General features: G+C 41.4%; 1 protein-coding gene across 1 annotated transcript; it reads left to right on the top strand.

Annotated features, from left to right (window-relative positions):
• Positions 1-77,580: 77,580 nt before the first annotated feature.
• Positions 77,581-134,055, top strand: KIT (KIT proto-oncogene, receptor tyrosine kinase). The gene is made up of 21 exons (XM_036382771.2): positions 77,581-77,677; positions 95,691-95,930; positions 99,429-99,707; positions 102,264-102,400; positions 105,078-105,237; positions 108,066-108,255; positions 108,935-109,050; positions 114,258-114,372; positions 115,541-115,734; positions 118,122-118,228; positions 118,321-118,447; positions 118,706-118,810; positions 118,898-119,008; positions 120,665-120,815; positions 122,614-122,702; positions 123,056-123,183; positions 125,907-126,029; positions 129,638-129,749; positions 129,843-129,942; positions 130,579-130,684; positions 131,799-134,055. The coding sequence occupies exons 1-21, from the start codon at positions 77,605-77,607 to the stop codon at positions 131,922-131,924; spliced, it is 2,889 nt and encodes a 962-aa protein (XP_036238664.1). The 5' UTR covers positions 77,581-77,604; the 3' UTR covers positions 131,925-134,055.
• The last annotated feature ends 391 nt before the right edge of the window (positions 134,056-134,446 follow it).

Here is a 134,446-nt window from a genome sequence, read left to right as displayed (position 1 = left end):
TTCCTGCCACTAGAGAGGCACAGGAAAGAGCCCTGGAAGTGCTTGTGCCCTTACATCCTGCTGGGCTGTGCACCTGCTCTTCTGGCAGCTCAGCAGCTGTGTGAGACACAAGGACCAATGGACTCGTCATTTCTGCTGTGTGGGGTACCAAAATCTCTCTCTATGCAAGAGCCTGGCTACAGAGCATCCTCCCAAGCACAGGGCATGGCTGTGTGTGCCTGTGAGCATATCTGTCCGTGCTGGGGAGCATGGATAGAGAGTTTCTCACCTTCTTGCTAAAGCAGACCCATTTTGGGCAAAATTCTAGCTCCTTGCTCCACCACGCTGGTGGTCCAACATGAGTTCCACACATCAGCTTGCTCCATGTCTCAAGGCCTCAGCAAGTATTTGGCTGGAAATGTGCTGAGGACATGCAATGGCACCAGGCAGAGGCAGTCTGCCCAGGAAACAGGAGCTGTGAGAGAGCAGCACTGTGCCAGGAGCTGAGAAGGGCAGGCTTCTGGCCAGAAGGATAGGAAGAGAATTACTTTAGGTTATGCAGGTAAAAAGATTTTTGGCTAAGCTCTGTTGCTATGAGTGGAAAAAGCATCAGGTTCACAAGCCAGGAAGAAATTATCCAGCCCTCTTGAGATGCCCCCCATAGCTCTGGAAACCTGGGGCATGGTGCCTCTGCAACTGTCTCAGCAAGATCGCTGTGTCCCATCAAGTTATCCCCACTGTTAGAGGCTGTGTGGTATGGGAGCTGTGTGCTGGCATAATCCCCAGGAAAAATGAACGGAAACAAAGAAAAGACTTTGTAGGCTCAAAAACAAAGAATAGAGAATCCACCTCATAGATCTGGGCTAGCTCTTGAAGCCAGCAGGTGAAGCAGAGTCCATACCCTGCTAGAGTCCCATCACTGCTGCCTTCAGCATGGTGAGGGTAGAGCTCAGCACTCATGGACTTGTCCTCCTGACCCCATCTCTGTCCTGCACCCTTGGCACAGCAGCTGGTATGAGACCAAACAGAGTGTGTGGCAGAGGAGGCACCAACCCCTTCCTCTGCTGGCATTAGTGTTCAATGCTTTACAAAGGGAAAACCTAGCTTCCAACCCCAATTCATTCCCATCCAAACAGCTGGAGGTAAGGATTAGAACCACCTCTAAAAATTCCAGTGTTTCCTTTCATTTGTTAATAATAACTTTACTGAAATAAAACCCCATTTTTTCTTTTCCAAGTTGGCCACAAGATGGAAGCAACAGACAAAAATATGGGAAATTGTTCTTTTCCTCATCCTTTCTCTGTTTTTGCTTGCACAGCAACACTGATGTATTGCCACTGCAGAGGCAGAGCAGCTGGAGCTCTTAAAGCAATAGGAGGAACACACAGGGTCCATCAGCTCCAGCTGTTTTGTTTGGAAGACCTTTGAACCTATTGTGATAATGGTAGTTTTTTACAGGATGAGACTGGCAAATGTCTTGCTATCCCTGATAGTGCTGAAGGGCACTCTGCCTTTTGCCTCAAAAAACTTACCTCCTGTGGAGAGAGAGGGAGGGATTTAAAATAAAATATGATTTAAAATGAGGCAAGAAGTGATACCTTAGATATCCTAATATCACCTGAGATGATGTCTTCTTCTCTGCATTCATTCTTTTGTTGCTTTAGTGTTGTGCTGGTGCTAGATGGGGAGCTAAAAGCAGTGCTGAGCTGAGGGCCAGGTTCATGTGCCTTTGTGAGACTCAAAGAAATAGTTGGGACCAGCCTAATGTATGTACCAAGACCCCCAAAATGTAACCCCTAGAGAGCATGGGGGGGTGGAGGTTAGGCTGAGTTTGCAAGCTATTCCCTGCAGCAATCTGATGTATCCACTGTGCTGTATTCACCCTGCCATTAGCTCTGCTGGCTTCTGCCAGCAGGAGCATGGTCTGCTTCAGCATCTCTCCATAAAAGTGATCCAAGCTTTGTAAGAAGGGGAATGTAATTTATTAGACAACCTGATAAATCTGAAAAAAATGAGAAGAAACTCACATCAGGTACTCGAGCCCTTGAGGTGGGGCGTGGGTTGGGTTTTCCAGCTCTACTAATTGGCCTCATAAAAGCCTTCTTTTGCATATTACTGCTGGGTGGCTGAGACAACAGCCCTTGTGTTGCCAGCAGAAGCATGTGCCAGCTGATACCCAAGTCTAAGAAAGCCATTTAAAGGCAGCTCTAAGCTTTGAAATTGCAGCCACCTTGTCTAAGGTAAGCAAAGCATGTGTGGGTTCCCAGAGACAGCTCTGCAAAAAAGCATATAGAAGTGTAATTGTATTTATACCAAGTGCATTTGTGATCTCGTTTATTGAGTGCTTTTAAAGGTAGAGTTCTGCTTTTTTCACAATCTATTTGACATGCAAATGATGGGTGCTTTGGTAGGCAAAAATATGCTACTATATTGATGTGGGAACAATGTCAATGCTCTAAAGCTAATCTTCAATTATACAAAAAATAGAGTCTACTCTAGTCATTTAACCTGGCATGCTGTATGATACAAACCAAAGGGTTTTCCCAAATTAATTCCCATTTGAATCAGAGCCTGCAATCTAGAAAAAAAATACGCAGGCTTTTCTCATCTCTGTGAATCCTTGTGTAAATATCAGGTTTTGCAGCTGCTTACATATGAGACAAGTGTTCTTAGTTCAACACTCTGGGCATGCACCAAACCAAGACTTATATTTTCACACTGTTTGCTCAGAGGAGCTCAGAAACCATATCATTTCTAGTCTGATGGGCTGGATGAGCAGGGAAGTGGGATTTCATCAGCATATTTTAGTTGTTTTTAGTGTAGTTCCTGGTGTCTGCCTGCAGCAGTCCTGGTTACATGTGTGCAACACTGATGCTCTGTGTATGAAGTAGGAACTCCTTTGGCTAGAAGTTAGTGGAGGTGGACTGGCCTGAAGGAGAAAAGATGCTGTAGGAAAAAAAAAATAGCGTAATAGTTCTATTCAGTAAAAACATGCAGGTGAATTTAGTTAAATGTGTTTTCCCACTACATCACAAGACCTTTCCATGTTTCTTTGAGCTTTGTCTCCCTGTTGTTGGCTCAGAGAGATTGCTCAGTGAAGAGCAGGAGGGGTGCCACTGCCAACCCCTCCTGGGCTGGGTCAGAGCTGCTTGCACTTGGTTTTTATGGATGCAAAAGCAGGAATGTATAGAAGACCCTCCATAGCATTTCCAGCTACAGTGTAATGCAGCAACAGGGAGGCTTTCACACTTCCTTTGGTTGCAAGTACAGGGGACAGCTGTGGGCTGGTCAGGAGATGCTCCATCTTGACTGCAAGGCTTGGCACAAGTAGTGAGACAATGCTGGGGCATGACACAGTCTGCTTTTTCTGCTGTCTTGCTAAGACTGCACCATTTGATCAAGGGTGCATTTGACTGGGCCCTTTTCTCCTGCGCCTACACTTTTCAGCTTCCCACTGGATGAGGGCTGGGAGCTCTGCTGCATCTCTGCTCCACTTCCAACATGGACAACACCAGCTGCTGCCAAAGGCCAGAATTGAAGGGGTCCAGTGCCACTTTGAGCTGCTCTTGAGAGCTGGCATTGCTAATGCATTTCCACGGCTCCTCCCTGGATCCTCTGCTGTTCCCCTGGCAGTGAGAAACCCTGAGAATTAAATACCGTGAAAAAGCGTTGTTGAGAATGTTCAAGAGAAACTGCATTTCAAGGGAAAATGCATTTGAAAATGTCAGCATACTGTAAAAGAAGACGAAAAAAATGGTGCGAATATATGTTGCTTTACTGTCAAAAACTGAGCAGCCCAAACCTGTCCTGAGCTGCCAAAAATTAAAAACTTTAGTTTTTGGCTTGAATGTTTTGATATTCAAATTTTTTTTCCCTGAAAATTCCATTTTTGCTATGGACTAAAAAGTAAGCTATTGGGGTTTTTTGACCTGTTGAAATCCACTTTTACCTCCTTATACTTGAGGTTCCAAATAAATGCTGGGGGAGGATAGAGGATAGAAGATAGAGAACTGTGTCTGCTGGGTTGCTGCTTAAACTGTGGATAAGGGATACCCAGGCATGAAAGATGCATTTTGCTCCCCTGCTCCGCCCTATGGCAGTCGGCTCTGGGAGCCAGTGGGAGCCTCCTTTTCCAAGGGGGTCCCCAACACAAGGGCTCAAACATGTGAGCAGAACACAGTGGCATGTGTATTTGGGCACATATCTGCCTGCTGGCTGCTCCCTGCCCACAGGAACCTCACCTTTATGGCTCAGGAGTAATGGGAAAGAGGGCTCTGAGCCCCACCACAGCCTTACAACTTCACACTGGTCAGAGACGCCGCCAGTGCTGCCTGGGTTTTGCCAGCTTTGTGAATGGGGCTCATAAAAGACGTTGCCAACCTGCCAGCATATTAATCCTGAGACCATCTCAGCCAGGGAGCTCTGCTGTGCCAGCACTGAATTTTGTCACAATACTGCTCAGGTTATCTTCTTCTCCCTCACCAGGGAGAGAGCAGGAGGCTTGTGAGAGTACTGAGTCAGTAGAAAAGAAGAATTTTCTTACACATCTGCTGAGCAGTGGTGATGGAGCTCATGGCAAACCTGCCTCCCTGTCTTCTCCTCTCTCCAATACTATACATCTGATTCCAGCAGCCTTCTATCATGCTGTCCCCAGGCTCCTGATGAGGTCCCTCAGCCACACACATACTGCTGGCCCTACTGCTGAGACCTGTCTGACTCATGGTGTGGGAGGAACAGCAGCTCTGTTCCAGGAGACCTCTCCAATAACAGGATCTGCTGCTGGTGAGGGAGGTAGAAGGACCCCTGTACAGTTGTAGATGGTAGGAGGAGGAGCCATACCATGTAATCACTAGGCAGGATAAACACCATATTATGGCACATCCTACAGTGCTAGCAGGGATTAAACCCTGTCACCTTGCCCAGGACAAAGCACCTCTGTTCTCACTCCCACAGGAGCATTGGGCAAGACTCTGGTCAAGACCAGTAAGTCAAACTGTGACACTCCTGGATCACCAAGAGGGACTATTCAGGATTTAGCCTTGAGGTTATCACCAGGACACCTTCCAAAACTTTAAAAGAAACTACTGCATTGAAGGAGGCTCCTTTAGGGCTCAGAGAATGTTGTGATTCTGGCATGAAGCTCCTAACTTCTAGATGTGCTTCCCATCACTCGAGACATCCTTGCTGAGTTTTGTGCATTGACACGTCTCTTCTTGGGAGTAGTCTGAGAGCTTTTTTGGCACTGTCAGGAGAACAGAGGCATGGGTAACCTAAAACAAAGGGAGCAGGCCACTGTCTCATTTTACTGCAGCCAAACAGCTGCCTGAAGGTAAGGGCAGTGATAGCTCCATTACTGCCCTACTGCTGAGGGCAGCCTGGGCTGGATTTGAACAGCTGACAACTGACCCTCCTGTCAACTCCCCAAATCACCCATTCTTCGTTTTACCTTGAGTTTTATATCCAGTAGCCATGCAGCAGCTAAAATACTGTCAGATTATTATTTCTATGTCATTATATTGTTGAACTGGTCTGATGTAATGATATTGGATTGTTTATATTTATATATACTTAACTGTACCTTCTCTCTCTGAATAGACAAGCACTCCAAATAGTGGGAATGTTTGCAAATTCCTAATTTTTTAATGAGTCTGGAAAAAAGAAGATATTAAAAAATAGTTTAAAAATTTAAACAATTTTTAAAATAGCAATAAATAAAGTAAATAAAAAAATCAATTATTTATCTATCTCACATGACCCACAGGCCGAGGCTGAGATCAAATCTTTTTAGTGCAGCAGGCACATCTTGAAGACATACCATTTTTGCTAACCATCTGAATTTTTCTGGCTTTAGTAGCTCTGTGATTGGAAGCACTCAAAGTCTAGACACAAGTACTAATACTTCAGAACAAAAGTGAATATTCATTTATTACAGAAACTGTACACCTTTCAAACTTTTCATTACATTGTCATGACTACATCAAAAACAGCTTGTTGAAATGCAGTTTTAGCTTATCAACCTTTGCATGTGATCTTACTTGTCAGGAATTCTGTATAATAAATTCTGCTAATTATGTGAATGTACAGCTATATATCTGCACAAAAGGGCCACCGTTTCTCAGCAGAGAACATTTTTCATGAAAATGCAGTTATTGTTTTGGACAGAGCAATGAAAGTAAAGGATGTTAGGTACTGAGAAGGCTCTGGGAGAGCTGGAGGAGCAGGGGCTACCTGGGCAGTGGCTGTGCTTGCTTATGTCCCATCCCAATATTATCCCCCCACTTCAGGTTTCAGCAAGCTCAGCTCTTTTAGCAAACAAATTATCAGAAATATTCCTTTGCATGCACCAAGCAGAAAGTGGCAACTGATTAATACTTGTCTTTCCTGCTTCCCTCCCTCCTTTCTAATTCTGCAAACATACAATTATGGAAGTCACAAACTAACAGCACTGTTGTCCTTTCCTGTCCTTCCTCTCCCTTAAGGCCACATCACCCCCATGATATGTCTGTGGTCAGTACTTTGGAAAATCAGTTTGACTCCTTCTTCCCTCCCTGCAGGTGCTGTGAGTCATTTGCCTGAGCCTTGCTCTGGAGGACACAAATGCTTTGCTCAGTGCTCACTGAGGTACTTTGCTCCACGCTCACTTTGAGCAATACTTTGAATCACATATTGGCCTTGGGTTTAAAACCTACAGGTTTTGAAGGGTCATACATGTGAGTAACTGTGCAGGAACTCACTGGGATTGCATCTTTAAAAATATGTATTTTGATGCAAAATGTGCCAAGTGGAGAAGCAGAGAAAAGGAGAGAAACCAAATTATCAAAATGATAAATGGACAATATGCACCAATGTCCCAATATCCTCTCCAGTTCCTCAATTCATGACTCTTCAATCCTTTGTAAATTAAGGCATATTTTCACCTCTGCTTCCAAAATACTATCAAAGGGTTATTAAAAAAGTCCTCATATGCTGTTTTATCCCTATTCATCTTCTAGTACAAGTCTGGAAATATTCCTACTGGCATAGAAAGATTTTGACTCAAAGTCTGTCTTGATTGCATAGTGGGCAATCTGCTCCTTTCTGGCTGACCTTATTAACCCTGATTGGTGCCTAGGAGGCAAAATGATTATGGTGCTCAAGAAAAAACCTGAAGCACTGCTGTACCAAATAACAAGAGCCATAAGCTGATCCTCCAAGGCAGGATTTAAAATCAAGACAAAACATGCTGGGTTCTTTCAGTTCTACTTGATAGACTTAGAGGTTTGTGCTTGTTTCATATGATGTTGTTTTATCTTTAACGATGAGAGTTAGCAATGCACAAATGAAAGTGAAAAATCTGTGATTCCAGCAGGTGGGACTTCACCATCCATCACAAAGACATGGCAAAGGAATCTGGTACAACCCATCACCAGTCCCACTCTCCTCCCAGAAGTCCACAGGAGCTCACAGATTACAGGGCTTCTCCAGAAATTCTCTCTGTGGGAAAACCACCAGCATTCAGCTGATTAAGCAGAGTTGTGTACTTGGTTACATGGTTTGTCAGGGAAAAAATTCTTTCTCTTGTCTTTTTCAATGTGCAAGAAACTTTTAAAAAATGAGAATCCCTAATCTGCTCAATAGTTCTAGAATTTGTCTGTTGAGCTTTAATAACTAGCAGCAATCTGAGTAAAACTGAAAGAAAGTTCAGGAGCTATACTGAATAGGATATTCAGGCACTGCCTTCAGTCTCAGATATTCACACCCATAAAGCAGAACTGTAAGAAAGCCATGATTAATTTCTATTTATCTCTCCCATTTCCAAAAAGTCAGGTTTATACTCTGTCCTGTGCAGTCATTAGCATGTAATAACATAGATAGCTATATTCCCTTATCAAAGGGAGTTGTTTGTCTGCTTTTCATCTTCTGCAGGTTGAGATGGCTGTGTGTGCACAGTCACAGGTGTACATGCACGCTCTGGTTTGGATCTGACACTTCCTCTTTCATCCCATCCATTCCAAACCAGGCAGTGATGAGTGTTTTGTATCTCTGAAGTCCATTTCCCTTAACTGCTCCTTGTCATTTCCTAGCAGGATTTGTCTGTGTATGTGAAGGCACAGCTGGAGAGGGATGATGTTTGTCCTTTTTTTTCCTACAGCTGCTCTGTGTGTGTTGAAGCTGTCAAGGAGGCTTCTTGGTCACAATGAAGAACAGTAGAGGACTGTGACCTTGGAGTCTTCTCAGGACACAAATCAGCTCCCTGGTTTTAATTTGGTACTTCCTGGGGTTTTCGATGTATAATTATTTTCCCGTTTTGGTTCTTGGAAAATAAATTAATGAGAAATGGAGAACTGAGAAAAAAGCTGAGTGTCTTGGGTTAATGAAAAGAGGCAGGAAAAGAGCGGAGACAAGTCCACAGCTAGGGAAGGTGTTAGAGATTAAATGAACCAAAGCTAAACCTGGCTCAAAGTTTGCAGCAAAGGAGCAGCTGTAGATGAGGAAAGGCCAGTACCAGAGGCAAAGGTGGTGTTTATACAGAGGCTGTGAAACCAAGGGCAGGTACTAATAGACTTCCTTCAATCTGTATTACACCAAAGCTCTCATTCAACAACAGCATTAAAAGGCACTGAAAGCTGAATTTAAAATATCCTTTTCTAGACTGATTTCACAAAAACTCACATTCCAGCTATGACTGGCAGTCAATTTACCAACAGAATGAGGGTTAGGTCCTCTAAGAAAAAACACATCTTACCTTGTAAATCTCTATCTTTTTTTGTTAAAGTGTGCTGTCAAAATGATACCTGTGTATTTCCTAAAATGAGCTAAATGTAGCTTGAGGATTACACCTGTCTTTGCCAATTTCTATCATTAAACAATTTCCTGTCTCCAGTTTTGTGCTTTATTTCCTGCTGATGTCTAAAGGATGCTCACTGACAGCTGAAGAAAGCGACTGTTGTGAAACACTGGCACTGCCTGTGGGGCCGTGATCAGCAGCAAGGCTGACTGGTGAGCCTGGGTGAGATGTTTGCTTTTGTTTTGATCAATCGTTTAGTGTGAGAAAAACGTGGCTTTGGCAGATCTGGCACTATTCACTAATTGGGCTGAATGTACAGATTGACTAAAGCACATGCTTATGGTTTGGGTGATCCAAGTTCAACTCCACCATCTGCTTCAAGCCTCGTCTTCCTGCAGCCCTTGCTGAGCGGGCTCTGGGCTGAGCAGAGCTGGCAGGTGCAGAGTCTCTCTCAATGAAGCTGTTACACTTTGCATACAAAGATTAAATATTTATTAGTGCTGATGGTCCCAGCTCCCACCTGGGTGCCCCAATCCCTGCACTGCAAAGCTCCCTCTGGAGCAATTCGTGTTCAATGTAATGTGCAAAACCAGACCACACCAAGGGGAGAGGTGGCTAAAGCCTTCCAGTGCTGTGTAACAGTTTGCAAGGATAAGAGCGTCTCCTGGGGAAGGGATGCAGTTGTGAGTCTCCTTGTACAGAGGAAAGCAGGGCAGAATTGGGTTTTCCTTCACTCTGAATGTGTGCCAAGCTTGAGGCTCTGTGGAGCTCCCCTTTGGGTGTGGAAACTTCTCCAGTCTCTGAGCTGTGCAAAGGACCATGAAAAGTGCTCAAGAAGCCTGAGCCTGCAGGCAACATTTTAAATCCTTTGTACTAGCATCCTCACCTGGCAACTTTGGGGAAATTCAGCTAATCAGAAGAGCTGGAAACAAGTGGAGAGATGCTGAAGTAAAGGGCTGCCACACTCTGCAGAAGAATTAAACCAAGACTAGCTGCATTCTCTTTTGGCTTTTATCAGTTCAGATGAGATGCATTCAAGTATTGCTGAGGTCTAAAAATTGCCCCAATCAACAACACAACTGCAGAACTGATTCTTTCCTTCAAAATTTCACAGGCCATAGTAGGTAAATATAGTTCAGACACAAATACATTTTTAGATGAAGAGTGTTTCAAATCTTTTTTTCTCTCTTCTGAGAGTGCCAAGTAGCACCAGTTTTGAAGTAATTTCTGAAATGTGGACATCTGTCTTCTAGGATTTGTACTGAAAACATCATCCTTTTTCATATGGCTTACCAAACAAGTAATTCATTAATAACTAGTTTCAATTTTAATGACTTTGGGTCTGAGTATTGGTTGTAACTCCTGAACTTTGTGCCACTGTCAGTGGGGTCTGCATGAACATACATCTGGGTGTAGAATTGAATCTGTCCCTCTTTCTGGTCAGACTAATTATTTTCATGTGATGTTTCACAGGTCTTCATTGATATCCAGAGCACTTCTAATGTCTGAGAAAGAAAAAAGTTGCAGAAGAACAAATACGCCATTAAATTACTCTAAAAGTAACAGTTGGTCTCCTGTTTGAGATGTTAATTTATAGAAGGAAATATTTTAGAATATACCCTGAATCTTGTAATTAAGTGACTTGCTGTTTTCTTGAGGTGCTTAAGCAATCTTCTTAGCTGAGAAAATATGTGTTCTACACGCAGGTCTTTTAGCAGTGGTTGAAAGGTATTTCACATCAGTCCACATGTAAGACAAAGTATTTCATCAGTCTGAAGTAAGGTATAAACAACCTCAGGAAGTTTGGAATATGTTATTAAAACTGTTCTCTAGTATCCTTCTTACAGTGTGTTTTGGCATCTCATCCTTTAATGTAAACTTATTATGTAAGTCACTTGTTGGCTTGCCTCTGGTTCGTCCCATGATCTCTCATTAGAAAATCACATTGTTTTGTAAGTGGGGTATGGAAAGAGAGACTGCTGCGTGCTGCTATTCATTTAATGATTCATCTGACTTGCTTTCCCCCTCTTCTAGACCCTCTCTGTATCTGAATTTCAATCTATCTGTGTCCCAGGCGTTTCTTCTGACTTTCTCTTTCCCACGTTTTGGGCACATCTGTACTCGAAGATGTCCAACTTGCCTTTGGTCACTGCCCTGAGCAGGGTGCCAGGGATGTGCTGGCCCTCAGGCCCTGCTGCAGCCTGGGGAGAGACCGTGGCACCCAGTGCACACGAAAGCCAGCTTTAGAATGTAAAGGACACTGAAGAGGAGCCCCTTTGCTCCCCTGTTGTAGGGCTGGAGCTGAGCCTTCCCAGGAGATGGCTCTCTCTAAGGCCCATACACCATCCCATAGCAGGCATCCTGCCACATTCAGGCTTTGCAAAGAGACCTCCCTCTTTTTCTCAAAGGGACCTGATGGGATCCCTAAACCTCTGCAGAAACCAAGAGCTCTTTAAACCTCTTTAAAAAGGGAAATGGGGCACCCAGATATTTGTTTCCCGCTTCCAGTCAGTGCCTTTGCCTCTTACCTCATATTTGATGTATTAAACTAAAGGATGCCACAGACAGATCATGTACCTAGAGGATTTTGAAGATCAACCAAAATATCACTCTTTGAAAAAACTTTGAGGCCCTGTAGCTGTGGATGCAACAAGAGCTGTTCCTTAATGTTAAGGAGTTATAACTATATGTGGTCACAGGAAAATATGAAACATGAATATGAAATATTTACAGCACTGAACAAGGAAAAGCATCAGGTAGTTAATTTTCTTTGACAGCATCTCTTGAAATGAATAGGTCAATGTGTTCCTAGGATGACATCTGATACCTCAGAGTCTTCAGAAGTCTTCAGGGCTGTAATCATCTGTCTCTTTAAAAGACCCTTGACCCCATCCTTTTATTGGTCAAGCTCCTCATGCTGAATAAAGTTCATAAATCACCCTGCAAATCAAGTAACAGACCTGAAAACAGCTGAGCAATGGGGGCTGCTGAGCACCACCAAAGAAAAGTCACCTCGAGCTTGTGGTGAGGTTATCTGAGCTGCCCAGAAGCCCCAGAATGAGTATGAGCCCCCTCAGGGCTCCCTGCACTGCCTATCAGACCATCAGGAACCGCTGGCACCAGGGCCACAGGTGTCGCAGCTCACAGGGCACCGGGCGTGGAAGGAGGAGGAGGATGAAGGCGGGGGTAAAGCAAACCTTCAGAAATATTTCTGCACTTTCTAAGGCATTACCAAAATTTGACTCTATGCAGGAATATCTGGAAGAAATACTTTGGTGGCAATGAGTCCAAAAAAAATCCCATTAAGTGAGCATTTCCAGGGTTTGCAGATACTTCTCAAAATTCCTTTGGAGGTGGAACCAACCCTGAATATTTCTTTGCTTTTCTTTATACAAAGGTATCTTTAAGATACCATCTTGAAAAGGTTATCAAGTGGCTGCAAGTGATATATTCAGGATTTTTTTAACAGAGTTGTGAGGTGATGGATGAACAGCAGAATCAGAGAAACCCAAACCTTGTGGTGGCAGGGTGGTGTGGCTGGGGAGCAGAGTGGGTGGCTGCAGTGGCCAGGAGGGAGGGCAGCAGCCTTCCTGTGGGAAGTGGGAAAAGCCTAGGAGAATGTGCTTGCAGAGGGAGAAAATACACAGCAGCTGGTTACCTAGTCTGTCCTTGCAGCAAGTTGAAGCCCATCAGTAGAAGCTACTATGGTTGTCATACACTATAGTTATGATATAGAACAATAGTTACATCTATTGTCCCTCAGGAATTAATAGTGTGTTAATAATACCTTATCTATTAATAAGTACTATAATGTAGGTAACACAGAATTCTGTTCATTCTCTGTCTCTACATTTTACTCCCTCTAAAAAAGGCAGGTCTGTATCTACTTATTTGCTTATCTGAATTGCTTTTGCTGCTTTTGCTACCACTGCTATAAATTTCCTAGGAAACCAGCCTGCAAAGCCATGGTAGGAATTCAAAATTTCTTCAAGGTCACTCACATCAGAGGTTTTTGTTCAAAGCTTTTAAAATAGCTAGCCTGGTGCTGAGTCAAACATATTTTTCTTGACTTGGTTTGTATTGAAGTCCTGAGCTACAAACCTTACTCAGGCAAAACTTTATTTTCACCAGGTCTTTGGCTCCTGTTGTGTCCTGGCTTTGCTTGCTTTAGTAGAAATCAACTTGCATGACACCCTGACCCACACATATAGTTGGACACTAACCTTCTTTCAGCAAGGCATCCTTGGTCATCCTGTGCAGGCAGATATGTTATCACAACAGATATGGACATAACTGTGAGGGAGGGTTTGGACAAACCACTGGGACACAGCCATTTCCTGAACCTCAGGCACAGCTGGGTAAGGCCATCGTGGAGACCTGTCCATTCTTCTGGGACAGCAGTCAGATCTTTGCAAAATATTTCCCCTCAACTTGAAATGTTCTTTCAGGGGCCAGGAGAGTGAGGTGAGGCAGTAGTAACTGAGTAGGAAATGAAGGTGGCCTGTTCATGCAGCACAGATGTTCCCAGGAGTTCCACTGGCTCCTGGAACTGCTCTGGGTGTGGGGCTGGCCTCTGCGACTGCATGGAAAGAGCAGAGTATAGAGTATCTGGCTTGACTCTCAGATTGGTGTTTACAAGGAAGGCAGAGGAAAAATGGATGTTTTACTTGAAATGTTATGGAAATCGTTCAGAAATAATGCCTGCAGAAGGCAGTTCTCAGAGTCTATTTCTGTTCGCGAAAGGCGTGCACCAGAATCAGAAATTCTGCAAATCCATTTCCTTTTGTTTTATCACTGCTAAGTTCATGAACTAAAAGAGGAGTCTGAGCAATTTGACTCAGTTTCCAAGGGGAATTATCAGGTTTAACTTTTTAAAAAATATATATATGCTCAGAACTATTGTTTTTTAAGATAAGCTGGGATTTTTGCCTCCATACAACAATAGTTAAATGTGATACTCAGTTGCTTGACTAAGAGACTGATAGGATTAAAACCTAAAAATACAAAAGATAGAAACCAGATTGTGTTATCTAAAATATACATCCTCTCCTGTCGTGCTGGTAACTTAAGTTCACACAGTGTAAACAGAGAACTAACAAGCTCTGGTATTGTCATTTGGGCTAGGGATTTTTTTCTTTTTTTAACATAAACTAGCTCCAAGCAGCTTACAGAGCTCTCTCAGAGAGCAGGTACATAGGTTTCAATGTGTCTTCAGTCCACAAATGTTTGATTGATATAGTACAGTACTCCTGTTCGCATAAATATTTGAAGTTTGAAAAACCTTCTGGTTTTAATTCTGTTAGAAAAACCCAAGAGTTTAAGCTAATTTCCCATGGCAGAACAGTACTTTCACATGTGCAGCTCTGTTTCTTGTGTGTAGATCCCCACCAAGAACAATGGGCTTCATGTAACCGCTTGGCTCTCGTTGTTTCTTACAAACCAGCAGGAAGGTACCAGGGGCCTGATCCAAAGCCAGCTGATTTTTCATATTCCTCATTGACTTTGGAGGACACTGGATTAAACAGAGTTGTAGGGCTACTTGCTTTCTGGGTTTCATGTGTTTCTAGGAATTCCAGTTGTTCTGCTCACCTCTCATGCAAGCTGCAGTCCCAGTACAGCAGTTACAGAGGTAACTGTCCTCACAATAAAAGGCTTGGACACCTCACACACAGATCTACTGGTCTGGATGTTCAATTCATATGGAACCCTTTTTGTTCACAGCTTTCTGAAAACATAATGCTACATTTTTATTATGCTGTTATGAGAAAAAAAAATGTTACCAACTAGATAGATCCCTCATAAATGAGTATCTGAGAGAAGGGAAATGAGAACACTGCAGATTCTTGTCATCCTGGGACATGGGCAAAAGCTGTGAGTAAGGAAACCTGGAAGAGATGGTCAACAAAAAAGAAATTGCAACTGACATTAAAAAAGGTTTCTGAGATGCTTTGCTTGACAAGTTCAGAGCTGGAAACCATGTGTAAGAATCCTCAAACAAGGAAAATAACAACTAAATGTCAGAAAAACCCAGAGGCTGATTCCATAATCAATGAAGGCAAAAGACACAGCAAAGTCAAAGGCACGAGACAAAACTAGACTCCTGTGCTCTGGGTTTGCCTGTTCTCAAGTTGTTTTTTTTCCTTCTAGCTTCTCAGTTTCTCTACTAGGACTTCTCCTTCCTTACAATCTAACACTGAAAATACCCTTCTCTGGGTTGCCAGTGTGGATCACGGCATTGACGAGCCCAGTTATCCCAGATGGGGAGGAGATGTCTGACATACTCCAGTTCCAGCCTTGGAAGGACTTTCAATCAACACTAATAAGCCCAAGCACCAGCAGAAGTCAGAAGCAATCTTTCAGATGCTGCTCATGTGTGCAGGGATGTCTGCGGCAGCTGGTGACGAGAGTGACTCACCGAGCACAACGCTGCTCCCAGCACAGCCGGGGAAGGCTCCGAGGGGCCTCCATCACGAGATGCACATCCTCCAGATCATGCCAAGTGTGTTGGGAGCCACAGTCTGGCTCCCAGTGAGGAGGGAGCTTCAAGGCTTTGCCACTTAACTAGCCTAGTTCCTCCATGAGTTGGTGTGGCTTTGCCCATAGTTCTTTCAGGGAATTAGAGATGCAGTGACAGTATTTTTAATTTTAGGCAGGATTGTTAACATTTTTGCACTGAGTATCTACCCAGCTGGGAAGTAGGAGCCTACAAGCACAGTCAAAATATTGAGAGCCATCTGCACTGGTTTCATTGTCAAGGTGGCCTTTGTCCTTCATCCTACATAGAATCATGGAATAGTTTGGTTTGGAAGGGACCTTAAATCTTCTAATCCAACTTCCTGCTGTGGACAGGAACACTTTCACAAGACCAGGTTGCTCAAAGCCCCATTCAGCCTGGCCTTGAACACTTACAGGAATAAGGCATCCACAATTTCTCTGAGCAATTTACTCCAGTGTCTCACCACCCTCATTGTCAAATTTTCTTCCTTATATCCAATCAAAACTTATCCTCTTTTAGTTTAAAACTGTTGTCCCTTGTCCTGTGACTGCAGACTCTGGCAAAAAGTTTTTCTCTGTCTTCTTATCTGCTTGTGCCCACACAAAGTCTGTGATGCATGGAGGAGCTAACAAATGTGTGTCAGCAGGGGAAGAGGCAAAACCTTGTTGTGAAAACTGGGGTGAAGCAAGGTCACTTATAGTGTTTATTCAAAGCTGTCCAGACCAGGTCAGCTCTATATCCCTGCAGGTTGCTTTCCTAGAGGAGCTGCCTGGAAACCTGCAATTAGCAGCTTCCCTGAGTCTTGAACCATTGTAAGAGACACCACTTTTCTGGGAGAAGTTATTTCAGAGTCAGGAAGCCTGTGGAAGGAATAAGAGGCTGCCTCTAATATGGTGTGAGCTCAAAAGCCTATACAGTGCATTGTCCTGTGCTTCTTGATACTTGGAATTGAATACAATTGCAATGTTTAAGAAGGTAGGCTGCCTGATTTAGTTTCACCTTTGTAACTTTCAATTTGTTTGCTGTGCTGGTGGTACTTTTTTCTTTTTCTTTTTTTCTTAATTCTGGCTTATACAGGTGGAGCCAATCTATGCATTAGCTTGTTCCTGTCTTCCTGTGGCTTAGCCATGTATTTTAAGACTGTTTTCCTTTACAGGAAATGGGAAGCTGTGGAATGCAAAGTATCATTTTAGTGAAAATAATACTGCCTAACAAACCCCAAATGATTTAGTGTATGCAAAAAAGCCAGATATACCAGAGAGACTCACTTGGAAAGTGTATTTTGTGTTTAACTTTTTTTTTCCACACTGCACTTTTTAAAGTTAGTTGGATACATCTAGAGAGGCTGACTTGAGTAGGTGGTTTGTTATTCATCACTTATTTTTCAGCTAATTCTGCAAGCATACACAAAATACAAACATATTCATTCTGCACCTGTGTCCCCAGCAACATTTCTGCCTCTAACACAGTCAATCTGAAGCCATTATCATATAGAATACAGAATTATCACTGACAACAGGAAGTCCAAGGAAAGTGGGCAGCTAGTTAACCTTTGGGATGAGTTACTGGTTAAGAAGCAAATATGAATGTATCAGAGATTCCTTATTCATTGATGAAAAATCTTCTAAAAATAATAGAATGCTGCTACTTTTAGTGTTATACTTAGGACTGAGAACTTAATCAAAAAGGTGATAGTGAGTGTTTCTAATTACCTAAAAGACAGATGAGTGTTGGGATGACCAGTGGCCTGCAGGACATGGCTAAGTGCAGAGCCTTGCAGGGAAAAATCTGCTTTAAATAATTTCACCTCCTCAGTGACCTGGCTGCTATTCCTTTCCTCCCTGTTTCCTCACACATGCACATGTGAAGCAGATCAGCCAATCAAGTAGAAGATGAGCCAATTTGTGAATATTTTCCATGGGCAGAGGGGAAAATTAGGACAGCCCCTTCAGTTTGACCTCGGGTGTGGGGCATGGGTAGAGCCCCCGAGTCCTTTGCACTTGCAGGTGCTGAAGGCTCATGGCTCTCATTGCACTTTGCCATTTGCAGCTTTCACACTCCAGGCACCAGGAGTTGAGGTGTTGGTAGCTTGGCAGAGTTGGTGGGTGTTGGAAGGGGTCTGTGGCTTAGCTGCCCACCAGCCAAGACGCTGTGCCCAGCAAATCCTTATGTGCCAGAATGTCTCCAAGAATAGCAGGGAATCAGTTTGCAAGCTATTAATTTATTTAAGCTGGAATTTGTTGTACACACTAAATTTGTTTGCACTAAATAATTCCATCCTCAGCAGTGAATGGTTAGTTTTGTTTGTGGATGGACTGCAGGAATGAACACAGACTTTCCAGCATCTGTAACTCAGTTTTGACCATGAAGAGTAATTACAGAAAATATATTAAATGAAGTATCCTTTAGCTTGCATGTTGCAGAGGCTTCCCTTGGCAGCTCCAATTACTTTCAAATGCAGTGACAGGGTGCCATTGTTCTGGCAGAAACTCTCCACAGCAGTGTTATCAGAACAACTTTCAGCAGGCACACATGGACAGGAAAGTCAGCCCAGGTTCCATGGAACTGGGACCATCCCTGAGAGCCCTAAGAGCTCTGTTTTGCTTGCCAGGGAAATGAGGGAGGATGTGCATGGTGCCACAGCCGAAAACAAATTAAAAAGAAGCTGTGAATCCACTGACAAGCAAGGTAACCATACCAAGCATATCTCTGCCATGCAGCTGTGTCAATTTGGTTAAAATATTTACATTTTATACATGTCAAAAATACAAAGCATGCTACTGTGTCTTTCTTAGAAAAAGATGGTATGCTTAATAGTGTAAGTAAGAGAGAGAAGCCCTTATTTTATAAAAAAAAATTCTACAGGTATTTTTCTTCTTTTATATGACTGCTTATAAAAAAAACATAAGTGGGAAAACATAGGCCATTGCTTTAGCAGGTCATCCTTCACGCTGACCACAGCATCAGGCAAGTACAGCTTCCTGAGACACCATTTGGCATCATGATTTTGTTTCTCCTGGACATCATCCTTTTGTTTTGAAAGAGGGGAGAAGAAAACAACATTCACCTGCTGTTGTCTCATGGATGCCTCATGCCTATTCATTTCATTTAGTTGTTTTTCATATTCCAAAGTAAACACATTCTTCCTCACAATGTTTGGTGTTTGCCATGTGCTGGAAAACAGATTACTGCTGTCTGGTACCTTCTCTTCTGTTGAAAGGAGTCCAAACCAGCAAGGTCTCCAACCTGTGAGTAATACTTACTCAAATAATGGGACACTGCATAGAAATGACTAACTTGAGCAAAGATTGGAAAGTCAGTTTTGCTCTTAAGAAAACACTACTGAACATGAACAGGAAAAGGCAGACTTAAAAGCTGAGAGAAGGAAAAGAAACAACAACAACAAGAAGAAAAAGACAAAAACCTGAAGGCAGACCTTCAAGTCCTAGACTATACCTCCTGCACAGTATTTGCAGGTAAGCAAGTTGCAGGCAAAAAAGTTCTGTCCACAATTAAATGTTAGGGAGTTAATTCCATTTAGGTTCTCCAGTGTTTGATATGTGGGTACCATCAGATGATTGATGGTTACTTATATCAATCACACCAGGTCATAAATACTGGCTGTGAAAATTGTATCTCAGTGCTTAAACGCCCAAAAGCAAATCAGATGCTAACATCAGGGCAGCCCAAATAGCATGCCTCATTTCTATCAAAGAATTACAAGTGAGAAAAACCCCATCAGTGCCAATGTTTCTGGCTTGCAGTGGACTTGGGTCAAATCATCACCAAGAGGATTAAACACTGTAAATGGAAGCATCCAAATGCAAGCTGGAGTTTTAAAGTGATATTTACTGCAAAAAACATCACATAAAGCCTGAAACTTCTCCTGTGATGTGGTTAGAACTCACACTAAGGTCACTGAGGGAAGGAACAGCTCAAAAAAATGCGTCCACAGGTAGCGATGGCAATTTGAATGTTGTAAAGAGGGAGCTCTTAGATCTAGGGATGCTCTCCCAATCCTCCAAGTGCCCCCCACTCCCAGCTGGGAGCAGTGGCCCTTGTTCAGGAGGGCTGGCTCTGATTATCAGGGAAGCCTTTGCTCATTTGCTGGGCTAGCCCTATTTTGAAGAGACTGCCTGTGCCATGCTAGTTTGAATAACTGGCTTTCTATATAACTCACAAACAAAATGAGGCTTTTTAAAAACCAGAACCACAGGGGTAGATACAGGCTATCCAGTAGAACGTATTTGCACTACCAAACTATTCAGAGTTGATTCCCATCTCTCTGCAATGCCTTTCCAGTTATTAAATGCAAAATTTTTGTTTAAGGCAAAGTGAGAAAAACAAAAATTTGCTTCTGCCCTTTTGTTCCTCAGCTATTAGGCCATGGTGCCATATCAGTAGTCCAGTGTGTTGGAAATAGGTGAAGATAAGGCCATTTCCAGAGTAACTCTGGGTTCCTCTCACCCTGTTACCTCATTGTGAGATTGATGAAGGTTTTTTTACTAAGTTGTAGCTCCAGCAGTTGAAATGCTGCTTTAAGATATATTTCTGAGTTGTACTGCTGGGCCCAGCTGTAGAACAGAGAACTGGGAATACTTTTTTGTTAGCTAGAAAAGGCCTTTAACAGATATTTTATTCAGTGCAGATCAGTCTAGCTTTGATATCCTAACTTTCAGTGTACTTTTTCATGAAAAATATATTTCTTTTGTAATAATGTCACACTTGCAATTGGTGATATTTATTCTTACTCTTGAAGGGACAAGTTTGCTGCCTTATTTGAGCAGTTCAGTTGTAACAATGTAATTCTAAGATCATAGTGCAAAGGAGCTTTCCTTCTCTGTGTTCAATTTCACTTCTTGAAGTCTCTATACCTAATATATGTATGTATGAAAAGGGCTGCTATGGAAGATTCAATTTCTTGAGAAGCATAGCCATTGATTTGTCACTCTTTTCCTCTGCTGTAGTCTCATCTATTGAATTAATGCTAATCAAATAATTTTCTTTGTGAAACAATAGCTTTTATACATGTGTGCAGCATTTTTATTACAGCTCCAGTTCATAAAAGGTATAGATTTACCTTAAAAATTCAACTTCTAGCCTTCTTCGATTTGTTTTTGTTTTTAATTTTATTTTTTTTTTTTTAGTAATGAAGAGTTTAGCCCCAAACTAATATTTTTTTCCAGACTATTCTTATTAGGCCTGGATACTTTTTAATGTTAGGTATTAGAAAAATTCAGTTAATGAGAACCCTTTTACCAGTGCTGGTAGCTTTGGTCCAGGTCTCCATTATTGCAATACTCCAAAAAAGATGTCAGTATATGAACTTGTGCATGTGCTGGGTGTTGCTCAAAAGAGACTCGTTTCTCTGTCTTCATGGAAGTCCAGAATTTTGAAGCCTTTGTTTTCAGCAAATATCCTGTGCACTATTTAATGATTGCCAGCCTCTGAATTGCTCTCCTTTTGGCTGACTCCAAAGTTTCCATGACACTGGATTAGGGAACCATAAGAAGCATGCCTTACAGATTCAATTACAGCCTGAGAGAAGAAAGGTGAATAAGATGGAAACTTGCAGCCAGAGCAAAAAGCTTCTCTCTCTAAAGGGATCCAGAATAATATGCTTAGGAAAGGAGGGGGTTTACCTTAAATACTGTGAAAAAATGGAACAGCAGTTTCCTGAAAATAAAATGAGGCTGATGTGTATTCTCTTGTGTGTGTCACTCTTGTAAAGTGTATCTTTTTCACAAGCTGGTTGGAGTTGAGATGATAATTTGCATGTCAAGCAAACTGTCTTAATTTCCTTGTTCTTGCTTCCCTCCTAGGATGACACTGCCTGATATGTGCTCTAACAAACATGTTTGTCAATGAAGAAATCACAGCAAATGCACAAGTTAATGACAGTGTTAGCTGCTCTCTGACTTCATTGTCAAATCTTCTCGTAAAGATAGCCAGCAACACACTCAGGTACACACAAACCAGCTCAGGAAATCTGTAAAATACATTATAGTCCAATATTTCTCCTCACAGTCAAATTAACTTAGAATTTAAAGTGTTTTAGCAGTTCTGATGGGACTCTGTACCTGCATACACTCCTGGTCTGAAATGCATAAAAAGCCCAGTCATACAGCTCTAATTTAAATTAGCTTTATCCTTTGTAGCATTAGCATTAATTTTGTGAAACTAAATGCACTGTAATTACAATAAATCCATTGGGTTTTCTAGTCCATTAAAAACACAAATGAGGAAAAAAAGTTCTTTTTCCCCTCCCCAGAAAGCAATGGTTTTGAACTGGGAGACAAACAGACATTCCAGGAAGTCTAGGTGTTAATGTGAATGACTTTATTGTTTCTGCTTCAAAGCATCCTATTGTGACAAGTACAAAAATAGGAATGCAGACATTTAAAATCAATGATTCCACATTGATAAGGAAATACCTTTTTCAAGTACAGTGTTAATTACTGGCACAATGATATTACTAAAATGAGAAAAACCTTAGGGGGCAAAAAGGAAAAAGAAAAAGAAATTCAAAAGGAAAGGGAAAGTGTTATAAGGGAAAGCCATGCTACCATCTCAGAAAGAGATTGTAAACTAGGTAATATCTTCTCATTTCAGGGTTCACTGGAGTTAATAATCTTGCATGTTCTGCCCATTCCTGAATCTTCATGGTCAAGTAGCAAATATCTAGCCAAGGCCCTTTGATGTGGAGCAATATTAAAATGCATTCTATGCACCAATAATAATAATACCAGCTCTCACTTATGGCCAGGAAGCCTCGGTCACGTTTTCACACTGGACACTGCAATAAGAGCACACTGGCTGAACTGCTGCACTCTTTCAGCACAAAGCTTCTGGCTTGTCAGAAGATTATCTTTAGAGATCAGCTTTTGTGTTAATTAAAACAAATTCAACATTTGTGAATTTTGGTTGCTTGTCTTGACAATGACAGTCTTCTGATAATAATATCTCACATGAAGCACTTTGTGTTCACTTCCACTCAGCCTAGAGTGTATTGCAGCAGGCGTATTTCAGACAAAAAGATTTCTTTTTTTTTTTTTTTTTTTTTTTTTTTTTAGTTCCAGAAAGTAGGAACTAGCCCTGGGATCCTGGGATTTATGGCAAATGCTCTCCTGCTTTTGGGTTGCTGGGCTGCTTCTTCGCCTTTTGTCCAACTGTGTGTACTCTTGCCACAGCAGCTTCCTCTTAACCTGGTGTAGTCAGCAGTGTGATCCCAGAAGAGCTGGTGGTGCCCCCACCTCTGCAGTGGGGTGTCCCTTTGCTCAATCCAAAACCTCCCTCCTGTGCCCCCTCCTAGGCAGGAAATGCAGCAGGTCCCTGCAGAGCCTGGGGGCCAGACCCTTCAAAGGGTGGGAGGCCAGGGCCTTGCAGGGCTCAGCAGGGCTGGGGAGGCTGGTTAATGGAGGCTCTGTATCTTCTCCTTTCTGAGCTACACCTCTTTGCAGGGTCACACCATAGGGCATGATCTACCACGAAATTGTGCATGGTAACAGCTCTGGTGCTTCATGCAGCATTCACCTCCTGGCAAAGCTTTCCCTTTGCGAGCAGAAGCCAAAGGATTTCGGATGCTGTATCGTGTTGCACATGGCAAAAACACTCAATGTAAGCACTGAGGCTCCTGCACAGGATCTTAGCCTCAATAGGCATCCACTAGAATACACAACATACTGCATGAATAGTCAGTGCCACTGAAAAGAGAGGCGCACCTTGAGTGGCTTTTGAGGAGAGCTTGAAAGGGCCAGACTTACATAGAAAAAAAGCAAAGGCTGGCCTTCATGTATAGATGGCCTACACAGTAGTTTCAAAACATTCCTGTACTGGTAAATCTAACTCGTGCTTCCATGAGACTCACCCAGCTTAACTCAGCATCCAGGTCTACAGGTGACACTCCTCAAAAATGGAAGGCATTAAAGGAATTAATTAGAGATGAAAAGGATATATATAGTATTGCATGCTAAGCAAACCAGCTGTATTTTTTATTTACTTAAAATAGGAAGATCCTATATTCCTGAGAGTGATAATATTTTACCATACACACTTCAGGTAAAATTGAAATACTCTACTTGAAAGTCTCTGAGGACATTTTTATTGAAAATTCACCTTCCAAGAGAGTATCAGTGGCTTTTCATGGTGTCAGAAAGCAATTTTGTAATTTTATAATCCCACTGGTTACTTATTAACAAAAACCTGTCCTGCAGACAGTCAGCACCAAAATATTAATATTCTATACATCTGTCTTGGGGAGGAGGTACCTTAGCAATTACAGTCACTTGCAGATGTGTGTTCTATAGTGTGTTGTAAAGATTTTTTTTCCTGAACATCCTTTTGCTCTGCAGCATGTGTCAACTGAACTGAATGAATTTCTCAGTGTTTTCCTGGGCTCAGCCATTGAGAGCAAAGGCTCTTCCTCTGTCTTCACTGATGCTTGTGCATTGAGCATTGTTGCTGCATTTCTATCGTTCACAGATGGATTGCTAGGAAATGTGTGAAACTGCCTTGGGCACCAAGAAAGCAGGGGCATCAAGCCAGGACGTTAAAAGACTATTTCCAACAACTGCAGCTGCAGTGTGCCTTACTCCACACTGAGCTCCACTCTCCTCCCCTGGCTGGTTGGCTTCCTCTTTATGAAAGAAAGAGGGCATGTTTCAAGTGCAAGCATGTTGGGGAATTACAGTAAAAATGAACAGATAATCTCCTTTAAAGCATGTGTAAATTCTTTCTTTGGCACTCTAAATCTGCACATTCCCACATATGAGATGAGCTATGGAAGTGCTTTGACCTGAGCATCTTCCATCTGATCCCTCCCTGTTTGTGCAAAAGTGCAGAGAATGCAAAGAGCAGTACATAAGCACTGTGATATGATTTAAAATTTCTATTTTAAGCCCTATTTTGTCCCTTTTTTTTCCTCATCATTTGATGAGAGTGATGATCCCCAGAACAATTTGAGAGGAGAAACTGGGAGCAGGAGGGAAGGTGAGCAAGCTCAGCATCAAGCTGTAAGGAAAAGATAGGAATTACCCTCCCATCTCAGTGCCCAGCAGACCTGAGGCACATCACAAGCAGAAGAGAGCAGTTCAAATTTGGCTGTAAATTAGAAGTGTGGGAGGCTGCAAAATCAGCAAATAACAGGCTCTAAGAGGGGAACCTGTCCCTGGAGAACAACAGAACTCAGGGACAAAAGAAATCTTGCAAAATTTTGGCTAAGTGACAAAATTACAGATACTACTTGAGCTTTTAAGGAGTGTCTAAGAGAAAAAAAAATCAAAAAGCATATATTTGATACCAATAAAAAGGACATAAATGTAACCTACATCAGTATAGATTATACTGTGGCAAGTGCAGGGCATCATTTTTCTGTGTTACAATATCATCATAACTGTATTCTCTGCATATTGCAGTTCATTCTGCATCTGGAATGCAAAAAACCCAAGGATACCAAACTGGAAACAGATGGCATTCCCTCCACCTAGATTAATATTTACATTTCTAGACACCTAATCTCAAAGAAAAACCAGAAATGGAAGGGACATAGGGAAGTGAAAAAAATGAGAAGAATACAGGGAAAGCTGCCCTGGTGAGAGAGCTGGATTGTAGAGGAAGGAAAAAAAAAAGGAAAATAAACTGATAAATCCTGTTTCATATTACAAGGACAAGAGAGGGAGCCAATGGAACTGGAAATCAGTAATCAGAAAACTAATTAAATCACCCTGCTTTGTCTTTACACAATGCATAATTAATCTATGTCACAGATGTTCTAGAGTCAAGAGAGATTAGATGATTGTATATATAATATGAACATCTGCAGCCATGTGATATAGGATGGAAGCCCTCATGTTGTACATATGACCCAGGTACTCACTGATGGAGTTTTGGATCAAACTTCTCTTACTAACAGGCCATGTCCTATGGGCTGGCATTATATTTAAAGCAACTGGCAAGAGAGCTGTAACTCTGAGTTCCTGACATGTTAAACTATTTGGCCTTTTTTGACGTGTGTCATTTATTCCACACTGAATTAAAGACAAATATGTGCCCATATATCAACCTCACATAATAAAAATCCCTCCTGAAAGAAAAATTCACGTGGCTTAAAGCAAAGATTGTGTCTTAAACACTTTGATTAAAAAATATATATGAATCCTGCATATATTATACAGAATTAATCATATGGATGCAGATCTCTTCCATCAGAAGGCTGGCTGCCTTTAAGCAGCTTTTCCCTTTGAAAACCCTGAACTCTGGATGTGACAAAATCATTAGTATTTTAAAAGAATTACAATGAGTGCTAAAGAGAGACCCCCACTTCCCACATACAAACTTTCTGGCAATAAAGAGCCTTTTCAGACTGTATAATCCTATTTACTGTTCTTAATTGGAGAACTGTGTTTGTCAAAAAGTACAGAAGTCTTCAGTTATTTGGAAGTGAGTCTGGCTCATCAGCTCCTAGGGGAAGAAAAGAACTATTTATTTTAACTGTTAAGCCTAAATGCAAACCACACAATAAATTTGTCTATCCAAATACTGACCTATTTCATGTAATGTCAGGATGACGCTGGCCTTGCTCTATAAGGCTATTGTGGCAGGTAAAAAAAAGGAAAACCAAACCCTGTTACTGAGCCCTGGAAGCAGCTTCTAGGAGGTGGCAGAGTGAATGACTGCCAACCCCACCGCCTCCCTCAGCCCCCCCAGACCCCTCTGCCTGCCGGGAGGCTGGCAATGAACCTCAATGACCCAGCTCCATCTAGTGTTTGGGAAATGTTTGGGAAACAGATCACTCCCTGCCATCCCTCCCTGCCCGGCAAATGCCGCCGCGTTTCTGCTCCCTCGAGAAGGAAGCGCGCTGCAGATCCTGGGATTTATGGCAAACACTCCTGCTCTCCTGCTTTTGGGTTGCTGGGCTGCTTCTTCGCCTTTTGTCCAACTGTGTGTACTCTTGCCACAGCAGGTTCTTCTTAACCTGGTGTAGTCAGCAGTGTGATCCCAGAAGAGCTGGTGGTGCCCCCACCTCTGCAGTGGGGTGTCCCTTTGCTCAATCCAAAACCTCCCTCCTGAATGGCAGTGCTGCGATGGATGTGGGTGCTCACACACCCATGAGCATGGCCACAACACCGAGTTTCTGTGCTGAGGAGCTTCTTCTATAGCCGTGGGTCTTGCTTGGATCTGTGCACTGCAGGATATTGGTAAGCACTTCCAAGATGAGCAGGTAAAGGAGCAAACTGTACTTGGTATGCTTAGCTTGTTAAGGGATCTGAATTTCCCCTTGAAGATTTACCAGGATCAACCACAGAAACCCACTGTTCCTCATCCAAAAGTGGTGGCCAGGAGGAGATGGTTTTGAAGCTCTTCAGGAATGCACCAAGGTGTGGCATTCAAAATGAAAATGCCTCTGGATTTCTAGACAGAAGCGAAAGCATCTAAGCCACTCTTATCTCCCTTTAAATGCCCTAAAATAGACAAGCCTGTAGAAAGCAGAACCCAAAGAAATTGCAAGAGAAAAGGTTGTCTTTGTGGCCTTCCAAAGATCCCCTTTCTGGAACTGCTGACAGTTGCCCTCTGCTCACTTTCTCTGGCTCACAGGTGACTTCTCTTTGGCAGCCAGTAACTGAGCTCCTAGGAAAACGTGCGACAGCTCAGCTGCCAGTCACATTTCTCAAGTCTGACATGTTTCAACTATATTTCCTTAAGAAGGAAATAAATTTACAGCTCTGGAAATAGGAAACCATGGCACTTTACTTCCAGTACTTCAGTTTGAGCATTTTGAATAGTGCTGAGATAGAGCAGTTTATTTAAACAACATGACGGTGTTTTCAAGAATGAACCCACCATAAGGACTTTCCAGGAAATACTTGTAAAATTTCATTAAAGATCTCCATTTAAAGCCAGCTGGTTTTCTTTCTGGTCAGCTCAGAATCAAAGTTTCTTGCTTTTCTCTCTCCTTAATAATTTTAAGTGATTTGATTGGCAATGCACTCCAGCCAAATTTTCTGGGTGATTCACAGTTTGGTCCAAGAGAATGGGGATTATTCCTGCTCAGGCTCTGCAGATCAAAAAGCTATCAAGCTGCTTCTTCTGAACAGGCTGAATTATAAACTTCAATCAAACCTTGCCCTCATACTGCAATGGGTTGCTTCACTGAATGTGCAGAAGGCTCTTTTCCTGAGCTGTAACAATAGTTGTAACTCTACAACAGCACTGTACTCTTTGCTTCGGGCTATCTGATTTGCATCATAACTAGAGAGATGGTTATTGTGGAAAAACATGGCTATATGCAAATTCTTACCCTGTGGGAGGATGGCAGCCTTGGGAACCAGTTAGAGAGGAGACATCTGAGTAACTCCTTCAGATTTGTTTTTGTAGGGGTATGTTGCCCGTGAGTTATTTTAAGGTGGTGCAGCTACAGGCCACCAATTCTCCAGCCCTCTGCTGCCTTCACAGCCTGCCTTGCTGGCCCTACTCTCACACTGTTTAGGGAATACCAAGGAATCTCAGATTGCTTGCCAGGGCACAGTTGGCTCCAGCACTAGGTGAGCCTGGGTGTCTCCTTGCCCCATGGAAGAGCATCTCAGCTGCAATTCCCAAACCCAAGCAGTGCCAAGTGCCTCAGCCCCACCTCCAGGTTTCCCCACAATATTGCAGGACTATCAATGCACAAGCCTTTTGCCACAGCAACATGTTGCTCAGCTCTCCTGCAGCATGACTGGATCAGCAGCACCTCCTCCTCTACCTCATCCTAACTCCTGTTGCCTCCTTCTCTATAGTTTCCTTTAATCAGCCTGAAGCTAATCCCATCCATGCCTAAATAAATGAAAGGTAGTATAAGCTTCTTAGATTTACTTAATGGCCCATACCTCCTCCTCCCAGCTTCCTTCAAACTCTCTGAGCTAAAATATAATTCTCTTCAAGGTAATCCATAAAACAAAACACATTTGTAGTTCTTTAGCAGTCCATTTTGCAGATTTCCAGAGTGAACACTTTGCCTCTGAAGAGTGACAATCAAAAGGGAACATGCTTTAAAATCATAATTTTGCACTCCTTTTCTGCTTCTCTCTAGGACTAAAGTAGCAGACAATATTTGGTCTGATTAGAAAGTAGAATGGGACATTTTAGAAAGGAATTCTTTGGGGCAGAGAATGCAGAACAAATTGCAGATATTGGTAACTGGACTTGGATTTAGCTTTATAATGACCTGCAATGAGCTTAAACAATGCAGAACTGAAGGAAAGTCAGCATTGCTAAGCCTTCCTACTATGCTATCTTTCTGCAGACATTAGCATCTGTATATTGCTTTATCTAGGGAGCTGCTGTAGGTATCATGAGACCTATTGACTCATGATTATTAGTAAAGTCATAAACCCACAGTTACATTTATCTACAGTAAAACATTTTGCCATCTATGCTATCAAAATAGAGCAGAAGTCAAAAGAAAACACATAAGTCTTTATCAGAATCTAAAATGTTTTGGAGTAATTACAGCTCAGTGAAATCCACACTGGAAAACAGCTCACACATCCTTAGGTTATTGGGATTTTACTTGCTTACACAGAAGATGTTGGTGCACCATTTTAACGTGGCATCTGATAATTTTTGAGGACAAGTTTTCTTGAGGACAACTTTCTGCAAATTTGTAAAACATAGCAAAAAACTAAATGCAGGAATAAATCTGAACCTCTGATGAGAATGTATCCAGAAGTTTACCTTTCACTGTCCCCACACTGCAATTTTCTCATTTCTACACTTCTTGGGAAGAGAAGTGTTTTTTTGGTATTTTGCTCAGAACAGACCAGGAAGTATCAGAATTCTAGATTTAAAAAAAAAGTCTGAATATAAGAGATTTTCAGACAGATTTGTCAAGCTCAAAATTTTAGATCAGTGTGGCTAAACTTGGGATAAGTTATTTCAGCTTGTCTTAAAAGTTCCATACCTGTATCCTTTAAAATTTAATGAAGTGTTTTGGATTGGACTCTAGACTGGAGAATAACGAGTGGAAAAATCTCTTTGTTGTATAAATAATTATGATGGGGACATTTGTTGCTATTGTACAAATATTTCCTACGATCTCTGCTTTTGTATAGAAGAATGTTGAAATAATTCAATTAGTGTCAAATGAAATATTTAAGCAGAACATGTTATTGTCCTGTTAATGAGAAAAGTAAGATCATATTGTGGCTGCTCAGGTGCCAGCTGATCTCCTGGGGGGCTGCTGGCCCTCCCACCTGTCCCAGTAAGCCCCCAAGGCAGAGGCACAGCATCACTGTCGAGGCAGGGGCAACCTCCCAACCCCAGACTACCCAACACCCCAAGCACAGATCTCAAAGTAAAGCAGCTTTTGCAGCATTCAAAAGAAAACTGAGGTGTTTCTAGACACCCTGAGGGGCTTAGTCACACTCCCAGAATCCTCCAGAGAAATCCTTCCAATTCCGGCATATGGCACCATTTCCCAGGATATTTCTTTAAGCAGAGAGGAGGGGAGGGTTCTGTTCTTCTTTTCTCCTTGGCAGGATTGGTCATAGCTAGAGATGAGGAAAAGCATCACCAAACCATAGGAAACAGCATTGCAGTAACATCTGGAGAGTATGCCTATAAAGGAAAGAGCAATTGAAATCATGCAAGTAGGGGCAGCAACTGAATGACATTTCCCTTCTGACACCTAAAAGCTCTGGGTGCAGGTCTGATTATTACTATCCCCTGGGTGGGCACTAGAAGCACCTGATGGGGTGAAGTTTTCTGCCATGTCAGTGAAAAGGATCAGCAGCTGATGCCAAAAGGCAGGAAGAGAGGTTACCACATTCCCTGATGGCTTAGCCCAGACCTTGTTTTACCCTCCTTCTCCCAGCATGCTGCTCTCCTGGCTACTCCAGGAAATTACTGAAGCAGTATGTGATGTGGAAGTCACCAATGAATGCTCTGCTGGCATCATGCATTAGCAAAAACACTGCAGTTTTAGCTACTACCACTCCTAAGCTCTGTCAGAACAAAAAACTTCGATGGAAATTGTGGGTGGTCTCTGAGTTTTCCCATTGCCATCAGGTCTGGGAGATACTTGGCAGACTTTCCAATGCAAGACTGATTTCCATTGGACTGGCTGAATTGCACTGGCCATGAGAGGATGTTTTTCTGTAAAAAATAATTTCAACCTTTTCAGGGCTCCTGTAATTCCTCCTCTTATACAGATGGCAGAGGGTCAAAATAACCCCCTGTGCACTTGAGGATCAACAGAAGTTATCCATTGTGTTGCATCATGTTCATTTTGTCTCATTCCCCATACCCTCATAGCCCATGTGAGATGCCAAATGAAATACTTGAGAACATTCAGAGCAGCAGCAGAATATGACTTTGAGAAGCTACAAGGAAACTGGAGGTGTCTGCTCCATGACTAATGTGCTGATTATAATATCTGCTGAATTTTGCATAGTACATGGGAGAGAACGACAGAAAAGGAAGTCAATAGCCTTGGATCACTTTGCATGCAAACATCTCTGCTGTGATCTGCTGCTGCTGCTGAACTCACACAGGATTGGTCAAGATGAGGGAGCTGTAGTGCTAAGCTGGGCTGGTTCTCTGCATGTGTTTTCAGATCAGTGCTGGAGAACTGGAAATAGATGAGTGAAATTAAGGTTATATTTGGTTTAAATGTAATTATATGTTGCTGGCTTGATCTGTGCTTTACAAATGTGCGTTTATGAATTTTTTCTCATGATTTGCAATTTCTATTTGAAAGGGTGAGGAAGTGCTTGGAAGAGTGAATTACTGCTCACCGCTGCTGCCAAGTCTCATGTTTTAATTTCAAGTTTCATGATTTTTGATGCATTTCCTAAAACTTAACATTCTTGGAATAAAGATTCTATAACATTTCCAGCTTTTTTAAAATGTAAAACTTGAAGAGATTTTACCTAGGAGATTTGATCTAAAAGGCAAATAGAAAGAATCCAAAATGTGTTACTTTAAGCATGCTTTATGATGTTATGTTAATCTGGTGGGACCTGGGAGGCCTGATTCCTGAGGGTTTAAGGAAATTCTGTGCTTTACTTCTACGAAAAAATATGACAATCATACAATTATATTTTTTCAAAATCAGTTGCAATAGCCAAATGAAAAGAAGCATTTGCCATGACGAGTACAATGGAGATGTTGTTTGTTTTACATTTTCATACACTCCCTTAGCTCTCCATTTTCCTCTTCTTTGTATGGTAACTATCAGAAGAAAAGGACACGAGATTTTCAGAGAGCAGCAGCTCAAGAAGCACAGTTCTGTACTTGAGCAACTGATATAAGACCTGTTGGGGAGAGAAGTTTTATTTTTCATTTAAAATATCTTTGGTATTCTGGAATTTTTGATTCTGGAAGCCTTTCTTAGCTGGTTCCTTCTATTCTGTCTCAAGCTCTGAGCACTTGCAAAAGTGGCTTATTCAGAGAGCTACCTTTGATCTGAGCTCAGGTTCACCCTGTCAATGCATAGACAGAAATTAGGCTTTTATATTCCTGGGATTTGAGAATTCTATTCTCCTCCTGCCACAGATCCAATTTTCCCACTCCGACCAAGTCTATTTGTCAGTGATTGCTGATGCAATCACAATGCATCAGCCATTACCAGGTAACTGAAGAAATTAATGCAGATTAAAGAGTACATTGCCATAGGAATATCCTATTCAGTCCTAGAAAGACTAAAAGAGTGTAATTGAGGCCAGTCCCAGTTTCTTGCAGCTTTCTTTCCCATTTCACTAATTCGAAGCTTATTTAGTGTGGAAAATGCAAGAGTGTTAGAAGAGGTTTGCAAAAAACAAGATGAAAGGAATGAATTAAAAGAACAAACAAGATGGGGGAGACTGCTCCTATCTGGGCTGATTGTGTGAACACAGCATGGTGTGTTATAGGAGTCAAATGACTGTAAGTGTTGCAAATTTCTGCATGGCATGTCAGATCGAGGTCAAATCCTCGCTTTCTAACAGACAGTTTGCTCTTGATCAGCATTGATTCTTCATGCAAACAAGCTCAGATTTGTTTTCTTATTCATAAAGGTCAAACATATATTCTGTAAGCTTTGCTTCCCTTTGTCCTTAGTATAAAAAGAGGCTCTTCTGAACTTCTCCCCTGCCATATCTCTCTCAGTGATCTTTTCCTCTAACTTCACAACATTTTTTTCCATAGCAATACTGTGCTAGCCCTCAGCTGGATGCAGTACTAGCATATATTCTAACAGGATTCTTGTTCCCAAGAGCTTACAGTGTAGGTGAAGTGGAATTATGGTACAAGAAATACATTTTGAGAGCAGTTATAAAAAAGCAAACTTCAAGTCCTCCTTCAGCGAGGCATGACTGAAGTAAAAAGAAGACTGTGTGGACAGATTTGGCCCCTAAAATACATCTGTCCTTTTTTTTGCTGTTTCTTTTTTCAGAAGAGAGGTCACTCAATGTTTACAGGGCTCTATTTTGTCATGTTGTTGGGTATGTTCTGGAGGCTTCAAGTTTAAAGCTTTTCTTATGAAACCCAACTCTGATCTTTGAAATTTAGGACCTGAAAGAAAGGAGATACGGGTGCAATAAGGAAATTCTGGTGAAATACTGTAAATGTTTGGATTAGGACACATAAGGTTCAAGATCACACAAGAAGAAAGATGATTCCACCAGAACTTGATGTAATGGTTTCTGCCCTGTTTACAGCAAGTCACCAAATCGTGGCTCTTATCTTGGAAAAAACTGTCCTCAATTCTACTGTTATTTAAAGATCTGTGTCATGAAAGCAGTAGGGAGATTAAAACAAACAGATTTTAAGCTTGTTAGCTTCTCATCTCCTTTTGAACACCTCTGTTATGTTGTGAGGCTCTGTATTTTCCATTCTTTAAAGTCTCTTTTCAGCTGCTTTTTCTGTTCTGTGAAAGACCCACGCCAGATAAGGGATATACAAATAACACTATCTGATGCACAGACATAAAAAAATTATCTTTTTTATCATTTCTCAGAATAACCTAAGCTTCATACAGCAGAGTGACGTTTCTTAGAGGTCCCAGGAGGTGCTTTGAAGGCAGCCAGAGGAGCAGAGCTACTTCTCCTCTTGTCTTCCTGCCATCAGAATAGGAAAGAGGATGTTTGAGCTCCCAAGTCCTTCCCCTAATTTCTAGCTCCAGCAGCCACAGTACAATGAGAGGCAAAGGAAAGGGCCATAATATGGTTTGATAGTCTTAACAGAGAGCTTTTACAGCCAGTGCAAAAACATATCACAGAGCAAAGGAATAAAAAGAAATTAAAGCTTCACACCTGTCTCTTTGAACACTATATTCTGTGACCTTGGGCCGCTGCTTTTTTCATTCCCAGCATAACTTTCCAGACTATAACTTACCCTGTTAAGTGTATAATTACTACTGTGACCACAAATAAAAGCTTTTGATGCACGTAATCTGGAACTGAGCACCATTTTCTTTTTGAGCTTTAGTACCTATGTGTGCTGGGGTATGCATTGAGCTTTTGAGACAGGGAAGAGGAGATCACAATTCCTATATGGTAGGATTCTCTGTCATGTTTACACTGATATTCTTGTCTGCAGTTTGCTTTGCACTAGGGTGCAATAGCAACAGTTAAACTTAAAGGTCACTCTGCACAAAAAAAAAAAAGGAAATACAACAGAAAAAAATTCTAACCTAAGACATCAACCCTATCTGAGAATCCTGTGGTTTAAATTCCCAAGACAAGTGGACTTGGGAGGAAGAAAGCATACTTGTTACTCACAGCAATTTCTGAAGAATACATTTTTAAATCAGTGAAATGGCAGAACATTTTCTTGTTCTAAGATGTATTTGACCCATATTTTGCAAAGTGGTTCTCTGTTGATCCTGTGGAGTATCAATGGAGTGACACATTAGATAAAACTGGTTTTCACAAGGTAGCAATGCTCAGAGTAGCTTAAATAAATCTCCAGGTGAGAATCTGAAATAGCTCAGCTTGTCCCACCAGTGTTTTGATGTCTACCAGCTCTGAATGCATTTCTCCCATGTCTTACAGTAGTACTTACAGTACTAATATTTTACTGGGCTGGGCAAAGTTCAGCTTGTTTGGTCTAAACTGCGCTTGCAAGCTGCTGTCAGTAATGTGAAAAACAATCATATCAACTTAGGCATGCTGCTGAAAACTCTACAGTACCTATAAATCCACATTAAAACAGTTCTTTTGCTAGTGCAGCTTATTTTAATTGGCAAAATGGTATGACCTGGACTGATAGAAAGACTTTTGTTTGAACATAAGCTGACTCACAACAAGGAAGATGTATTGCTCTTATAAAACAAAATTAAACATTTTCTAACATAAACAGAGTTTGGAGATCAAATGCATAAAGATGTCCAGGTATTCAACTCCACTGAAATTAGGTGGGAGAATTGTTTAGCCAAGTTTCTATCTGCAAAGAAGCCAAAGAAGGCACGCCAAAGGTTATTTCTCCAACCAGAAAATACTGTTAAAATAAAGATTGCAGCACACATAGAAGTTTAAGGACATTCATTAGGAGACCTTAAATCTTCTAACAATATCTATTTTTTGAACTTGCAATATCCTTGCAGGGTCCATGTATGTTTCTTTTCACCCTATTAAAGCATCACAAACTGCATCTGCCTGATGGGAATAATATTGTGGGTATCTGTGTAACCTCACCATAGTCCTGCTGTTTCCCCTGCCTGTTCCTGCCCTAAGACGGCAGAACCCTTCTCTGTAACTGCAGGTCATGCTTCCTTCAGGCATGAATTTCAGGCAAAAACCCCACCCCCAAACCAGCATAACCAGCAAACAGGGTAAGAAGAGGCAGTGCTTGTAGGCTTGTAACTTTAAGTCCAGCTAGGTGAGGATCAGTGGGCTGAGTGGAAATGCCACGTCTGCTGATTTCTGAATGCAGACAAGCATTTCCCCAGAATGGCTCCTGCAGCCACATCTGCTTTGTCAGCCATGTCACCAAAACTGTCTGCACACCTCGAGAGACAATAAACTCTAAACTAAGCAGGAAGGACTGAAGCAGAGAAATGAGAGTAATCACGCCCAGTGGCTAGGAAATCCTGGCTGAAGTTAGATCTGAGTTTATCTGATGACTCTCTGTTTTCAGTGTTCAAATGTAATTTAAATGGGGAAATGCAGGTAGCTAAACATAATGCTTTTGGAGATGGTGGCAGTTGCTGGAGTCATCTAATGTGTTGGCAGCTTTGACACAGGATTTATGGCAGGATTTGTGCCCTGCTGGAGCAGCAGCTGCAAGCCAGACGGGCTTCTTGGAGCATCTAAAATGACATTAGACAGCTCTTCTTATATTTAGGCACCTGAATCTCTTTAAATGTTCCTTTCTTGGAAGTAAGTGTTTTAGCATCCATTCAATGCTACCTCTAAATTACAGGAATGGTACAGTTGTGTAATCAAATACAGAACAGAAAATTACTGAAAGAAGGGGCCTCAGGCAGTCTCAACATGTCTTCTTGCAAGTACGCATCTTGACACAGTCTGTAGGATATTGGATAATTTTTTCTGTAAAACCCACAATGCATTCAGTTTTTGGAAGGTCGATACTTATGCAAAACTTTCCACCTTTTAATTACTGTGTACCTTTCAGACTCTGAAGTGAATATGAAATTATTAATTTCCTCATGGCAAACCAATAATGAATACTAATGAATGCAACTTTACAGTGCCTTTCCCTGAAGAAAAAAATACCTCAATTCCCAGTTTACTGTGGTAGATATGATGTCAAAATCTTAAAGTGAGAAAGGGTGGACAGGCAGTGTGGCAAAACGCCTTCATGCTCCACCTGGGTTGTGTCCACACGGCTCTCTCTCAGAATACTCTGGGGTTCATAGATTAATATAAGGCTGTCCAGTTAATATGATTCACAGTTATATGCCACATGCTATTACAACTTAATGGTGGTTTCAAAATGTGTTTTATGTCACCTTATCCGAGAGAGGGGTACGGTGAAAGGGAATGATAAAGTTCAAGTCATTACATTTACACTTGCAGTGTGAGCAAATTAGGAGTGACAAGAAAAAATAGTGTGATATAAGAGTAAGGAGGGGGATAAGTGATTCAGATGAGAGGAGGTAGGTAGAGAAAGGGGAGGACAGTGGATGAATTGCTGTGGGAATGCTTACTACCCATCTCCATAGCCTGGACACACTGGAGGACTTTGTGGTGACACACACTGAAATGGTACAGAGAGAACGTTCTGAAGTGTAGAACAGTGCTCTGTTTAACCTCTGATTAGAATCTCTGTTTCCAATATTAAAATGATTACTCCTAAAAGCCTAGCCTTAGGTCCAAAATGTGTCATATACATAGGCAGGAGGAGCCTCAAGGGAAACTGGAGATGTTGAGGCGCAATCTCACAGCAGCAGCAGCAGCAGCAGCAAATCAGCAGAGAGGGAACCTGAAGTGCCCACTCCTGGCAAAACAGGAAATCCAGGCAAAAGCATCCAAAACAGGATGGATGTTCCTGTGTTGTCCTTGCTGCCACCAGCATGAGGCCTGGAGATGTTCTGCAAGGCTCTGAGTGAACCCCGAGATGCCCCAAAAAAAGGGTCCAAGGATGGCAGACAAGCTTAGTAGACACAAGTCTTAAATCTTTTGTAGACTCAGTCCCAGTCCTCTGGGGCCACATTCAATATAAGCCTGTCCTATTTGCCTGTAAATCACAGTCTCCTTCATTATATGTCTTTACGGTATCTTTAGAGAATGAAATGGGCCCCAAGGGATTAAAAGAAAGTGTTGAAGAGACCAAGCAATAAAGTATGTGTGTAAAGGAAGTCAAATGAAGGCTGCACAGGAAGTCTTAATTTTCTCATTTCTTAATTTCTTCACTTTTTTTCCTAATGTGGTATTTGAAAGAAAAAAAAAAATCTATCTCCTACTGTCACTCAAAACCAAATCCAAACCACAGAAAAAAAAAAAATCCATTATGTGACTCAGGCTTTACTCTTACCAGTGTGGTTGGCACCTTTTTAGGTCCATAGCAAGTCCTCTTCTGTTTTTACATTAAGGTGAAGTGTTTTGTCTGCCATCTACACACCTCAGAGGCAGGAGGGCTGGAGGCTTTGCAAGGTGCCAGGGCCATTTACACCACCTGTAACTGTGCAGACAGAGAGAGACATCACAGATTGGTCCTGGAAATGTTCATGCTGCTTCCTGCTTTTAAAAAAGAACAGTGCTGGAGATGTATTTCCTGATGGCTTTTATCAGACTCCTCTTCACAAGCTTAAAGAGCAAACGAGTTCTTTAAAGCTACTGTGCACAGTGTTTGATACCTGCCTTAGCAATTTTTCACTTAGCCATGTGCTTCAGTGATTGCTGAGGACCTCCAGAGCTACTGCCAAGAGGACCTAGGAGCTAAACCACCTCCCAGTGCTTGCCTCAGCATCACAATATATATGAAATGATAGCTGCAGCTGCAAGGCTTGGCACACACATCCCTGAGCAGTTGTGGGAACCCTTGATGCTAGGACCTGAGCCAGCTTCCTCACCAGAGGCTGCAGCCTCACCATGGGGCTGCACATCCCTCTGGATCACATTACAGCCCTTCTGGTGGGGGAGGCTGAGCAAAGCCTGCTCCAGTCACCCTCTGCTCATGGTTAGTGTGGAGAGGTGGACCTACATTTCCCACCCAAAACAGGGTGGGGGTTTGAAGATAGAGATTCACTGACCCAAGGGTGCAAATAAAGTTCCATTCCTTGCTGTCAGTTATGGATCAATGAACTCTAAAAGACAAGGTAGGAGAGGCTCTGTAGAAACTCTTCTTGGGCATTTCCTGTGAACTAGGGTTATAGGCAGCTTCTGGCAATTTATACATGACCACTGAGAAAACTGGCACTGGCAAAAGCTGAATGTGGCTTTTGACATATAAACTTGTATATGTTTATATACAAGTTTCAAATCTTGAAATGTGGTAATTTTTAAAGGTGTACGTGACTAATCCCTAGAAAACCTTGTCAGAGGATTGGTGAAACCAAGCATAAGATTTTTAATTTCATTTTTAGTCAGGACTACCTGTTTTCTGAAAGGAATTCCCTAGTTCAAACTAAAAATTACTTGAAAACATCTGGTAGTTTGCTGTGGTAAGTTCCACAAGACAGCAAGTCAGGTGATTAGAACTGATCCTTTTTACCCTATGATTGTTTCAGAAATGCACATTGCATACTTTAATATCTCTGCTGGGTTACAGACTAGCTGTTCTTTGCACCTTAAATGTTGCTATGTGAACTCAGAGAGTGATTTGAATATAAGCATGCAAATTGTGCTTGTATTTTCCTGGAAATTCTTTAGCACTTCCTTTTGAATGTCCTTCCCTTAAGACAAAAGGCTATCAGCTCCCACCTATTACATGTAAATTCCACTCAGTTCTTGATAGTCAAAGTCCATCTCAATTAATGACAATAGACAAGAATTTCTTCCTCTAAAAGGAAGTCACAAAAACTAATACTGAAGAGCTAATGGCTTTAGGTAAAAAATGAGCAGACGGATTTCTAAATCTGATATGTTCCCCAACTTTGTAATTCTTCCTTAGATTGCAAAACTGAAATATCTCTGCAAGCAAAGATGATTGTGTAATAGCTAAATTTGCTGTAGATCAACTGATCAGACATCCATGTGTCATCATGTGAACCCATGAGGAATTTCCTGAGTAAGAAAGATACCATATCAACCCACATTTATTATTTTGGTGAAATATAAGTGTGATATATTTAGATATCTCTTTTTTTTTTTCCAGTAATGTAGTCCTGAAGTTTATTATATGAAATGTCATTTTTATTTGCAACTGAACAGATAAATTTTTATTTTCTCTTTCCCTTTCTCCTTCAGTTCAAGTAATGGGTTACTGCACATGCAAGGTCTTTGTTACTTAGCAAAACTGTACTCTATAATATTTGTAGTTCCATCTCTAAAATTAAAGCAAAATCTCATAATTTTGTGTGACATTTTTCATTACACTAATGAACAGCTGCACCATACCTGTTAATGTGTTAAATTCCACAGACCACACCTTCTCTCACATTAGAAACTGTCCTACTTATTTTCAGTCAGCCAGGTTTTCTTATCTACATCCAGTACACTTCCGGGCCACATGATAATTTCCATAGAGGTCGATGCAACATCTTTTTTTTTTGTAGGACTGCTGTTTATTTGAACCAAATAGTAAAAAAACAAATTGTAGCTCATGATAAAGCACAGTTTAGGAAATAGAAAATATCCACTGACCCCCTGGCTAATAAGTGGCGATCATGGCTTATCAAAGAAAGTGCAAATTCCCAGCAGGCAATACTAGCACAATCAGCTGATCATACTGGTTCTGTTTGGTGTTGGTGTACACCCCAATGCAGGATACACAGTAGAAAGAAATGTCTAAACCATTTGATCAGTTTTCTTGCAGTCATGAAATTGCATTCAGAAATGTACAAATTTCCATCCTAAAACCCTTTTCCTCTTTCACATCAACTCAGTTGCAGGTAGAGGCTGCTGGAGAACCTGTCTCTGCCAATGATCAGCTTTTCTTACCTCTTTTAGCATCTCCACTGGCCATGTTTGCCTAGTAAAATTCAACGTGAATACTCTGATTCTTCCCATTTATTTTGTGTCACTTTGGTTCCTCAAAGGAACCAAAAGCATGAGGAGGAAGTGATACATGAGAAGGAACTCAAAGGACAAACTCTGTTACAAATGTATTGTACACTTATGCATCGTTTGTCCAAGGTGCAAATATGAACATAGAGCACCATGGCATCCTCTAGGAGGCAAGCCTTTGCAGTTTCTGCAAGCTGACACCACAAGGACCAAGAGCCACAGGCAGTTTTCATGCTGCTGTCTGCCAGACATCAGCTCTTTACTGTAATTGGGCTCTCTCTGTCACACTGCAAACAAACAAAGCACCTAAGAGAACACCTATTCTGCACCATGCCATATTGCTGTGTGGGGTACAATGGCATGTAGGCAGAGTTTAAATCAACAACTTCCAGTTGGCTGTCCAGTAACGGGGCAGGCTGTTGCATATGGTGAGATTCTGTCACCATTCCCAGCCCCCAGGCCAGCAGCACAGCAGGGTGAGATGCACAGCAGATATAGTGGGGTGTCCCTGCTGTGCTCAGAGACTCCATCCACTGCACTCCAGCATGAGAAGCAACAGGAGATTCTTGGCTTCTTCATAAGTGCTAAAGAAAAAGACCAGTGCTGCCAAGGAGGCATCTCTCCATCCTCCCTATGTAGCCTCATATCTCCCCTTTCCTTCCTTCCTTCCTTGGACAGTCCTGAACAACCATTCCTTCCACATCCCACCCTGAGCTCCCTGCCAAGCAGAAGAGACAGTTTTTTCATCTTGGTACAGAAAGAATATATCCCATCCTAGAGAGTTTTCCTTTTCACAGCTGGACTTTCCCCCCAGTCTTGACAAAAAAATATGTTTTCCCACTAATCCTACAGAAAACTCTGTCCTTGACCACCTAGAGATACACTGGGGGTGGCTGCTAGCAAGGCATCATACAGGGGCAGGACTGCTGAGTTTGTCTGTCTGTCCTCTATGAAGAAGAGCAGGCTGCAGAAACTTTTCCACCCCTCTGAGCAGGCTGCATAATCTCTTCTGCCCCTCTACCACCCCCCTCCTCCCCATACTGCAGTAGGCATGACACAGGGACACCTAGAAGTCCATCCTGGAGGGAGCACTGCTGGAGTGAGAGGTGTTTTAGAGGAGAAGAAGCTGGAGGAGAGAGGCTAGGGAAACTGAGGCAGAAAAGGATCCTGTTTCTGTAGGACTGACAGCACCTCCTGCCTGCCTGCTGACAGACCAGCAAAAGCCTGGAGAGGAGGTGTGAGGAGCTGCTCTTCCCCTGTTTCTCAGTTTATAGCCTGTGCTGCCTTCTAAAATTGTCTCCCTGACCTTAGGAGCTATGGACTACAGTGGCCAAGGATATTGACTCTTTCCATTTAAGCATTCATGGATGTAAAGAAAATTGGATGAGAAGGCCACTCACTTCTCGATGGTCTCCTGTTTTCACATGTGGGACAGGTGCACAGATTGTGTTCAAGCCAATTTTGGGAAGCTAGTCCTTGATTTTTACTGTAACAGTTTTCTTCCATACATGTTCCTCTTTCTTTCATGCATCTGGGAAATCTTTTGCTGTGTTTTTTAATATCCTTCATAAGTCTGACTCAGCTTGACTTTTGGCAATACTCCTTTTATTGAACACAGATTTCTTTGCTGATCAAATGCTTTTGCAATATTTCTGAGCTCTCTGCTACTCTTCATGTGACTTCTGAGATGCTGACTCAGCTTGCTTAGTCTGGAGACCTTTCTGACAGATTTTCTGGTTTTGCTTGGGATATAAGCTGAAGATACTATGGCACTTTTGGCTTTAATGCATTTCTTTCCATTCATGCCTTCTATTTCTTCAGCTGTTAGAATTCATTTCATGACACAAAAGCACCCTTTAGAAAATGAAAAACTTTAGTCTTCCAATGAATTTAAGCAGAATCAGGTTGTAATAACAAACAATTTCATAATCAGAGAATATAGAAGATACTTTCTTCTTTTTTCTGAGAATTTCTGTATTATATAAGCACCTTTCCTGAGCAAAGTACTCCAGAGTCCCTTTCCTCCCTTCCTTCTTCCATTGCAAGTGGTCCAGGCTCCCGTGTGTTTCACTCCTCAAGAGTGTCCCATGATTCTTTGCTTTTCACAGAAAATCCTGCCCATCAAAAATCCTGACAAAAAAACAGCTGTCCTTTCCCTGGCTGTAAGCTGTGAGATCTCTCATCTGTATGATGTCTCTCCATAGCACATTTCCCAGCTGCAGGCACCAGCTGCAATCCATACTTGCCTGCAGACCTGAGCCCCTTGGTCTTGGAGCACTGAGCTGCAGGAGCTGCCTTGCTCCTCCCTGCAGGTCTCCAACCCAAACATACCCTTACCCTGGCTTTTTCTGCTTGTTTACTGTAGTCCAGTCCAGTACAGCTAGGTACAGCTCTGAGGCAGGGCTGGAGCCAAGGCTGGGAAGAATTAAGGACAAGCACTCCAGCTGTAAGACAATGCTGAGGGCTCAGGACATTTTTATCTTATTTCCTGATGCATTTACTAAGTCTCAACGGAAGATTGTGATTCTGAGGATGATGTCTCATCATTAGCAAATTAGATGCTGTAATCTGCTTCTAAATGAATCTTCTTAGGGGGTATTACTCAGGGTCAGATTAAAATTAAGTGAGAGAAAGACTGATTAAAATGTAAGGTGAGCTTCCGTTCTCTGCTTCTGGCGGGTGCAACATGAAACCCTTGAAAGGGCAAAAGTATTCTTAAACCTTTTTTTTTTTTTTTTTTGGTGCCCTACTCTGGAACTGTCTCTAAATCCTGATGGCTCACAGATCCCATGATGGAGATGTACATTTCCTGCTCTCTTCTAGGTGCCAGTGGGTGTCAGAGAAGGAGACCAGGTCTTCACTGCTGAATGGGTACTTTAACAGCTGCAGTAAACACTTCTCCTGGGAGTGCAATCAGCAGGAGTCCTTCCCATACTTGTCTAGCCACTCTGGCATGCAGGGTTGTGGGAACTTGGGCTAGCAAAGTGTTGTGGCTACACTAGCAGTGTTTCCTTCAAAATACAGGATCCCAAGTTATATGCTTAGGGAGGAACAGCCCCAAATGTCTTCTTGGCCTAGTTGTTAATTTGTACAGTCCTGCTCTGATTTCTGAGAGGGAAATAACCAAAACCAGCAAACAAGAGTCTGTGAGAGACCAGTTGCATTTTACCAGGGACCCAGATTACCTGGTAGTGTTTAATGGCCATTTTTTTGGTCCTTGGTTACATTAACCTTTATTTACCTTTTGTCATCTCAGATTAACTCTGTCCAGATTCAGATGTCATGCCGATGCCATTAGGGTAATATGGAGATCTGCAAATGGACCAATATAATGTATTTTGTTTTAATTTTTACTGAAATAAATGACTTAGCAAGCTACTATATATCAAAGCTTTGCTATGGCAGATCAAAACTGTCCTGTTAATTAGCTGCCATGTTAATTAATTGGACGTGTGTGAGCTGATGTTAGGTTCAGTCAAATAGCAGCGTATTTATTTTTCTCATGGTGTATAAATGGCATCAGCATTTTTAATTTCTCATCTCAGAGCTGCTGCCTAATTTCATGACTGAACATGAAGGCTGTTTATGATGAATAGTGCTTTAAACTTTTCTGACATGCTCTTCTTTCTTCTTATTTTTCATCCAGGGGCAGCAGGTACACAGGCTTCTTCTGCCCCACACCCACTGCCTGCTCATGTGGGCCCAGTGCCACTGGACAGCCTCACTGAGCGTACCAAAGGGGAGCATCTCCAAATGCCTGCATACAGCCTCCTTTGCCCAAGGCACTCCCCTCAGCACTAAACTTTGCACTGAACAGTTTCATGTCTTGTGTTCCAGCGGCTAAAGCTCCTTGTAGTCTTGGTAACTGCAGGGGACATTGCCCTTCCTCACTGCCGACTGGTCTGCACCGGGCTCTCCCGGCTGGTTACCACTGTCTTATTCAAAGCCCTCCTAATCTAATTAGGTGTCTCTTGTGAACATACTAACAACAAAGGCCACACATCCAGAACTATTATTTGATTCACAGAATAAAGTCCATTTGGTATTTTTTCTGTCAGGGCTTCTAATAGCCAAGCTCCATGTTTACTGTGTAGTATATTTTAGGTGTTCACGCATGAGCCAATTCCTACTGGCATCCATAAAGAGGCCCCTGCTGACATTTGGCTGGGGCTCAAGACCTACATCTTTATCAGAAGGCTTTGTTGTCTGCCAGCATTTTTGAGCCTAATGCACAAATACAGCCAAAAGCAGGGACAGCTGTGAGAACCATGCTAGTGAAACCAGACAGGTACATCCATAACCCAGCTTCAGTCTTTTTACCTGAATATCTGACACAAGAGATTTTAGCCTTTTCCTTGAAATATCTGAAAAACAGATTTAAAGTCTGGCCAATTTTCTAGATAGCATGACAAAATTATCATTTATTTTCAGGCCAGAGACTAATGCTGTCACAGATAAGAAAAGACAAATTCTTAAACAATTTGTGTGTTGTCACTAGGTCTGAAGTGAGGCATTAGAAAACAAAAGCAAGATCTTGACAAGAAATGGTGATAGCTACTCAGAATGCAGTGTTTTCTTCTCAGTTTTGTGGAAGTATTTATCTCCACTGGGAAGTGCCCAACAGCTTCTGACATTTCTGTTGCCTTTCTTTATGAAGTTTACTGTATCATGCACATATATACATAAAGTACCCATAAGATGGGATCAAACATGAAACCAGCAGATGTAGAGGGTGTGTGTGTGTAAGGGTGGGTTTGGTGTTGAGTGTTGGACATAAGTCTCTCTACAGCTCATTCTGAAGCATGAAAAAACACCACAGGGATATCAACTATCAGGATAGGAGGAGGGCAGTTTCAGATGAGCCTGTGCTCATGAAAGTAGAGAACAAACAGAGTGGTCCAAGAGAGGCTGGACTCAAAAAGCAGAAAAGTAGTACTTGTTAATAATTTTAAACACATGAAGACCCCTAAAAGCATAGCCACCAAACAATTGGCTAGATAATAAGGGTTCCTTCCATCTATTGTTAAAAGATAAAGAGGAAAGATAAAAACTACTAGGCTGACACATTCAAAATCTTAAGAGACGGTAGGAAATAAAGACTTTAGAAGGACACACTTTGGGACAGTGGCAAATGAAGTCCAGAGTGGGCAGTTAAATCCTGCCAGCTCTATGCAAAATGAATGTAGCTTTGAAAAAAATCTTGTTTCAGATATTTTTTTAATCCTACATTTTTGTGAGTCTATTGAAGAAGGCATTTGGAGAAAACATGCATGAGGCTTTCATGATCAGATAATAAATGGTCCAGGATGAATTAATTCTGGTAAATGATTGGAAGGAGTTATGGATTGGCTCATCTCTGATTTCCACTGCTACAAAGTAAGAATTACTGCACAATTGTCAGCGGGATACATTAGTGAGAAAGGGAGAATTAACACCTCAAAAATGTTTTTCAGTTTCAACATCCTACTACATTTTAGCAGTGCTTTGGGATCCAGTGAGATAAAATGTGCTGTACAAATGTAGATGTGTCTTATTAAGAGTCTGCTAATTTTATTCAGGGAAATAACCCTTGCTGCTCTGAGTTCAGCAGAGATTTGCATAATCTCAGGTAAGTGAATCAAAAATGTCTTTTAAAAAGGAGGCTCAACCCTAAAGAATTTAAAACTAGAAAGGACATTAAACTATTCAAACTCATCTGAATTTCTAGGTGATTTTTTTAAATTTTATCTTTCCAGGGGTATCTCAATCCAGCTGCATGAAAGAAATGGAGGAGAGGGGAAAGTAACAGACATAAACAAAACCCAGAACATTTGAAGGAGAAGTGGCATAAATGAAGATTGAAGAACTACAAAGTAAAAAACCTATGAGAAAAAGCATTTCTCAATGAGTGTTTTAGTCTGTCACAGGAAATTACATTTACAGTGTCATAGATAGATGGAGAATTCTTTTTAGACGCTAAAAATACAATCCTTGAGCTCCATTCTAATGCCATCATTTTTGCTTTGGAATGTTTTACTTTTTTTTTTAGCATAAATATTCCTTGACCATCCTTCCAAGTTCTGCCTCTTTCTCTGAGATGTGTTAACAAACAAGCATGAATGCATAAAAGTCAGAACACTGAAAAAAAACCTTTGAAATCAAGGATGATATTCACCTTAACTTCATGAAGCTAAGATTTCATCCAGAGAGTAAGATTGTTGAACTCAGCACAAACCTTCATGTAACCTGGGTGTTTTTGCCATCAACTAGTTTCTTCGTATTGGTTTCTGCAAACTTTACAAATGACAGATATGAGCCATGAGAAACCAGAAAAGAATTGTCTGGCTTCAAGTTATTCTTCAATGGTCTTCTAGCCAAAAACTCTCAAGAATTTGGGGTTTAGGTTAAGAAAGGTGTCTCTGTCTGGATGGTTGAAATAAGCAAGCCTGCTCTTTTGGGTCAGTTATTCCATCATTGACAAAGACCTTTTTGTCAACAAAATGTTTAATTTCCTTTTTGCCTGTATTATTTTAAAAAGCAAATGCAGGATACACTGGGAAGCTGACTACTGTCATTTAGTCACAACAAGCTCATTTTAAAATCCTTAGACAATTTGCTTCCTTACTCCAATCAGATAGGGCATTGGAGGATGAGAACTTACTTTTAATTCCCATTCCAAATTATTCATTGTCATTTTCCTCTCATTTGTCCTTGTGCCAGTGTTGTCATCTTACTTAAATAACTTTTAATTCTTTAATGACTACCTGGTGATTAGCCATTTAACAGATATATACAGAGCGATCGTAACTCTGTGTTCTAGTCTAAACCACCCACGCTCTTTTTTTCTCTTCTTGGGAAATGAGAGCTCCACTTCTCCTTTCTTTTTAATGACCCTTTTTTGCCCTTCTTCCACCTGGAATTCACATTTTTGAGTTTGTACAGATGGGATTCTAACAGTCCCTTTACAATGGCATGCACACACCTCCCAACTACAAGAAACACCGAGCTGATGTACCTCACAATTATGTCTTTATTTTCCTGACTGCATTACATTGATTGATTGATTGATTGATTGATTTCATCCTCTGATTGCCTAAATACCCAGGATCTTTTTTCTCAGTCTCTTTACCCTGAAAGTTTTGTTTTTCCATGCCCAGCCATTTAATCAGGAATGACACGAGGTGTAAGCACAGTGTGCACTCAGTGAGTTAGATCCTTTCACACTCATCACCCCCCAGTAATCTGAGTCTTAAAAGCTGAACCCAGCCTCAGAAGGAGCTTACCATGGAATATGGTGTTTCCTGGAGCTTTACATGGAGGAATCACACAACAGAAGAAAGTTTCTATGCTGGCTACTCCAGTTCTTCTTCCAGCCAGTGCAGTAGTGTCTCCTGATGCTTTTCTTTTTGACTGAACAGCAAGTGTCTGGGGGGGCCCCCTTTGCAAGTGTTCCTTGATTATTTTGGCTCCTACTCTGCTAGACATGTAGCTTCACCAGAAAAACATCCATCTCCTGCACTTGCAATCATCCTTCCCCAGTGAAAACCTCCTGTCCATCTAGCTTTGAGTAGTCTTGTCCCTCACCTGTTTTTGTGGCTTTGGGTCCTAATGTAACTCCAAGCGGAGTTTGAATTTATGACTGAAAAATACCTATTATGGGAAACTGTAGAGGTCAGCTAGAGCTACAGTGCTCTACCAAACCATATGTACCTAGACAGGTTTCAGCACAAGACCATGAAGAACTGAACAGGATGTACTATCAGGGTCTGCTGGTTGTTTTAGAAGTTGTGCCGACACTCAACCTGCCATTGTGGAAGCCTGTGGGGGACTTTGGAGATGAATTCTGCCCTCAGACTAAGAAATAGGAGGAGGTTCTTGACTGTAAGACTAGCAATGCTGTTTGTATGGGTATCTCTGGGTCCTGCTGTCTGTTCACAGAGGTTGACCAAGTGCCTACTTATTTTGGGAGTGTTCTCATTGTTTAAAACCACATACATGTAGTGCCTGCATGCTGTGCCTGTTAAAATTCCATGGCAGTGCCCCTGGGGCTGCAAGATACTTGGTTGCTCAAATATGTTTGAGAAGATTTCCTGTTATCATCCTCCCTTGCACCTGCTGTTTTGCTACCATGTTCTTAAGACACAGGAGATTTCAGTTTTTAAAAAATTAAGGAAACCGTTATTAAACTTTGGAAAATGTCCAGCATCACTTCAATGAATGTTATTTAGAGCAAGCTTCAGGAATCCATTCCAATCGTAGTGTAAGTCAAGGGAAAGTCGGATCTAGCTGATGTACCCATGCAAAAACAAAACAGTAACTTGTAGTTAACGGCACACATGGTGAAGGTTGCAAAACATTGATGAAAAAGATAAGCTTGAGTTTCTTTAGCATAAATCTCAGTAAATGACAACCTAAGGAGCCACAGCCCAAAGCACAAATCTCAAAGGAATAGCTGCTGTTTTTTACAATATCTTTTATTTATCCAGCCTGACTATATGGACAGTAATGACAAAACAGAAATGATAATGCCTTCCACCTGCAGCAATGCCAAGCATGAGTTAATGAATCTGATGGGAAGGCCATTTTGAAAGGAGCTAATGGATGGACAAGCCCATCTTGGAGCCTTTCCATCCATATGGAAAGATGAGGTCTAGAGTACCTTCCAGATCAGAAATGAGTCCTCTGGTGTGGATTTTATGTGATCAGATGTAGATAGCTACAATGAAAACACCTATGGCTGAGCTGGTTGTTGGAAGAAAATAATCACTTTGGGTATATGAGCTTTTTTAATATTAGGCAGATGTATACAATGTTTCTGATTAATTACTCCTAAAAATCCCTGGTTTTCCTGGTCAACTCTTAGGGGTTCCTAGACTGGTTGCCAGAGGGAACAAACTTATCTGTGCTGGAGAAATCAAGATACATGAGATACATCAGCTCACCCTGGTGCCTGCAGCTCAATAACCTAAAATTCTACAGGTAATCTGCACTGTCTGCTTGTTGAACATGACCATGGGATGTGTGCAAGATCCTCCCACTGTTCCTGCTTCTCCTGCAAAAGGACTGATGAGCTACAAGTCATCAGATATCATGACTTAATTTATTAGTGCATTGTATCAAACACACTTTTCCACCACCCACTAAGACAGTAATTTAAATTTTGCACTGGGACAAAAGGAACAGACAATATGAGAAAGGCAAAAAGGAGTTTATGCAGCTTGTAATCAAACCAGATCAACAGTATTTTGCATTTAAGATGTGCATTTTTTCAAAGGCTGTTATGCTTTTTAAAAACAGCATATTAAGTGTAATTTAATTTAAGGAAACTGAGGTTAAAGATGTGATTCCACAATATGTCAGGTTGAGTACTGCATGGAGAGGAAGTGCTGCAGTGGGGTCACAGAGGCATGTTCCTGGGTGATGGTGTCAGTGCAAATCCACCATAAAACTTGCAGGGAAAGACCAAGTTACTCTCCTGCAGCAGAAATCACAGAAATAGTTACACTCTTCAGCAGGCCACAGTCAACTGTTACACTGAAGTCCAAAAACACAGGTAACACAGGTATTGCAACTGCTTGGGATTTGTAGTGCCTGTCTCCATAAAGTAGCAGAGGAAAAAGAACCCACATGTCCTACCAAAAACAATGTCATTAAGTGCTAATGGGAAAAGCAACTCACCACAAGAGAAATCCATACTGAAAAATACTGACTACGGCTGAACAAGGGTCCAAATGGTACCTGCACATACATGATTTGGGCACAGGGGAAACTGCTATACTGTGAATAAACCTAAGAGAAAACAAAACAGGTCTGGTTTTTTCTCATTTGTTACAGATGCTGCAGGTAATGAAAGATACTTTTCTCTGAGCGTGTTGTTTACTTTCCTTGCCTTGTGTTCTTTTTGCCTGGATTTCCACCACATTTCAGGGTATATTTCCTCAAAGCACATCAATATTGGAGAAGTGTCCCTTGAAACTTTAAGCATAGAAAGAGAAGTGGGAATTTTTTGTACATCTGGAATGGCACCACCTCAAAGTCAGATCACCAGCTAGAAAAGAGATGCTGCCCTTGCAAGAACAACATTGCGAGGGAGTCTTGGCAAAACTTTCTTCAGATGGTGAACAAACAGGTCTCCTATCAGCTGAACACACTCACTCACTTGTCAGGAATGGACCAGCAGCAGAAGCAGGTGCTTGCAAACAGTGAGTATGGTGCCAAATCTTACCACCAAAAAAAAATCAACAACAAAAATTATAAAAATCCACATACTGAGAGAAAAACAGTTGCTATAAAGAAAAAGAAGTGATGTTGAGAGGATGACTTCCCAGTACCAGCAAAGCAGTGACATGTTGTTGACCAATGGTGTGCTAGGTCACACAGGACAAACATTACCTATTCCCAAGTGCTACAGAGACACAAGGACCAAACCGACTCCAGCAGCCTTTGCCCCAGAATTCAGGGTTCACTCACATGTCCCATAGGCAGGACTGAGGCCCCACCAGGGGTACCTCTCCAGCTGTCCCATCAACCCCAGAAGATGAGAACGGCCTCATTTTCTGTGCTGTACGTGCTGAGGAAGCAACCCACAAACTGAGGGATTGCAAATAATCAGCTAAAAAATGACAAGCAATCACTGATCTACCAGGAGCTATAAAATTAGGGCTCCTGTTTGTTATCTTCTTCTTTCTACTCTTTGAGGATTACTGTATATGCACAGCCCGTATCTGAGCTTTTATCTGCAGCCATTAGGACTGGAACTTTCCTTTTTTAATGAATGCTGAGATTCTAACATAATGACAAGAGCTGTGGAAAGCATCAAATATCATGAGACATGTGAAAAACATCTTAAGTTGGCAGTACTGCACATAAAAAGAAACAGCTCTTGTCTCACAGAGCTACAGTCTAAATACAAGACAAAGAGTAATAGAAAGTAGCACTACCACAATTTTACACATACAGCAAGATTAAGGAAAAATTTGTCAAAGGAGAAACCGAGGAAAAATCTTACACGTCTGTTTTTAGAGCCCTGGTAACAGGGATACATTTCTTCTTCAATATACAGCCTTAATTTTCATGGGGAAAATAAAATATTTTGCATGTTGCCAGAGGATTATGTTTTCCTTCCTAAAACAGGCAAATTAGGCTATTGTTGTGACAAATCATACTAACATATTGCTTCAGCAGGCCATAAGCTTTGCAAATAGAATTTGCTGTGCTCTGGCATATTTGTATTTTTCAATGAAATGAATGAAAACAATGTTATGGCACCCATAAAAAGCAACTTTGAAATATATTCAGTGAGGATGTCTTGGATTATTTGTGCAAGTGTTTGTATGTGTGCAAAAGCAAACAAAATCTCACCCCCTGCAATTCCTCAAAGCATGAGGAAAGTGACAGACTGTGACACCTCTCCTTGCATTGCTCTGCAGAATATTATCACAGCACTGACCACAGAATTTCATATAGTAAACAAATTTTACCCATCAAAGTGACGGCATCAGTTTTACTACAGGGTTAATTTGCTTCTGTTTGACAGATTATTTTAATCAGAAACCTAGCCAGTTCTCAGCTGTAGCTTATTTTGACAGTCAGTGCCAACAGAGTGTTCTTTCAAGTTGTGGGCACATTGATTATGGTGGTTATGAGATGAGCTAAAGCTATATTCCCTTGTACTCTAATATTTAATGAGTCATTGAAATTAATAACTACCATCTTCTTATCTTACATTACAGTTGAGGAACATACTGGTTTTAGCCACAAATAAGTTGAAAAGCTGGTTGTTTTGTTATTGGATCTGCTGCACTTGTGCACGTATAGTTGTCACTCAGTTCCCAGAATTTTACTTTGTGTTCTTTAAAAATTTCCCAGTACCCAGAGGCTATTTCATAAATACTAGCTCATACCTTGCTTCAAGTTAATGGAAGCATATGCATCTGTGCTAGTATTAACATAATTCAATTAATCATATTTAAATCTATTTGCTGGTATTTGCATGAAATAATGAATTGATTAACATGGCAGCATATGCCTTATTCATAAATTATTGACTTAAAAAATAAAACCAACACTGAAGTGAGACTTTGAAGCTTTAATTCAGCAAAAATGTCTGAGCATTTTATTGAACTACGATCTTGCAATAAAACTATTGAATCAAATACAACCTAACACTAATTCTACTGTAGCCCTTCATGACACTTGTAATTCTGGATTTTGTTGCATTCTGACCCTCTTCCACTTAAGCTTTTATTTTAAACATCAAATGATGAGTGTGTGAACTAAAACTATGTAATAATTACTTTGTTCTGCTTACCTCGTTCACATTGAAAAATTGCCTCTTAGCGAATGGGTTGACGGTGTCAGAGCCTATGCTGTGGTGTATGAAATGCAGGGAATCTCCACTCCACCAGAAGCTTAGCCTGGGTGACACTAAGTCTGCTTTGATGTCTTCATTCAGGGGAATTTGATATTTTGAAACAGTCCATTGCCATATCTTTCCTTCATGTACTATCCTGCATGAGCAGGACTCATGGCTCCACTCTAGAGTCTCTGATAAAAGCATGTAGAGAAAGACTTTCAAAAATGATGGAGCTTTTAAGTCCTTACTGAAGCTGGCTTTGTCTTTCTTTTTACATTTACTGGATAAGTACTTCTGAAAATTGTCTCCTCAGTTGCCATAGAAAAGTGCCATAAAAGATGTCCCATAGGTAAAGATAAGCTCATAGCAGTGTTCACTTGCCCTCCCAATTTGTTCAGCCCATAGCTATTCCTTCCTCCCTGTACACACAGCAATACTCTGGTCAGCCAGGAAATCTCCTTGCTACAAGTAGGCCAAAGAACTCACTTCCCTCAAGTTGTCAATCTGATTGATTTTCCTTTCAGTGCCTACTGATGACAAACCTTCAAGAACATTGCTGTTTTCATAGATGCCTCAACAAGGGAAGACATAAGGGAGATGTAATAACAGTCTTCAGATGTGTGAGAAGTAGGTGGGAAGAGGACAGAGCAAACTCTTCCTCTCCTCCCAGGTGGACAGAGCAAGAGTTTAGGGCTTACATAGAAACAAAAGTGATTTATGTTAGGCAATAGGAAAACTGTTCTCAGTGTTGAAGCATTAGAATACATTGCTGAAGGAGGCAAGGGATCCCTAAAAATGCCCTGGAAAAACTCTACTGGTAAATTGTTTAGGGAAAGCTATGCGTGTCTTAGCACAGAAGAATGGTATAAATGACCTTTCAGCTTTTTTCCAAGCACTGGTGCCCAGTGGAAGACAGACTTTATTCTTAGACTCTCCTGAGGTTCCACTACAAGTTGATGTCAAAATGGACATGACTCACTTTCATCACCTGAGATCAAATTAATTTTGCTGAGGTGCCACTACTGATGGCTACAGCAAGCAGCAGTACTGGTGGCAGTCAGAGAGCATGGCAGGAGGGCAAGGAGGTGGCTGCAAGAATGTTTACAGGCCCCTCAGCTTCTCCTTTCCTGTGGACAGACAATCTGCTCCTTCCACAGCACCTCTGCACTACATGTCCCACCGCCCGCACACCCAAGTGCAGGATCATGACCACTGCCCTAAGCTCGAAACCTTCAATGCAGCCACTCTGCTTCCCACATTGGTTGTTACTGACTTCCACAGACAGGACAAGGAATCTAGTGGAATTCATTATATCTGTGAAAGACAGAGAAAGGTTGCTTTCTGCAGTGGACCATCTCAGCCCTCTGAGGCAGCATCAGAACTCACTCTGAATTTTCCACTCTGCTTTACAGCTGGGGAGACCTCAGCACTTCTGTGGCTGATGGCATTGGCACAGCCCCATGGACAACATCAGCTGGCAGCCAGGCACCCTCTCCTTTCCTGAGTGCAGTGCTTTCCCACACCTGCAGCATCAATGCTAACATTTTTCCATGTTAGACTGCAGGTCAGATGTTTTCATCTTCGAGGTGTCCTGGTTCTGGCAGTGGGAGTAGCTTAGACTGGGCTGGTGCAGTGGCTGTTGTCAGATGTCTCCACGCTGTGTGCTGAAATGACATCTCATCATCACATGCAGACAGGAAGCAGCAAGCAGGCGAGAAAGAAAATACAACAGAAAGAATTTCTCTGTCTGCCAAGGGAACAGTCCATGCACAAAATCCTGGCTGCTAAAAAGGTAGAGAGCAGTGTTACTAAATGATAGCTTTGGATTTTTAGTGCCATCTTCTTACTTGAATTTTATTGCACATCTATTAACTAATCACATGTAGTTAAATGAAAATGTCATGTGAATATTTTTATAGGTTTCCACTGGTTTGTTCTTCCTAAACATTATAATATTTTTACTTCTATTTATGCATCTGGGTTTTAGTTACCTCTATCCCATTCAAAGTACATCATAGCTTTACTCTGTTTTTCAACAGATATATTTTTTAAAAACTAGGTACATTAAAAATCACTCCTTTTTTACAAGTGAAATAAAAATTCTTCTCCATTTATGTTTCACCCCTGGATCTAAATTCACACATTCCTCTTTTGCTCTTAAAAAAAAAAAAATCCATAAATTTATTTTGTGGCAGTTGTAGTAAACTGTAGCACTTTAGAAAAGACCTTCTGTGGTTTCTTTAAACATGGATCCTGTTCCCAGTAAGATTTATGCAGAGGCTAAAAAGAAAATCATGCTTTTTTTTTTTTTTTTGTTAAAATTTCCCTCTGATTTTAAGCACTAAAGTGTTCATAGCCTGGAAACTTCTGAAAAATGAAAATCTCATGAGTTTTATCCAATTTACAGCCTTCTAAAAATGTTGGCTTTTTTTTAAGCAGCCACTTCTGAAAAAAAATCTACGTAAAACTCCATTTTCTTGATGAAAAAGACTTGGAAGTTATGCTTTCACATGCTTATCCAGCTCCTCAGGCACATTAGAAAATTATTCCCTTTAGAGAGAAACACGGAGGGTTTGGGACAGGAATAAGCAATCCCATTGCAGAACACACTCAATGTGCTGGGCTCAAGATTTTTCTCTAAGGAATGCTTTGTGGTGTTATGTTGCTGTCTTCTCTATCTCTACTCTCTATCTCCCTCATCTTATTTCAAGATTTAGTTGAAGAGGACATTTTAGTCCCAAATAGATTGGTTTTGGTTTGTTTTTTTTTTTCAGTTTTGGGGGGGGTTGGGGGGGGAGGGGGAGATGTTTTATTTTTCTTTGGTAGTGTGGGCATACTTCTCTTTCTTCTCTTTCAGCTCCAGCTGGAAGACAGAAAATGCCATTTTTTTAAACACAGAGACATTCAGACATGATGAACACCCTAAGCTGGTGTTTGGCCCGGGAGTATTTCTGCAGCAGCAGCCATGCATCACAGCAAGAGTGAGCTGCAAAGCAATCAGTTCGGGCAGAGGACCTGATGTTTGTGATACACACATAGTAGTAGTAGTTTTGAAGGTTTCACTTCATACTAGCTGTAGTAGTACCATCCCTTTTGTGGATGGAAGATCAGGAAGACCTGATCTGCAGTGTCTGGTTTAGGTTAATCCCAGCAGAACGTAGCTTGTGTTTTCCAGCAGTGCTTCCCAAAGCATGCTAAACTGGGACATGCAGTTGAAGAACTCCTGATCCAAATAGAAACACTAGTGAAGATCCATCCTGAGCTGCCCTGGGTTATACCTCAATGCAGAACTACTGGGACCACCAGAGGAGTCTGGCTAGAATAGATAATTTTATTAATTTCAGTGATCCTGGGAAAAAGCACTCCCTCTTCCAAATTAAGCTGTGCCTCTCTTCCTAGAGTTTATTAATACACGTGTACCTCTGTTAGTGGCCTTACTTTCTTATGTAAGGAAAGATGCTCAGCAATCAGTGGTTTGTCTCCATCTCCAGCCTCCAGGGATACCCATGGGAAGCTGATATAAGTGCCCAAGTACCTTTGCAGATCTCAGACATGCACCCTTTGGCTGGTGTTAGGTGCTGGCAGGCAGTGGTTAGAGAACTAGAGATGTAACCAATCCTAAACCTGGGCTTTTCAGACACGTGAAAAGTAAAATAAACTCCACATATCCCGCCTTCATGGTGGCAACTCTCAGTCAAGGAGCAGAGCCTTTTTAGGCACCTTTGATCCTTTGTGTCCATTTGACTGTGGTTGTATTTCATGGAATCATCCACAACAGGAAACAAAGGTATCAGCTAGTGAAAACTCTTAGCTAAGTCTGAGGGGGTGATTGCTACACCCACACGTGAATTAAATACAAATGCAATAAGACCAGTTTCATTCCACATGGGAAAGTCCACACAGGATGAACTAGAATTCATCCCCTTTTCTCAATTTACAGGTCTGGTGAGTTTGGACCAATGTAAACCCAACATCTCTATGAATGCATGAACACGGGCTTTCTCCTATCCTCTTCAGTGAGGCTGTGCTCATGCTAATTTCCTCTGCTTTCTCTGGCAGTGGGGAAATGCAGCCATTCTGCCACAAATTAAATGAATCCTTCACAGATAAGATAGTCATTGGAGCTTCCTGCATAGAGCCCAACATTTTCATCCTGTTTAATAATCAGACACTGTAAAATGGCATTTTAAATGTGTTCACAGCTCTCAAACATCTGGTGCATACTGCTGGTGTGCAGCAGATTACTAACTTGTATTTGTTTTTGAGCATAAGGCCATTGACTATTTAAGAGAGAATATATGAGAAATAGCATCTCAGAGAAAGGCTTGTTAGTGTACTTACCTGCCACTGCCCTTTACTCATTTGTTGGAACAGTATTTGCATAGTTCCATAACTTGAGCTGCTCAGCAGTAAGCAAAGCCATCACTATCCTGCTATCATTAGTTTTTGTGTCATTTATCCATTTGCATGGGTGAGCAATATGGGTATTACCTTTTCCCGTGTTTCAAAATTATTAGCAGAGGAGGGAAGGTTTTGCCAGAAGTGTTCAGTCTTTTTGGAACCCCTTCTATAGGTTTTGGCTAAGCAATTTGAATATTTATTTAGATTTTACAGTCTCAAGCTAAACATGAAATTTCTGATGATGTAGAGTTTCTGCAAAAGTAGTAGTACCATGTCGTCTCCCTTTACTTTAATAACTTGTCTCCAGCACTGGTCAGTCTCATTACAAAAATACATTTTAATTTGACAAGGTTTGTTTTCCATTAACGAATTTTGATTTGAAACAGCTTTCTTTCTATGCTTAAAATCAAGTCCTAAAATCACAATTCAACATTTTGTTTTGCTTCCAAATAGTTCTGATATGCTTGTAATATCCAAGCTTCCTGCTATGGGTTTGTAAAATACTGACATGCCATTGACTTTCTTCCAGTCTTCTGGACACTGCTGGAAGATTTCCAGTATGCAGAAAATCACCATCTTTGCTCCTTGGTTAGCTGTCTTAAAAATCACAGGTGCAGGTTATCCAGACCTGCTGATTTAAAATGTTTAATCTTTGTAGATGCTGTTCAACATCATCTAGATCCATGCTTGGAATGACGGTCTACAGAGGGAGCTGTGATGTAATCAGATTTTAAGTAGCACAAATTTGAACACACATTGGCCCAAAAGGCTTTACCAGAGGCAGTCTGGTTTCAAGATAAAAGGCTTAGTGGTATTTCTGAGTGCTTAGACTAGGCTGGTACACTGACCTGCAGAATATATATATATATATATATATGCATCTCAAAATATATCTAGTCTTTCATTTTTATCAATAAGTAAGGCTTTTGCTGTAAGAGCTGAAAAAAATTCTTGTGAACACGAAATGGTTGAATGCCTGAAGCTAAAGGTAGCCTTGGACAACTACTTGGAGAAGCCAGAGGTATTTTTCTGTCATAAAATGTGAACTATGATGATGAGGGACGCTAATCCTTATCTCAGCATGTATAATGAACTTGCTCTGGAAGAGGAAAGCCTACTTGACTTCTGTCAGAGTATTATTGAGAACTCTCTTGGCAGTACTTTCTATGAAGATAAGCCATGTACGAGTTATGTCCCCAATGTACTTGACACAAAGCCCTGTCTCCCCTGCCACATTCTCCAGCTGCCTGCCAGCAAAGCAGTGACTTTGAGCAGACATAGCTGAACAATTTCAAATGTTGTGATTTGGAGAGGGTACCTCACTTTGACAAACTATTTTTGATGGTGGTGTGTTTTCACCTTCTCTTCCTGCTCCTCTTGGCAGGTTGTCCTAGTTGGCCAGGACAGTGCTAATTTTGCAGTAGGCAGGAGGGGGCATAGGTAGGATCTAGTTATTATGTACCATCTCACTCATTTTCTGGGGACAGGGGATGGGGTAGCCTGGTGAAAGGGGCAGTCAGTTGTTGGTGAGACCTCACGTGCAAACTGTTCATTTCTTGCACATGCTTTTATTAGTATTGTTGCTGTAATTCTTTATTTTCTTATCTCATTGCTGTTTCCAGTAAATTTTTCTTTTCTCAACCCAAAATCTTTACCTTTTGTGCCTCCAATTTGGCTTTTCATCCCACCATAGGAGGTGGAGAGAAGGGAGCAAGTGAGTAGTGCATGGTTTGGGGTGTGTCAGTGGGAATGCTAAACTGGGGAATGCCATTCCTAAATCAGGATGCAGGTGTATTTGCCTACAAGAGAATGCAGAAAATTGCACATGGCTGTCTTTGCCTCTCCAGGGGCCAGACCTCTACTTCCAACACAACATGGGAGTCGGCACATGCCCAGAACAAGATGTTTCCAGGTTTCCAGACTGAGATAAACACACTAACAATCCAGCATGTCAACACCACACACAAACACACACACTCTTTTTTTTATTTGCAAGCAAGTACAGGGAGTTTAGTAAGTATATGGGTTTAAACACTACTCTAGACAGTCCACACTTTGATGACACCACAGTTTATGATGAGAAAAAAAAAGATGGCTCTGGGTCACAGTTCAGGCAGTGCTAAATCTTACATACTGTTGATGCTTTTCTAGTTTAATGTGGTTTACCCATACTTAATGCTGGGCATTATGTGCTGTGTACAACCCACCCCCCCCAGAATGACTCCTTTTAACATTTGAGACAAGACATCTGACTTAGAAATTTCCCAGCATGCAGGTCTTTGGCACAGTGCTTGCCTTTGAAGTGAAAGAAAACTGCAGCTGACAGGGAATGCTTTGATGAAACAGTTTCTCATGAGAAAATGTGGACTCATAAACATGGAAAATTTTCATGGAAACACATGAGGCAAGAAGATAGCTTAGAGTGAGGATACGTTCTGGGGTACAGGGAGACTCCCACAACGGTTGAAATGTTGGCTGGGATGGGAGGGATGAGTGTCTTTCAGGTACTATTCTCAAGTGTATCTCAGGCAGTAAATATGCTCAGGCAGAGTCAGAGCAGACAAGTGCTCATTCAGTGCTTGAAAATGGCTGTTAAAGTGTCAGATGGAAAGTTTTTCAGCACAGAATTGGCTTTAGGTGTTGCTGATCAGCAGTGGGTAAATTTGTGGGTCTCAAAGCTGACGTCTAGTGAGGGTATTATTGAGCATTTCCCATGGGTAAGTTGTTGTCCCCATTCTGTCCAGAGGAATTTGCCATGTTAGGGAATGTTTGTCACTTGCAACAAAGCAGGAATGCATTCCTTGTCCATGTTTGCAGGTCATGCAATCACACATCATATCAAAAAGGCTGCATATTATGGAACTGAAGACCATCAACCAGAATCAGTGGAGCATGATTAAGGTGTTCATGGAAAGACCTACAAATTAAGAGCACCAAAGGTGTTGTGGAAAGCAAGGTGGGAAGAAAGGTCTTTGGATTTTGTCTTGCCCATCAAAACAAGTTTCTCCTCCAGCCAGGCTGCTGTCATACATGCTGGCTCAGCCCATGAGCTGCTTACTTGTAGCCATAGAGGTGGCTCAGCCTCAGAAGCACGGCCAGGACTGCACCAGAGCAAATGAGACTATTTGAAAGTCTAGCAGACAGCTGAATGACCTCTGTAGTTGAGTTTGGTTCTGTCCTGCCAGCCCTGGGTGCAGATGCAGCTAGTGTGTGTCTGTGCTCAGCAAGATGGTATGCCCACAGGCATCTGTGCAATGAGATCCTTCTGATAAATGCCAGAGTCACAGAAAAGTCCATCTGCAAAGCTCTCCTCCACGCCTTGTATCAATGAGTATCAAAATAGGAAGCACCCAAGGGTGCACATTTGTGGAATCTCGGTTAGAACAAGTCTTAGACTTCATAAAACAGTCATAAAGCATATTGGTAACTTTTCTTACGGTTGGCTTTTATTCACATGAGATCTCACTGCTGAACAAACTTCAAACGGGTACTAATAAATGTCTGTCCACATTTGAAAATCCATTGGTCACAGCAAACTCTCATTTCCTGAGACATGTCTATTCCCTGAGATGTTCCTGAGCAACATCCCTAATCTAAGCAGCCTGATTTGGCTCACAGTGAGATTTCCAGGTGGGCAGAGGGGGTGAATGCAGATTCATGTCCCACCAAACTTGTCCTATATCTTAATGATGGGCTCTCAGAAAAGCTTAAAAGATTGAGCTGTTTCTGGAGGTCAAAAAGTCAGTCCCCAGACTCAGGAAGAGTTGACCCTTTTGGTCTCTGGGCTGTACAATATAAGGGCAAAAGTATTGTCCTGACAGTTTCCTTTCCTCTTTTATTTCCCAAGAGGATGCTTGTTTAAGAACACAGTTTGTTTTCTCACCTCCTAAGACAAGGCAATTAGCCTTCTCTAGGTAAAGCCTCTTTAATTGGAAGCAGTTAATGTCAATCATTGTAACACTGTGAGAAACCACCTTGCCTTTACCTGGCATTGGGAATTCTGTCCTGTTACAGCCTGTACCAGAATGGAGTGCCCACAATCCATATAACCTCTTGCCTTATTTATTTACATTACAGAAGGGACTGAATACTTCTGAAAACATTTCAAAGATGAGGAATATCCCTTTTATTTGCAGAAGTTGTGACTACTGTGCTGCAATGTATCACTGTCCAAAACAGTGATTCCTGAAAACACATATCTAATTTGATATATGTTCATAATAAAGTGTATTTAACTACAAAGATATATGTGTCTGAAGGTATACTTGCTATTGGAAGAACATCTAATCCTTATTGCCACAGGCTCTAGAAATGCAGAAAATGCTCAACAGTCCAGTGACATAATATTGATTAATAATACCTGCATTTCTAAAGTACCTTTAGCATACTTCAAAGGGGGTTGCTGCAAAGGTTCTTCCTTTGAAAATTAGGGCTCCTCTTCCATCATGCAGACTGGAATAGAGGGGAGCATGTCTAAATACTTGGTACACCATGCGCAAAACTTATTTATTTATAGTAATCATAAATGGTATCAAAAATAATTCTATGCAATTAAAACAGGATCAAGCAAAGGAATATTGTGTAGTGGATTTTGAAGAAGCAAGGAAAATTAATGAAAAAAAGCTGCATGTCTGTCAGGGAGCTGAATACACTCCAAATAACAGAATCCTGGCAAGCCTAGAACTCCCAAGGGGTCAGGCAATATTGATCTGGCCGAATTTCATCATATAGGAAACCTTACTGGGCTGTATGTCCTGAACAGTTACAGAGCCAACAACATTTTCTAAGAAGACTTGAGTTCTCATGTCTGGACCACAGCTCTATGAACAAAGATTTACTGTGTTTTGGAAAGTTTTTCCCATGGAGGACGAAAGGCTTTCTGGTTGTGAAAACTTTATAGATGTCCAGTTCGGTTATGCTTAAGGCTCACATTTTTCAAATTGCATAGCAATTTTATGGCCAAGCTATTATAAATTAATTTTAAGAGCAAGGCTTTTCAAGGCACTCTATCAAATGTTGTTGCTGTTTTTAATTTAAATTACCCCTACCATGATTTTTTCAGTTGCTAATTTATCAAAAGAATTAAAAGCCAACAAAGAAAAGCTATCAGGTTTCTCAAGCGAGATTTGATCTTTATGAGAAAATGCCTGCATAAGTTTCATTCTTATTAAACACTTGTGAGCATCCAAAGATAATGAAAATTAGGCTATGTCTTCCTGATTTCAAATGTGTAACTCAGAGGCGAAAGGCGCTTTGAGGATGTATCACAGAGAGACTAGATCTGTGAGCTTGACATTAATCGTATTTTTCATGTCATGCTTCACAGCTGCTGTATTGCTACATTATTTGCATTATGCAGTAAGCCTCAGTCATAAACAAATATATCTGAAAATCTGTATTGTGAAGGTTCAAGAACTGCTTCAAGACATAGTTCATACTGCAACACTTAGGTACATTGAAAACTGCTGGTAATTGCAGGAAACATTTTGAACTTTTTGGTAATCTCACTTTCCCCCCACCTTTTCACTTTCCCTTCTCTTGATTGAAACTCTTAATATTTTTGACTTAATATTTTTGCATTCTGCAAAACCATCTAATGAAGTTTTCCTACCAAACTAGGTTTGCTGGAAGCATACAACATATGCTGAGGAAAAGTTAAATTACAATCTGAATCCAAATACAACAGGTAGTGCCTGAAGAAGCTATGAATGCCAGCGGGATCTTTCCCAGCACATTATGATGCTGGACATGTTTGAATCAGAAGTTCAGTGCCTTTTCCAGACAAGTGAAGAAGAAAGATAACTTTAAGTTTCTTCAGGAATATTTCTGGAAGAATTAGATGCTGCAGAATCAAGCTGCCCCAGTCATATGACCTCTCAATTGGCAGGAAAATAAAGGAATTTGGAAGCTAACCAAGCTTTTCTCAGGTCCTGTGTTATGCTGGACTTGGGGCTTGCTACTTGCTGACAAGACCCAGAGAGCCAGAGGTCAGCCTTGAACAGCATCACATGCATCTACCAGAGCTGAAACTCCAAGAAGCACTTTTGGGAAGAGTCCCTCCTCACTTTTTTCTCTCCAGGAATTATGAAAAGTCTTTCAAAACATGGCCTTTTTTGGTGCAGGAGTTACTAGAAAAAATGAGGGAAGACCCCACATGGTTCCCATGTACAAAGTATTGCCACCCTCCTGTGGATGCATCTCTACCATGGGCAGCAGCCACTGGCCCGTCTCATTAAAGAGACACTGCAAAATTTAAATCAGAGCAAGGGACATAAAAGCAATGTGCCTGCCCACAGGCTCCACTATCACATCTGGAGAAAAAGATGCAATTATTAGCTTCCTTTATTCCAACCTTTCACCAGGGCAATCAAAGGCCAGGACAAATGATCAGCAAGCCATCTAAAGGACAGCACTGCTTTCCAAGCTCGAGTGAGCTTGCAGCAGCTCTTTGCAGGGTCACCAAACCTGGCAGAAACTCAGCTGTTTATGCTAATATTTGGGATTGCAGCAGGATTCTCAAGGGGAAGCCCCCTCAGCTCTGTCATATGATAGTAACAATGAAACAAAAGCTGCTGTAGTGCATCCGCAAGAACAGCAGCTGCTAGAACAGTGATTTCTATAATCTGACACCAGTTTTAGTAAACTTTGTATGTCTAATGTGCCCAGTGTGATTTTACAGAGGTCAAACCCTTCTCACAAAAAACTGCAGCCTTGGGCTTTGCTTGCAATTAAAAAAAGTGGGACTAATGTAATATTTTTTTACTAACTGCCTCCTAAACATATGAGCAGAAATTGCACCAGATACAGGTCTGTATTAGTATGATTGCAATTTTATTTTGTTAATAAATTTGTTTTGGTTCTTTTCATCCAATTTGTGTGTTACCATTTTAAGATGTGTGTTATTAGTAGGCAACTTAATCTTTAGCACATTATCCATAAGATTTAAACACAATGCATGCTCTCTTAAGTTTGGTTATATCTTCTGTGACATTTATATTTACTTTCCCTTTTTCCTATGCTGATAAGTTAAAGATGCCCTCAAGCATTTTTAGTTTGTATCTGTGTATTTGTTTCCAAGGAATTACACATTTCATGTTGCACAAAAATATGCTTATCTGGAGACTGGGTTTTTGTTTCTTTTCATCTTACAGATATCAATAAAACCAAATCTCTCTGTTTCTCTTCTAGGTTAATAAAAAAAAAAGTAATTCTCTTCCTGTTAATGAAGGTTGTTAGTGATGTTTTCAGTTTCCCAATTTAATAGTCACCTCCTGCGTTGACAACTCTTTCTTTCTTCACAGAACAAGGGCACAAAGCATCTCATATAGGGAGAGCCTATGACAGATTGCCCCTTTGCTAATGGGGGCTCCAGATACATGACTGAAACATTTACATCAGAAATGGATTGCCTGGACCTAAATTTTTCCCACTTCAAAGCCTGAGGGTGACCAGATCAATTCACAAATACATCTTTCTTCTTTCATTTCCTTACTGTGTCATCATCATGTGAAAGTCTTAAAGGGTTAGATCAGAAATAATTAGGAAATTTTTATTTATAATGGAGTATAGAAGGCAAAGGGGAAAAAAAAAAGAAAAGAAAAGATGAAAGAGACCAAAAGGAAACTGGGGGAAGTCCCAGTAAGTCTGCTTAATAGATAGGAAAGAGGTCAAACAAAGAAGGTAATTTGTGTGTGTCTGGGCGAGACTTCCTAGGGTTAGCTGAGATGCAATTTCCTTGGCATATTAGGAAAAGTGGGATTTACTTTCTCCTACTTGGATGCTCACAGTCTGGGTGGGAAGCAGTATCTCACCTTCAGCTCAGTGTAACATCCCATCCTGAATACCTGCAGAGATGTTCCTGATTATCAAAACTTGAAATAACTACTCACTATTTTAGCTTTCAGAAGTCATTATTGTCAGTGAGGCAGAAGGGGCTGGAGAGGTGGATGGGAGGGTAGGAATGAGAAAGGATAGGCTGGAAACAAAAAAAAAAGTCACAATAACATGAGGCAGTTGGTGGAGGAGAGGAATTCATAGCCCATAATCATCAGTGACATCAAAGTCTGAGCTCAGGTCATGCCCCACCATGGAGCATGGCTCTCCATGACAGATGTGGGAAAAGACATCTTCCTGCAGCAGGAGCTGAGGAGACCCAGTGCAATGCAAGAGGGAGCTGAATGACCTTGTGAGTCTCCCCATGAGCCATAGAGAGTATTAAAGGTAGAGATCTAAGACTATAGTTTAAGGCTTTGAATATTTGACTCTTTCAATAGCTAACCAAGCACACTCATATGCCTCTAATTTAGCTCAAACCCAGATTTTAATCAACACTGACATCAAAGTTCCAGATACTACAGCCTTCCCCTGGGCCACAGGTAATGCTCCAGCTCTTTACAATTGTCTGGGAGAGGAATTTTACACTTGGTCTTCTTGCATGCTGAGCATCATTCTGAAGACAATACATTTCCAGGGGCAGAGATTCTGTCCTGAGCCATCAGTAGCTAAAAAATCTTCACAATTTCTTGAGAACTTTAGTTAAATGAAGTTTAACCTTTGTTGCCAGCTGGGTGTAAAAAACTGCAGTGCTAGTTGCATCAAGAGCCACTGGTCATACACCATTTCTATGCCTAGAAAATTTATTTTCAAAGTTGCTTTCAAAAAACTTGGTATTTTGCCATGGGCTTTATTCTCAGAGAACAAAGATATGTTTGAAGAAATGACAAAGGTATATATATATATATATATGCAGTGTGTGTCTCCTTAAAGGTATACTGCAATGGAATCTAGGCCCAGCGTGTAGTTGGAACATTTGTCTATTTACAAACTTAATCTTCTATAAGGAAAATATACTTGTTGCGTATTTTCTGCATACTGCTTCCATGTATAAAATGGAATGTCACTTCTGTGCTAGTTCTCTTGGTTTATGCTCCTAATCACAGCTTTAGCTGGGTCCAAAATTTTTGATGAAATAATGATGTCAAGGAGGAGTCAGTAATACACAGCTCTCAAAAACACATTTGGGCTTGCAAATGCTGCTGGGACAACAAAATTGTTTTTGGTATTGCTGCTTCTCTTCAGAAAACTGGAACGAGCTCTAGTGGGAAATCACTTTATTTTGGTGCAAGCAGTGATTCTTCATGAGGGTTTGCCAGGATTTCTTTAGAAATAAAAGCTCTCTTCTAGTGTAGACAAAGACTTTGCAGTTCATTTTTTTTTCTTTTTTGGCAGAGATGTCTTACAATTCCACGTTGTATTTGCATGTCTTGACTCTAATGACATTCTAGTTAAAAGTAAAAACATTTCTTGTTGCCTGGTTTGATTTAGCACAGAAATTAGATACAGTTTGTTTAAAAAAGAACTTTTAATTGTAGCTCAAAATAGAGTGAAATGGCATAAAAACTGATGTCACGGTCCAAAAATACTTTTCTATTTTGAACATCTAAAAGATGTCTGGTCTTATAAATGTTCAGATTATCATAAAAGTAAAAGGGAATCAGAAGAAAACTGAAAGTGCTCTTTTATAGATTGGGAAAATCTATAATTTGCGTAACAAAAAGATGCCCTCTAAAGATACGCTTGCTGTTAAAACTGAGATACTGATGCATTCTTGTTTAAAAAGGAGTTAGCAAACATTTTCCTTTTTATCCAGCTGCAGTCAATCAAATAGTGCAAGCAGGCCATGAATGAATATGAATTAAAGTTGTTTGTTGGAAATACAACATGTAAATTGAGCATTTAGTTCCAGAGAATGTACCCAGGTCTACCAGCAACTTGTGCACAAAGACTTTGTTTCCAAGGTCCTTTCAACACGGGTATATTTCTGCCAGTGCTGTTTAACGTAGTGACATCAGGGATGTAACAGTTATGTCACAAATTGGGGCTATCAGCTTTCTGGTAATACCCCTTGCAAAGGGGACCACATGGACAAGGCACAAGTAGCCCAAATCCTCTGCTCCCAGGCTGCCAGTGAACTGACACAGGTGAGAGAGCTTTGGGAGAGAGTTGGAGAGCAGTCAGAGCTAGTGCCAGGAGGAAATCCCTTTTTGAAACATAATAGTGCAGAGCTTCCTGAGTTCAGACCCTTGCTGCCACTGCAGGAAAGGTAATCCCATACTATCTCTGACTACTTGGGGAGCCTTCTCCACCCCTTCACTTCTCCTGCCCCAAAGTGCATACTGCTTGATGATGCTCCACAACTGGACAGCAGATTCAATGCAGATGAACTCAGAAGAGCATTCCCTGTCTGCTCTTTAGTTTGTCTGTGAAAAAGTAGATGCAATTTATCTCAAACATCTTCTGCAGAAGGAAATTAAATCTATATGAAACCACAGCCTAGCTAAAGGAGCTGAAAACAGAGGCAGTGGTCAGAATTTGCCAGCGCAGGGAAACAACAAAGACCTAGAATACAACTGCTGGAGCTGCAGTCCACAGTGCTCCTCATTGACAATGATGTAAATTTAACCAACCCTGTTCTCTACCTCCCTTTTTGTATCACAGCAATACTTCAGCTCAGCTAGTTCCCTGCCTAGAATGTGGCCCCACAGAGCTCTGCCTAGCACAAGGGAGGGGAGATAGCCAAGTCACAGACAAGGTAGCAGCAGCTTACTGACACCCAGCTATGCCCTGTCTCACTGGGTTACAAGCACTCCTAGACAACTGTGACAGTGTGCACCGGAGGAATTTACCTACAAATAGAGTTGCTAGGCTTGCTGCCTCCATCAGGACATTCTATTCAACCCACATCACTGTTAATGGAAGGATGACTGCTCAGGTAAGGTACTTTGGGAAGTACAGTGCGATGTTGCAGTGAGAAGGGCATCTACAACCCTCAGTCTTTGTGCTGTGTTGGTTTAGATGCACAGAAGGCAGAGCAGCTTCAGAGAGGAGTATGTATCACCCAGCTGAGGAGGCCCTCTGGAAATGCATCAGGCATACTGGAAATGAATGTAGCACACTGGAGATGCTCAAAAACTGTTCTGGGAGGCTAACACCTAGCTCTACATTGCCCTACCAGTCACAAAACACAAAGAAGGTCAGTACACTTTATAGCTGGACACAGTGTGGCACAGAGAAACTTCACCAAATTTCTCCAGTGGGGCAGGGCAAGTGGGGTCCAAAATCCCACTGCCATGTGGCATTTGCAGGTTCCTTTTTTTCCCACTGAGAAAGGAGACTCACAGACCTGTTTAAGACTGTGCTGGTCACAGCTGAAAATAGCAAAGGGGAATGAAATGTAGTGATAAAGATCTGGACAGATCTGTGCTTGTAACTGAGTCTCCATGTCCAAATATTTGGTAGGTTTTGATTTAGATTTATTTACAGGGAAAATTCATTGCTTTTTTTTGTCCACCGAATTGGTTTTAAGACATTAAAAGGAAATGCCTGTTAACCTTTAAGACTAAACAGCATATACAACTTTCACATAATTTCAGACACCTGAAAGTGAGATACCTCTCTAAACCAGTTGTCTACATTCCCTTTGAGGAGGAGAAAGACATCTCCAGAGGACAGTTCGTCCCACCTGCAACAGGTCGGGTGATTGTCACTCCAGAGGCGCCTGCATTTCTGCACGAGATACAGACAGCAACAAGTTGTCTAACTTAGACACAGGTGAATCTTAGCCTCAGCTGGCTCATTTCAGTAGAGGACCTGTCTTCATTAAGTAACTAAGAGAAGCAAAACTCAATGAGCTTTGAATCAATGACCTTTTACCCACGGTAGCACAGAGCAATATGACATGAATACAAAACAAATGTGATGCCAAATTGATTTTTGCCTTTTTTCTTTTATATATTTTCTATATTCTTTACACATAAATTTGTAGCTCTGTAGCCTATCATACTGTTAGTTAGCATTTTACCTATTCTATCAGACAGAAAGACAAGATAAATTCCCCAGTGGCTCCAAGGTTAGATTCTCAGGGAAGGTTGAAACCAGCTCTCTGAGACACATTTTTGTAAACAAAGATAAGTTCCTATCTAAAAGAGGGAGAATTCAAAGAGGGATGAACTGGGGGGAATTACTTCACCACTTATGTGTCCAATTGGGGATTTTTGTAAGAAATGCTAATATGTTAAACATAGAAAATTTGTGTATGTGTTATGCTATGGGTGCACCTTCGATGTTTCCCACCTGGTGAATTGTGCACCTAAGGATCCTTATAAAGGTAACCCCTTTTTATCACCCAACTGTGTCTGGCTCATGATCTTAGGACCAGCAAAAAGGCATCAAATGGACAGTTGATTTGCTGATCCAAGACCCTGTATTGCTTTGAACATAGGCTGCAGTTTTCTCCTGCATCAGCGACTGATAGTATAACTTGAGTTAGTTAGCCAAACTAACCCAAGGACTGTGATGTGTTGCAAGGTCTGGATATACCCAGTGTTTGCTTGCAGGATTTCTGAAGTGATTGAAAGGAACTTGACATGTTCATGCTCTTCCAGGCTTTTAAGGGTCAAAATGACACATCCTTGATCATATGATTATGTTAGAGAAACCAAGAAATCATCTGTTAAAGAAGATGAAAGAAAACTTCTAAATATTGTTTACATTTTGCACATGTTTCTGCTTATCAGCTGAACAGTGGCTGTGCAGCAAGGATTATTAACATGGCATCAAAGTTCTACAGATAAAAATGCCCCAAGACTTGATCACAGGTTGAAACTCTGACTCAGATTCAGCTAACAGCCCTTCTTAAATTTGCCTTTGAAAGGAGCTACCCTACCGTGTTATTTTGATTTCTTGTCACTGTCATAAATCCAGTGCATGTTGTCATAGACTATTGAGTGGGCATTTGCCACAGCCACATCCTAATTGCTATATTAATTTCATCTCCAAAGCCCCAACCCAAATGATCCACTTCTGACAAAGGAACTTGAGCAAAATCTGGGAGGGAATTGCTGCCTGCTCTCTGAGGTGTAGCAAGAAAAGCAAGCTGCTCCTGGGCTGACATCTGTGTTAACAATGGGCCATATGCAGGCTGTACAGGGAGAGCTGGTAACACACCCAGGATCATGCATTTCACAGATTGTACCTATTACTGACATCCTGTATAACATTTAGTGTATGGATAAATAGAGGCAGCAGCCACTCAGACTGGGCACAAAAAATGAGCCAGCCAACCTGAGGCAAGGGAAACAGCACCACGATAACCAAAATAACCATTCCTAGGAGGAGCTGTCTTAGGGGACCATACAGCAGGTATGTATGTATTTAGGCTTTCATTACTATCTGCCTTCACAGTTCTTGGTAACCAAAAGTCTTCAAGAGATTATTTTCCTATCAGTCTTATTCCATTTTCCTACAGCTATCTTGTACTGCCAGAGGCTCTGAGGTATTTTTATTTATTTTTTTTTAATCTCTGTGTATTTGTGAATGCAATATATATTATAAACCCCACACCCACAGTGTTGGTAGACATACACAACACTGGAAGAGGTAAGGGTTGTCAAAAATGCCTCCTCATTAAGAAAGTCATGCCCATCACATTTATCATCCAGTCCTCTCTTTTTTCACCAGAAGAAGGTTTTTCAGTCTTTTTGATAAGAGTTTTCAAAATGGGATGGTGCAATGAGATGGAAATTTCAGTCAACAGTCTGTTATGTAGCCTAAGTGAGCTTTTGCAGACACTTGCTCCACAATGAATGCTTGCTGCCCAACACCTGGAAAGGCCTGCACCCAGGGATTGCACCTTGATAAATTTGCATTTTGATGACTTAGTTTGTCTGGATAACCAAAGGGAAAAAAAGAGCTAGTGAAGATGCTCAGCAGTAAAAATGGTATTTGTCCCTGTGGAGGGACAGGTGGTATTAAAGCCTGCTGATACTAATGAAATTCTCTAGATTTAGAAGGCTTGTGAATTTGGATATTCTGTTAAATAGGATGGCTACTCATAATTTTTTCTCCTCCGCTTCTGAGTTTAAGGGTATTTACTAGGGTCATATCAATTCAGTATGCTCAAATTCAGACAAATGAGTTTCAGGATATGTTTTCTGTGATCCTTTTCCTATTTTATTTCAGTTTTTTTACGGAGTTGACATTAAAATGATGGTTACTTAGGTGTTCAATTTATCTAGATGTTTCTAAACATTTCCCCCCTACAAATCTGTCTGATATGCAATATAAATGCCTGCATAAGTGTACAAAAAATTCTGAAGAATTCTGTTTTTGTCACGGTATGTTAAGTTGGTTCCCTCTTGTGTGCTGTTTCTGCTTTTGAATTTGAGAGCATTGCTGGAAAGCCCCTGATCCCAGCTGTGGACACCATGCCAGGCTACAAATTGTGTATAGGTTCCCACACTCAGCTATTAGGAGGTGACCTCCATCAGCTGTACCAAGCTGTGTTTTCAGAGCTCACCAGCCTTTTGTACCTGCAGTGGAAAAGTTGTGATTTCGCTTTTGCCTGATATAAATCTTACAGACATTTATATCTGAAAGTCAGGGCCCCTAATTAACTGCCTGTACAGCCATCCCCTGCTGAAAGGCAGCTGCCTTTGAGGAGGGAGCTGTTGTCACCTGGCAGCACACAGCACTGATTTAGGACTCAAAACTGCCCAACTAAAATGGAGATTATGGATTCTTTAGGGTTCAGATGGAAATTACAGAGCATCCCTTTGCCATCTGCTCCTTGTTGGAAATAATGCAAATGTAAATGTCAGCTTTGCATCCTATGAGCCCATTACCCCTCCAGGCCTTTCTTGCTGAGGGGAGATGCATCCACTGGGACTGGGTTTTCACAGCTGATGGCATGGTTTCTGTGTTTGTGTCCATCCCAAACTACTCCTGTGTCATTCAGGCCTGTGTTTGTTACATTGGTTTGTGAGACACTGGCCATTAAATAGGCTTAGGAAGTTCCTGACCCTTCTTGCCCTATTTCTGTCCCCTTTTGAGGTACTTTAACTTGCTAGCTCTTTGTTTTGTTTTTGCTGTCTCAGATATTTTGAGGAACCACAGAAAAGGCTATTTTCCACCCTAATCTAGTTTGTGATCTGGTTTACTGTGTGGCTTTGTGAACAAGTCTACTGCCAAACGGAGGGAGGAAAAGCAATGAGAACAAGCAGTGAGAAGGAAATTACACTGGCTTGATGCTAAAGGTTGCATCTCATACAAGCAAACACTTTTTTTCTACTGGAGCCAAAGTACCAAAATAAATGCAATAATTCCTCTATCTGAAGCCATGTGAAGGCACTTGCAGGTGATTTTCCCCATTGTAGGTGCACACCTAAATAGCCAGGGTGGTTGAAACAATGGAAGGCAGCCATTGTGTATGTCTACCAACACTGTGGGCGTGGGGTTTATAATATATACTGCATTCACAAATACACAGAGATTAAAAAAAATAAATAAAAAGACCTCAGAGCCTCTGGCAGTACAAGATAGCTGTAGGAAAATGGAATAAGACTGATAGGAAAATAATCTCTTAGAGACTTTTGGTTACCAAGAACTGTGAAGGCAGATAGTAATGAAAGCCTAAATACATACATACCTGCTGTATGGTCCCCTAAGACACCACAGCACTGCCTCGGTAAGGGTCAGCTACTCCAGAGAGAGAGGCAACAGCATTTACAGCATTTTAATTTAACAGGGATTACTTAGAAAGGTTGCAGGCACAGAAGTGAGAGGCAAAGTTAGCTCTGTGGATACATCTGTAGCAAGCTGCAAGGCCAGCTCTCTCAATGATGGGAGTTACCCTCCCAGAGATGGAGATGCTACCTATTAAGTGTCTTGCTCTGTAATTAGTTCAGCCGCCCACAGTCATCCTGGGAATGGAAGAAAACTGAACAGAAACTGAGACAAGCTTTGTGAAGAGGCAGCCAAGAAGACCAGGCTTCTGGGTCTTTCTATGAAAAACAGTAAATAGGTCACGTGTAGAGTCTGTTTGCTACTCTAAGAACTGTCTTATCTGAAATAAATACCGGCTGTTTCTAAGGCCAAACACTGATATCCTTGTTCCAGACAAGGTGGTAGCATTGTGACAAATCTACCTTGCTTTGTACAAGGAGGCAGAGCAGGCACTGCAGATGGGGTGAGCACAGAGCAGGAGGCTCATATGACGCTCTTCTGACAAAGGCTGAAGGCTCCATAACAGACATGTGAGAGCTGCACTAACAAGGGGAGTCAAAACAGGCTGCTTGCCTATAAAGTGCAACCCAAGTTAGTAACAAATTTTAAAGCTGAATATGGGGGAACTGAGACATTTCTTCAAACTACACAAAGCTATAAACAAAATGGTACCGAAAGAGCTTTGACGATACTTTGCAGACCTAAAAGGAGCCAAGCAATTTATGATACACCTAAAGAATGGTAAATTAAAGTACATTAAAATAAACAAAGATACTTTGAGAGACAAGGTGACAAACAAGACATGATAAAAATCCAAGCTTTTTAGTTCATCTACTCAGGGAACACAGGCAAGAGAAATACCCTCTTCTCCACATCATGCTTTTGACATATATTATCTCAATCGAGGCAGTTCCTTTGCTTTTATTTTAGTGATCTTCTTATTTGACCCCCAGATTTATAAGCAAAATAGTGCAATTTAGCAAATATGTCAAAGCAGTCAACTGGATCTCATGTGGCTTTAATCACCTCAGAGAAAAATGCCTGACAAGCCTCTCTCTAGCCATTTATTTAGACTGCAGATATGGCAAAGCACTGTAAGAAAACACAGAAGGACTCTTTATAAAGTGAAAAGCAAAGTTAGTTCTTGTCACGAGATTCAGAGCCTGGATATGGTTTCAGCAGCCAAGGCATTAATCTCCTGTGGGGAGCAGGCAGAGAGGGCAAGGACATGGCTCTGTGGGTCTGCAGCCCAAAGCTGCTGTATATGAGCAGGCAGGGAGGAATGGGTAGGGCAGCAAGCTGGGAAAGGAGAATGCATTTGAGGAAGCCACATCAGCTGTTTCTCCACAATTATTTTGATATGCTCAACTCATGAAAAAAAAAAAAACAAACAACACAACAACAACAACCCAGCAATAAAATTAAGTAAGAAAAAAGAACACTTGAAAAGACCTAGGTTGCTGCACAGAGTCAATTCTCAACAGTGGCCTGTGCAAATAAAGCTGCAAGTGATAAAGGCAAGAACTACACTTGGCAGTTCATAAAGACAAATCTCTTTTCTTAGTAAGATTGCAGGCTATAAACTAACAAAAAAAATACTATGAAGAAGATTAGAGCCTTTATATTCCACTTAAGCTTAGACTGATAAAACAGTGTTTACAATAGTGTGCTATGCATGTGATAACACAAAATGTCTTCAAAACCAGCATATACTTCAAGCTTCAATGACGACTATATCTGGGCTCTCATTGACATTAAATGCTGGAAAAATCTTTAATTAACTAGGATGACAATGCTAGTTTAAGATCACAGGCACAATGGGATTTAGTGAGTATTCTCCACAATTGGATTAAAAGGGGATAAGATACACCTCTCACTTCAGTAATACTGAATGGATTCAGTTTGAAGATTCATATTCCAGGGGGAATGAGATAAAGGTGTCCACTTTATCTGAATTTATTTTAGTGTCATCCCTCTAAAATATCAGATGTTTCATCAGTTAAACTGCATGAAGACATTATAATCCTGCCATCTTCAGATGAAGTCTTGAGACATATGCCTATCAAATGATACCAGTTTTCTCCACTTACCCACCCTAACATGTCAGCGTGAAGAGCAGAAGACTGGAGATTAATAAAAACAATGCAATGGGATGTCCCAAAATCTCAAGGTTTCTAGAAAACAGGTCCAGCTGGATTATACCTTCCTGTACCAACAGTTTACACCAGCAGACTTAACACACTTTTTTTTTTTTTAATTAATAAAGCAAGAGGCTGAGAAAATTCACAGCTACAGTTTTGCTGATTAGGATCAAGATACAGCAGAGTGCTGAGTATATATTTTTGCACAATGGTCATATGACATTCCTAACAGTAACTCTTCAGAAATTATGTTTTAGATGAATGCACAAGGCAGAAATTTAACCACTTTTTACTTCTTAAAAGCTTAACAAACTTTTATGCCTGTGATTAGATAGGTCTTACAGCAACATTGGTAAATCAATATGCTTTTCAAACTCTTGTAATTTCTCAAAGCCTTCAGGAATCACAGAGGAGTTAATTCTGGAGCTGTCTGGTTTGCTGGGGCTGCCAGTTTATAAGAAAGAGCCATGTTCCAGCCTAAAGTCTGTCAATCTGCAATTTAGAAAAAGGAAACTACAGCCTTATAGAAGAAGTTGTTATCGTGGGCTATCGGGAAGGATTCTAGCCAGCATTGATTGGCTGTATCAGAAGAGTATAGATACATTTTGTCATAGATAAAAAGATTCTAAGATTATTTATGCCGTAAAAAAGGTTTTCATAGCTCTGACAAATAAATTGTTTTAAACCATCAAACTCGCTCATTTCCAAATGCATTTCCATTCAGATACAGAAATAACAAGCCCTTCACTAGAGCAGCAGTTTTTTTGATGGCATTAGCTTAATCTTACCAATATTATTGACCTATTCAATGTTTACTTCAGCAAGCATTCCCATGGATATCTAAAAGCAATATTTTGAATTGACTTTTCAAAGGAGCTCATCCACAAATTTTAAATCACTTTCAGGCTTTCAAGCTGAAGTGAACTTCTCAAATATAATTTCAAATATTTCTCCAAGCTTATCACTCTTATCTCCAAATCTGTATCGTGTCCAAAGGCTGTAGATCTCTCTTGTCTCTCTCTTCATTCTACACTCTCCCAAATGTCAACCTTCAGTTGTCAAACTGAAGAGAGGAACATGTGAGGCTGGCTGCAAAGCCAAAGAAGAACCTTTCTTGTTTATGCTCACATATTTTGGACAAAGGTAGGAAAAAGACGTAACCTCCACTGCTTAAGAAACTTTCTTTTGCTTCTATAATGCAAACAGGTTATAGACAACAGAATTTACAGCATTTAGTGTGATCCACTGAAAAGGGCAACTGCATTCATCATTATAATTATTAAAAATAAATGAAGGGGAAAGGTTAAAAGCAATTCACCTTTGTTTCCCACTTACTGTTGCTATTTATAGTCAGTCAAAGCACGTGGAGAATACTGTTGTCACTCTGATTTTGAGATCCAACATTGAGCTAATGTTTGTGAAATTGAGGCATATGATGCAGAGCCACGCGGAGTTTGGATTCATGTGATCAGGGATGTGCAGGACCTAAAGGCAGGCCACTAACTGAAGGAGCACTAATCAAGGAGAACAGGGAAAAACCTGCCACAATAACAACATCAAATGTTCCTTGATAATGCTTTAGTGAAAACCTCTTACAGTGTACAGTGCCCTGCCTTTGCATCTTTAAGAAATTAAACACTCCAAGTGTTTACATTAAAAAATTCCAGCTCAATTTTTTTCTCCTACAGAAACACCTGGAAAATGAGGGGGACACTAATAAATTAAGTATTTCAGTAAATTTTTCCTCCCTAAGATTAATTTGATGAGGCTAGCACCCAGTAAGAAATATGATTTTAGAACGCTATTTGATTTTGAAATTGTTGGTGTGCTAACAAAAAGTATTCCATTTTGCAGCAGAGGAAGGATTCACCTATCAAAAGAGACTGGCTGTCAGAGATGAAAGAGAGTAAAGAAATGGAGAGAGCCATTTTAAACATGTAAGACAAGACTTTCATCTCATGCTGGACCATGTGGGACAGCGCTATTAACCTTGGGAAAAAATCTGACAGGAGTGAAAAAGAAAGGAAGATGAAGAAAAAAGAAGGAATATTTTACCTTCAATAATTTTTCTGATCTGTGCCGACACATTTCAAGAATTCTAGATTTATGCTTTTCCAGGGGTGAAAGTTTTGCCATATGTCCTCTACATGTTTCTGTACATCCAGAAGTGTTGTTATGGGTTTTCTGATAGTCTGTGTGTCCTCTGCCCACCTGCCTGTTCAGGTGCTGCTACCTTGGGCAGAGCATGGCTGGGGAATGCATGCATGACTCCTTTGCCTGGGTCACTTGTATACCTTTCTTCCACCTCAACAGTGTGACACTAACTGCTAAAGCAGTGTTAAAGCTAGAAATTTGTGTAGTTTGTGTTATTTATGCCTGCAGAGCAGCTCCACTCCAGTTCTGCGGCTACAGAAGTCAGTGCTCCCAGATCCTCGTCAGTGGTCTCATTGGTGCTTAAAAAACTCCCTCTGTGGGATTCCACAACCCCTTCTTGCAATGCATTTGAAGTCTAAATCCTCCTTGCTCTTTGCAATTGCCTTCCTTACATATAAGCGATTTTTTTTCCTGAGAACTAAGAGGATAACTTTTTAACTTGCCCTTGAGGAACATGAAAAACAATCGCTCACAATCCTTTTCTTAAGGACCCTTTCCACGTTTAAGCTCCCTGTCAGTTTTCTCCTTTCCATACCAAACCAGCCACTTCTTTCAAGTCTTTGCTTTGTGCCACAGCACACACTTTTAAGTCTCACTCTAGGTGCTCTGGCCCTTAGTAGGTGGTGGCCCACAGCGGGCTGAGTAGATCCCAGCAGTGCGAGGCAGGGCGGAGGCGATACCTTTGGTGCCTCCAGAGCCTGCTGTTAACACCTCCAGGAGCGATCAGTGAGGATTTCAAAGCTAGGCAAATAGCTTTGTACCTGCCCTTTAAGGGATGCTCTCTCCGTTTCCAGCTCCCGTGCCCAGCCCGGCCGCTCCCCCCCACCTTTCTCCGGTCCACGTTCCACTCGGGCTTACACAGCCCCGATCCCTGGGGTGCTCGGCACGGCAGAATGCTGCCCGTGAGGAGGGCGAGCTCTCCCCCACGACAGCACCGTGCGCACGTTCAGCCACTGGGCTCTGCCTTTTTTTCTTAAACCATTCTGTTGAGGGGCTTCACGGTGAGCCCGCGGGAGGCTCCCGGCGCGCTGCCCTTCTCGGGGGCGGGGGAGCTCCTCGCTCACCTGCGCCCATCCCCGTGGCGGCGGGGCGGGGGCCGGGGCGGGGCGGGGCCGGCTTTACTCCGCTCCTTCCCGCGGGGCTCGGGCATCTCCGCGCCGGGCGCTGCGAGCGGCAGCCGCGCCGGGATGGAGGGCGCGATCCTCGCCCGGGAGCCGGCGCACACCGTGCTGCTGTTGCTGCTGAGCCTCTTCCCCGCAGGTGGGAGCCGCGGGCGCGGGCGGGCGCGGAGCCCCGCGGGGCCGGGATTGGCACGGGCGGTGGCGGCGGGGAAAACTTCGGCGCTGGCGGCCCCTTCCACGGGGCAGCGCCGCGGCGGGGGTCGGGCGGCAGCCCGCGGTGTGCCCGGCATCGCCCCGCGCTGCCCTTGTGGGACGCCCCGCCGGGGAAATAAAGTCCTTTGTTTGCCGTGCGCGGCTATCCGGGGCTGGGAGAGGGGCCGGCAGGGAACCCCTCCACCCCCCTCCACCTTCCCGGCCGGGCTGTTTTGACAATAAACTGTCCGGGGATCAGTACAAAATGTCCCCGCGGTTAAGTGCTCGTTGAACAATGGGCAGGAACGAGCAGCCGGCGTCAGGTGTCCAGCGCTGTGCAGCGGGGTGCAGCCTCCCGGGGGGAGCAGGCGGGCTCGGTGCCCTCTGCGGCCGCCGGTGCAGCCCCGGTGCAGGGCTCGCCGCGGGACAGGGCATCAGGGCTTGTCTCTTGCGGCACTGACGGACCTTCGCGGTGAAAAGGAGGGCGATAGGAGCCTCTCCGGCCTTCCGGGGATCAGCTGGTGCTAAAACTTTGATGTGTTGTACGTTCCTTTCCACTCGTTTCTAAAAAGGGAGTTTATTTGTTGACCTCTCAGCCCTGGAGCGCAGGTCTAACGGTTTAAATACTGTATCTGGCTGCAGAGCTGGGCAACTTCGCACACGGCTTTCAGAGCCGCCGTGCATCTCCTTTCGTGGTTTGTGGGCTTAGGAGGCGTTTGGCTGTGTCCAGCGATGGTGCTGGAAGGAGGTCGCTGCTAGACCTGGGGAGGAATTTGGCCGTGGGCACTAAAGTCTGAAAGGAGATAACATAAAAGGTTCTTTTGCTGCTTATCTAAGAACGAGCTTGGGTTCCAGGGAAGCGATGCACAGCGATAGGTGTTTAACGTCTGCTGCCACCACCAGAGAGGAGCCTCGCAGAGCACCCTGTGTGACACAGACGGGGAGGGTTCCGCCGGCCTCTGCCCAGGGCAGCAAATACCGCTAAAACACCAGAAACCAAGAGAAGTGACAATTTACACTTCTTCGTTGTCAAACACTTTAGGATGCCTTAATGGTTTTGTTTAGGTAACTTTTTCTGTTTGCTGCCTTTTGTTTATTGGTAATCTGAGTAAGTGTGGTATCTGGCAATTTGGGCTTTCCTATTTAGAAGTACTCACATAAGGCTGCAAAATGCTGTGGCCACAGGAATGGAAAAGTCTCCTACCCATGAGTCATTCCTAGAAAGAAATTTTAAAAATGTTGACATGATTAATACCTGCCAGCTTTCTTTACTCCATTAATTTCTTGCCTGCACTTTAAGGCTACCCTTCATCATGTAGTTAGGCTGTCTTTAAGGAAAGCTTGGGAAACGGGTCCCACTGACAGCATGTCCTGGAAGACAGAGGTGCAATTTCCAGAGTACTGCAGAACCAAGGAGAATCAATGAGAACCTTTCTCATGATTGTTCTTCTCGTTCTGGGTTTGTACACTTACTTGTGGGAGACTTCAGGGACGCATCAGACAAAAACTTGTGTGAGCAAAACCACACCATGTTGTAAGAAATAACTTGCTACTGCAAAAGACAGCTGTCCTTGGGTGTGAATGTGCATCATCTGTGTATCACACAGATGTAGGAGTATTCTGGGCTGGTTTTGTGGTGCTGGGCGAGGTATCGGTGTGATGGTCCGAGTCCTGGCAGTAGCATAGGAGCATCAGAAGTGACAGGCAGGACAGAGCTGGTGTGCTGTTCTGGATTGCTCCAGAGCTAGTTTGGCCCTGTGCTACTTTTGGTTTTGTCTCAGTGTAGACACTTGGCTGGGATGATCTCCCTGTTGAGACCTATCCTGTTTATCAGTGTACAGGTTTATAGTAAGTATCTTTTTTTGGCTGTTGGTCAAGAGCGTCTTCCTTTGGTTGCAAGCTGTGAAGGAGGATGTAGAAAACAGCTCAATGTAGCTTCTCAAAGGGTAAACCATTCATCTTTTCTGTCCATAGTCCCTTCCTACTTTTTGTTTTACTTGCAAACTAACATGCTTCCATACTTCCTTCCATTTGGGACTTGCCTTGTCCTTATTTTGATGCAATATTCTGGAATGATCTTTTCTCTTTTCTTCTCCTGTCCTCCCTCAAGGCTTGCTTTGTCCCCCATCATCCAGTACTCTGCCAGAGTCCCTTGTGTTTCTGTCTTGTGGTCATGAAAGACTGGACATGGTTCCCTTCAGCATCCATTCATCAATGCAACCTTTTTCCCCCCCCCCCTAATCAGCTGCAGAGTAATAGGAGACTCTCCCTGTGCCCAGAGGGAAGAATGTCTGTTTTTATGATGCTCCCTGCTACCTATCAGCCATGAGGGAGGAAGCTTGAAGAAGGAAGATTGAATTTGATGAGGATTCTGATTGCTGTCATTCAGTCACTGCCTTGACCCCCCTCAAGCCATCTGAGTATCCTGCCCTCCCTACTCACATTTCCATCTCTGCTCTCTCCTCCTTTTCCTCCCTCCCCTGTGGCAGTGCAAAGTCTTGAGGGCAGAAATGTAGCCTAAGGCCACTGGCAGGAGCAGAATGGAAATGTCAAAGATTGCTCAATATTCAACTCTTTTTCCCTGCACTGCCACTGGGAACCTTTTCCCTGCAAGTGCGTGAGTGATTTTTGGTCGGGCTTTATAATAAAGAATGTGACAAATTTGGCAAGAAGTGAGATTCCCATTTACATCCTGTTTAAATACCATTCATAGAGACTGAAGGCATTTCCATGTGCTTATTTTGCCAGAGAGAGCCTCTTGTCAACAGATGACTGCAGCTGTAGTACCATTGGGTTGTATTGGCTCTCTGTGGGTTTCCCATCTCACTCCAGCTCTCCCAGTGCTTGTCCAAACGATAGCACTTCTTTGCAGGTGCCTGAATTAAGCAAAGGATCCTGAGTCACCTCCAGAAGGGACATGCTGCACCAGGATGCAGGTGGAATTGGAAGGGATATGTCTTTAGCACATGTAAACATGAGCTAGGACAGGTCTTGGGAGAAACATTTGGGTCGTATTCCAGTCAGTAGGAGGTTCTCCTATTGAAGCTTGTCCTTTTTGCTCTCTGGTCTGTTCTGAGAGACTAATGCTATCTCTGTAGTATTTAGATTTCTGTCTGAACTATAATTTATTGTTACTGCAAGCTATTAGAAAGATTTTAAAGGACTATCTGGAGCTGCCAAACTAAATGCCAAATACCAGGCATTTGTAGTTTGAAGGAAAGCTGCTTTCTAGTCCAAACACTAAACAGTCTGATGGAATCTGAAGGTAAGGAATAACAAATTCTGGATAAAACAAGAACCACGCAGCATCCAAGAGTTTCAACAACATATATGTTTATCTACAATACACAATGACTGATACAATCTCATATCAGTCTTGTAGAAGAGAGGCAGTAATTGCTCAAGGTTAAGCCACTTTTCAGCTTTTTTTTTCTCTCTCTCCATGAAGATCAATGCCATTGCAGAGATCGAGTGTTACACATTGTCTTGCTCTATGGATGTGACACATGATTTTACAGATGTTGTTTTCTTTTTCATCTAGTACAAACATCTTCCAGGATTTTGACTCATTTCCTTAAGTCTCTTTCAGCTGTTCAGAGAATGGCTAGAGGAAATGAGGTCTGATAGCCTAATGCATTGCATTTACTGTAAGTACCTTCTCACTGGAAGTACATAACTTTACCTCTCTAAAATTTCTGAATGTCTTTCTGACTGTTCCCATGCACAAGAAGCAAGTTGCAGATGTTTCTGTCCCTTGGAAACTCAGCTTCCCTAGTTGGGGCTTCTCAGCTGTTACAGAGCTTAAGGTGTTCATTGTAACTTTAGGCGGGAGAGAAGAGCTGATGCTGCTGTGCCTAAGGAAAGTGTGTTACATCTTTTGGTCATTTATTTAAAACAATCTGAAGAGAATGCACACAGAAATTATGAGAACTTGGCATAAAAGCAATTTTAAAATTACTAGTATTCTTCTAGATTACTGTATTCTATAGTACTGTGGTTGTCTTTTTCAGTGACTTTTAGGAAACTAGAAGGTTTTTTTTTTTTTTCCAGTAGGACCCTGTTTGACAATGAATCCTGCAAACAGTCATAAACGAACGTAATTTTACGCGTGTGAGCAGTCTCCTTGGCTGGCTGCCAAACCTAATGACAACTGAAGTGTATTGTTTGTCCACTGGCCAAGATTGCTGCCGTTAGTGATAAAAGCATAAGGAGAGTGTAAACATCTGTGTTTGAGGGGAGAACGTGACTCCTATTTTCTAGGGGATACCAATTAGAAAGCTCAGTAAATGTTATTTTCTCAGTGGATTTCCTCTTGGGGATTATATTGATTTATTCTGAAAACACCGGTTTTCAGATTTAATGGATTTTTAATGATATTTTTCACGTTGCAAAAGGGGTTTTTTTACAGCATGTCAGGCTCTTGACTTTACCAGCAAAGAGACATGTAAATAACAGAAAAAATTTCTAATGTTGCTACCATGCTATGCAACTTCTGGGCTGCTCCATAGGGATCATTTCTGGAAATTGAACTAAAATGAAGCATCAATGGGTACCATTAAGAGCTACAGGGTTTTTTGTCACTGGGGGAGCTGACTGCCTTCAGTGTCTATAATTTTAAATGTCATCTTGGCAGTTGAATCTGTAATCACGTAACACAATCGAATATCTGATATGGAGAAGAATTCTCAGGTCAACTAGGCACTGGCAGTTGTAAATCTAAGTGATAAAGAGGATGCATGGGCTGATTTAAGTTAAGAAGAGATGAACACTGTGGCAGGCAAATGTGAAAATCAGAGAGATGCATCTCTTAGAGGTTCTTTGGAAGCATGGCAAATGCCAGGTTAGTCCTACATCTCCTGTCTTTTCCTGTCAGTCCTAAGCAGTTGTCCCCTGCTCTTGCTGGGTGACCGTGCTCCTCATGAGGGACCAGAGGGCTGCAGGCAGTCTCCTGTGAAGACAGGCTGAGAGAGCTGGGGCTGTTCAGTCTGGAGAAGAGAAGGCTGGAGTGGAATTGTTTTACAGAAAGGCACTGTGCAAAAGCCATACAGGAAAAAGAAATCAAGCTTGGTTGATTATAACCTGTCATTGAGAGCCTGCATGCTTTGAAGGGGTGGAAAATCCCCAGTGAGCTGTGTAATAGAAATGTTTTGGGTGTTCACATACCTAGGCCATTCAGAACTAACCAGATTCCTGCTGACAGGTATCATGAGATTTAAAACTTGCTCTTGGCTCTCTTACTTAATCTGTTTTTTGTTCAGGAGTTAATGGCTGCACTGGATGTCACATGTTGAAGGTTTTGTCTGCAGGCCTCAGGACTGGAAATTTCATTCTTTGCTGCGTGAAATCTGACTTTCTCATGCATTCATCTTCTTCCTGCAGCTGGGTTTTTAAGAGACACAGCAAGTCTTTGGAAGCTCCCATAGAACTCTGAGTAAGGCTGGAGGAGACCTGCAGAGATCTGCTCTGTCCCCAGCTCTTCCTTGTAGTCAGATGGAGCAGATCTCCCCACACAGACTTTTGTTCTAACCTGCTCTAAGGCAGATTTGTGCTGCAGACTCTTACCACCTGTTTTTTCTAGTAAATAGGTATTAAAGGTCAAAAGCTTCTGATACCTAATCTCTCTTGCTGGTTGCCTAATTCCATCCTTTTATTCTCGTGGTCTTTTGGATATATGAACTACTCATCACCATCCTTGTTATAATAATATTTTACACATCGATGATATAAACCCTTTGGCTTCTCTTTTCTATGATAAACCTTTTCAGACATTTTCTTTTGGAGTGTCTTTTGTAACTCCTCCTTCTCCTGCTCTTCTCAGCCCTCTCAGACTTGTTTGCATTTCTTCCAGATATGATCTTAAAACTGACATCTGACTGCAGATGAGAAATGCAGTGTTTCCAGGTTCAATAAAATGGTCACCTCCCCCTGTACTATGTGCTTCAATTTGATTCAAAGCATTGTAAATCTGATTTTAATCATGGTTTAAATCAGCCAACAGTAAGCCTCATTTTAACTGTTTTGCATTTGTACTTAATCATTTTGCAAAGAAAGGTTTAACCTCCTTTATTACCATTGAGATAGAGTTTTAATTAAATATAGCCTTTGCAGTTAATGTTATACTTACTTTGATTAATCACTGTGCCTGTATTTAAGCAATTATGTAGCTTGTTAGATATACACTGATCCTGATTCTTCATGTGTATGTTTTAGTATGAAAATAGAAAATGTTGACATTTCTTGTATTAGATAATTGATTTTTGCTGATGATTTGCATCGATTACAATGACGGAAACAAGAATTCTGAAATGTTCTTCCGTTAGATAAAAAATAGCACCACATAGAAGCCAGCCAATTCAGAAGAAAAAACTCATTGAGAAATGTTTTGAAAAAAAGAATTAATGCCTGAAAGGCCTATCTGTAGTCAAAACTGGTGGCTTCTAATCACTATGCTACAAAAATTTTAGAACTAGTCCATGTCATTCTCTCCTTATTCTTAGAATAGCAATGGAAAGAAACATCCATGGTTTTTTTTCAGCTCCAGATCAGTAGCTCTTCTTTGAATGGACTAGTTGCTTAATTGAGTTGTACTGAATGAACTGAAATAAAGAAAATATTTTCTCTGCACCTGCTAGGAAACTCCACACGTCAAAGGCTGGTTTATTGCTGCAGCACAACCTGCCTGAAGGTGCTCAGGGGCTGACTTTGATGAATCCAGTAGTTATATGATCTTTAAAATGTTGACAGCAAATTTACAGCTTGAATAAATTTTTGCTTTTATTTTTTTAATGATTAGAGGAGCTGTAAGTTTAAATTTATGTTGTTATATTTTCAAAATCACTGTTGAGTATTTTTACCTTTATAAGGAAAATGTACATTATAAAAATGTCATGGGTTTACTTTTTCATGTAATATTAAATAATATGCAGCTTAATATGGGATATTTTCACCTGAAATGGTTCTGTTTGTATGCCTTATATACAATTCTGTGCTAGGACCTGATCCAGAAGCATTCATTTTTTGCTGCTCAGTGGCTGGCTGATTCTCTTCTTCACTTTTGATGCTTGTTTGCTATTGTCTATACCATGGAAGTGCTTTCTATGCCTGGGTGAGCATAACTTTTATATTTTGAAAAGAAATTATGTTACCTTCCACAAAATAAAAGCTTCCTACCATTAGTGTTGAATTTTAACACAAGCTGTTGAAGTTTCCTATTCCATAGCATGTCTGACTTCCAGGTATTATACATAAAATTGCTGACTTTGCAGGAGTATTAATGTTATCATACCTAGGATTTGAGGTATGCAGCACAATAAAAGAGGTCAAATGGAAGGAGCAGAAGCAAGACCTGTATTTCTGGTCTCCTCCTATAATCCAGATCTATTCAGAAGAGATGATGGAATAGGATTCCCTGTTTAAGCAGGCACTTGGGCTGCACTCACATTAAGTAGTCCCCTGTGTATCTTTCCTGGAGCAGGAAGAAGGACTGTTTTTCAGTAAGCAGTTACCTGTATATATGTCATGTATGTGCAATTTCTGATAAGGCTTATAAGTAAACTAGAAAATAAAGTGCAATTTAAAAGCAAAAACTACAAGTTGGACTTCTGTGATATTGGAGAGTTATTTATCTCATTGCCAGAGGACTGAGGAAATGAAGCTGAATTGTCAGAAATATATCCAAGTCTCTGTATTCAAAGCACTTCTGTCTAAGACAACATCAGTGACAGATGTTGCTGGGTGTTGGTGTGATTGTCTGAGGTGAAATTTTTCACCTGAGGGTGTTCTGCGAAATGTGCCAATGACTCCTCCTGAAACTGTCCCAGTCATGGTTTAAGAAGGCATAGGCAAAGATGCATATCTAATATACTGGGTACCTCACTAAAAATGACTTATTAGATTTGGTATTTTCTGTAAAACAATGCTTTTACAATCATTTTTTACCAACATCTTAACAGAAAAGTTTAAGTGTTATTTAGACAAGGGAAATCTAAGTTCTTGCAGGCTTATTAAAAATCTCTGAATCAATACACTTAATTTATATGGACAAATGTGGAAACATCCTAAAACCTGCCTCTTAAATCCTGGATCCTGTGCCATGTGCCTGTACGACATGATGCAGTGACTTGTATTTTGGAAACACAACTATATAAATACTCTATCTTATTACTATACCCAGAATTTTTCTCATTAATCTGTCAGTTCTTTCAGTGAAAGAAAAGAGAATACAAAGTATTATGGACATAAAAGATAGCTGTGTCTTTTCTGCAAAATTTGGTGAACATGTTAATCTGAAAGTCTTGTTTATTGCTGTAATCTTCTAGGAAAATGTACTGAACTAAATACCTAGAGAAAGTAAAAAGCAGCGTTCCTCTTTGTGGTATTTAATGTGGTCCATCATAAGAGCAGTGATAACGTAATTATGCAATTATTGGTATATTTTCCCTCTGGAGGCCTTATGTAGATGATTACCAGTGCACCTTTTAATGAAATTGCTACTATTTGATAAAATTACTGCCAAGACTTGAAATAATTAGAATTCGCATTGCCAAAAGTCTTACATCTCCTTCCTCAGTTGAGCCTTTTCCAAATAGGCATTAATTCAGATTGCAAAGCGATTTACTGTTCTGCAGTTTTCTCGTTTCCCTTCATTAAAATTACCTTTTCACTGCATTTCAGAAAACATGCTTTCAAGCCTATGTTGCTCATTACAAGGAACATTCATTCAAAATGGAAGTTGAAAGAAACTGCACCTTTTAATGTAAATGTCAGCAAAGAGAAGTGAGAAGAAAGAGCCATTAAAGGAATAGATGGGGCACATGACAGCTGAATATGAATACACTATGCATTAGTGTGCTTTTTCATTCCTTCTAATCATTCTCCATACTTACTTCATAATTTGTTTATTTATGTGTCTAACAGCTGACAAAACTAACCATGGGGACAGCTGGTAATAAGTAATTTTGGAAATTAGAGGAAAGAAGGCAGTAATTCAGTAGGAGTAAGACTCAGTCTAAATGTATAAATCTCAATGCTGACAATCACTGTGGCATACAGTTGCTCTTTTTTTTTTTGCAAGTCTACTTGTGTGTGTACCTACATATTTAGCTGTACTGTGTTTCTCTCTGAATAAGAATTATCAGGTAGTTGTTGTAAGCATAGACTATTCTATGTTTAAAAAAACCCCAAAACTGGCAGGTCAGTCATGCATTGGGTTTGGTTTTATTCATTAATACATTGCCTGTAGATTCCTTCCATGGTGGGAAGTTCAGGTATAAGAGACCACAGTGTGTCAATGTAATATAATGAAATGAATTAATCACCTAGGGTAGGTTGTCACACACAGTGCTTCAAGATAAGTGCCTGGGCTAATGTAGTGCACGTGGTACTCCTTCAAAAAACAAATCCCAAAACAACAGAAAAAGCCCCAAAGCCATGTCTTCTCAAATAAGGAGGATTCAGGGAGGTACTGTACTCAGCCTTAGAAGGAAACATGGTGTTTGATCCTGCTGTAGTCATTTAGTATGTGTACTAAACTAGAAATATATTCAGCTACATGTCTGCCTTTGACAAATGGCTCTATTTGCAGAGTGAGGGATGCCTGTCAGAAAGGGCAAGCTGCTCAGCAGGCAGGAACAATAGCCTGTTTGCATGGCTGCATTTTCCTTACCCCAGCAAGGGAAGTAAAGCCAGCAGGGAAGAGGAAGGTGTGTCTCTGTCTCTGGAAGGTCCAGTTGCTTCCCCCAGCCCCTGGCCTTGAGTGAGTGTTGTGCTTGCATGCATAGGGCAGCTCTCACATGGTTGTGGAGGTCATGTGAGGGATCTGCTCTGCTAAGCCTGCTTCTGAAGTACTGAAGCAAAGTGCTGTTGGCTGCATGGCTAATTGATGTGACAAGACCCCCTGCAGGAGGACCTGCTGGCTTCCACCCACAAGCCAGGCATTGTCCCAGGTGCTCATGTTTAGCCTGCCTGAAGATTCTGTGAATGTTTCTCCCAGAGGCTGTGGTGTACAGGGTCTGTAGAGCTGGCTGGGTTTGGCTTCTTGCTACCTGTCTCTGATACTGGCTCTTCCCGATTCACCACATCTTGTTCTAGGGGGTGCATAACCTCTCTCCAGGTGTAGCTGGGTGTCCCCTCAGTCTCCTGAGCCCTTTTCTCTGCAAGTGCTAAGCACCAAGTGCCTTTTACTTGTTCTGTTCTCGTGCCAGGGCATGAGGTGTGTGGTGGGGCAGGTCCATGTAGGTGCAAGCCCAGACTGTGGAGCTGAAAGGTTACCATGGGGCCTCACTGCAAAGGGGGGTGCCTCACAGCCTCTGTAGTTCCTCGTGCTCATGCCTCCACAGATGATAAAGACAACCTTTGTGCTAACCTCCTGCCACTTCCTCTCTTGGGTTTGCCATGGGTGGGAATCAGCTGGCTGGTTCCACACTTGCTCTTTGTGTGGGAGATGTTCATTTCTCCTTGATGCTGTTTGCAGATGGAGTCAGCTTGGCTGTGCCTTTGAGTGCTGTGCTGGTGAGCTCCCGCCTCCCGCTCTCCACAGTGCCCTTCCTCTGCCCCCTTCCCTTTGGGGGTGAGGGGGCAAGCAGGGCTGGCTGGGAAGACAGGGGTTGCCCTCATGCAGCTGGGTAAAAGTCAAAGCCCTCATTAATCCTCTGCACTGGTCTACTGCTCAGTAATATATAGCTTCCAAGAATCCCAAACATCAGAGTGGGCACAAGCTTGTGAGCTCTTTGTTTCTGCTTGGGAAACACAGCATTGAAGAGTCTGTTGGTCAGCAGATAGCACCGACCCTGGAGATGGGTTAGAAACAAACTGCTTAGTTCTGCAGGGAAGCCTAATCAGCCTAGACTTAAGTATGTGTCCAGTGACAGATAATTTTTCAGTCTCTGAAAAGCAGTTGGGGCAGAGGAGCAGTCAGCAAGGATTTGTGTTGTTCAGATATGCTGAGAGTCCGTAACACTTGCAGGGACAATCAATCATGTGTTGGGTATTTTTTGGTTTATGTCTCTGAGGAAGATGATTGGTATGGATGGTTTCTTTTGCTAGCCACCTTTATCCCCAGAGCCTGGCTGGAACAGGATCTGATGTAGCTTTCAGATCAAATAATTTAAAACTGACATTTGCCATTGCTAAACTTTTCATATAGCATAAGGGAGAGTGTCTGTTTAGTGAAATGGAACAAAACAAGTAAGCATATGATACCATCTCTCCTTTGAAAAATCTGGGAGATTTTATACATCAGAGTAAATTCAAGTTGTTTCAGTGCAATTAACATGAAAGTTTGACACTTTATATTTTTCCTTGGGGCATGAAATGGCAAGACAAAGAAAATGTAATTGAAAGGATCTTACATTCATGTCCATCATAGCTTATGTCAACTGTCATAGTGGCTTCAACAAATACGAAACAGTTGGAAAGGTGATATTCCTCAATTAGACCTGTGTGTAAATACTCTAGAGAGGATTGAGCAGGCTTCTGGCTACGACCTCTGCACTTGTGTAAAATGGTTGGTTTTGCTTCTGCTCTTCTTCCAGACCTACAGGGGACTTGTATGTCTGAAAACACGTTCATTTTTTCCAGCAGTGCTGGGTATGCTGAAAGAGGATATTACTTCCCTGCAAGCTATGTGTTGCTGATATCCCTGGACCATTGCATCTACAGCAGTGCCACTACTTTAACTGATAAAGCATATCTCTTGTTTCTGCTCTCTTATGTTGTTGTAGATGAAAAACCACAGTGAGTGAGGTCTGTGTGATAGCCCTTGAAATGAAGCCAGTGCTCAGAATGTAGAGGCACTGAAAAAAAATAGCCTCTCTAATTGTATCCAATCCTCACAATCTTACACAAAAGTTGTGGACATTTTGTCTCTTGAAGTTTAGCTCCTCTGTGCATTTGTGATAGAAAAACGTTAGCTACTTTAGAAATCATGGTCAGGATCAGGTCACGGTCAGGTCACTGTTTTCGTTGTGCAGTGTTTGTACAGCTCAAATGATGATGACTATGAAGGTTATGGACAACTGCAGGGGGAAAAGGCAGAAGCTCAGAAGAGCCTGCCATGCCCTTTCAGTGTGTCCCAGCCCTTGGGGAGGCAGGGTGAGGGATTTGCCCTTGCTGAGCAGCAATGAATCTGTTGGCAGGGCACTGCCAGTGCCATGGGCTGCGCAGAGAGGCTGGTACTGGGTGTGAGCAGGTTGTGACTGCAGTGGGAAGCTGCACTGTGCCTCTGCCCAGGGAGATGTTCCACACAACTTGAAAATGGAAGGACGTGGGATAAGGCACAGGGTTTTTTGTTTTATTTTTCTTTGGAAGCAATCTGTTGTGCTATAGAGCTGCCACAAACTTCTTGTTCCTTTTAATGTTTAGATAAGAGTTGAAAGAGGAAGTGGCCACAGAGAGAGACTAACCTGTTGGCCTAAGGTTGTGCAGGAAATGTGTGGCAGAGCTGGGAATAAAATCCACAGTATTTGACTCTTTGTCTTAGTCCATGGCAGTCCCACATCCTTTGTTTGCTTGGCAGCTGGAAATGGTTTCCAGTTGCTTGTGAGCTTGATGTGGACTTGCACCTGATGTGCTCTTCCATGCTACACCAGTGTTGTGCTGAGGCTGAAAAGCTCCAACATAAACTGTATTTTTTTCACAGGATGGTTCACTCCTTAGCCAGAGCTTTTGTTGTTTGCACATCCCTTAATTGTTACAGGAACATTCTGCTGTCCTTAATCATATCCCTGCAATTTGACCTGCATTTCCTATCAGTATTATCTAGAGCTGTTTGATTTTCTAATTCCTCCAGCTTGGTTTTCCAGATGTTCCTTCTGCATGCAGAATTCACAACTGCTGTACTCCTCCTCTTTCCTCCCTCTCCCTTCATTTTAATATATTTATATCTCCTTTTTTTTTTTTTCAGTTACACAGCCTTGTTCTCAAGTGATTGTTCCCAGCACTGTAGTTTTTAACCCAAGTTTTTTATATTACAAAGAAAAGTTAGGGTTGTGGAAGTGAAGCTCTTCAGCTGTAGGACTCAAATTTAGTACATCCAAAATGGAACTTGGATTGTCCAACTCTGAGCTTATTAGTTTATTTTAGTTTTTTTTTAAACTGTGACTTATTTGCCATTATTAGTGTATTTTTGTTAGCATATAGTAACTACATCCTCTGGTTGCCCTTGAGGACAGCTCTAGAGGGTCATGCAGAATGCCAGTGTGGTACTCTGGCTATGCAGTATGTGGGGAGTGTTGAATGTGTCACAGTGGGATCATCTGCACCACTTGAGACCAAAGGACCCATGTGGGCAGAAGACAGGTTTCCTCCCTTCTTGTCCTGAGTTGTTCCTGTGGTCAGGTGAGCCTCACTGGGATGGGAACACTCAGCTGAATATTGACATAGTGCTCCACCTCCTTTTCAAAGGTGTGAAGAGGTGGAGAGAGGGTGGGGGCATGCCTAGGTGTGGGGTAGGTAACAAAGTAAGGATGCATACCCACACCTGGAAGACTTCCTGCATCCCATTGCTCAGAAAGTTTGCAGTCCTACTAGTGACTGGTAAAGCCAGGATCCCACGTGGGATCATGCACACAGAGCTCTGTGAGGAGACAGCAGACACTGTATCCTGTGGGGTTTGGCACTTGGAGATCCCTTACTACCTCTAGCATGTGTACTGCCAACAGGACTGATTCCTGAATTATGGGTCTTGGTGTCATGGCTGTGATTACATGGTTAATGTTGCTGGAGTCCCCAAGAGCGACAGGGGGCCTGGAAAGAGCCCCATCACTCAGGTGCCATACAAATGGAGCAGTTGCAGACACGAGTCTGAGAAAAGATGAGCAGAGAGCAGATGGACACATGCTGTGGGGATTAGTGCACCGGATTACAAGTTGTTAGTTAAACTCTCAGATTTCTGTCACTTAATTATTCCTCCAAAAAGAAGACACAAAGTCATTCTCATCTTTCTAAACACCATTTTAATTCTCTTTTTAAAGACAGATGATATTTTGGTGCATAATACGAAGCAAATCTAATAGTCATTCTGTTTACAACTGGCTGTCCCTACACTGTCATAGTTTTTTTTAAGAGACATTATTTTCAGAAGTCAAGAGAAAAAAACCCTTTACACTCTGGGAATCCTTTGCACAAGGTATCATTGAATTTGTAAGTTTTGCTGAGAATTCACAGACTGCACAAAAAGAACCATAGCAAAATAATCTTGAAATATGAGTGATACTTCACCATATTGTGCTAGTTCCCTCATTTTTTTTCTCCAGCTCTGCTACATAATGTATTTCTTGTGCCTCTGGACAGGTCAGTCTCTGCTGTGTTGTTTACTACCTTAAAAAACTTACCAGTAAGCTGCTAGATAGTCCTGCTAGTAAGTGTTGGAAAGACTTGAACTCCTAACAGGAATGGATAGGATGCGGGCTAGGGGAAAGAGTAGATAAGAGTCATAAATGTTCCATAAGAATATGGAATGATGCTTTTCTAATCTTTCTGGCAATTATTTTTTGTGGGATACTTTTTTATCTGTTCAGTCATGTGAGTTTATATAGGGGATTAGAATTCATGGAAAATTTCTGGTGGTGCTGGAAAAACAGGCACTGGTGGACTTGTCTATTGGGTTTAGCATTCATAAATCTTCATTGGAGGGAGATGGGGAGAGAAGAAGGGCTTCCTCCAAATCCCAGGCCAAACAGTAATTAGTCTCTGCAGGTGGTCTCGCCATCCTTTGCTTCCTACTCTGTGGTGGATTTGTCAGGAAGAGGAGCAGTTACCTGACCTGGTCTTAATCCAGCATATACCTTAAGAGCGACTAAAGCTGTGAGATGAGTGAATTAAGTCTGGAGTGTATAACCTCATCCCAAGTAATTATCCGATTGTTTTTCCTGAACGTCTGTTGTTATCTGTGTGGGTAGGGAAATTCAGCCTCTGAATGGAGCTGCAGAGTGTGTTTTTGCATGCAAGTGGAGTTGGGTTTTTAGAAATGTCCCCCTGGCTCGGACATGGCTGTTACATGTCTAGTCCAGCTGCGCAAAGCTGTGCTGTGCATGAGAGGGACATGGCTGTATTTGTAGGACTATTGAGCCTGCCTTCATGAGAGGAAGGGTTTGTTAGTGCAGAACCTGTCAGCATTTACACACAACACAGTGATGTGCATGGTTTGACAAATCCATCCTCAGGTCGCAAATCAATTATGACATTAATATTTACACTGCTACCTCTACTGGGTCCTTTTTTCCTCTACAAACCTGTTGGTGATACCCTACACTTGACCTTGCCACAGCCTAGAGTGCCCTAGGGTTGGGTGTGTAGGTGGATTTGGGAAGCAGGAGAAGCCTGATGTCTGTCCACCAGACTTCACAGGCCGGTTTTGTCTGGGCAGTTTGGAGCCCACACTTATCCCGTGTGTCATTGCTGGGCTGGGGAGATACCCAGGAGGGAAGGAGAGGGAGCAGTTCAGCCAGCCAGTTCAGCCAGGCTGGCTTGGCATTTCCTCAGGGGCCAGTAAATGAGTTTGTTCTCCGTGTAGCTGTGGACGCTTGGAATGAAGCCACTCCTGCTGCAGCTGAGGCTGCTGCCGAAAGAGGGGGAGCACGGCTCGGGCCAGCAGGCTGCTGTGCTCATCCCGCTGCCTGTGCCTGCCAGGGCTGGGAGCTGAGGCCAGGCCACAGCAGCACATGCCTTGGGCTGGTGAGAGAGGCTGCCCTGTGCTGGCATGAGGGCACACACACGCTGGTGTTTGCTCCATGGCAGGGCCTGTGTGACCTGCCCAGGATTGTGCTCCTCGAGACACTGGGCACTGGGGCCCATCCCAGGCCAGCACCTCCCTGGCAGGGCCCAAGCTGAGAGCTTGCTGGCTGCAGGATGGAGTGATGACAGTCAAGGTCGTCCATATCTTCTGCTTTCTCAGTGCTCCCTGACTGGTCTGTTAAGCTAGTGCTGGGATAGCTACACCATGCTGCATTCTGCTGTTTTATGCAGCTCATGTGTTTTGTCACTTGAACTGCCCTGTAGTCTGTGGGGACCGAACAGAGTAGTCTTCAAAGAGGTGCCCATGAAGGACCTGTATGGTTGTTCAGGAGCCCTTCTCAGAGGTCTTTGCCCTCTGTCTTCTCACATGCCAGAAGTTCCTGGCTCTGAACTGAGGGGTTTGAAAATCAGAGGTCTTCTTGCCTCAACCCTGATGTTAGGCATCTCTTGCCCAGAGTAAAGGATTTTAAACAGCTTTCCTGTTTACCATTCCACTGCTGGCTGGGACTTATTCTTTTGAGATCTTGGACTTTCACTCTTCTTGTTTGAGCTACTGTACACAGCTCAGACACACACCTGCACTTTGAGGTAGCAGATCTGAAATTAAAAGTTGATTTTTCTGCCTTTTTCTGGCAAATTTTATTTCTAGGATGGTTGCTTATGCATTCAGTCATGGAAGCATATATATGCAGGATTAGTAGACCTCATGTGGAAAATTGCTTGGTGACACTGGAAGAATGAGTGCTAGTTGAGTTTAACACTGATAAATTCTAATTCCAAGGAGGGCTCCTTTCAGACTGGAAACAAACAAAGTAATTAGTCTCTGCAGGTGGTCTGGCCAGCCTTTGCTTCCTACTCTGTGGTGGATTTGTCAGGAAGAGGAGCAGTTACCTGACCTGGTCTTAATCCAGCATATACCTTAAGAGCGACTAAAGCTGTGAGATGAGTGAATTAAGTCTGGAGTGTATAACCTCATCCCAAGTAATTATCCGATTGTTTTTCCTGAACGTCTGTTGTTATCTGTGTGGGTAGGGAAATTCAGCCTCTGAATGGAGCTGCAGAGTGTGTTTTTGCATGCAAGTAGCATTTTCACTGGTATGACTCTGCTACTACACACGGATGTTGTGCAGTCTTGTACAACTGTGTGGCATGAGCTAACAGCACAGTTATTGTAAGCTAAGGATTACTCATAGGAATGAAGAGCTACTCCGAAAGGGGAAGGGTTTTTTACTGCAAGATCACCTCAATACTTGCCTATGTTCTTCTGATACTCAAATAGGTCCAAAACAGTGAGAATTTCTCTGGATTTTTGACTATGAACTCCATTTTTGTAGGCTCACGAAGACTTTCAAATCATGGGTATGCTAAGTCAGCAACCCCCTGATTGGCTTGCCCCAACAGTAGAGCCAAGGAGGCCTAGATGTGCTTCTTTCTCTGTGTAGACAGTTGGGAGTGGTTGGGAACTGTGAACTGGGGCTGCTAATTTTACAGAGGTTTATTTTGTGAAAACATTTAAAACCTTGTGTTAGGGCGTGTTCAGTGACAAAGAAGCTAAATAGTCAATTAGAGCAGCTTTGATGACTGGGAGATTGGAGCCTCAGTGAAACTAATTTGGTAGCATTGGGATGGAAACTTGAAGAATAATTTGCATGGGGTTTTTTTTATGTAAGAAATGTTGAATTGGCACGTCAGGTAAAGAAACAAGCAAGTATGGAAAACATGTTCTGATGCCTTCATTAAACTGGACACTTCTAATTCAAGAGTATGAGTGGAGCATCTGAATATATGAGAGAGCAGTTATAAAAAGATAACTATTGAGCAAAGGAAACTTTAGTTCTTGGCAACATACTGAGTAAATGACAAAGAATGATTAAAAGTGCTGCCATGTAGGATCAGACTCATATGTTCTTGAATTTAATTTTTAAATAGCTTGGGTCTGTTCCCATTCAAAAGCCAAAACATTGCAGAAAGTGGTGCATCTGAAACTTTAGTTTCCAAAGGCTTTTTAGAGGCCAGTTTCCACCTGCACTGGTTATTTTCTCTGTATGCCAAAGGCCTTACTAGCCAAAAGCTGTCTGTAAAATTGCACAGTTCAGCTTAGTATTTTTAAGAAATAAATCCCAAAAATATTAGTTGTACATATACAGCTATAAATAATAATTTTGCTGCAGAAAAAAAAGAGAGTGTTGTATTGACAGACATTCTATTTTGCACTTTTTTTTTCCCAGGTGGTACACTGTCCCATGTGGAGTCTTTACGGGTTGTGAATAAAGGGGAGGAATTAAGGCTGACGTGCAACGAGGAGGGACCTGTGACATGGAATTTCCAGAACTCGGACCCATCGGCAAAAGCAAAGAGTTCCAACGAGAAGGAGTGGTACACCAAAAATGCAACAGTCAGAGACATAGGCAGATACACATGTAGAAGCAAAGGGAGTATTGTCTCCTCTTACTATGTTTTTGTTAAAGGTAAATATCAATGAAGGCATTATTTTTGCTTCCCACCCCTCCCCTTCCCCCCCCCCGCCCCCCTTCCACAATAAATCTTGGAGGACGGACTGAATTTGAAGTACAGTGGGAGAGCACAATTCCTCCCTGTCCAGTAGGAAGAAACCTCATTCTCTGCTTTGCTTGCAATGGCCTTTGTCAGCAGCACAAAGTTCTGGATGAGTTCCTCTTTACATCCTCATTTGTGGTAAAGTTTATCCAAGCTCCCTTTCTAGATAAGCGACCTGATTCTGTTGCATGACTCAGTTTTACCATGAAGAAGCAAGAAATACATAAAAATATCTTTTTAATTCTATGCCATCCATCAGTATGGAGTCAGGTAAAATTTGGTCCCAGGTTTTTAATTTACTGAGGCAGTCAGCCTAAAGGGTTTGGTCTTTTGAGACTGTGCTCCCAGGCCTAAGCCAACAAACATTGCTGATTCCTCTGCATTCAGCCTCTGATGTACCTTGTGACTGATCAGAAATGTCTCAGACAGGGAAAAAAGTGCTTCTGCTCTGACACATTTCTCAATCCTTTATTGCTCTTCTTTGTGCAGTGTTTTCTTCAAATTTCTTCTCTGCTGATATGTGTCTACATCAGCTGCCCAGTTTACCATGCCTGGCACTTTCCCAGAAAAATGGTTATTTTGCTTCTCCTTCACATAGCTCTGGTGGTCTTCCTAACCTGTTGATGGAAAAGAGTCCTACAGCATCAATGTTGAAGACAGCATTCCTTGACCAGCAGGGGTTGTCTCAAAGAGCCCCCTCTGAACCCTGCTAGTCCTTTGAGAATTACTGCAAGGTTGTTCTCCAAGACAGGGATATACCAGCACAGCAAAGTTTATTTTCATGAGGGAAGATGTCTGGCATAGTGGCCACACAATTTAGAGTGCTCCTTTAACTGCTCCTGAGTTCTCCAAATAGCCATGCAGCTACCATGGATAAGTTTTCTTAACTTTCTGTTTTTCTCTGAGACTGTAACTAAAGGAAATCTGAATGTGATAAACAATCTTCATTTTACCTACTCTGATTTTTTTCCTGAAGGTATGGTAATTATCTCAGACAGCTATGATTGTAGAGATGCTCTTGCCTTCCGTTACATGAGTGACTCCTTCACCTCAGTATCACAGGCAGCTCCCCTGAGCATGAAAGCATCAGTGAAGTTGTTGGCCCTCATGCAACACGTTATTATCTTTTTTCTCAGTTGTGTGCAAAATGTGCAACCTTAACTTTGGCAAGTTCCTGGCAGTAAAATAAGTATGTTTGTGAGGTTGACCATCATTTTGATCAGGCATGGGTTAATGACATCTTACCTCACCCGTAAGATGCTGCCATATGCTCTCCTGTTTGTGGGGTTGCCACAAACACCCCATTATACTTTTCTCCACTTGTAAAGTGGAGTGAAAAGAGAATAAGACCAAGAACCTTGATCCTACATAGTGACACCTAAAATGGTGGCATCTGTTGATGTCTTATGTTCTTCTGAACGCACTAAATCCAAATTTCTTCTATTTCTGTGACCAAGCCTGACACAGCATTGACAGACTGTGTATGTGTACCTGCATCACCTTTCTCTTTTGGCAGAAAGTACCTGTGTTTTATCTAAGAAGCATATTTTTTCCTGATCCAAGCAAGCCTAGTTCAAACTCCTGCGTAAGAGAGAAAAATTTCTTGATTTTGATCTCAAGTTTTTTCAGATGGAAGCACTGATAAGCACTGTCATATCTTGTGTTGGAAACTGTGTTCTGCAGTATGCCTAGAAGGCAAGTGCAACCCAAGATATCCATGGGGTAGAAGGCCATGAAAGGAAGAACATGACCATGAGCAGCCTTGTTTGTGTCTGGATACGCTGTAGGAAGTCCTTTCATGTCTTTTCACTCTGCTGTTCCTTTCCAGATGGGGATTGAAGATGCAAGGGGAGCACCTCGGCAATTCTGCTTGCTCCAGTCAAGGTCTTGCCTGCAATTTCAGCTATTAGTGAAACATGTCTTTGTTCCTGCTATTTTCAAAAATTTCTTTCATTTTTTGGTAGTTGCTGGGAGCCATGCTTTCTGCCTAATGAAGATATCTTGGTTCTGTCCACATTGGAGGAAGGGGACTGAGTAGAAAGCAATCAGTTATGTCTGTTAGCAGGGACATTTAGATGAGCACTTTTAATCCATCTTCTTCCTGCTCAGAAGTGACAGCTAGTCATAGCATTTCTTTTAAGATCTCTGTGTGCAAAATGTCACATTTTGGTTCTGTTCAGAAATTATTTAGGTTTTTTTTTCATTTCTTAGTAGTCTCCATCCTCTAATTCTAGACTGATGCTTCAAAACCTGTAGTTTGTGGGGGCTTCTTGGGTGGTAATGTCAAATTCAGCTAAAGCTACACCCTCATGCTAGGCTAGAAACCAGCCAGTAACTTCTCTGTTTGATGATGAATAACCCCTGATGTAGTGAATTGCTTCCATAAACCTCCCAGGCTTCATTTTCAGTCTGGTACTTTTTGTCTTAAACCAGATGCACATTGTCCATCATCTTAAACAAATTCTCTCAGTCTTCCTTGGTAAGCCATGGTTTGTTGATCTATAATCATTCAAGTTGTAAGTATGTTTGCAAAAAAGAAAGAAAACTTTTCTCTCTGTTTTTGGTTTTCAAATTCATTCTATTCTGTAGAGAGGGCAGATGGAATCTCAAATAAACTTTTACAGAGTGTTTGTCATCACACATTCCTTTATTTGTGTGTTTGCCAGCTTCTTAGCATTTCAAGGTCATGACATATCATGGGCTTCAACTTTGGTTGTAGAAGTGTTTAAAGTACTATATGTTTATGTGTTGTGGTTGGCTGAGATGAAATGCTATAAGAAAATTACCTTGTAAAAGATTGCATGATTATTTTTCAATCAGATGTGCTGTTTGTATGCCCAGTTTTTCTTCTAAGGAGGCTAAAAATAATCTCTGCTTTCAGGGAGTGGAGAAAAAGAGAGAAGTTGTTTGCTGCTTCCCCTGGTAGCAACATGTGTTCATTTAGATTATGTATTTTACAGAAGTGAAAACCATAATTTAGGTGCTTTTCAACTTCCATTTGCTCATAAATTTCTTTCAAATCCTCCTGTGGGCATGAAACCTTACAGCCTTGCCACTAGCTAAAAGCAAATTACTTCTAGTGGTCTGTGAAAATCTGTTTACTGCTGTGGGGATATTTTGGACCTAAGCAAGGCAAAAAAATGCCCTTCATCTCCAAATAAAAAAGCAGTAAGATTATTTTTAGTGCACATGATTCTTTAGTGTATCTGGTATGGAATGCTACTGCACGTCTCCTGTCATGCTGCTCTTTTAGGAGAAAATTTTATGTCTCTTGGTAAACATGAATTAGGCAATGCTCAGTTTACCTGGCTGAAAGTAAAAATTTCTTTGACAAGTGCCGAATTGTAGAGTTAGGGTGATCAGAAGTTCCCATGCCAGCTTGTCTGACAGATCTTTGTGTTTCTTCACAGATCCCAATGTGCTCTTCCTTGTTGATTCTCTGATCTATGGAAAAGAAGACAGTGACATCCTGCTAGTGTGTCCACTAACAGATCCAAATGTTACAAATTTCACACTGAAAAGGTGTGATGGCAAACGTCTCCCCAAAAATATGACGTTCATTCCCAATCCCCAGAAAGGCATCGTTATAAAGAACGTGCAGAGGTCGTTCAAGGGCTGCTACCAGTGCTTGGCCAAGCACAATGGAGTTGAGAAGATATCAGAGAAGATTTTTTTGAATGTGAGACCAGGTAACACAGGATTTTTGCCTTCTTGTAGAGAACCTGATTCCCAGGAGGTATAGAGAAGGGCTGTGAAGCCCCACTGCTGTCCAAAGCAAAGTGGTGAGCTCAGAAAACTTGTTTTGGGCAAATTTTGTCAGGGCACAGATTGATCTCGTGACAGCTGTGCCCAGAAGGTTTGGCCATGATGAGCTTTATTTTCTGTTCCTGGTGATTTCCAGGCATTTTTTAAGCATTATAAGAAACTTGGATTGTGCTATTAAATTCTGAGGGCAAACCAGCACCCTGAGGTTTGTACAGGTTTGCACAGGCAAAATTATTTCAGTGCGTGACTCCTGTGTCTGTTGCCCACAAGTGACAGTAGCAGGAACTGATTGATGGCATTGAAGAAGAGGGATTTGGTGGATAGGCAGAGCTTATGGAAGGAGAAGGTCTTTGTGTTCATGATATTGAGTGAAGATGGTCACAACAGCAGCCGTGTGCACAGATGATGATGGGGAATGCATTGTGGCTGAGCTGCTACATGCAGCACTATGCTTGGCAAACCTGTTGGTGATACCCTACACTTCACCTTGCCACAGCCTAGAGTGCCCTAGGGTTGGGTGTGTAGGTGGATTTGGGAAGCAGGAGAAGCCTGATGTCTGTCCACCAGACTTCACAGGCTGGTTTTGTCTGGGCAGTTTGGAGCCCACACTTATCCCGTGTGTCATTGCTGGGCTGGGGAGATACCCAGGAGGGAAGGAGAGGGAGCAGTTCAGCCAGCCAGTTCAGCCAGGCTGGCTTGGCATTTCCTCAGGGGCCAGTAAATGAGTTTGTTCTCCGTGTAGCTGTGGACGCTTGGAATGAAGCCACTCCTGCTGCAGCTGAGGCTGCTGCCGAAAGAGGGGGAGCACGGCTCGGGCCAGCAGGCTGCTGTGCTCATCCCGCTGCCTGTGCCTGCCAGGGCTGGGAGCTGAGGCCAGGCCACAGCAGCACATGCCTTGGGCTGGTGAGAGAGGCTGCCCTGTGCTGGCATGAGGGCACACACACGCTGGGCCTGTGTGACCCGCCCATTCTGTGTGGAGGTGGGGCAAGAGGTCGAGGAGTGAGGGCCATCTCAAGCGTGGAGCTTGCAGTGGCAAGTTTAAGTCATTTTTTTTGTGATGATTTGGAAATTCAGTATTGTCCCTCTCAGTATTGTAATTACTGTCCTGTAGAGTTTGGTCCTTACTGAGTTCACCAAGTAAAACTCCCATTTTCTCCTTGGCTCAACTTTTAAATGCATTGGAGATGCTTTGGTGGGTAATGTTTTTGTAGTTATAACCATGGCACTCAGACCCTCAGATGTGAGCTTCTGGTGCAGAAAGACTGAAAAGGCATCTGGGAAACAGGGAGCTCTGCAGGAATACTCAGACACACAACAGCTATTATAGCACAGGGAGTGTTTATGTACTGCCCTTCTCAAAACAATGAGGGGCTTTATGGACATAGGGCTTTTTTTTGGATGTCCAGAGATGTTTCTGGCTGATGAGAACACAGAATGCCTTCTGCACTGGCATCCTTCTGTCACTTGGGTACTGCCGAGTGCTGAGGGGGATTTTTGTGTGAGCCTTTATATCTAAAGAGAGCAAACGTGTTTCTTTGTTCTCTTCTGTAGCTTCTTGAAGCAACATGAGGAAAACATTATTGTTAAAGTACGAATGGCTGAGAAGCATGGGGTTTTCCTAAGTTTTGTACAGTTTACCTAAGATAACTACAAAAGTTATGTCAGAGGCAGAAAGAGAGTCTGGAAGACCTTGTTTAATACAAGCTACAGTCTGATACATTCACAGTCTGTCTTCCTGTGTAAAAGCCCTAGAGCAAAGTTAACTGGAGTATAATAAAAGAGAAAGATTTGAAGAAAGGATAAAGAAAATAGAAAAACAAGCCACAAAAGGAACACAGGAAGCGTTGAAGAGCTTTGCATAAACAGGAGACACATAGTCCTTAGGTTCACCTGACTGTTGCAAAAGACATCCTGAAACAGAGCAGGGTACAGCTACCCCACATCTGCATGTCACCACCTGCTTCTTGGGTGAGAAACTGTGAGCCACCCTGTAAGCAGAGGTTGTGGTGCTTTCAGGCAAAAATGTGCAGAATTCCTTGAGCTGTACCTGTCCTTCTTAGGCTGTCCATCAGGGACCTGTCAGACAGGACTTTCTGTAATGTTTTGTAATTAAAATCTGCAGTTAGTGCTGGGCTGCTGTTCTTCAGTGACTGATCCTCACAGTGTTTTCAGTTCCAGAGTGCTACTTTTTAATCATTGTTGCAAAATTAATCATCTCATTGATGGTTCAACATCATTCAGTTTTCTTCATGCAAGTTGCTATGCTCTAACAAGTATTATCTAACTTTTAAGTGTATTTCGAAGCAAAGTTGAAGCAGAAATTTGCTTGTTGTAAAGAACAACTATGTAATATGTTAAAAATTTTGAATACATCTCAGAGCCTTGATTTTATTGGAAAGTTAATTAATGGCTGTAAATTTTTATCCCCCCGGAAAAGCTGAGACTAATGAAAAGTAATAAACTTCTAAATTGTTTTCCAGTTCACAAAACTCTTCCTGTCATCACCTTATCAAAAAGCTATGAGCTTCTCAAAGAAGGGGAAGAATTTGAAGTTACATGTATAATCACGGATGTGGATAGCAGTGTACAAGCTAGTTGGATTCCTCGCAAAAGTGGCGTAAGTTCCTTTAATTCATGTATCATGTGTGCATGAGCACAGTACACAGACTCTCTGTAGGCATTCACATGCTTGTCTTGGGTACCTGATGCTGTGTTGATTTGGATTTGTTGTATTTACAAAGATTTAGTATCCCACAGACTGGTGAGAGGGTAGCAACAGTCCTGTGCCCTTGAGGATGGCTGGGAGGAAAAGCATCTACATGGGTTTCTCTTCCCAAAAAGAAATTAAAGTTAGGCTCTTCAATGTGAAGTTCAGGTGACCTCTGTTGGGCTTCCTAAATACGGAAGCGTGGAGTGCCTACACATCACATTGCAATCAATGGGAGCTGCAAATATCAACACATGGACTGCAAATTACATATTCTAGTTGTTATCATTAACAGTGAAATACCTGCTAATTAGCATGGGGTTGTGCGTGACAGGAATGGTAGTAGGCATTCATAGGAATGATTAATTCATTTAAATTACATGGTGTGCCTCACTAACTGGAAAAGCTCTGAAAAATGAACCAGTGAACTGGCTTCTGTCTGCCAGTGATAGATGAAGTTACTGACTGGCATCACCAAGTTAAATTACTGAGAGGCTCAGTGCTCCAGGAGTTTGATACTGGCAGTGCAATTATTCTGCAGAAAAGGGGCAGAGAGATCCCCTTCCCTGGTAAGCCAGTGTGCTGCCAGCTGTGCCTTTGAAATGAGCAGCAGGCATTGGGTTGTTCTTGAGAATGCTTCTTGATCTTCTGGGTATACCTTGAAATTTAAATTAATTAAAAGCCCTTGTGAAGACTTCTAGTAACTCCTACCATATACTTTCCCATGCTAATTGACTGATCTTTTACTGCTAATGTTAGTGCCCAGAATACATAATTTTCAGCCCATGTATATGGAAGACTCCTGTGGTATTTGGATAAATCACATCTCCTTGGGCACATAACAAACAGGAGTCCTGTTCCCTGGGGCTGGGCATGCTGTGCTTAGTGAATCCACTAGCTCTGGCAAAGCTGTTCCTGCTAAGTGCTCGCTGCTCCAGATATCCCACCCCACAGCTCTGAATGTTGAGAAGATCTAAGTGATATGAAGGTGGCCTGGGACATGTCGATCTGCTTTGGTTCCTGTGCAGATCTCTTCATCTGAGAATTTCATTTCTTCTCTCATTCCACTCCCTTTCCTGTGTTACAGATTGCTGAAATTGAATTGAATTGAAATTCCCTTCATTTTTTGTGCTTTATAACTTTTTATTTAATGTGTAAAAGCCACAAGGAAAGCATTTTCTCAATAAGTTTGATTTTTCTGTCCTTTTTAGTAAATAGTAGGAGCTGCTGTCTTTGAAATAGTGACTATCAAATTAAATTTTGTATTGAAAGAGAATGCATAAATCTCATCTTTAAGTAGATTCAGAATTACATTTTGTCCTGAATAGATGAGAGGAAAAAAAAAGCAAAGTGTTTTTTCCATGTATGACTGAAGTTATCACCACTTCGGAAAATTAGGAGACTGGCTATTAGCAAGCACATCCATACTGAATATACTTCTCTTGTGATTTTTGTAAGTCAGGAGGAATCAAAATTGCATTGTGAAGCTTTAATTTGTCTAGAAGCTCTTGGAACATCCAATAATTGCAATAATTCAATTAGAAAATCATAACAAGTCCAGGTCTGCATTTGGTTTGATCAGTGTAAATTTTATCAGTCTTTCCAACCATGCCAAAAGTTCTCACAGAGACTAAAGTCAGCGTCCCAAAGCATTTATTTTTTCTGTGTGTAAGTATAGAATCATGAAATATTTAAGAGAATAAAGTTTCCAGTTTCCTTTAAGATTAATAAATTTATATTGCTGTGGACCAAGAATCAGAGTGGGTACCAGTGGGAGGATGCTGTGTATAGCCTGCTGCCAGCAGGGCTCTCTGCAGCATGCCTGCAATCAGGAGATGCTGTGGCCTTGGAACATAGAGCAACATGGTTAAAATGAAGCCCCAGGATGTTAAATTCTCTCTTGTCATTTGCTGGGAAGCATTGCAACCATTAGAGAGTTGCTGAACTTCAGGCATCATTTGAGGGGTGCAGTGACTTCATACATGAATTTCAGCTTCTGAGCATGAGGAAAGTCAGGACCCAGTGGTCATTTTGCATCAAGCCCTACAGTTAGAAGTGCTGTTTGTGCAAATAAAACTTTCAGTTGGTTACTTGCCCTCTCACCAATACTCACCTTTTGTATTGGAAATCTGGCCAGAATGAGCTGAGTCTGACCTTGGGCACGATAGCCTTGTTGTCAGGTAATGGGAACATTTGAAGAAGCTAGAGGTCTAGTTCTTTTTCTCTTGGGTTGGTCTCCTCTGTTCGGCTCTCTTGCAGCAGGTGAGCATAGTCCCAAATTCACCCCACCCTCACCCCATGTCCCTCCACATTCTTGCCTTAGAAGGGAGCTTGAGAAGAAAAGAAATAATAAAAAGAAGGGGAGGGGAAAGGACTTAGGAGAGGACATTATCTCCTAAAGGCAGCTGATCACACACTTGTTTTGCATGAAGAGATTCTAGTGACAGGTTTGCCGTGCTGGCTTACTATTCCAGTTTAAAGTTATGAATATTAATATGGCAAAGTTATAATTACTTCTATTTTTAATTTATCTAGGAAAGATGATGCATACACAGTGTTTTAGATGTTAATTGTTTTTTACCGACAGATTGTTACAAGCAAAAGCAGAAATTTGCGTGATTATGGATACGAAAGGAAATTAACATTGAACATCCGTTCAGTGGGAGTTAATGATTCTGGAGAATTCACGTGCCAAGCAGAAAACCCTTTTGGAAAAACCAATGCCACAGTAACCTTGAAAGCTCTAGGTAAATACTTCTTGTAAAAATCTTAACATTTCTAAGAGCAGGAGATGAAAAGTGAGAACACTGGGGAGTCTTTCCTTCCTTCTCTCTCCTTTTCCCCAGAGCTCAGCAAGTTAAGTCGCTTTTCTGTAAAGGTTATTGCTGACTGGTACAATATGGGATGGCTCAGGAAGTTGTGGTGTGTATGACTGCTTTAATTTCCATAACCCTTTGCTAGTTTTTGGAAAGTGATACTAGAACAACCACCCAACAGTGTTTCTGCCCCTCTGGTTTGTCTCATCCTTCCTGGTTTAATCTAAAATTTAAACAGGTTTTACCAAAGCATCTAATTTACCCGCTCCTGGTACTGTCCCTATGCCAAATTTGGCAGCACAAGTGCAAAGCACATCTTCAATACCTGCCTTCCAAGCATGGGGAATCTCACTGACAGTGTGTCAGTGTGGTTTATGTAGAAGCTGTAGTTGTAGCTCTGTTTAAAATAATGCTGTGAGCAACATCATGGTGCACAAAGACAGCATGAAATTGTTCTGGAGGTCACCCCCTTGTTAAACCCACTATCCATCACTTCTACATGTTTTGGATCATGTCCCTAAACAGTGAGCAAACTCCCTTCCTCCTCTTGTTTAATAACAGATGTGTTTAGAGTCTGCTATATATTAACTTGGGTGACACACAGTGCCTTTTGAATTTTAAAGCTGCTGAAACCTGCTCATTTGATAAATTGAGTACAATTAAAGACATGTTGGTATAGTTAATAAGATCATTCTGGTCTGTGTAGTTGCTACAACTGTTTCAGTTCCATTCAAGGGTCTAGTAACTAAGGGAAGTGTAGCCCTGGATTCTTTTTTTCCTTTTCAAATCTGTTTTTCTGTTGCACAGACATGCACTTCAGCCACACTGCTTGTTTTGCTTTCCCTGGTAATGTCAAGAAAACAGAAGTGTTTGACCTGTGTGGGTCAGATCTTCAGCAAACAGGCAGAGGTTTGAGTACCCTTAACCTTGCTGTGCCAGTCGAGGGGGTAGGGCTCACAATGAAAGGGATGTTTTCCTCTTTTTTTTACAGGAGAGACTACATTCATATGTAAAAGAGTGAAACAGTGTGAAGTATGAAAGAAAATCTTCTCCCCAAGGGATCAGTGTGAAAGCTTTTATTATAAGAGGAGGGAAGTTCTTCACTACAGAAATTCTTAGTACTACTACATATGCAAATGCAGCTTTAAAAAGGATTGACTTGGGAAAGTCTGGGGTTTAAAATAAAGCATGGCATTATAAAAAGTAGGAAATAAAATTTTTGTTTAGTAAAATACAAAGTTTGTATTTAATAGAAAATGCCAGAGAAAAGGTGGAATCTTTCCTTTTTGAGATAGTTTTCTCTTTCCACCCTCTCAAATTTGACTTAAATAAGCTCCAACTTTTGGATACCTTTCACCATTTATTGTCAAACTGACTATATTTACCTGAACTGTGCCAGCTCCCAGGGTCCTGGGAAGTGGTGTATGGTGTGTAAACAGAGAGAGATCTGGGATGGCAGTATTTACTAAATCACTGTGGCATTAACATTATCCAAAAATTTTACAAGAAATAATACGTACTTTTTGTAAAATTCCTAATTGCTTTTTCTGTTGGGTAGTTTATCTAACTGTATAAGGTACTAGAACTGCATTACAGGGACTGATAACATTATAATAAAATTTTATTTGAGGGGAGTTGGGTCTGATTTTGAATATAGCTTGCATAGGGAATCCTGTGTTTATACAGAAAACTGAAAAAAGCACTGCAAAGGAACTGCAAACTTTCAGTTTCCAGATTTGAAATATTTTCCACTCTTCTAATGATGGAGACCATTTTAGAGCATCCTTGCCTGCTGTGAATTTACTTCATCCTTTCTTCTTCAAAGCATCTGTCAAGCGCTCTGGCAGATCCATATGCTTTCACCAAGCCCCACTGGCTCTGGCTTTCCCAAGCTCGGGTGCCCAGCTGGCCACAGCAGTTTGATTACTAGAAAGTGGGAAGAAGCAGAGCTCTGAGATTGACTTTAGGTCTAAATTCAAGCTCTCAGTAAATGTGTTTCCTTGTAATTGCAATCTGCCTGTCAAACTGATGATTCCCTTATGAATTTCTGTAATAGGACTAAAAACTTGTCTTTTTAAAGTGAATCCTCAATCTGATGAGTTTAATAATGAAATTAAAACCACTACAGCAAGGATGTTGTTAGACATGATATTTTGGAACGGAACTGCGCAGTGATAAATGGTATCTGCCAAATGAAAGATTAAGACCCAGCAGCAGATGTACAGAAATGCCTTAGTTTAAGATGATTGGTATCCAGGCCTGTGGACTTAGCACATTTTTCTCTAATTGCAGCTTTTAATAGCTTCATTTGTAATGTTGTTCTTAATTACACTTGACAAAGAAACCTCTCATACTCTAGTATGCTGTAATAAATGATTTTAGCTTGCTTTTTTCATAATGTTTCTTTCACACCAAACAGTTAAGCAAGTCAAATTTTTGGAAAAATAGAAATCCCTGAGTAGAATCAAACACATGCTTGCATTTTTCCAAATGCATATAGAAGGTATTTGTCACCAGAAGATAGAATTATTGGTACTAAGGCACTCAAGGTTGCTTTAAGTTCTGTGCCTCATGCTATATATAGCTAGTAATGTTGGTTTTGGCAGGTGAGGGTTTATGTACTGATTTGCAGATAAGGTCTCCTGTTTCATACATGGATGTTTGATCACCAATCTTGAAGTCATCTGAGTGTGATTAGAGTACTCACAAACTTCAACATGGCCCTGAAGTTGTTTTTCTTCTCCTCTTATGACCATCAGCTAAAGGATTTGTCCGCTTGTTTGCAACAATGAATACCACAATAGACATAAATGCAGGACAAAATGGAAACTTAACAGTTGAATATGAGGCATATCCAAAACCAAAAGAAGAAGTCTGGATGTACATGAACGAAACATTACAGAATTCCTCAGACCATGATGTCAAGTTCAAGACTGTGGGCAATAACAGGTAATATGCTTGGCTGTAGTGTCGATTTCACTCTGAAACAGCAGACTAGAGTCTGTTCTGGAAAGAGGAAAGTGGGGATGGTGAGAAAATTGTGACAATAAAAGATATAGTATGTGTGGCTTGCCACGGTAACTGGTGCAGTCTGCAGACCTATATTTGGAGCAGCATCGAGCTAACCGCACCATCTGAGGACCAGCATGCTGTTTACTCACGACTCACCTACATTCCTGTCCAATAAGCAAAAAAGAGAATTAAGGTTGGTCGTGTGCAGAAACTTCCTTCACTCCCACAGCAGACCCCAGTACTCTGGGAAAAAGCTTATGTTTTTATTTCTGCAGGGCACTGTTCTCTCCTAATCCTTTGTCTTCCAAAAATCCAGTGAAGCACCTAGAACATGTGGCCTAGGTTGTGAATGCGTGTTCCTTCCTCAGTGAGAAGAGGAGCAGGTGGTGATGCATGGATGGTCTGTGCCTGAGGCTCAGCTGCCACACAGGCACACATCTGGGTGTTAGAAGTGGCCAAATTTATGGATGTTGGAAGTGCAATGGCAATCATAATGTAAATAAGAGTGTTTGCATGGATGATGTCTGCAGAAAATTCCCTCCTTATTTTCCATGCAGCAGTTGCCTATTCAGAGCAAGTTGTGTGTGTTAGTAATGCCTAAGTTTTTTCTTTGCAGTTACACAAGTGAACTTCACCTTACACGCTTAAAAGGAACAGAAGGAGGCATTTACACATTTTTTGTGTCCAACTCTGATGCCAGCTCCTCTGTAACATTTAATGTCTATGTGAAAAGTAAGTGAAGTGAACAGTCTGAAATATTTCATTATCATAGTCATTGTATTTTATACAACATAATGTATGCACAAGATGTCACAGTGTGGTTCAGCATATGAGAGGCTTTCTGAAGTGAAGCACATGCTGGAAAACTAAATGTCAAGATATAAAAGTGCAGAGTACTCACACAAATCCACCTACTATCCAGCATGACCTTATATTCTAGCGAATGTATTCCAGAGATTACCAGAGAGCAGCTAGGTTGTTTATACAGAAAAAAAACCTGTAGCGCCTGGAAACATGATCTCAAAAATAAGTATGTATCATAAACCTTTTATGATTTGAGGTGGAGCAGGATACACAGGGATTATAATTTGCATTTTTGGCAACCAAGTTAAGCTTTTAATTGTTCTTAATTTGTTTGAGTTGGATGCAGAGTTTGAAAGCTTGTCAGGAGAATTACTCACATTTAGATGCCTTTTGGCATCTAAGTACTTCTGTATAATAGTATAAATCACCATTGTTTTAGAGAAATCTGCATGGCTTTACAAATGTGTTCGTTGTCATCTTTGGGACATGCTTGTTAAGACAGAGCACTGGCCTCAGTTCCAAATAGCATTCTTCAAGACAAAAGCTGAACTTCAAAATTAATTCAATGAAACCTTCAGAAAACCCTGTGCTTAGCATCCTCTAAGAACATTTCATACACTCAGCTGACAAATATTGGCTGCTGCTAAAGGCCAGGCTTAAGGAAAATTAAACCAAGAGGGACTTTGAGCCCAGCAGGAGGAACTGTATTGAAAGTAGGTGGATGTGCTGGAAATGCAGCTTTGTGTCGCTGCTATGCTTAGGCAGCAATGTGTCCCTTTTCAAGCACAGTTTTATGCAGAGGATTGTCAAGCCTTCCACAAATGCATCAAGTCCTTGCTGTTAATTTCTGAATTCTTCTCATTTATCATTGAAGATCAACATTTGTAGCATCTCTATTAGCAGTAGTTTGGATCTAGAAATGTCACTTGGGCTCCTTTCAGAACATGGTATTTCTTCCTTCATTATGAATGTTGACACTTGCATTGTGCCTTCTGTTTCCTAGCTCTGAGATGAGGCCACTGGTGATCTCAGATCTCCTTTGTTTCAGTGAGTGAGCATGGGTCACAGTCATGAGGGATACTTCTAGTGTTTCAAAGATTAATGGAACAAAACGTTGAGCCAGAAGTTTTGATTTCTCTGAAGGAATGGGAGAAATTGCAGGTTGCCTATAGTCTGGGCACAAGAACTAAAAACCCACTATTTCACAGTTTTGGCATCGTCAGGCGTCAGTTCTCAATGCAGATCTCCATGTTGCTGCTTTTGAGGCATGTGCTACTTAATAAAAGCTGAAAATTCCTGTGGTTTATGGTTAGGAGACCAGACCAGGAAGAGAGAATAGAGAAGTGGAATGGACAAGGCAAGAAGGAGTACAGACGCTTTTGTTCTTCTAAATGGTTTGTCCATACAACTGGCAGCCTTCTAGTCTTTTTCCTTCTCTAACTACTGGTCTTCTAAGTAGCAAGATCAGTCTTGGGATGCTGTGAGGACGTGTAAGCAGTCTCATAGAGCCCACGCTGTTGTGCACTGTGGCCCTGGGTGGATTGCAGCCATGGCTGGAGCAATTGGATTTGATGCACTTGACTCAAAAAGTTTCTTTTGGCATTTTGACTAAGGTCCTGTAAACATTTCTTCATTTTGAAAAAGAGAGAGTAATATATTGGTCTTTCTAGGGGTTGTTTTTAACAACAGCAATCCCTAGAAAAGGAGATTTTGCTGGCTTGTAAAATGCTCATCATTTAGCTGTGAAACACAAACTGCATGACAACGTACCATATTATTTGACATATCAGAGTAACTGCCAAAGGTGAGTCATGTGTGGGTGGGTCAGATCCTGATCTAATGATGTGTCCTCACCTGACATTGTTGTCAGAGATTTTGCATTAATTGCTTAGATGTAGCTCGTGATGTTTACGTGTCTGGCTTGGGCATGTAATCAGCAGAAAATAACCAAACAGGTAAAACAGGATTCATAATCAGGAGAATGTCTTCACGTAAACAAATACAGATGCTGAAGCATTTGCTAAAAGAAATGACAAACCCAGTGCAGAAGTACTTGGCTTGGATTTAAACATATTTACCAATTGCAAATGCCAATCTGAAACAATACTAAATTGCTTTTAAAATTGTGTAGTAATTCATAATAAATGCATAGAGGTAAGCAGCTCTAAAATTAGGAGCCAAAAAGAAAATTACAGCTTGACAAGCAGCATACTGTACTCAATTACAATTAAGAAACTGTGGAAATCTCCAGAGTGGCAAGGTATTGTGTATCTAGCAATTAGCAGGGGGATCTTCCAACTATTAACTGAATTTAGTGCAAAATAATATCTCAGCTTAATTATAGTCAACAAAACATTATCTATGCAGTTAGAGCTCCTGCTGCAAAGAGAAAACTGGTCATGGTATTATACATCCCATGAAGCCATGCTCAGTTGTTTTCCTGTCATTGGACTATGCAGTGAACCATGAGGAATCACCATGATGTTGTAAAAAGATTTGTTACAATCCAGAAAATGTAGCTCCAGCAGGAAAAAGTTCTCTTTTTGTCTGGGATGACTGACAACACCTATTTAGTGTTACTTTTTAGACATTTACTTCATTAACAATGAAGGAAGGGAAACTGGCAATAGAAAGCAATTAAGTGCAGAATTCCATTATACAGAACATTGAATTAAAATAGAAGTGACCTCTTATAAGTCGTCTTTGATATATTCAGAATCAACACTAATAGAAATTGAAAAGCAATTAATAAACTTAGTGAAATTAGAAGTTTAAGACATTTAATGCATGATTACAGAAGGCAGTATGTATATATGCTGAGCAATATAATAAAATGTTAAATATTTCAGGGGTTAAAGTCAGAACAGTTAGCAGCATCTAGTCATTAGGAGTCTGATAGCAGGAGGGGTAATTAGGCAGTGCAAGGCATAAAATCTAGCACAGTAAAATCCCTTTTAAAAAGAAGATGCGTGGTGACAGCGTGGCATGCATCTGTTTGCAAAAGCCAGTCCATCTTTGCTCCAGCATCCCCTGAAGTACTTACACTGGTGGTTGAGGAAGGTGCTCTGGCTGCCAGAAGGGGCTGCAGGTGCTGAGATGCATGGCCTGAGCTGGCAAAGGAGCAGCCAGTGGTGATTGCGGTAGCAGCTGTCTCAGTCCCCTTGGGTACTGGTGTGAGGGGCTCTTTGCTGCCTCAAGTGAAATGCATCCCTTAATATCTCTGAGCCAGAGGGGCTTGGGAGCCCTCAATGCTGGTGGGGAGAGGCTGATTGTGCTAATTGCCACATCAAAGTGCTTCACTAGGCACATGACAGGCAGAGCTTCTCTTAGGTCAGCACTTCTCAGAGGCTGCTGCAGCTCAGCTTCCCATGGCAGCAAGGCTGGACTGCTCTGCCTGGGCTGCAGAGCCTCTCATCTCACTCTTGCAGGGTGAGTCCATGTGGGCTCGTGGCCATGTAGACAGGCTTTTATTGTGCTAGGTTTTTACAGTGGAAAGAGCCTAACTAGTATGGGCATTTTTGTTTCCCTCATTCAGCTTCAGATGTTACATGGAGACCAACTTTGGCACAGTACTTTTTCCATGGCTTAATGCACAGATGCCTCTTATATTTGACTTCTCATTTCTCTCTATTCTTGAGTTACATTGTGCTGTAATGTTGCCTAAAACACAGAATATACCTAAACAAATAGCACATGGGTTGTAGTTTAGCTAACTACAATTTCACAATCCAGCCATTTTGATTGGAACTTCAGAAATGTGAATTACATGTGTTCTGTGAGCACTGAGGCTGGATGAGATGCTGTGTGCTTTTAGAAAGTTCTTCACCAAATGAGTAATGCTGAAAATCAGTCTCAACATTTTGCAACAATGTTTGGTTCTTGGTGTTTTGTATAAAACACAACATGTGGATTTAGAAATGAAAGAACATTCAGTTCTTGTAACATGAGTCATGAGGAGGTGGTATGTGATTGAGAATATACGTGTGCTTTGTTGACTCCAATTTAATCAGAGAGTAGAATATTCATTAAAAACTAACGCTGTGCAGTCTTTGTGCATGGGTATCATCTGAAATAAATCTGTGTTTTCCCACTGCAGCCTATACAGCTTCACTACTTCCTAGAATTAGGAGTTCATCTTACATTTCTGTAAAGCCATATTAACTGATAATGAGCTCTTAACTTGTATCTGTCAGGTGAGCAGAATCATTGCAATGTAATCTTTCATAGTTTCTTTCATTAACTTCTGTTTGGGTGATTTTGCAAGGAAGCTAAGGTTGTTAAGGGAAGTAAGGTTTCAGTTTCATCAGGAGAAAAAACCTTGCTGTGTTGGTGGTACTCTTAGCTGAAGCCTATGACACTGGACTAATGACTCTGAAGTCCACCTGACTGCACTGGTTTCCTGCCATACTTGAAACAGGGGCTCCTAAACCAACTGCAGGACTAACTCCTGTGCAGGATGTGACAGAAGGCATTGGCTGGATTAATTGCTTTCTAAACTACCAGAGCAATCACAAATTCTATTTGGAAAGCTAATACCTTCAGCCCAGTGTTGGCTTCCTCTACCTGCAGTGTTTCAGGAATCAGGCAATTGGGCAGTTCAGTATCTCAGAGGGATGCATGTCCTCTGTTGGGAGGTTTGCACTGGTTGCCTTGCTTTGTATTTCCTTTCCTGGATGCAGTGGTAATATTGAATACACAGGGCAGATGTAAGAGGGATGTGGTTTGACAGATTTAGTACACTTTTAACTGTGAAGAAACTGTCCTTTTTACAGACGGGTAAAGTCACACTGTGCAGGAATGGGAACTTTACCATTGTTCTAAGCACACACTTCTTTGGGTTGTTTAAGCTCTTAGCTTTGGTGGTTTAGGATCCTTCATCAAATCAAATACTCAGGGGAGATGAGGTATTCTTCTAATGTCTAGCCCAAGCATTTAGTGTAAGAGTTAATATTTTCACAGATGTTAGATTTTTGCAGGACACCAGTTCAGACCCAGACAGCCTTGAGCATAAGAAGGTCTTGCTCACCTGAGTGATCACATGGATTACGAGGCACACAGGTTGCTAGTGTAAGAGCAAATAACAGTGTATATTCTGTGTTCCCCTAGTGGATGACTATTGCTTTTCTTTATTGCAGCAAAGCCTGAGATTCTCACTCTGGATATACTTAGCAATGGTGTTCTCCAGTGTGTAGCTGCTGGATTCCCAGCCCCTACCATATACTGGTATTTTTGCCCAGGAACTGAGCAGAGGTAAGTTAAGTAAACAAAAGTCTCCAAAGGTTGTTTTAGTTGCAACACATCCAATTGCTAACTACAAATTAAGAAAATGAAATGACTTGGTTGCATTCAAATGTTGCATCGTGGTTTTCATCCTTTTTGGCATTGCATTATTTGCAGTATTTTCTGAGAATGCAGGGATACATTTCATTTTTCTCCTTTGTATTCTGTCCTTGAAAGAGGAATAACCAACACTTGCTGTGTAAAACTAAAATTTAAAGTTTCTGCTGCAAGCTAGCTATGGCTTTTATCAGCTTGGCCCCAGATGACACATGTTCTATATGCAATTTCACAGAATGGCAATCACAGAATCACTTCTGAATATGGCTGTTATAATTTGTTTTACTGTGTAATGAAGTAATTTTTCCAGACATAATGTAATTAGATTTCTGTTCACATGAAACATATGACAAGTAAACAAGTCCAGTGTTGTTATGAATGAAGTTGGATATTTTTAAAACCAGGTGTTTATAAGAAGATTGTAGAATTTCACTGTGAAGTGAGCGAGCATTTGTGAAGCAAGTTTTAAGGTTTTGCTTGACTTGCCCCATGGTTATATCATACTAGCAAGTAATGGGTCTCCTTCCCACTGGTGTAATTTTTTTAATGTCTGAAATAATTGTTATTTCCTTAATGATTTCAAATAGTACCTTTTTTAAAATTTTAAATGTGTGTTCATGTAGTAAAAATGTGACATATGAAGGAGAAGCAACACCTTGAGAGAAAAGAACTGGCTGTTTTCTGACTACATATAAGCTTCATGGTGTTCATGGACTTCTTTTGTGCTGTAATAAGATGATTCTTGGGGAACATTTTCAGAAGTGGGTAATAGACCACAACTGCTTGATAATGAAATTGAAAATGTATGTTGAATGGTATAAAACCCATAGAGAAGTTACAGACCTGTAGGTATGTCTAACCAAAAGCAAATGCAAAGACCTCATGGTCTCCAGTTGGGCCAGGCTAAGTGTATGTATCCATTTCTCGCACTACATACAAGACACGAGTCACTGTGAGAAGGCTGTTTCAGGGTTTAGATCTTCAGCTGAAACTCTTTGTGGACCAGAGTTGTTCAGTTCTCTGTTGGTCTGGCACTCAGGTAGCAATCCATTGCAGGTAACTATCAGTATTGTTTCTCCAGGTGTTTTGATTCACCGACAATATCCCCCATGGATGTCAAAATTGGTTACACAAACTCGTCAGCCCCGTCATTTGAGCGGATCCTGGTTGAAAGCACCATTAACGCCAGCATGTTCAGGAGCACCGGCACCGTGTGCTGTGAGGCCTCCAGCAACGGGGACAGGAGCTCTGCTTTCTTCAACTTTGCTATTAAAGGTAACGGCCACAGAGCCGCTGGGTCGTGTGTGGCTCTTTCTGGAAAAGGATTTTAAGTGGTTTAGCTGTAAGAAGGTTACAGTACTGTGGCTGAGGACATAACATACTACAGTGCATGTTCTGCCTGTCCAAGTCTTGCTTTAATTTCTCAGTGGCTATTGTGGTACTTTTTATGGCACCTGTTCTGCAGTGCAGTAGGTAGGTGGTTTTTTCTGTCTGTGCAACACAGAGGAAAACCACCTACAGCATTACCTTGGCTTTCCCCCTCTCTCTCCCTTTTTCCTGTTTTCCTGTTTTTCTGTTTTGACTATTTAGGCCATCGCTTCTTTTTTCAAAGAAAGATTGCATTTTATTTTAGGTTTTTACAATGTCTCAGGAAAAATGCAGTCCCCAACTCGCCTGGAGCCTTAGTGTCCTGCTGCTATAAAAGAAGTAACAACAACGTACTGCAAAAGGGCTTATGAGTTTTGTAGTGGTATTTGTAGGTTTGTGGGGGAGAAGAAAAACCCACTAGAACATAGATGATTTGAAATGTGTTTGTAAAGCTGTACTCTTCTTTGCAAAACCAAATGTTCTGCTTCTTTTTTTTTTTTTCTATTATACCCAGATATAACATACAAATAAATTGTGGTGGTTTGACAGGAAATGTGTTTTTTGGGATGCTGTGTTTTGGGCCAGTGGATATTCAGGCTTTAATATTGGCATTTAACCTGGCCATTTGGACATGGACACGCCTCTGAGAACACGGGGTTAAAAGCAGAGCTCTCCCCTGGGAGGGTCCTTTTGGGTTTCCAGCGGGAAAGAGTTCGGGTCTCTCCCCCGGCCCAGCTGCTGGCTGGGCAGGGGGAGGGGAAAAGCCATGTGGCCCGGAGAGGTAGGCCTGAGCCCCGGGGTGGAAGGGTGGAAGAGAGAGAGAGAGAGAGAGAGAGAGAGAGACCGGGAGCCACCGGGCAGCCCCCCCTGAGAGACACAGAGAGAGAGAGAGAGAGAGAGCCGCTGCCTGGGCTGGGACGGAGAAGAAGGGAGGGGTGCAGCCGGCCGCTTGTAGGAGCTTTTAACCCCTTTTTGGAGAATGAGAACTTTACAGATCATTGACCTCTCTTAGAAGATAGAGTGGAAGATGAGGAAGGAAATGTGCAAGTGTGAGAGAGGTCTGGGCGAGTGAGAAGTAGTGGAAGAATAGAGAAGAATCCTAGTGGGAAGAGATGATGGAGTGGCTTTTGCTGGACTCTTTTTGTACAGCCATGGACAGAACCATGTTCCTTGTGACACAGAGACTGCATTCTAGGGGGAAGCAATGGCCACAGAACCAAGAGGGTTCAGTGTTGGTGCCCCTCGGCCCCAGGGGGTGAAAAAATACGGGGGGGACAGGTGTCCCAAAGGAGAGATTGTGGGGACAGGTGTCCCAAAGGAGAGACTGTGCCTTTTTTGGTTCGGGACAGAGCATCCTTAAAAGACAACCCTAGAAGCAGCTCTGGTCCGTGTTCAGTGGTGAGAGCACTGGACATGAAAGGAAGAGGTCACGACGGCAGATGTACTCCGGGCGGTGCCACGAGTGACACAGAAACACACGAGGCTTCAGCTGTGTTTCCAGGGGAAGCCCATAGTACAAGAAGGACTCCTCTCCTCTTGATGAACTGAGGATTGATTGTTTGAAGAGTGGTGCTGGACTAAGAGTTGGTGATTTGAGGAATAGATGCATTGTATTGGAAATTTGGTGGGGGGAGGAGGAAATGTATTTGTACGGTTTTCATTTTCCCTGTGTGTGTTCCTTTTATCTATAGTTGCAGAGTAGCTAATAAAGTTTTGTTTTCTTTCTTCCCTAAGTAAGAGCCTGCTTTGCTTATTCCTGGTCACATCTCACAGCAGCTACCAGGGAGAAGGTATCTTCATGGGGGCACTGGCATTGTGCCAGTGTCAAACCATGACATAAATTCACCAGATTTGGGGCAGATGGGTTGTAGTAGAATGGTATTTCTTCACTACTTGGCACAACCTCTCCTTGTAAAGACTGTGCTGTAGTGATCATGCTTAGGTGGGGTGCAAAGGGGAGGAGAAGAATTAGGACTTCAGATAAAAGCTTCTTTCTTTAACCTAACTTAATTGAGATCATGCAAACCCCTTGCATTAACTGATCTTAGTGCCAAACCTCCTGAATGAATGAATCTGAGACTCCAAAGGCATCGAACTGCATGGTTTCTGTGCCAGCTCCGTCTCCCACAGCTCATTCAGGAAAGACATGCTGATAAACCTGGAGCACATCTGGGAAAGTCAAAACCCCAAACTGTATTTCAAAAAGAAGAGACAAGGAAAGGTTTTCACCTGCATCTTTTTAATATAGCTTTTCTTGTCCAGTATTTTTAGGAGAATTTTCTGTTTCTTTTCAGAGCAAATCCGTACACATACCCTTTTCACCCCTTTACTAACTGCATTTGGAGTTGCTGCAGGACTGATGTGCATCATAGTCATGATTTTGGTGTACATATATTTGCAGGTAAAATCAGAAGCCCCTTTGCCCAAATTAAAAAAGTGTGTGATCTATTTGCTGAGTCTTCAGTAGTAACATCAGTTCTCTTTCTTTTCCAGAAACCCAAGTATGAAGTTCAGTGGAAAGTTGTTGAAGAAATAAATGGAAACAACTATGTTTACATAGATCCAACACAACTTCCTTATGATCACAAGTGGGAATTTCCTAGAAACCGTTTAAGTTTTGGTTAGTTTAGATTAATTTAACTTCATCTGCAAGGTGGAACCTTCAGGTCTCATATGAGACCTTGGTAAAACACAGCAGGGTTTTGTCACAAAGTTGTTGCACAATAATGCAGATAGTGATAATTGCTCATTCTTGCCTTGGGACAAAAGGCAAGCAGGCATGTCTGCAATAGCTTCCTTGATATAATAAAATAAAATGTTGAGCCGTACAGGAGGAAGTACTCAAAGTTGTTACAGAGTATTTTGTTTGCTTTATTAGGTAAAACCCTTGGCGCTGGAGCTTTTGGGAAAGTTGTTGAAGCCACTGCTTATGGTTTATTTAAGTCTGATGCTGCTATGACGGTAGCAGTAAAGATGTTGAAAAGTAAGTTGCTGTAGTATATTACACCGTGTTTTCTCTCTCCCATCTGGTTGGTGTGTTATGTACTGAGCTCTGTGCTTTGCCTTGCAGCCAGTGCCCATTTAACAGAGAGAGAAGCCTTGATGTCAGAGCTCAAAGTGCTGAGTTACCTTGGAAACCACATTAATATCGTGAATCTGCTTGGAGCTTGCACTATTGGAGGTGGGGTTATCTGCAGATTATTGATTATTTCTGTTCTTTTTTAATTGCCAGGAGGGTGAACTTTTTGAGGAAGAATCCCAGGTGCAGTTATAAGTGTAGAAATTATAAATTTCATCTTAAAATCTTACATTTCATGCTTAGATGGGTTGCAGATCATCATGATTATCACCTGTGATTTACTGAATCTAGATTTTAGGCTCATCATAAAAACTGTAATAAGACCAATGTAGCTGCAGCTAAACAGGAAGGTTGCTTTTATTCTCTTTCATGTGAACCGTTGGGTTCTTTCTTCTTGAGAGATAACAAAATGTATGGTATAAATTTTCACCTCCACCACACTGTTCCTCATTAATGAGAAGTGGTTCCTTGTTGGTATCCAAGGTGAAGTCAACAGGCTTGTCTTGTCTAGTCTTCCAGCCTTCTGTTTAAACTGCAAATGTATCTGTCAAGGCACCACTAAAAGTACAAATTCTAAGCAACAGAAAGTTGAGAAAAGTAATTTTCCAAAAAAAGCATTGCACAACTACAATGTTTTATATTTAGTATTAACTTCATAAGTTTGTTTTCTTACACAATAAAACTACAAAACTTACAGCTACAAAACCTCCTGAAGTGTCAATAGAGTGATAGAAACTTGTATATTTATTTTGTATGCATTTTAATATTAAAGATGGCATTGATTCTTACACATTTTTCAAATAAAAGAATCTTGTAAAAATTCATGGTTTTAAACAAAGGCAAAACATTTCTCACAATTAATGATTTAAAAATAGGATGAAACAGTTTTGTTCAAGCATCCAACTAAGCCGACTCATGGGCCCGAATGCATATCTCTCTTAGTGGAAAAAAATGTGGTGTCTGTAAGAAAATCACACCACAAACACTTCTTTTGCTATTGTGAAAGCTGTAATTTTTAACTGCAGAAAAATGGAAATAAGCCAGTGAGGTTAGGAAATGATGGTACAGAGTAAACTTAGAGATGAAATAGCATGCAGTGTAATTACATATTCAAGGTCCGTAGCTGGAGTCATTCACTCAAAAGACATACATTTGATCTATAAACATCGATGCTGAAGATGACTTGATTCCCTTTTCTGATTTCATTTTAATATTCTAAGACCTTGTGCAATGTAGTTTTCTGTGGCAGCGGGCTGTTCTGTTTGAATGATTTTTCCTATTATACTGCAGAATATAACACTCTACATCATTTCCAAAACATTACTGAAGGAGTGTGAAGCTCTACTGTAAACAGAAGTGAATCAAAAGGATTAATGTTTGAAGCTTGAGTTACTCTTAACGTTTGGAACAAATAACTTCCTTCAGGAAGTGAGCAAAATCAAACAGATGTGTCTGGCCAGAAACATTATCACATGAAAAAAGAGAAAAAGACTTATTTGTTTAATTTTTTTACAATGCTATGCTGTTGAGGGGCAGAACATTAATTGGGACACAGCTTTAGCTGGACCATAGTTGTTCATCTGTGAAAGGGAGGATGCTGGGTTACTTTTCTATAACTTTTCAAGTCTAGACAGTGCTAGACAGTGTGATTTTTTTAATAGTCCAGCCTGTGTGCTTCACTGAATGCTAGCTTTATGTAAGGTTTTCTGCTTTAAAAACAATACTCACCAGCTTTCTAAACCTTACATGCATCTACAGGGCCCACTCTGGTCATTACAGAATATTGCTGTTATGGTGATCTTTTGAATTTTCTGAGACGGAAACGAGATTCATTTATTTGTCCAAAACATGAAGAACATGCAGATGCAGCTGTTTATGAGAACCTTTTGCATCAGTCAGAGCCTGCAGCGTAAGTATGACCTGCTGAAATGTACTTGTGTTTTTAGAAGATAGGGAAGGAGGAGAACTCAAAGTTTATTAGGGATAAGAGGTGTGGAGAAACATTTAATGCAGCAGGCTTTGAAGATTCTCTGCTGCACAAGAAAACAATTTAATTAAGAGGCTATTTGTTCAGGGAGTGGTTTATTCCAACAGAGTGTCATTATATACAGAGTGGATTGTATGTGCTCTTTGTTTTTCTTCTTTATCAAATTTTCTGCAGTTATTTCATGCACCTCCTTGGTTCCAATTTTTTGTACATGTTTATGTTTATTGCTATTAAACTTTGGTAGTGCTTATTTGGCACTTTGAATGACAATTTCCCCAGTGTCAGGCCATTAGTACCCTGAGTTCTCCCAAATTCCTGCCTTCAGAAATGACTTTTTAAAAAATCAAACCAGTGTCTTAAAATGTCAGTAGCAGGCTGCCACTGACAGCTCACTGTGTTTTGTGGTGAAACAACCTGTGTCATGGCTCTGAGGTTGCTCTTGTGCTTAATTCTCCTGTATATTTTTAACTGCTGTGTTTTATATACCATCCCAGAGTTCTTTCCAAGGGCGTTTCCAAGCAGATTTCCTTCCGTTTGCAAAGTGAGAGACAGCTTACCAAAACCCTCGGGCCATTAAAATATCTGCCCATTCTAAATTTTAGTCTTTTTATTGCCCCAGTGGGCCCGTTACTTTGTGTTGGCAGTCGCAAAAGAAGCAGGCAGACCCAAGGAGCTGGAAAAGTTCTTTATCCCAGCAAGGCATAGTACTGGTGAAGCTGTTTGTGCCATGGCAATAAATGGGTAGCTGGGGATGCCCCAGAGAGGTTGAGACCACTGGGGTGATGAACATAAGGCTGTAATTTGCCATTGGAGGTGTGCTCTCTGTTCAGTGAAGGGATTGTGCTGTTTAAGCATATTGAGTTATTGTAAAATGAGTTTACAAATGGCAAATTGTAAACTGAGTTATTAACAGCAGAGTATTTACAAGAGTCTCGTGTTAGTATTTACTCCTGCTGAATGTGTCAGATGTGTTTCTGGTGGTAATTAAAGCTATTGGTGATCTCATTGCTCCTTCCCATGTTAGCTCTGTGGTTGCATTTACTGTCCTTAAACTAAGCAGATGTTTCAGGCTAAGGAAGTATATGAATTCTAATGGTAATGAAGTGAAAAATGCCAAAGTACATCCATCATTTCCAAAGGTGCCTAAACTGTATTTATAAACCATATAGTAATGAAAATCGGTACATTTGAATTATATATAGCAATAAGAAAATTTAAACTTAAAAGAATCTAGCAGATGGCGGTCCCAAGACTTGGCTGATCTTTTGAAATACATATGAATCCCCTATGGAACTTGGGAGTTTCTGAATTTAACATTTTTTACCTTTTGTCTTCTGCATTTCAATTGCCAATTGAACTGCTGAAATAGTCTGGTAGAAGTTGGCCTAAGCAGAAAAAGGAAGCACTAGCAGATCCTGTGAAACATCTGGATGGTAATATAAAGAGAATGAAGTCTGTATAAACAGTATTTATGTGAATGGTTTTGTTTACTCACCTGAGCCAAACTCCAAACTTTGAGGTGTGCCATTAACTGTACCGACAAGCCTCTCTTTCTGTACAGGCATTTCCTCATTTTTTTCACACATCCACGAATTTCCAGTCAACTGATCATCTGTAAATCAATTATTCTGAAGGTTGGCCTGATGTTGGCTTTTTGTTTGGATAGCTTTTGAGATCTTTATCACTAAACTATGTTTCTTTTGTTCTGCTGCCTCTACAGTGATGTTGCCAATGAGTACATGGACATGAAACCAGGAGTGTCATATGCAGTCCCACCAAAGGCTGACAAAAAACGACCTGTGAAGTCTGGTGAGTTCAGTGACAAGGAATTCTGTTTGCTGATAGGAGTGCAGGAAGACAGACTTCATGGATTTGTTCAGTTTTAGCATATTTGTCTTTTGTGAATGGGGACACTTAAAACTCAGTAATTGATGTGAGAAGGCTTGAAAAAGAACAATATGCTAAATTACAGTGTCCTGTATTTCTTCACACTTAAATGGAGTATCAGGATTATTTTTCCTTTTTGGTGATGGGCTATTTATGTGATTCTAGACTGGTACTTACTAAAATTACTGTTTTGTTTAATGTCAAAACAACTCTGCGTGATTTCTACATGATTACACTCGCTTAACTCAAAAGCTGTTGTTGTTTACATTGTGTAGGATCCTACACTGATCAGGATGTTACCCTTTCTATGCCGGAAGATGATGAACTTGCTTTAGATGTAGAAGATCTGCTAAGTTTTTCTTACCAGGTGGCAAAGGGCATGAGCTTCCTTGCCTCCAAAAATGTAAGTTAAGAATTTTTCAGAGATGGACAGAATCAGTAGATTTTTTTTGTCACTTTCAGTGTTTTAATGTGATCTGTGTGTTTAAATGTTGAATATTTCTATGGTCTTTTCAACAAGCACTGCAAACTGATAGGCTCCCTCTCATACCTGAAGCTTTACATGGTGTTGGAGTTATGTACAGTGCTTATTGGCCAAAAGTGATGTTTTATACCCCCTAAAACAGAGGTCAATTTGAAGCAGTGCTGTTGTATATCCACTGCTGAGGGTAGTAGAATGAGTGCAAAGGTATCTATTTGCATGAGTTTTAAACAGCACTGCACTTGCTGCTTCTCTCATGCAGAATACTGCCTTAAACAGGGGAGGTATCACATTGTGTGCTCTTTTTGTAAGCATGGCTTAATTCACAGGAGATGTCTTGATTTTTAGTTTTCTGGAAAGATAAGATCAGCTTAGAGACCCCCAGAAAATCTTCATTGTCTACACTGAACATAATAGACATTCCTCTGGGTTTCATAGGAGAGGTATTGCATAATAGAAGGGGATTTATAAAGAAGTCTTAAGCACAGCATAATTACTATCTCCCTGTGGTTATTCTTGCATTTTATTGCAAAAGTGCCGTTTAACATGTAAACATTATAACTAATGTAGCTACTACAGATGCACCTTAAATAAAGTGCAAAACCAAACTTAGGCAATTCAAGGAAAGGAGGACAGTCCTGGAGTCCTGTGTTACTATTGGGAAATGTATCTCAAATTCTGCTCTGAGGAAAGTGCACGTTAAAACTTGCTTTTGCACTTGTTTTTTTTTCTCCCACTGCTCCTTCTTCCAAACCAAAGCATAAGCTTCTCTTTAGTTTATTTTTCCTCTATCAACACATTCAAAACAGGCCTGACATGCAAACATATTACAGATGAAACACAGATTCACCACACTCCTGCATCCTTCACTGTTGAGGACTTGCAGTGCTTAGCACACTCATTTTGTATTCTGCTTTCCTAAAGAGTAGCCTCTGGATCCACCTTGTATCATTCCTGGTGACTTTCTCTTTATAGTCCTTCCATTTTTACAGACACAGTGGCATCAAATAGCAAAGGCAGTAAAGAATGTAACATCACCTCACCTTGAGGATGGGAAGTAATGTGCAGTATCACTTTGGCAGTGCTGAGTTAACACCTATATCACAGAATTAAACTGCAGTGCACTAATGTGTTACTGGTCTCTTCAGTTGTTGTATACTTATACCCTTTGGGCTCCAGCAGTTAAATTAGTTAATGCAGACTGCTGTGGGCTGGTAGATAAGGTGCCTCAGGTTGCCTCACATCCTTGAGGCAGGAGGGTCCGTGAGCACCAGCACGCAGAGTGCCCAGCTGCTCCTCCACAAGTTCTGAAGGCTGTGCAGGAGTCAGGATAGGAGCTTGTTCTGGGAGGGCAACTGCCTTAAGCACTCGGTGCCTTTTTCAGAGCTTCCTCCCTTGGACAAAGTCTCTATTCAATGCAAACTGCACCGATTGTGGAGGAACAAGTCAGAGCCATACTGACTCTTGGCAGCTCCTTTGCCTTACTGCTTCAGTACTGAATGACAGCTTCACATATGCAAAGTGCAGAATGCATTGTATACAGAGGTGAACAAGAGTCTACCAAAAGAGTGGAACTATTAAAAGTCATTCTTCATGTAAGCATGCTAAAGAGAGAGAAATTAAGTTACTTGTGCAATCTGCGGTTACTTTCTCAGCTTATTTTTCATAACTTTTGATATTTTTGGTCATTTTTTGGCTAGAAATTCCCAAAGTTCTGTATTTCAAAGAAAAAGAGAAAAATTGAACTGTCTTCAGTTATATTTTAGATAGCTGCGGCCTGCATGGTAAATACCATCAGTAAAGCTGAAGCTTAATACTCTTCTTTCCAGATGAAAGAAGAAATCATTTAGTTAGAGAATCACCTCCATTCTCTAACAAACACACATGGGCTCCACAGTTTTATACAAAAAACCACAATTTTCTGTGAACACAGGATGCTGTGAAACTCAGGCATACTTCTGGAAGTGTAGTTACCAACACATGCCCACTTCTAAAGTAAAAACTGGAATATAAGGTGGTTAGGTCACTGAATGCATGACCATTGAAAGATAGTGGCATGTGAGAATTTCCACTATTTTAAAATACTTAAGTCTGCTTAACCTCTTGTAGGTACTTAATAATTCAGCTTTTCCAGATGAGTATTTCTGTTATAGGGTTCAGTTTCTGTGTTTGTGTGCTTTGAAGTTGTTGCCATAATTTCCCCTATTTTCAGATTTTCAGCACTTTTATATTAATGACAATAGCTACTTAAGAGAATATTGGGAATATTTTGGGAAAAAAACCACATTTTTCCCTCTATTTTGTCCTGTATTAGGAAACAAGCCAGTGATGATTTTGATAAATCAGAAAAAAGTACATTAAATTTTAGCTGAGAATGTGAAACACTGCAAAATTCAATAACTGCGACCGGTATTTTCTAGACTAAATGCATAAACAGCCTTATTACTGTGGATTGATGTAATTATTGTAAAGATAAGAGATCAGAATGTTTACTCATCTGAGTAAGCTTATTAGCACATGACTTCATTGTGATTTACAGCTTGCCTTAAAATGCATAATACAGTAAGTTACATAGCAAAGTAAACATGTAACCAAGCCTGTTAGGGATATTATCAACTAGTTTTGTTTGTTTGTCTATTGTTTAGTGCATTCATAGGGATCTGGCCGCAAGAAATATTCTTCTAACTCATGGTCGAATTACAAAAATCTGTGACTTTGGCCTGGCAAGAGATATAAGGAATGACTCAAATTACGTGGTCAAAGGAAATGTAAGTATTTATGATACTTAATACATTTAAGTTAAGCAAGTTCCTGTTGTCTTGCTGTGCAAGTACAAGTCTTTTTTAGTTAGATGGAAATCTCGATTTTCCAGTTCTGGTGTGTGTATATATATATATCTATATCTATCTGTGTTGGCTAGGCGGGGAAAATTCTGACATAGATGTGTGTGCTGACAAAATTCTTAGTTTATACTTGTTATACTGGAAAATATGTGCTCATAGCTGAATGCATGTTGTAGTGAAAGAAATGTTTTTGCTGCACCAATATAATGTCCAGTCTTCTTATTATATATGAATGTACTCAAAGGTACTGCTCTGTAAGTAATTGCTAGTTTTGACATGGAAATACTCTAGTATCAGAGTCCTAAATGTTGGAATTATTTGGAAACATTTTCCCTGGGCATTGCATTATTTTTCAGTTATTGAAATAGTTTATTTTTAAAATATCTAAATAATTAGGGTTTTGTAGCTTCTCCTTTTCTGTAAGGGAGCACTCAGACAATGAAAACTGAAGTGTGAATTTACTGATTAGAGTATCAATGGGAGGCAAAAACATCTTGGTTTTCTCTGATTCAATAGAGACATCCTAACCTCCCTCGTATGTGTAACAAACACAGCTTTAGCTTGCAGCTGTAGTTCAAACCCTGTAACAGGGTTGGAACAAGACACTATATTTTGATGAGAAAAGTTTAAAACCTCCCATGTAGAGGAGTATCGACCTCACAAGTACCTATTAAAGCTCTGGAGGGGTACAAAGGCACTTTGAAGTGATGCAGATTACCTTGGCAGCACTTGCAGTCCCCTGTAAAGTGCCAGAGCAGTAAAAAGAGCCCTACTACAAAAGAAAATCTAGCTTCTCTGTGGTTAAGCTGGGGAAGTGTTTATGAAGTATAGGTATTTTGCATCTCAAACTGATTTATGCTGCCTGGCTTAGTGTTCTAAGTCTGTGTCAGATAGGTGCAGCCAGCTGCTGCCTTCAGAGTACGTATGCTTCACTTGCACAGTTCTTCAAAGAAGATCCCTGTTCAGCAAGGCAGCCCTTGTCCCCATTTCAGCTGAGGGCTCCATGATCTTAATGATGAGGGGCTGGTCATTACTTAGGGGCTTGACAACACATGGACTAAAGCTTACCTGTCCTGCCTTTGGCAAGCTGATAAAGAGAGAAAATGCCATACCTGAGCATCTCTCACCAAAGGGGTTTGCCACTCACTTAACTTCAGTCAATCCATGGTACCTCAGGTATGACATAACTCTGCTGCTGTGCTGTTACCCAGCAGGCCTTGATGTCTCAGGTACCTACAGCATCCTTACTTTAGGCTGTGAGACAGGTTTATTGGTTTTCTTCAAAACAATGTCAGTACCAGCCACTGGTTCAGGTTAGGGAGCAGTAGGAACTGAAATAATTCACGAGTGCCTGCTGTGACAAAATATTGAGTAGTGCTTAGTGTAACCAAGCTACTTTCAGGCTCAAGGTCAGGTCAAGAACTGCCTGATCATAAAGGGTCCTGGGAGTAGGAAGTTTAGACCAGCACCTTAGGAGGGAAGTGTGCAACTGAGTTTTATTTGTCTAGGTTATCCTTTAAGTTTCCTGAGTTCATAGAATCACAGAATCATAGAATGGTTTGGGTTGGAAGGACCTTCTAAGATCATCTAGTCCAACCCCTCTGCCATGGGCAAGGACATCTTTCACTAGATCAGGTTGCTTAGAGCACCATCCAGTCTGACCTTGAACATCTCCAGTGTTGGAAATGTTGCCCAGATGAAGTATCCACAACCTCTCTGGACTACCTGTTCCAGTGTCTCACCATCCTCATCATAATTTTTTTTCCTTGTTTCCAATCTAAATCCATGCCTTTTCAATTTAAAACCATTTTTCCTCGTTCAGTCATCACAGGCCCCAGTAAAAAGCCTCTCTCCCATCTTTGTTATAAGTCCTCTTTATGTAAGCCACAATGAGGTCTCCCTTCTCTTCTCCAGACTGAATAACCCCAAGCTCTCTCAAACTTTCTTCATATTAGATGTGTTCAAGCCCTCTGATCATTGGAAGAAAGAGGTCTGGTTTCTTCCAAAGCAGGAAGAGTGTTTAGGACAGAGGTCTGACCAGCTCCTACAATCAGACAAGGAAAGGGCAAACCAGGGAGAGGAAGGTGGAAGCAAATGCAAAGGCTTCCTGTGTCCTTTCTTCTGCTCCGGTTAGCATTCATAAGGGATCTTTCCATTCCCACCCAAACTTATGAAAAATCACAGAATCATAGAATTGTTCAAGTGGTAAAAGACCTTTTAGATCATTCACTCCAACTGATAACCCAGCACTACCAAGTCCTCTAAACCATTTCTCTAAGCTCCACATCTAACATGTCTTTAAATATGTCTAGGGATGGTGACTCCATCACTTCCCCAGGCAGCCTGCTCCAATGCTTGACAGCCCTTTTGGTGAAGAATTTTTCCTAATATCCAATCCAAACCTCCCCTGGCACAATTCAAGGCCATTTTCTATGCTCCTGTCACTTGTTGTGTAGAAGAGACAGATCCCCACCTTGCTATAGCCTCCTTTTGGGTTGCTGCAGAGAGCACTAAGGTCTCCCCCAGCCTCCTTTTCTTTGGGATAAAAGACTCCAGATCCCTCAGCTGCTCCCTGTAAGGCTTAATATTCCAGACTCTTCATTACCTTCGTTGTTTTTCTTTGGAAACACAAAGAACCTAAATGTTGTAGTGAGGGGCTCAGAAATGTCAGTGTTGTAGTGAGGGGCTCAGAACTGGACACAGCACTCAAGGTGTGTCCTCACCAGTGCTGAGCACAGGGGACAATCTGTTTCCTGGTCCTGCTGACCACACTATTGCTGACACAGGCCAGGGTGCCATTGGCCTTCTTGGCCATCTGGGCACATCTGGCTCATGTTCAGCCACTGTCACCAGCACCCCCAGGTCCTTTTCCGGGCAGCTTTCCAGACACTTCCCCCAGCCTGTAGCAAGGCATAGGATTGTTGGGACCCAAGGGCAGAATCCAACTCTTGGCCTTTTTGAACCTCATACAATTGGTTTGGCTCATCCAGTTTATCCAGATACCTCTGTAGAGCCTTCCAGCAGATCAACACTTCTGCCCAAAATATTTATTTATATATATTACTTTAATTTGAATTTAATTTTTTTTTGCAGATAGACTGAGGAGTTAAAGCAGATGTATTGACTAAAGCCTTGAAGCGTCTTGACTATGTGAATCTTATTTGGCTGCCTGTGCTAGCCAGTCCACCAAAGTAGACTTGCTTACATGCTGAAGTAACCATGTGATGATCATTTATATTATTTTCCTCTGACTTCCTGATATCCTTTATTAACTAGACAGAAGGAGTCAAACAGTATTCAGAAAATCAGAGTGCCAGGAACAGTATTAGCTTGGTAGACCAACAGAAAGATTGATCACTAGCAACGCAGCACTTGGAGACTCTAAAATGCTAAAAGTTTCTTTTTGGTTGGATACTTCTTGATTTTAAAAATATTTAATGTACATTAAAAAAAACAGAACAAGTTGATTTTACCTTGTCAATTCTTTATTCCTTATATCTACTGTCTTAATTTATTCCCTCTTCCCTGGAAAGGCTCGTCTTCCCGTGAAGTGGATGGCACCTGAAAGTATTTTCAATTGCGTCTACACCTTTGAGAGTGACGTCTGGTCTTACGGGATATTGCTTTGGGAGCTCTTTTCTTTAGGTAAGCTCCTTCAAGATGTTTACTCCATATCCGTTTCATTTTGGGTTTTACTGTCGATGCAGAAATCATATTGCTCACCTGCTCTCTCAACAGGAAGCAGCCCCTATCCAGGGATACCTGTGGACTCCAAGTTCTATAAAATGATCAAAGAAGGATACAGGATGTTCAGCCCTGAGTGTGCACCACCTGAAATGTAAGTGAGCAACCAGCACCTCCAATCATCCAAACATCAGTAAAGATGTGAAGAAAGGGAAGCTTCTGTTCTTGCACTAAGGCTCATTGCTCTGCCCCATTGTAATTTTTTTAAGTTCTTTTCATGTTTTAAATAATTCATGTACTCTTAACTAGCAGAATACACGCCTGTGTTGTTACAAGCAATGAAATACACTCATGCCTTGTGCCATCTGATCACTTTGTCATGGCACCTGCTCTCTGTCAATAAATTATTGACAGATTACAGAACATAATTAAACATTTTTACTTCAGATAAAGAAGTCAGTGAGATGTATCACCAGACTGTACAGCATCTGCATTTGTGCTTTACTTCCTGACAGCAAGAGGACTGGCTACTGATCTTCTTTATGAGACATTCCTAATTCACTATTTTGTAAATGGATTGGCATTTAACAAGCTGTCAAAGAACACTGTGTCCAGAGCCTCCCATTAGTGGTGAGTTCTCTGTTGTCACAAACACAGGTCTTAGCAGCAACATTCCTGTTCTTAAAGTCATTTAAAGAAGATGCAACGCTTTTGTTTCAAATAATAATGCAGGAGAGATAAGAACTAAGGATTTCTTCATGAGCAGTATTTAATTTTGGTGTCTTTACAGGTATGACATAATGAAGAGTTGCTGGGATGCTGATCCCTTACGGAGACCTACATTTAAACAAATTGTACAAATGATAGAGCAGCAGCTTTCAGATAATGCCCCCCGGGTAAGCTATGGATTAAGCAGTTTCAAGCAAGATGTTACACTAGAGCTGTGAGAAGGAGAGCCCAGGCACTGCATTTCTGGTATTACTTATGTAGCTTTGCAGCATCAGTCTGGGTAGTGAGAATGATGTTTGGGCTATTACATTAGACAGTATCTATCTAAGCCCATACCCAATATTTATTAGCTGCAGAACATTTTTTGCATTACTGATGTTTCTCACTTACAATAGACCTGTCACAACAATTTTGACATTACAAAATGCAACAGTACTGCATAAATTCACCTTATCCTAAACTATGAAAAAATCTGTTAATCTGGGAAACATCTCAGAAATAAATATAATTAGTTTTTATTAGGAAAGCCATTGGATGAAGGGGTGGAGCCTTTGGCACTCTTCTGTATCTTCTCACTTCCCTCCCCTAATACCATTTACATAACCTTGAAGGTATGTTGTCACAAATTGTATGTGCTGCTCTTTCAACCATTCCATAGCGAAAGCTTATTCTGAGCAGGCAACTGGAAAAAACTGTCCAAAGAAAAACTGGAGGCACATCCTAAACTTGGATTATCTCTCTCCATAACTTTGTGTGTTACTGAGGTTTACAAAAGTACGTTTAGACCTGACTTAAAAATAAAGCTTCCTTTTACTTTCTGGATGCCTTGTTTGGGCAGAGAGTACATGGCTTCCTGACAATTTGAGAAAAGAGGAAACTGAAAGCTGCTGGTGTTCGATTGCATCCTGTAGTGTATTTTTGGCAGGTGCAGGCATTACTAAAACAAAAGCAAGAATCTGAAGGAATCATTAGTGAGATTTCTGGGGGAGCTTAGTAATAACCTGAGCTATTTCTTTTTTTTTGAGCTCAGCTGAAATTTGGCATGCAGTTGGAAGCTACAGTGTTTTTAGTAACTGAGATTGAACTTCATGATTCTTTAAAGTAGCAGTTAAGCCCAAGACCTTTTGACACTGTTTTGATTTGCAAAGAAGCTCCTGAGCTGGAGCCCTTCCACAGCATTGTATAGTACACGGTGGGAAAAGGCTAAGAAAGGAATTCTCTCCAAGAATGTGCGAAGGGAGCAGTCTGCAGAGTATTGACACCAGTCTTTGGCTTCTGCAGGTTTATGCCAATTTCTCAACCCCACCTTCCAGTCAAGGAAATGCCCCGGATCACTCTGTGAGGATTAACTCAGTGGGCAGCAGTGCTTCCTCGACTCAGCCTCTCCTGGTACGCGAAGATGTTTGAGTGGCACGTGAAGAAGAGGAGATCAGATGTGTTAGCTGTTTGTATTGTGCAGGGGCTGAGAGAGGGACAACTTCAGTAATTTCTCTTTCTTTTACTCACTACTACCACTGTGTAGCTGAAATGTTGTAATACTGTCCTTTACCATGCACTGTTATACATAAACTTAATCTGCTGAGCACGGTTACAGGCATCATTGCAGTGTTAATTGAAGCTGTATATATTTTGCTATATTGTGTGTTTTTGCAGTAGAGAGCCAGATGTGAAGGAAAAAAAACATCCGACAAAAGAAATCCTAAGCCAGGGTGTAGAATTAAATGACTGTAGATCAAACCAAATCTGCAGTGATTCGTCTCTGGATCTGTGCCTAGAATGCATACAGTCATTTTCTAGTTAATCTTGTTTTTCTGAATTTATGAAATAAACAAGTATTAAGTTAATGGTTTTGTAAACCCCTTTCCACATCCAGCCAAGCCTGAAAGGCTTTCCCAGACAGGTATTATAGTTTGGAGGCCAGTGAGGGTGCTGTATTTACCTGGGAAAAAGAGGTGAAGGAACCAAGACCCTTCCAAAGCTGATTTGCACAGCTGGAAACCCTCCTGGGAGCTCTGGGGTTTAAACCGGAGGAGAAGGGAGGAAGAGCATGGATTTTCATTTTTATTTCCCACCTGTGCTGTCACCCTTGCAGACCAGCTGCACTGTTTCCATGGATATATGCACTACTTCCCACCAGGAAGTGCATTCCCTGCCAGGATGAAGCTGCCCGTTGCTGGGTCTCACTCCACCATGGAACCTGAACTGCTTCTGTGGCCCTCTGCCTGGGGTGCCCAAAGACTTTGACATTTGTTTTGCTAATAGTTGCATCTAAAAGTGTTCACCAAAGATAGGTGGGCCCTGCCAAATTGGTCAGAAAAGAGGAGGAAGGCTGCTTCCAGTAAACTGTGTGTCGGGACAGGAGGCCGTTTAACAAGTCATCTTATCTAAGGGAGACTAGAGAAAAATAATACTCTCCTGGGGGCCCTTTCTTTATCTTGTCCTACCCAGGTGAATCTTTCCCACAGGCAGTCTTGGATAGTGTTAACTGGAAAGGGCTATTCTCCTCCACCCCAAGTTGTTTCTCTGGTAGTCCGGAGATGATAATGAAGAAGAGTCTAACTGAGAAGTGCCAAATTTATAAACGGCATAAGGGAAAGAATCCTTTCATTCTTCTTTGAAAGACACAAAGCTTTGGGATCAGCATCTGTTGAACCCAGGGCTGTGCTTAAAAGTGTTTTCTAACTCCCTTTTCTTCCCACCAGGAACACTGCTGGTTCTTTTCCTTCGTTTCTGACCCCTAAAAATAAGTAAAGGCATTGAGAGAAGTATTTCTCAGAGGCAGAGTACTACTTGAGTACCATATTTATTTACAATGCACTTAAGCACTCTGTTACTTACTTTACCAGGATTTTGGTTGAGTTTACATGCAATTCAAATGTGTAACTAGCTGCCCAAATACAAGGTAATTGTAAATACACACGCTGGTAGTATATTTTGGGTTACATTGAAAACCGCGCTCTTTCTGTGACTGTGCATTTGGTTTGTTGTTACAGGAATCCGTCTTTCAGAGTTAAATAAAAAAAAATTAGCCATTTGCACTGAACTTACTTAGGCTGTTGCACCTTTCCAAAGTTAGCCATTTGTTTGGATGCACTCTTATGCATACTAGTTGTTGAGCATTTTCAGTTTAATGCTATAAAAGCTCTTTTGTAACGTGTTGGCTTTTGGAGCAACTGTAGACAAACTAGTTGTTATAGATGTCTCGGTACTTTACAGACACTTAGCTGAAAGAGGTTTGGGTTTTTTCGTTCTTGAAATTTATATTTTTATAATTTTGGGGGGTTTGAAACTTATTTTGCAATGGCTTGGTGTTTTGAATGGGTTTATGCATTGTTTTTGTAAATATGGAAATGTAGCAATAATGTCCTTTTGACTATTCTCAGTCCTTGAGTCTCAAAAATATTTTTTTATATATATATATGCAAAAACTATATGTATAAATATGTAAGTGTTTGAAAGTTTATGAAACACTTATGGATATGTTGCTCAGTTGTAGAATTGCAGTTAAGAAAAGTTCAAATAAATCTGTAAATATGTATTCAAATGCTAACAATGTGTATTATGTTAAAACTGAATATTTTCATGTAAGTCTTAATAAATTCCTGGGTTGAAGCAAAACCTCAGTGTCTGGCCAAACACAGGTCAAGTCTGGCATTCTGAAACACTTTTGCAAATACATGCCAAAAAATTTTATTTGCTATCTAAGTTCTTTACCTGTGAATATATGGGACTTGACAAATACTTGAAAATTCCAATGCAGCTTTGTTCTGGAAGAAAATTGCAGTTAGAAGATTGATCTTGTAGACTGTTGGTGCAGTCTATATATCATGAATAGTGTTTAAAATGAAGATCTCTCAGTATTGCTAAGGAAATGGTTGCAGAGGGAATTGGAGCCACTCAAAGGCTGAGTATTCCCCCTTGCTTTAAAA

This window comes from Molothrus ater, chromosome 4, assembly GCF_012460135.2.
Source record: "Molothrus ater isolate BHLD 08-10-18 breed brown headed cowbird chromosome 4, BPBGC_Mater_1.1, whole genome shotgun sequence".
NCBI lineage: Eukaryota > Metazoa > Chordata > Aves > Passeriformes > Icteridae > Molothrus > Molothrus ater.
This window is presented reverse-complemented; position numbering and strand designations above follow the sequence as displayed.

Excerpts from the sequence above, each read along its gene's own strand:
- KIT (XM_036382771.2), top strand. The coding sequence starts at position 77,605 with ATGGAGGGCGCGATCCTCGCCCGGGAGCCGGCGCACACCGTGCTGCTG. Across the intron at positions 118,448-118,705 it reads TAGAAACCGTTTAAGTTTTG|GTAAAACCCTTGGCGCTGGA; the intron begins GTTAGTTTAGAT and ends TTGCTTTATTAG. Across the intron at positions 123,184-125,906 it reads GCTTCCTTGCCTCCAAAAAT|TGCATTCATAGGGATCTGGC; the intron begins GTAAGTTAAGAA and ends TCTATTGTTTAG.